General features: G+C 44.6%; 1 protein-coding gene, 2 long non-coding RNA genes and 1 other non-coding gene across 4 annotated transcripts; all 4 read left to right on the top strand.

Annotated features, from left to right (window-relative positions):
- The first annotated feature begins 1,037 nt into the window (after window positions 1-1,037).
- Window positions 1,038-53,133, top strand: LOC129505192 (uncharacterized). The gene is made up of 4 exons (XR_008663494.1): window positions 1,038-1,419; window positions 16,081-16,307; window positions 18,421-18,545; window positions 52,656-53,133. It is a non-coding gene; the product is annotated as an uncharacterized LOC129505192 (long non-coding RNA).
- Window positions 53,134-59,111: 5,978 nt separating this feature from the next.
- On the top strand, window positions 59,112-95,182 carry LOC129505191 (uncharacterized). Its single transcript, XR_008663493.1, has 4 exons — window positions 59,112-59,217; window positions 92,994-93,102; window positions 93,903-94,100; window positions 94,619-95,182. It is a non-coding gene; the product is annotated as an uncharacterized LOC129505191 (long non-coding RNA).
- Window positions 95,183-116,675: 21,493 nt separating this feature from the next.
- LOC129505432 (U6 spliceosomal RNA) lies at window positions 116,676-116,778 on the top strand. Its single transcript, XR_008663527.1, has one exon. It is a non-coding gene; the product is annotated as a U6 spliceosomal RNA (small nuclear RNA).
- A 5,580-nt stretch (window positions 116,779-122,358) lies between these two features.
- HEY1 (hes related family bHLH transcription factor with YRPW motif 1) lies at window positions 122,359-126,284 on the top strand. The gene is made up of 5 exons (XM_055318300.1): window positions 122,359-122,602; window positions 122,868-122,943; window positions 123,086-123,169; window positions 123,460-123,541; window positions 124,491-126,284. The coding sequence occupies exons 1-5, from the start codon at window positions 122,514-122,516 to the stop codon at window positions 125,072-125,074; spliced, it is 915 nt and encodes a 304-aa protein (XP_055174275.1). The 5' UTR covers window positions 122,359-122,513; the 3' UTR covers window positions 125,075-126,284.
- The last annotated feature ends 17,895 nt before the right edge of the window (window positions 126,285-144,179 follow it).

The raw sequence follows: 144,179 nt of genomic DNA on the forward strand, positions 1-144,179 counted from the left end.
GGGTAAAAGTTATTTGCGAAATAACCCAGATTCCTTTTTCACTCTCTTCCAATGATGCAACTGCCTGCCTCCACCCAAAGTGACTTTATCCAACGTCAACAGAAGTCTGGCAATTTCGTGTTTAGATTCTGCTGTCTTTACGGGAGGGGATGAAGGTGAATGTGTGTTACAGAGGCAGGCAGAGTGGGGTGTAAAGGAGTAAGGTGAATGCACATCCACGAACGCACCAAACCAGACTATTTCACTGTACCCTGAGATGTGAAAGGCAAGAGGAGTGTTGTCTCAGTTGTAGAGGAGGTATGGTCAAGAAAGAATCTATACCCTCTGATGCTTCCGATCCTACGACCAGACCCTATATTCAACCTGTTTTCAAAGGCTCATCACCAGAAAATGCCTTTTCATCTCTTATGACTACCAGTCTAAAAGCTAGTTGTTGGTTTTTTTAAGATTATATTTATTCATGAGAGACACAGAGAGGCAGAGACACAGGCAGGGGGAGAGGCAGGCTCCCTATGGGGAGCCTGATCCGGAACTTGATCCCAGGATCACAACCTGAGTCGGAGGCAGATGCTCAACCACTGAGCCACTCAGGTGCCCCTAAAAGCTAGTTTTTAATCACTCAAGTTCCCAGTTATACCGGGTTGAATGGTGCCTCCCCCAAAATTCATGTCTGCTCACAACGTATCAAGGTGATATTTTTTGAAATAGTCTGTGGATGTAATCAAGTTAAGATGAGGTCATGCTGGATAAAAAGTGGGTCCTAAATGTAATATGACCGTTCTCCTTATAAGAAGAGGCAAATTTGGACACAGAGACACAGAAACACGGGGAGAATGTCATGTGACAACTGAGGCAGAGATTGTAGTTAGGCTATCACCAGCTAAGGAATGCCAAGAATTCCTGGCAACCACTAGAAACTAGGAGAAAGGTATGAAAACAGATTCTCCGGCTGAGGTCCCAAAAAGGGAACAACCCAATGACACTTTGATTTCAGACTTCTGACCTCCCAAACTGTGAGAGAATGAAGTTCTGTTGTTTTAAGTCACCCAATTTGCGGTAACATGTAATGGCAGCCCTAGGAAACTGATACTCCAAGCATATATGAGAAGCTGGATGCCAGGCACTAATTTCCCAGCCTCACTCAGAGAAAGCTATACAGTGCTCCTATGCTTTGACCCCACGATCCTATTGACAGCCTGTATTGTACCTCTAGTTCCTCTGCTCCATGTAATATTCTTTCTTGCTTCACTCCTTTATAGAGCATGTCCTCCATTTGCAGCCTTGATGAAAATCTCCATGAGGATCTTAACCTAGAGAATCAGTCCCCGCAACCATCAGTCACCTAATTAAAATCACCCAGGTTGAGATGTCCAAGAAAATCAGTTTTCAGTGGACAATCTTTGCTCCTTCCATATTAAAGTAAGTATTTGAATCAAGTCAATGCTCTTTTTATAAGTCAGCTAACCGTGCCAAACAAGTGAACAGAAAAACTATCTCATAGCATTTGTGTCAGCTCAGGTCCTCTGGGAAGCAAACGCTAAGAGTAGGAAGGGAAAAAGGCCCTGTGAGGGATAAAGGGTGAAGAAGCAAGATTTTATAGATCTTAAGGCAAGATTTGGTTGTGTAGACATCTATATATTCCTTAGCAGCTGATATCTCTCTGATTAATCGAGAGATTATGTCTTTGATCAGTAAAACTTTAAAAGAATTTTCTCTAATTTCGACCATGGTACATCCTTAGCAAAAATAGTAGATTATATTTTCTGTTTTCCTGAAATTCTTTTTAAATACTAAACCTGACCTATACTGGGGAAAACATTTTGTGTAGAATTTATATAGATGGAGAGATGCGAGGGAGAAAGGTGACAGCAATAGAAACAGTATGCAGAATATGTGGTGATTTGGCATGTTTGCTAATGCTGGTATGAACTGACTGCACAGAGATTTTGTGGTGGAAGGGGGAGGCAAGACACCACAGGAGAGGCCATGGGCACGGACACGGGGTTTGGAGAACGTAGGAGAATAACCCGGTGCCTCTATCTATTGCTCTGCGATAGAAGTGAAGACTAGTGTTTTGTCCCAATATGCAAGTAAATCCTGCTCAGACCCTAGGACAGGCCCTGTCTTTCATCTGGAGGGACACGGAGTTGGAATAGGAAATCGACCCTACAAACAGGAGGGACCCTTACAGAGGGGAGGGAGAAAACCTAACTTTGTCTGGACCTTGACTTGGAGCCATCTAGATATGCTTGAGGGAACACTGGGGAAAGCTGAAACTGATCTCTGCCTTGAGGCAGGAGGGCAAAAACAAAGTCAAAACAGACCCTAGGGTCCTGGAAGGATGAGCAAGCCCTATCTAATTAGCCAAAGCTCTGTGTCTGTTTCCCTTAAAAACCATGGAAACCATAGAGTCTTCCTTGCACATGACAGTCTTTTCTCAAGTGGTCATCCAGTCCACACTATAAACACCCATGACAGGTTACTTCCTACCTCCCGAGGCAGGCTTATAGAGAATGATTTAGAAGACAACCAGTGTAAAGTTCATTCACCTCACACGAGTAAGTCTAATTTCTGGTCTGCCAGAGGATCAAACTTTATAATCACTCTCCTTTTTGCTTTTTGTGGGATGTCTTCTCTGGTTTTTCTAGTTCTTGCTCCCTACCTATCAAGTAACATTTAAGTTAGAGTATGTGGAAGCTGATTATAATATCCATTTGATAGATTTTCCAGGACCTTTTTTGGGCCATCGGTCATTTCAAATTTCATTAACACCTGCACCAGAGGGTGAATGGGAAAGGGAAAGGTGTTAAACAAAGATAGAAATGACTAATGGACCAGACTTCTTTTTTTCTTTTTAAACAAAATTACAGGCATGGAATTACCCTAAATTGTCATCCATTTTGTGGTTCTGTTTGGAAATTTACTAGTATATTGGGCATCACTAAATATATCTAAAAGATAGTTAGGCAGTAACATAACTCAGACATACCATTATTCCTGAGCAATAAGCTTGCAGCATTTACCCACAGTCCTTGTCTCAGCTGCCTGCCTCAGTGGAATTCCCACTCCTTTTGGTATGGTTTTGAGAGTTGGGACATCATCTTTATCTATTGGCTTCTGTGGTATTTACTGCATCTAAAATGAAAGATTTTGCATTTAAATGTTGCCTGGAAAAGACACAATATCTTGCTTTCTTGTATTCATTCATTCAAAGTAATTATTGCTGTCACGGTCTCATGTGCATTGTTTCCAAACCATAATGATTTGAGACTTATAGAGCATGGTAAAAGAGTTGAATTGTTTTTTCAAGCAGGCAATTTTGTGAAGCAAATGGTAGTAATCTGAGCCACTTCTTGGTTTCTAAAGATTTCATCTGTCCGCAGGATGATTTCAGGATCCATACAGTTCCTTACCTGGAGGTTAAAATCCTATGTTCAAAATCCAATTTTTCCATTTCCCACATGTAGAATGCAGGTGTGAGAATGTAAAATAAGTCAGGTTCATTCACAGAGTTTCCTACATCCTTTGGCTCAGAGCATCTCTGAGTTCTTTGTAATTAGCTTAAAAGAAACATGGGGGGAAAGTTATAGTCTTTTCAAATAAACTGTATGTTTCCCTTAGGAATTTATACTAAAATGTGTATTTATTTTTAAAAACCAAATGATATGAATATAAGAAATGCAATACTGGGTCAGCCCAATGGTCTAACCAGCTGTGGTTTCAAAGTTTCATAGTATTCCATTAATGTTGGCCTCAGAAGTTTGGGGATTTGTTTCAAACTCCGTGGGCTTTTTTTAATATGCAAATCTGTATTTACCATTCATAGGTTAATCTAAACCTTTCCTGAATTTACTGATATCTTCAATGTGCATCAACTAAAGAAACAAGCTCCCCAATGGCAAGGGTACTACACCTTATCAATCCTGAGCTGATAGCAAGGGTTTTACTACAGGGCAGTAAGAAATGAGATGAGTAATGCAATCTATCACAGTTATCCTCTTGGTCATAACTATTTACATCCCTGCCACATGCAAAATTCACTCAGTCCCATCCTATGACACTGTCTCACACCCCCTAAATGCTCATTTAATCATGATATCTGCCAGAAGTCCAGGATCCTGTGATCCTTTTTTCCCTAAGGATTTTATTTATTTATTTGCAGAGAGAGAGAGAGAGAGCACAGCAGGGGGAGTGGGAGAAGCAGGCTCCTCACTGAACAAGGAGTGCCACACAGGGCTCCATCTCAGGACCCTGGGATCATGACCTGAGTTGAAGGCAGACGTGCCTTCAGATGCCCCACCAAGAAAGAAAACTCTTAAATTGATTGCTTAACCAACTGAGCCACCGAGGCACCCATAGGATCTTGTGATCCTCATCAGTATAGGTCAGCTTCGTATTTAAAAATAATTATAGGGGGGCACCTGGGTGGCTCAGTGGTTGAGCATCTGCCTTTGACTCAGGTCATGATCCCGGAGTTCTGGGATTGAGTCCCGCATCGGATTCCCCACAGGGAGCCTGCTTCTCCCTCTGCCCATGTCTCTGCCTCTCTGTGTGTCTCTCATGAATAAATAGATAAAGCTTTATAAATAAATAAATAGATAAATAAAATTATAGGGATATATGGAAAATATAATCTACTATTTTTCTTTTTTTTAAGATTTTATTTATTCATGAGAGACACACAGAGAGAGAGAGAGAGAGAGGTAGAGACACAGGCAGAGGGAGAAGCAGGCTCCATGCAGGGAGCCCAACATGGGACTCGATCCTGGGGCTCCAGGATCACACCCCTGGCTGAAGGCAGGCGCTAAACCACTGAGCCACCCAGGCATCCCCAATCTACTATTTTTCTAATGATACAGCATAAGCCGATATCTATTAGAGAAAATTCTTTAAAAATTTTATCTATCAAAAACATTGCAAACTCTTGAATAATTAGAGCAAGCTCAGCTGCTAGGGAATATGCAAATGTCTACCCAACAAAATCTTGCCTATAAAACTCTTTAAAATGTATTACTCAGTTGCCTGTCCCCAAAACATTTCCTGCTTTTTAAAATAGAGAATACTGAACAGGATTTAAAGCTTTCCTTGATGACTCAGGGCTACTATTATGGAAAACAATTTCATAATGATGTGATTTCCTAAGGATTTTTAAGGTGGGTAGAGTGGCTTGCTCCTTTGAATGGCCCCAGAACTTGGCAAAAATTTTTTTTAACTCGTTACCTATCACCTCCCTTTGCTTATCAGCTGATACTTTTTGCTTCTGTTGTACCTCCTTCTAGTACTTCCCTTGCTGCTCTTAATTGGTGTTACTCTAATTTGGGATTATATCCTAATTGACTCTCAACAAGTCTTCTTTTTTAGTTTTTCTGCCTTAAACATTTCTACCACCTCTTTTCTCTGCTGTCAGCTGCCACTTTTATTGGTGTCTGTATGCTTTTCTGTGCCTAACTTAAAAGCTTGTTTTATACTAGCTTCTGGGAGAGAATTGAGAATCATTGGGTAAATCTGTAGAAATGTGCATGAATTTTGCGATATCTGTTTTCTATTTCGGAGCCTTTTGTCCATTATTCTCAGAACTATGGCCGAGTTTCAGATGTTAAAAGGTGTGTTCAATCTATCACTGAAATGAAAGGTTTTAGAAAGAAAAATAAGAAAATAGACTATTTAAAAAATCAGTTTTAAGACTGTCCTGATAAAATTTCCTAGATCTTGAGTATCTAAACAAAATGATAGATGAAAGGATGGTGGGATGCATTGATTGTTTCTGCTTTGAAGCCAATGAGTGCTCTTTCCTATTCAATTGTAAGTATCTCCAAGAAAGGAATTGTTTTTTTACTCATTTTTGTATCTTCTGTGCCCAACAGTGTCCAACACATAGAAAATATTCATCAATATTTGTTGGGAGTAATTTACTTGATCCAGCGGCCATAATTACAAAAGATTATCTGTCAGTAAGAGAAAGATTAATTGTTCTGCATTCTGCCTCAGGTAGAAAGCAGACGTCTTTAGCAATGAGATGAGCCCAAATCTCCTAAATGACCTCCCATTTCTCTCTTCCTGTCTTCCAGTCTTCACACCCAACTCCTCATCTCTACCGCCACCCCAGGATTTCTGAGTAATGGTGTTTCACCACTTTGGTTTAGAGCTTTGAACAAAAATTAAAAAGTTGTGCTACGTGAACAGATTTTATGCATACAGATTTCAAATATCTGAGTCTGGTTCATATCTCCTGGTAATTTTATAGCAAAAAGCTGGTTGCTGAGCCCGTGTCTACATGTTTAGCATTTTGCTGACCTACAGGGAAGGAGCAGGAGGTGACTATGTGTATGACTTGAAAGGATGCCTCATTATTTTATGTTAACTGTGCTCTTTTATTTCTCTGTTCGTACAAACATTAGAGTATTCACTGTATTCACTGCAGCCAAGAAAGAATTTCTTGAGTCTAAAGACTGTGGGCAGTTTGAGGAAACCAAAGAAGGGAATGCACAGAATTCCATTTTCCTTCTTTTAGCCTTCTGGTTTTCTCACAAACTGCGTGCAGGTTTTACAGCCTACCAGTGCCCACTGCTTTCCTGCCTCTGAGTTCTTTTCCTTCCATCACTCATAGATATTGTTCACCCAAATGTTAATAGGCAGCTTTTTCCTCAAGGATGCTGGAAAGATGGTTACATTGAAGCTAAACATTTGGCTCCCTGTCCAGTACCACAAAAAGTAGACCAGGGGTGCATCTTAATCAAATTTGTCCTCACAAAGAGAGAATCTCTGCATTTTGGCTTGAGAACCACTCATATGCCCCCATTCTCATAGTCAATCATGGCTTGTTAAAATTTTTTTTCCATGTATATACACAAAACAGTGTCACTCAAACAGAGTGAAAAATCACATTGTCCACTCAGTAAGACTTCCATCAATTTCATCTGTTTCTTCTAGCCCAAGCCCCACAGATTAAACTGTGACATCACAGGTGAAATATTTCTATTTACCTAAGGATGAAAACACAAGCAATGGAAACTATGACAGAGGCCCAGCTAGACTCAAGCTCCTAACATTGGGCAGCCCTCTTATGTATGTTTTCATGGGAAAGTTCTAGGGATTTATTCATTTAGTTACTTATTAGTACTTAAGAATAGACAAGTAGAACTGCTATTTGCTCTGTCCACTCCAAGTTATAGTTAAAACAGCAACAGTGATTTAAAAAACATTTTTCAACAGTCATCTATACTTTATTAGCACCAATATAAGCTCTATGCTGGAAGCTACTCATTTTTCTGACCTCCAGTTCAGCTTAATGAGGCTGATTCCCCAAAGAATAGATAAATGAAGGCACCGATACACCTTGTTTTTGTGGACTTGAAAGTGACATTAATTATAAGTCATCACTTCCAGATGGATATTCTGGCCTCAGAATTTTTTTTCCAGTGGAATAGCATTCAAAGATAAAATTTCTGTCTGGCAAAGGTAACACCTTCTATCTAGATCTAAACCTATTACCCTTGTTATAGTGACACACAAAGTACAAAAGTATATAATTATCTTAGATTTATTAGTTCCATGTTTCTGATATTTTTTAGTCCTTTGTTTTTTCTTTTAAAGGTTTTTTATAAAAGATGTTTATTTAGAGAGTGAGCATGAGCAGAGGGAAGGGCAGAGAGAGAGGGAGAGAGAATCCCAGCAATGTAGGGCTCGACCTTGCGACCTGGAGATCATGACTTGAGTATAAATCAAGAGTCGGATGCTAGGGGATCCCTGGGTGGCGCAGCGGTTTAGCGCCTGCCTTTGGCCCAGGGCGCGATCCTGGAGACCCGGGATTGAATCCCACGTCAGGCTCCCGGTACATGGAGCCTGCTTCTCCCTCTGCCTGTGTCTCTGCCTCTCTCTTTCTCTCTCTCTCTGTGTGTGTGACTATCATAAATAAATAAAAATTTTAAAAAATTTAAAAAAAAAGAGTCGGATGCTTAACCAACTGAGCCACTGAGGTGCCCCTAGTTAGTTCTTTATGATGCGTTGCCTCTGTGTAACCTTTCAAAGATCTTGTCTAAAAGGCATGAGAAGTATTATGAATTTTTTTAAAAATGACATTTTTTGCAGTACTTTTAGTATATTGAGGTTATATTAAAAGCCAGGAATATATATATTATATATATTGTATATATATATTACATTCCCCCATCCTTAAAGCAGGTATTTCTCAAATAACGACTAAAGGATTGTTAAGTTCATTTGTATCCTATCGCAGTCTACTTTTATGAATTTTATTTACTAATTTAAAATATTCATTTTTAAGGATTTATATCCTAACTCCAGGAGAAAACGAGTAACTTATAAAAGCTCTACTTTCAATTAAATCAACTGCTGAGTCAGAGATTTATTTGTGCAATAGAAACCCTTCTACCTGACTCCTTTGGGACCCGAGTAATCTGGGTATATAAGCACCCAGATATTCCAGAAACCTTGTCTCCACTGACCTCATGTTACTGAGACTGCAGAATCTCCCAGTGTAGCCTGTCCCTGGAAACGCTTCCAGCCAACCTCTCTCTACCTCCCCACCTCTCTTATCCCACTTCCTGCCTCCATGTCATTCAAGCCCCAGACAGTCTGGCTTAACCAGCTTTCCGGGTAGGCAGGACTCACTACAGGCATTTCCATTGTAAGAAGTGCTTAAAGGAAACAAATAGAATAAGCAGCAAACGGTAATATATTTCACAAGCGGGTATTATATTTTCTATTTTTCTTCTGACTTGTTGGATTTCTTTCCAGTTTGTCCTGGTTTTTTCATTTTGGTTTGCCCATGTTTTAGTAGTCTCAAAATAGCTTATCTTGAAATCTTGCCTTCCGTTTTGTATAGAACTCAGAAGGAGAATGGCGCCTTTCTGAAAAGCCAAATAGCTTTGTGTCATATTGTAACAAACAGAACCTTTACTTGGGAGCAAAGTATCACCATAGTTAAATGCTCTCCAGATGCCTGCTTTGCCACCAGAGTGTAAACAGATATTTTCCAGTCTGTATTTACCTCTTCAAAATGCAGCCCTTAAAAAAAGGGGTGGAGCATGAAGAGGTTCTTGCCTCTAAATATGGACAATCTGTATATCCCTCTATTTAAGGTGACTAAGAAGGATTAGAACCTGGTCTGTCATTCTAGAAACTCTATTGATCGGCTTGACAGTGTGAAAGTTTGTCTGGACTGTGTGGGGGGAGGTTGCAATCCCTGGATGCATTCTTGCTCCCTAGAGGCTTCCAGGGAGAGAGAATGACAAGTGAGAAACAAGTAGAAGAGTGTTTAAATGTTTAAATTAGCATAATTCAGTATGGGGATCATCTCTGATAATATCTCAATTCTATAAATCCTTAGAGCTCTCCACTATGGACTTTCCAGGAGCTCCTTTAAAGACACTGTGGACGTAATAACGTTTCATCTAGCATCATTTCGGGGCTGAGGAGTAAAAGGGTGAACACAGCCCTGGTCTCCCTGAGCTTACACTTCAGTGGGGAAACAGATACTGTACACTTACTCTCAAAAATAAATACATAAGCAAAAATTTGCTAAAGTTCCAGAAAGACAAAGCTCAGTCTACATGGGAATGTAACTTGGTTTAGATTAGAGGAATCAGAGGGAAATTGGGGATGGAACAAGCATAGGGGTCAGACATCTAGTTAGAAACACTGACATGATGTGAAGACCCAGAAGCGTGTGATAATTTGGGCAGTTGCAAGGACTGAAGAAAATGCTAATATGCAGAGGTGTCAGGACCATCATGGGGCTAAGTCAACAATGATGGTTTTACAAATTGGACAACTTTGAAACTGCTTCTTTGAAGACAATGAAAAGATTTTAAATTTAATTTTTTAATTCGTTAATTAAATTAATTTAAATCAGTGCAATAAAATTACCACTTGGTTAGAGATAACCTAAAAATACTTGTGTGAGCTGTGTTCTCTAGGGATTGAGTTCAAGTGCAAGTAAGGGAAAAGCCAACAACATTGGCTAAAGCCACAGAGTGGCTTCCTTTTCTCACACAAGGATGAAGCTAACCAGTGGCTGACTGTGGATGGCCCAGAGTCTCTGCGATTTTCTTGGCCCTTGCCTCATGACGACAAGGTGGCTACTTGGGCTCCAGTGTCAGTCACTATCTCAACTTCACAGGGAGTGACAGGAGTCAGGTGTGTGTCAGGAAAGCAAAATCTTGGAATTCGTTAACAGACTTCACATGAATATTATTGGTCAGAAGAGTGTCATATGGCCATTCCAAGTTGCCAGAAAAGAGGAAAGTGTTTTTCAAGCTGGGAATCAAAATTGCTTACTGTTAATAAGGAAAAAGGGTGAGTATGGATGTTGGATGGGCAATTCGTTGTCCTTGCAACTTAAAGTTTTTTAGCCTATTCTGTGGTTGAAAATGCTTTTTTCCCCTTGTCCGTGCAAATGATTTTGTTACATGTGTTTTCTTTTTTACTTATTTTTTCAAAGATTTTTTAAAAGATTTATTCATTTTAGAGAAAGACAGAGAGTGCATGGAGGGGCAGAGGGAGAGGGAGAAGAAGAGAAACAGACTCCCCACTGAGCAGGAAGCCCAATGCCAGGCTCCATCCCACAACCCATGAGATCATGGCCTGCACCAAAATCAAGAGTAGGATGCTCAACCGACGGAGCCACCCAGACGCCCCTTGTGGCATATGTTTTAATAAATCATGACTTTGGGGAACGTGTCCTTCATCCCTTATATGCTGAAGAAGTCTGTTGTAATATTAACTGCAGTTAAACCAAAATGAATCTTCTTATGATGAATGCATTTGATTGACATTTGTGTTTAACACAAATTTGTTTCACTTAGGGCTGTATCTTGCCTATTCCATAAAACTGGAGCATCTGATCTGTTCTGCTCCCCTGTTAAAAGGGAGACAGTCATGTGTTGGCTTCTGTAGCCTGTCTGTTGTGGCTTGGGGGTGAAAGAAAACCAAGAAATAAACTTTCTAAATGATTTAATCAGTCCAAGATGTATACCACTTTCAGATCATCTATTGTACTTGTGTTTTAGAACTCTAGATTAGCTTTTCCCATCAGTATTTTCTGAGATCCTCATTATTTAACATCCTCCTAGATTGAACTTGAGGAGCCAAGGAAATGATTGGGTATGAATGGTAAAAAGCATGAAGTGGGCATAGCTCAACCAGGCATCTGGATTGCCATGACTTACATCTTCATGTATTATTACAGCTGTTGTTGGCGTACATGGTTCTGTATGGTTTTTGGCACATTTTGTGCTGACAGTGCCCCTTTAGCACATACCCATATATGGGTATGTGTGATAGCTAGCCTATATGATAGCCCCCAATTATCTCTACTTTCTTATATTCCCATTCTCATATAGTCCCTTCCCACATTGTGTCAAAGGTTGGTTTAAGTGACCAATAGCATAGATACTATTGCCTAGGACATAAAAGACAATTGTGGCTTCTGCTTGCTATCTTGGATGAATCACTCATTCTGGGAAAAGCTGGCTGCCATGCTATAAAGACACATAGGCAGCCCTGTGTGGAGGCCCATGTGATGAGTGAATAAAGCCTAGTGTGAACCTCAGCAAAGAACCAAGATGTTCTGCTATCAGCCGTGGGAATGGGCCAGCTGGGAAGCAGACCCCCAGCCCCAGTCAAGCCATCAGATGACAGAAGCTCAGGTTCATATGTCATGAGTGAACCCTGAGCTAAAATTACCCAGCTGTTCCTATATCCCTGATGATCCATGGGAACTGCGAAATACTTGTTTGTGGTTTTAAGCCACTAACCTTAGGGTTATCTTTTATGTAGCAATACATAGTATATCACATGTTTGTGCTTCCTACCCTGTGCCACCTCAGATACTGATGAGTGTTGGCTTGGCCCAAGCATCTGCATAGATCAGGAAGTTAACACTCCTGAGGATGACCTTGACCAATAAGAGGGAAGTCAATGGATATATGGACTTGCTTCCTAGCTTTCAAGAAGACAATTCTGGAAGGCATTAAGTGGGCTTCTCAGATGGCCCTTGAGAAGCATCAAGCCCCTGCTTCCCATAGTTAGGGTGTTTCTCTCCTTTGCTGTCCTACTCTCTCTGACCTCTCTTCTCCTCCCAAGAATTGCCAGATGATCTCATCTGCACACAAAGCCTGATATCAGCCCTTCCTTCAGGGAAACCCAAGCTAAAACCGTGAGTGTGAATAAATGCTACATGCCCCCAGGACTGCGCCAAATGAGAATGTGAACATTTAACTTAATAGATGAGAGCAACGGGCTCAGCCTAGCTCAAGTGGAATGTACAAAAAAGAAGCTTGTTTTATTGGAGGACTTCTTTAGCAGTATAATGCTAAATTCTTTCTTTCTTTTTCTTCTTTTTTTAAAAAAAATGTGAGCATTTTAGATGATGTCAGCTTTGAAAGTTTCCTAATTAGACGTTTACATGTCAAGGGCCCTTATAAGCCCTTTTCTCTTGCCATTAATGAGGAATAAAATAGCTCCTGAAGAAAAAAGGTAAATTGTTCATATTGCATTCCTTGGTCCTCAGAAAAGAAAGCTCATTCACAATAGGCATGATTGCCAAGTTCAGGCACAGTTAAGAAGTTCTTTAGGGCTTTGGTGTTCACAAAGGAAGCACCCCCACCTGCCAGCCTGCATGGTGGTCTGCTGAAAGAATGAGGGCTCATTCGAGAAGTATTTTAAGGATAAGGAATTCAAACTTGTTTCACTGGATAGGGGTATCTTTCTTAGTCTCTGTCCACATACAGTCATTCTGTATATGGCATGTTTTGGGGTAACAGTGGAATGAGTTCTTTGAGTTTCACACCAGCCATAGAATTCTAACATGGTGGGAGACAAAGGCAGGTCTCTTAATGGGTGTTTCAATCCATTCGTCCCTTTCTGATGAAAAGAATTGTTATTATGCAGTAGGATTTCTTTCTTAACTAAAAGAGTTCTCTTGCATTAATCTAATTTCACCAACGATCTGAAGCCTGAAGGAGTACCTTAAAGCCATTTGACTTCAAAAATTGAGGAAGCTTTAAGGGCTGGATTCTTTTGGCCAAGACCGCATTCTTCACCTGCATGAGAGATGGTCTGCAAGTAGAGGACAGAACTTCAGTCCAAGTTCATTTCCACCTGACTCAAGCCCAAGCTTACGTAGCAACCATTTACTTTTCTTTTCTTTTTTTTTTTTTTTAAGATTTTATTCATTCACTCATGAGAGTCAGAGAGAGAGAGAGGCAGAGACCTAGGCAGAGGGAGAAGCAAGCTCCCTACAAGGAGCCCGATGTGGGACTCGATCACAGGACCCCGGGACCAGGACCTGAGCCAAAGGCAGACACTCAACCACTGAGCCAGCCAGTGTCCCTCCATTTACTTTTCTTAACCCTAACCAACCTTACAGGTTCAAATTTAGAGCTGTGATGAAGCTAAAAGCTATTGTGGCCATGAGCAAAGTTTTACCATAAATTTGGGTTTCAACATGAAGATGTCAGAATGAGGGACCATCAAGTGGGAATGAGACACAAGTGAGGACCACAACAGAGGATCGTGGACTTTGGGATTACAGAAACTGAAAACTTACCGAAGAAGGGCTATTGGTCATTCATTGAACATTTATGAGTGCCACTCAGTGCCTGATGCTAACCATGTAAAGATGACAAAGGCATGGACCCTAGCCTCAAGAAGTTCATCCCAGCAAAAATAGGACTTTGTTTTTTAGAAAAATAAATGATTCTCAGTTTGTATCATATGTGAAAATTTTTCAATGGGATTTTTGTAGACAAAGGACCCTCAGTAGAGTTAGAGATCCATACGTTCCTATTTCATACTCCTCTTGCCTTGTGAAATAATTGTATAAGATAATGTAATTGAAAGCTTTTTGGAGAGTGTCTGGCAAATGTGAAGTCTCCACCAAGTTAGGTGCATATAATGGCTCACAGTCACGAATTCCAACTCAGTTATTTTCCCTCAAAACACAAAGCCTAGTTTCCTAGGACTTACTTGCTCTCTTCTTATCATTCATGACCCCCACCTTTACTTGTTTCTTCTGCCAGCAGGGGACGGGGGGCTGCACTGGAGCTTGCCCATGAGCCGAGACCCATTGAGAGATGATCCTTTTGACCAAAGTATCAAAGCAATCCAGCTGCGGATTAAGGAAACAGAAGGCTCTGAAGCTTTGGTTTAAGAGTCAGGTCATGGAACTCTTTGAAGAGCTTGAGTTTTTGGAGAAAAAGTGCCGAGCAAGTTCCAAATGCACATTCATATTTAGATAGAAGACACAGAAATATAAAGCCACGTGACAGATTCCTTAGCAAATATAACAGCATACACATCTTAATGAGCAATATACCCCTTGATGCAAGTTTCCATGGTAGACAAATGCTTATTTCAATTGCTCGAAGCAATTTCCTTTAGGAATTTCCTTGAAAGTTGGCAGAGCATTCTTTTGAATATCCTCAATAGAAGGAATTTTATCCTTTAAGAGAGGACTTAAGTTTTTGTTTAAGGAGTCAAAAAGCCATTTAAAGCCAAAAATGATGACACCCCCACACACACACAAATGATCAAGCAGAGAAGTATTGTTTGTGACTATAAAGTAATGAGGCTGGTTTTGGTGCATGGCCTTAAACTGATGCTGAGGCCATTCCACAAAAGCACCCCAAATGTTTTTTTATAGCAAGTTACGTTAGTTTGCTAAGGCTGCAATAACAAAATATCACAGACTAGATAGATGGCTTAAACAACAGAAATTTATTTTCCCACACTTCTGGAAGCCAAAAGTCCCAGATCAAGGTGTTGGCAGGGTTGGTTTCTCCTGAAACCTGTCTCTTGGCTTGCAGATGGTCATCTTCTTGCTGTGTCCTCACATGGCCTTTTCTTGGTGTGTACATCCCTGGTCAGAGACATCCCTGGAGTCTCTTTGTGTCCTGTTTTTTTTTTTTTTATTCTTATGAGGATAGCAGTCAAACTAGATTAGGGCCCACTCTGACACCTCATCTTAACCTAATCACCACATTAAAAGCTCTATCTCCAAACACAGTCACATTCCGAGGTACTTGGAGTCAGGGCTTCAACATATGAATTTGGAGGAAACATGATTTAGCTCATAATACAACTCATCTCTGAGAAAGTGTATAATCCTCCAAGTGCCCTCTTCTGAAAGACAGCATCATTTTTATGTGTAAGTACTGGTGCACTTGTTAAAAGGTAATTTACTTCCAACCTATGGATGAATGGATAAACAAAACGTATATATGTACAATATCGCGCAGCCTTAAAAAGGAAGGAAATTCTGACACTAGTTACATCATGGATAAAACTTAAAGATACTGTGCCAAGTGAAAGAAGACAGACACAAAAGGACAATATTACATTATTCCATCTATATAAGGTACCTAAAATAATAAAATACATAGAGGCAGAAGGGAAACCAGTGGTCACCAAAGGCCAGGGGAGAGGAGAATAAGGAATTATTGTCTAAGCGGTACGAGCTTCTGTTTGGGAAGATGAAAAAGTTCTGGAGATGAATGGTGGATGGTTGCACAACAATTTGAGTGTACTGGCATCCCTGGCTGGCTCAGCGGTTGAGCGCCTGCCTTTGGCCCAGGGCATGATCCTGGAGCCCCAGGGTTGAGTCTCTCATCGGGCTCCCTGCATGGAGCCTGCTTCTCCCTCTGCCTCTGTCTCTGCCTCTCTCTTTGTGTCTCTCATGAATAAATAAATAAAATCTTAAAAAAAATTTTTTTTGAGTGTACTTAATGCCACTGAACTGTTCCCTTAAAAATGGTTAAAATGGCAAATTTTATGATGTTATGTATATTTCACCACAATAAAAAACATTAAAAAAATTAATCTGTAGTTGCTGGTCAAGAAATAGAGCCTAGGCTTTTCAGGAATAAATGTGGCTTAATAGGGCCTATCCAATGAAACAAAGGGTAAATGTATTGACCGAGGGGTATGGCTAACCCAGAGCTGCAAGAAATGGAATCGTAATTTAGTGTGCAGTGCTTTAATTCTTTCTGAGCAATAGTTATCTCAATCGTGCATAATAATAGCATTTTAGTGACTTCTATTTCTTTTTTTTTTTTTAAGATTTTATTTATTCATGAGAGACACACAGAGAGAGGCAGAGACACGGGCAGAAGGAGATGCAGGCTCCCTGCAGGGAGCCTGATGTGGGACTCAATCCCAGGACCCTGGAATCACGCCCTGAGTCAAAGGCAGACATTCAACTGCTAAACCACCCAAGTGTCCTCAATTTCTGACTCAGTCAGAAAAAGTCACATGAACCTTCCTACCAGGAGTTGGCCACTTCTCAGGTTTGTTGTATGACATTGCTACCCACACCCAAGACCTAATCTGGTTAAACCATAAAGCAAATTAAATCTACTTCCCAATTCCCTTTTCGTGCTTCTTATCCATTGGCTGAAATCTTATTTCCCCTTCCCACTGGGCAGTAAGTGCCTTTCCCCCCCAGTCCTGAAATTTTGAAGCTCTAATCCTTCTGCCATCAATCTCCCACCCCACCCTCATGCTTGCTATCCAGGGAGCCAGGCACAATCAACCAGAATCACCCCTACTTTCTACCTCTTCCCTAACCCATCAAACCTTCCAGTGATCTAATGACAGTTTTCAGAGGGGTTGTGTGTGGATCATGGAAAGAAATCCTAACTACCAAAGAACATACAGTGATTTGTAAAAAAAAAAAAAAAAAAAAAAAAAAAAAAAACTGTGGGAAAACGCAATTATTCCATCCCTCACTTAAAAGGAAAACCAATTCATACTAAGATGTAAATGACTATTTACTGGAAGATTCTTTAGGCCAGTACTATAGTTATCATTTCTTCTTGTGCGTGGCTGCTTTGGGTCTTGTGCATCATTTTTCTTTTTGAGACACGAAGGTCAGAGAGGAATTTTATTAGAACTTGGCAGTCCTCAGTTCCTAGCTCTTTACCACAATCAACTAAACCCACACAAATGTTACTAGAAAACGAATAGGAAATCATTGCTTCTGTTGTCCATATGTTTGACCAAGATAAGGCTTCTCAATAGGATTATTCTTTCATATATGGAGAAATGCAATCAAGTTCCTGATCAATCTGGACTCCCTGAACTTATTTTTCAAGTAGATGAAAACCATACCAAAATGGCATTCTTCTGACACATTAAACAAAAATGTTCTCTTAAAGAAATGATTAACTTTACAAAAATATTTGTATAAGTTGCTTTTAGTTATGAGAGAAACTTACTCTTTTTTTAAATATTTCATTTATTTATTCATGAGGGGTACAGAGAGAGAGGCAGAGACAGAGACACAAGCAGAGAGAGAAGCAGACTCCCTGCAGGGGATATGGGACTCAATCCCCGGACCCTGGGATCACGACCTGAGCCAAAGGCAGATGCTCAGCCACTGAGCCACCTAGGTGCCCGAAAGGAATTTTTCGAATACAGTTCTCTATAAAGTAAATCTTTGACTTTCCTGAAGAAAGTTTTGATTTTTGAAGTGTCCAAGGCATTGCGATACAGCAATTCCATTCTGAAGGGGGTCTCATGGTATCAGACCCAGAAGATGGCACCAAGCTTCAGTTAAGGTATATGCAAAATAATGAATATTAAGTCAGACATTCTAAAATATGAAATTATTCTATAGCAGCCACAAGGGCTTGGTTTTTGTTCTCTCCTTTCGACTCCTACCCCATTTCCATTTATATCAATGCATTAATCAATATCTGTTTGTTGCTGTTGAAGGTACCACAGCTCTGGATTTCAGAACTGTGCTGAATTTTTCACCTTTCCCATATTACTAGTGGACCTTGGACCACATTGTGTCTTCTCTTTTCCAATTCATACCCCCAGCGGGACTGGACCTAGAGATAGGGTCTTTAGAGGGTAAGGTTAAATGAGGTCATAAGGGTGTGGTCCTAATCTGAGGTCCAGGAGTGGGACCTCATGAGAAGAGGAAGACGGAGTTCTCTTCCTGCCTTGTAAGGACACAAGAGTATAGCTGTCAGCAAGCCAGGAAGAGAGTTCGCAGCAGAACCCAGCAATGCCGAATGCTGATCTGCTGATTCGGCCTCCATAGCTGCACGTTTCTGTTGTTCGAGCCACCCAATCTATGATATTTTGCCATGGCACTCGAGCTGACTAACACAACTAGTTTTACCCTTTTTTCACTAGCTTCTCTGAATTTTGGGTGAATTTTGGGATCTTCCCTGTTGAGTACTTAAGAAACAGAAGCGCCTCTGATGAGGGTTAAACCCTCAAGTCTTTGAGATTCCTTTAGAGGAAAAAGCTAATGTAGGGTCCCTCTAGTGAGAATGTGAATATTGCTTCTACAAGCTGGGTTTCTAAAGGAATAGCTAACAAAAAGTAACATGCCTTCTCCCTTCTTGCCTCCCCTTCTGGTTTCTCTGCTGCTTTACCACATGCAAGATTGATTCTACTTTATCCGGCCCGGGTTGGTGGAACCCTTTGGAGCACGGAGTCAAACTTGACACCTACTAGCTGCAGCTTGGGCAACTCTCTGAACCTCCAGAAGCTTGCTTTACCATCCTAAGGTAGGTTGTGCTGAGGAAGAAATAAGGTAATAATAGTACATGCTCGCGGCTTGGTAACTAAGTAAGAGGTGTTGCCCTGTGCTTATTACTAGATGTTGCTCCTTACTGGGTGCTGCTCCTTACTGGGTGCTGCTCCTTACTGGGTGTTGCTCCTTACTAGGTGTTGCTCCTTACTGGGTGGTGCAGAGTCTGGGGCCTCTCTTTGGGAGGAGCCACGGTGTACCCAGGCCCACCAGCTCTGCCCTGTTCCCGGGGTCATCTCACAGGTCAGCAAGTCCAGACACCACCCAGCAATTAGTCGTGACCCCAAAGAGTGAGTGACGTTGAGAGAGGCGCAGATCTCGAGTCTCTCCCAAGAGCTCAAGCCTCCAGGTCCTGGAGCCCCATGAGGACGAAGGTGAAGGCAGTTTGCCGGTGCGGGGGCCGTCGGGGGTCCTCGGCAGCTCCCTAGTCCGTGCCCGGGGAGCAGCAGGCGGGGCCCCGGCGGGCTGGGCTCCATGGAGGTGCTCCTGCTCGGCCTGTTGCCGACCAAGGGCCGCAGAAGGAGCGCGAGCGTCCGACCGGGCGAAGGCTGCCCGTCGCGGCGCACGTCCCAGGGAGAGGCTAGGGGCCGCCGAAGCTGCTGTCCTTGCGTCCACGGGGCGGGGTCTCCGCCCGCCCCTCGCCCCGGGCGTCCTCGCGGCCCGGGGGTCCGAGCTGCGGGTCTGGGCGCCGCGGCCGCGGGGCGGGCACCCCAGGCGGCGGGGGGCGGGGGGCGCGGGCCGCGGGCTGCGCAGGGCCGGCTGCGAAAGAGCAGCGGCGGCCGGCGGGCCTCGCTCCCGGCTCGGCAGCCGCCGCCGCCCCGCGCACGCGGGATCACAGGGGAGCTGACGTTTCATTTACCGACTGAGCGACTCTGAAAAAGGCCCCTGTGCCCAATTACCGCGGCGCGCAGCCTGCTCGGCGGCGGGCGCCCTCGCGGGGGAGGGGTGCCTGGGGCCCTCCGAGGGGAGCTGCGGCCGCCGGCTCCGCCGAGCCCCGCCGCCCCCCGCCGCCGGGAAGCGCCGGCCGCGCGCCCCCGACCGCCCCCCCTGCGGCCCGCGCGCCCCCCGAGCTCCCCCTCGCGGCCCGCGCTCCCCCAGCCCCCCTCCGCGACCCGCGCCCCCGGGGTCTCCCACCGCAGCCCGCGCACCCCCCCCATCTCCCCGCGGCCCCCCAGCCCCCCCCCGCGGCCCCCCAGCCCCCCCCACCTCCCCGCGCCCCCCCGAGCCCCCGCCCCGCGGCCCGCGCCCCCCGAGGTCCCCCCCCGGCGGCCCGCGCGCCCCCCCGCACCCCCCCAGCGCGCCCCCCGAGGCTCCCCCCCAGGCTCCCCCCCCCCCCCGCGCCCTCTGAGGGCACCGTCTCCCTCCGCGGGCCCGAGTGCAAGCGCCAGGCGTCTCCCGAGACCTCTTCCCTTTCCTTTTTAATTTTTTTCCCTTTTTTCCTTTTCCTTTTTCTCTTTTCCTTTTCTCTTTTTCTTGTTTTCTTTTCTTTCTTCTTTTCTTTCCTTTTTCTTAAAGGAATGTGCCAGTAGCCTATGCGACTACCAAAAAAAAAAAAGATGTATCAAATGAGGCTGGGTTTTGTATTTCGGCCGCCCCCGGGCTCGGGGCCTCGCCCCACGCCTGCCCGCCTCCCGCCTCCCGCCCGCCGCCCGCCCGGCTCCCCACCGCCCGGCTGCGTTGGGCCAGTTTCCTTTTCTCCGCTTGGAGATGATATTTGAGCCCGTAGCCGCGCTGCTGTGTATTTGCGAATTTATAACAAGGAAATGCTGCCTGCCACAGGTCACTGCACGTAAGCAGGCGGCCGCGTAATCAGCAGATCGGTTAACCTGTTTACCAGGCACCTGACAGGAAGGTGGCGTGGTCCGGGGGAAGGGACAATGGCCTGTATGTCGGGAGCCCCGGGTTGGGTTTCCAGCCTCAGCGCGGACTTAACCAGCTCTGCTCGCTGTGCCTCACTTTCTCCATTCACCAGAGCCTGGATAAAGCCGCTTTGAGAAAGCTCCACTGAGGATTAGTGAGATGGTATCTGTGCAGGGCTCCGCGGTTCTTGAAGGAAGGCGCCGTGTAAATACAACTTGCCGAGCTTGTTGTAATCATCACCGTTCTCGTGGCTATTAATCTCGACTTCCCTTCCTTGTCTGTTTTGGCATCATTATATAACCCGCTGTGTCTGTGCGTGTGCCTTGTGTGTGCGTGTGTGTGTGTGTGTGTTTGGGGACGTGGGAGTAGGATTTAGACTCAGAATAAGAGTCAACCCCTCCAAAACTAGTAAAGCCAGGTGAATTCCAAGCTGGGAAACCCCTAAAGTTTGACAGATTACAGTAATGTCTTAGTTTCAACCCGGCTGCTCCATATTTCACATTTTTTTCCCTTTCCGTGCTACCTTAGTTTTAAGGAGACTTCACTGCAACTGCACGATCCAGAGCGTCAGAGTGAAGTCTTTGTGCTTGCTTGCCCATAGCCAAACACATAGGTCTATGTTTAAATAATCGTAAGAGACTTGAGTGGAATTCTTAAAAAAAAAGTTTTATTTATTCACTCATGAGAGACACAGGGGTATAGGCAGAGGGAAAAGCGGGCTCTCCAGAGGAGCTCTATGTGGGATTCCATACCAGGACCCCAGGATCATGACCTAAACCAAAGGCAAAGGCTCAGGCACTGAGCCTCCCAGGCTCTGGAGAGCAGAATTTAATGTTGAGATAAATAATTGCACTGAGTGAAGCTAACAGTTCACTGGACAGTGTTCTCTGGGGACAACAAAGAGTTCACCAATTCTCTCTGTCCAGGACCAAAAGTTTAGAATGGGGCTGAGGGCAAGGAGATCCTCTTATCCAGAAAGTGTTCCACTCAGCCCCCTGGGGGATCTCTGACCGGGCTCTCAGTAGTCACTTTGCTTTCAGCTCCCCTCCCACTCCTGGAACCTGGTGTTTTCCTGCCCACCCACACTCTAAAGGTCCCAGGTCAGAGTGGTGAAGGGCAAGGAGGAAACCTCTGGATTGATAATGTCTTTAACGCATATTCCTGCTGTGGCCTAAGTGGTTGGTGCTGGCATTTAAAAGAAGTTTAAAAAATATATATATATGTATATATATATGCGTACATACATACACAAGCAACCTGATAAATCTATCTTATATTAATACTGCTTCATTTCTAACAAAAACCGTTGTGTTCTAAAGATTTGGACTAAAAGGTCTGTTTAGGGCGTCTGGGTGGCTCAGCTGGTTAAGCTTCTGCCTTCAGCTCAGGTTATGATCTTGGGGTCCTGAGATGGAGCCACGCATCCAGGTGCCTGCTTCTCCTTTCCCTCTGACACCCCTAGTGCTCTCTCTCATGGGCACTCTTTCTCTCAAATGAATAAATAAAGTCTTTTAAAAAATTTTTTTAAAAACTAAAGGGCTGTTGGTTTTTGTGATGGACTTTCTCCCCCTAAAAATCAAATAAATCAACTTAATGCCTTCTATGTATCAGGTGAATTATAGGCAGCTGACAAGAAATATATCTCTTTTACATTAATACATATTTTTGAAGAGCCACATGATTAGCAGTAACTCTCACTTTTAAAAAGTCTAAGTTGGATTCAGATCCCTGAGTCCCACGTGGCAGAAACAGGCACCATTGAGGCATCCAGTCCATCAACTCGACTGAAAAAGTTCTATCCTCTCTTTCTTGCAAAGCCTCCTTCAGCCTTTCCATTTATGAAAATTAAACATTTAGGGAAATCCTTGAATACAGCGTCATGAACAAGTACCATTCTATCCATAGCATTTGATTTACCCAAAATACTCAATTGAAATTTCAGGTGAGTTGTATCAATTATTTTGGGTTTACTGAATTGATCAGAAAAGTTAAAAGATAAATTTTTTGTATCTAGTTCTGTCCCTAGCATTACCAGTCTTGTACAAGTTGCCTCACTGGTCTGTTCTCAGTAATCAATACAAAAAAGCAGGGCTTGTCAAGAAACTGGCTGCAGGTGATGAGGACTAAATTCTTTATGTTCTTTTATAAGGAAATGTTCTGGTGCAGTAACACCTCATTCAAACAATGATGCCAACCTTAACTCTCAGACACACAACTATCAAATTAGGAAGCATTAAAAAAAGGAAGAAAAGCTCAAGAAGGCTGTGCACTAAAGGTTACATACCTTATTATTAGGAGATTCACATAGGCTTCTGCTTAGAAACTATTTGCTTTTTCTTGAAGCATGATTCTAATGGTCTTGGTTTTTTTGATTATCTACCACACAATAAACAGAATGGGGAAGGTATGATACTGACTGGAATTGAATTCTGAAGGGATGTTTTAAGACACAAGAAAGAAGTGATAAGTAATTTAAAATGCAAATAGTCATCTAGAGCCTTTGTGAATGTGAGAAAACTTTTCAGCACAAAAGATATGGAGTTCATCAGTATATATCAATAAAAAAAACTTTAATAATCATGTAAGACAAGGTGAGATGATGCCTATTGCACTCTGTTTAGAAAGACAGGGAAGTAGATCGTAATTTCCCATGATGGTTTTGATTTAAATTACAAAGTTTTAGCACTTAAAGGAATAAGCTTCAGTTGGTTGTGAAATATATTAGTAGAATTCCTCATTTTTCAAGAATGTGAGACAAAAGAAGAATTGCAACAGGGAAAACTAATAGTATCTTAGGTTTACATGTTATTCCAAGGGATGCCCTCCAGATAAACTTCAGACCTCAAGGGGTGATTGGTTCAGTGATGATTTCAGGAAAGATTATCATCTACTAAATAATTCAGCTCACATCCTTTTCCCCTCTGGTTTTCTATCCAAGAAGCATCAGGCCTGGTTTTGCTTAGTTTGTGAGATCTCAATCCAGAGGAGGTTGGCTAAAGACCACGAGGGCTAGGCATGTTAAATGTGGGTCACCAAGTTGTCTGTGCAAGCCATTAAGGGTTGGGAGGCAGTTTGACAAAACTAAAGAAAACATCTGGGAAATGCAAATTAAGATCTACCCACAAGAATTACCTGGATAGTTACCCTAGAGGTACATAGAGAACATCAAACCATTACTGGTCATGTTCCAACAAATATGAAAAAAACATATCTGGGTTTCTCTAGAGAACACAAAAATAAGGAAACAAGATCAGAAGAACTTGATATTCCTGAATTCATGTGAATGGAAAAGAGGAAAATAATTTATGTGAATGGAAATATGGCTTCAGAAAGGAAATTCTGAGATTAAGATTTTATTTGGATTAGTTCAGTTGTACGGATAGCTGATGGATGTTTCTAAAATTGATTCTAATATTTGAATTGGGAACTTTTTGTTGTTGTTTTTACTTGACATCTAGTTTAGAAGGGAAAGAAAGCTTATAGTTTGCCCTGGAGCAATAATCACAAAGCTATTAGTTTCACTAATGCCAAAGGTTTCCTTACTTCAAGAAAAGATAGATGCAAACCACAATCTATAGTCACTTAAAAAATTATTTTGAGCTTTCTCTTTAGTAAGTGATGTCTGTTTCAAAACATACTCAGAGGGCAACCCTGGTGGCTGAGCGGTTTAGTGCCGCCTCCAGCCCAGAGAGTGATCCTGGAGACCCTGGATCGAGTCCCACTTTGGGCTCCCTGCATGGAGCCTGCTTCTCCCTCTGCCTGTGTCTCTAATAAATAAAATCTTTAAAAAAAAAAAAAAAAAAAAAACCTCAGAATATCTCCTTTCTCCAGTAACTATGGCTGAGTCGATTTCTCCTCATTGCTAAAGTAGTAAGGGTTATCACATTTGTTGAGCACCAGCCCTGTTATAGGTGCTCATCTGATCTGGTTAATATTCACAATATTCTAATGAGAAAGGCATTCTCTTTTTTTCCTTTTTGTCAAAGAAGCTAAAGCTTAAAGAGAAAGGTAACTTGTCCTCGTTCACTTGGGTAGTGAAGTGTTGGAGTTAGTCTTCAAACTTAGGTCTGTGTTTTTTCAAAGCCAGTGTTCCACCATCTGCCTTACTGTTAGAATGAGACTCCATTTGCTTGCACTGGCTTATTCATTCCCAGGTCCGGATGCATACAAGTCTTGAAGCATCTAAAACTAATGGAATATGTTTTGAGACTCTGAATATCAGTGAAGTGTCAGAAATTTGGAATGCCTTTTTTCCCTCCTTTTCCAGCAAAGATTCCAACTTTTCAAAGCAAAGCTCAACCCAGAAGTTAAGCCAGGTGTCTGCTTCCTATTTATTATTGCTAAGATGCTTAAAATGCAGTTAGATTTGCCTGATGAACATAAGCACAAGTTAAGAAATGTGATTGTGTTCTTTCTACGACTCAAAGAGGAACAGTCCCATGTAATTGGACTAGTGGTTGGTATTGTATTCTGACATAGAAAAAGGATTTGGAGTCTTTTGTAGTTGTGTACTTTCTACTCCTTTGTTTCGAGGTTTGAGAAATTCTGAGAGGTACAATAAGGTAATAACACAAAGTTTAGGTTTGTGAAAAAAGAAAATTAGGAAGCACTTAACATACCGTATCAAATTTCCTTTTTCAAAAAATAAAAACAACAAAAAAAACCCCACTACATTCCTCATGATTTCTTTCTAGATAATAGTTTTTGTTCTTCAATGAGCTAACATTTTAACTATTCATACCTCAAAAATAAATAGGGCTCCTTTTCTTTCCACCTCTCTTTCCTTGTGGTGTGTGGTGAGGAGGAGGGATCAATCAAAAAATAGCTTACACATTTTATTTAATGTAATTTTTATATGTAAGAAACTGTCTCATAGTTAAAACTGCAAGAGTCAGTCATAAAACACATTCATGAACAAATAAATTTGAAAAGGCCTCCTTTGGAATAAGAGAATTTCTGGTTTGGTTGGGAGCTTATTTTTTTAGTAGGATTATTGATATCTATAATACTACATGGGGAAATAAATACTTAAAAAAAAAGGCATAACAATATATAGCTCTGAGAGTAGAGTGGATAAAGAAAATGCTCCCCCTAACAATGGCCAAGAAAAGCTTTATGTGAGAACAGACATTTGAGATGAGCCTTGATACATGGTGAGGATTTGATAGGTAGAAACAGATAATGAGATACAGAAAAGCTATTAGCTGATTTTGTGAAAGTTTATCATCTTTAGAAAGTTTTTCTTTGGTGGGGGAGCAGGGAAGAGTAGCTTTGTTATGTTATAGCCATTTTTGCTTTATCATAAGTTCAATTGGCCACAAAGGATTATCTTTCCTGAAAAGTAAGTTTTTCAGTAAGAGACATAGGGTTACTTTCAATAACATAAAATATAAAATAATTATTGGATAATCAAAAATTCAACTCTACAAATGCTTGTGCAGTGCCTAAGCTTCACAGGGCTCTGTACAGAACAATTCTCCCAGGAGCCATGGGATTAGTTTACTCTGAGAAGAGGAAGTCGCCTATTATAGAGAGGTAAGTGTGCAAGACAAAGCAATTAAGGTGCAAGGGAATGGTGTAGAGGGAGAGACAAGGCAGGCAGACTGGCTTTCCCCAGACTTACATGAGTGATGGGAAAAAATTGGTTTAAGACAAAGTAGTAGGTGGAGAAGTTAGCTGGCTTGATTGGGAGCATTTTCCCGGAAGTATCCTATATATACATCAATCTATTTATCAGTCATTCAATCAATCAATCTATCTATCTATCCATCTAGCTGTCAAGATAGGAGAAGAAAGAAGAGTGAGGATGGGGGAATGGAAAATGCAGTGTCAGAGTATCTGATCTTAGAGATTTTCTACATTCCCCTGAGGCTAATACAAGTCACTGCCAAGACCAGAGAGCAGAGCAGAGCGGTGGTAATATATGTCAGAAGCTACAACTATATAAGAATAGTTTTCATCCCTTCCCTGTGGAGTCATCATCAGAACATGTTAAGACTAGAAGAGATATTAGAGAACATCTACTCCAGTCTCCTTCCCATAAATAGGGAAATGGAAGCCAGAAGTAAAGCCAAATGGCCACCTTGCTGGAAAGGACTTGGGTGTCTGGCTATAATTGTTGCTGCTTCCCCTGCACTGTTTCACAAAAGCTGTAAGCCTCACTTCATATTTTTCAGTCATAAGAGTTTTGCCTTCTGCTTCCCAGCATACACATTTTTGTTTTAATATTAAAATATTTTAAGTTACTTTAGTCAGTAAAACTGTTGTTCATAAAGATCGTGTGGTTTCACATAATTCTAACACATTGCTGCTGCTTTGCACCCCTGTTTGAGAAGCCTAGCTCTGCACCAAGACACTACTTCCTGTTCTGCAACTGGAGTTCTTACTTAGGCTCTTACGCTGTCCATGAAAATGAAGAATTCTTCTCTTGTTGGTGAAATTTCAGTTTTCATAAAGGCCTAACCTTGCCTTTGAGAGAAGGAGAGGTTCCTATTCTCTCTGTATGGCATCTGTTCCCAAACATTCACTCTTCCTTTCAACATTTATTGAGAAACCACTAGGTAACAGGCACTGTGTAGTGGTAAACAAGACAGTCAGGGTCCCTGCTTTTGGGGAGTCTTCATCCTTGTCAAGGGAGAAATAATAAACTATAAGCAGACATTCCTGCCTTCTCATCTCATTCTGCATGAACTCCACATCATGAAAATTTTATGAATCCTTCTGTTTTTGCAATTTAGTTGGAAGGCAAGATATCATAAAATGAAACCCTCAAAAGTAACACATTGATCTGGATGTAATTTTTACTGTCAAGACAATTGAAGCTTTGAGGACTTTGAGATAAACTATGAGAGGAGACGGTACACTCCATTTCATTCCGTGTTTGGAAAGATGAGACCCATGGCTTCATAACTTACTCAAGGTCACTTGGCCTATCAGAACTAGGACTAGAACATGGGTAGAGTCTTCTCACTCTATCTCCCTTTGGAATTCTATGGCCAACATTAGGCTTGGGGCCCTCTAAACACTCTCTGAGTCTCAGGCTTACAGTTGAGGATATGCTGATTCTGTAGGTGGGGGTTGGGGCAGAGTGGGCCATTGCCTTGATTTCTTTAAGCAGCAGGAAGACTTCCTCCTTACAACTAGAATCTGAGCTGCTCCTTTGAATCTTGAATCCCTGCCTTTTCCTTTTAACACTGTGTTAGGTGTCAAACCCATCACCAGGAGTAAACAGCTACAGTAGGTGAAGAGGGATTAAGATAGCCCAGGCAAATCCTGAGGCCGGCACTTTTCATGGCTGAACAGAAAAGTAGAAGGGAAAACACATTGCCTAATGCTGCGGGAGCTGCCTAATGCATTATCTATAGACTGGATGCTTATCTTTTCATCGAAGTGTGGAAGATAAGTGTCTCCAAGCACAGAGTACAGCCTGTGCCTGGATACTCAAAGGCTGGTTATTGTTGAGGATTATGTAAAATGGCTGTTGGGAGCTCAAAAAAAAAAAGAAAAGAAAAGAAATCATAGAGTTCTGTTTGTTCCTGGTGTCAGGCTGAGATATGAGTCAGGGAAAGAAGGAAGGAAAGGCTAACACCCTGCCAGGTAGCACTTGAGTACGCATATGAGTCAAAGTGCTTGACCTTTTAATTACCACAGACCCAGCTACTGTCAGTGTTTGTACCTGAGGAAGCAGTGTTCTCACTGTGCTACGCAGGGCTGGATTGGGGAACTGGCCTAAGATTTTCGGATGCATGCTTAGCTACTTCGTAGCTGGAGAAGGAGGTCCTCTTCCCATGTTTCTGTCTAAATTGATGGCATGTTGTGCACTCACTCACCTATTGCCACCTGCTTCTTGCTCCTCTCCCCAACGTGCCCATTAACTGATCCTGTCAGTCTCCCTGCCAAACCTCTCCCAAGCCCATCTGCTTCTCTCCATCTCCAGGGCCACATCCAGTCCAAGCCACCCTTATTGCTCATGCCCAGTTTCTACAATATCCTCCCAATTGGTCTTCCAGCGTCCAATCTTGACTGCATCTCAAATGCATTCTCCACTCTGCAGAGTTACCTTTTAAAAGTGCAACCTAATCTGTTTAAAACCATCAGTGACTTTTCACTGCTCTTAAGATAAAATCCAAACCCCTAATGTGGCTCACAGAGCTCCCCATCAGGTCAATCCTCATCCTGCTGTCACTGCCCATGCTGTAGGTATGCCAGCTACTACTCTGTCATCCACTCATTTTTCTCAATTGTCCTACTCTTTACTGTTTCAGAGCCTTGGGCATGGACTTCTCTCTGCCTAGGAGGCCTATCTCACTATCTATGTGGCCTAAGTAATTCCTTTATATCCTTTAATTCTCTAGAAAGTATCTCTGACTGCCTCGCTAGGCCTATTACATGCTTTCCTAGCACTCAATTTTTTTATTTGTGAGTTTATGAGTTTATAATTAAATAATTGGTTGGTTTTGTTTAATGTCTTTCATCTAAGAAACTTGCATTCACAGTGAAGACACATACTATCTCTGATACTATCTCTGTCTGTTGCAGACAAGATGTTGCATCAAGGGCAACATGCTTGGCACATAGTAGCATGCAGATTTTGTTGAATTAATGGAAAGCTATCTCTTTCAGTATGCATCCAGTAGTTTTTATACTTCTTGAGGTTGGAAGACCCCTTCTATCCTAGGCCACCACAGGACCTAGTATATCAGAAGCGCTAGATAAATTTTCCCTAATTGATTTTAGGTCATCAGGTACTGATTTGGAAGCTTCTCCCAGAGGGCTGCTTATATTTTAGGAAAACTAACTTAGTAAGTGAAACTTCATAGTGACTTTTTCATAATTACTGGTTCAACCTGAGTAGTCTATGGATTCTAGGTCTTAAAGTTGTCTCTTTAGCTAGTTTTGTTCTTTATTTGGGATTGTGTAATTAATATGGGCTGGGGGAGTGTTTCTGGGGAGGATAGTTGAGAAGGACCTCACAAGGTCACTTAACCTCTGTGCAATCCTTTCCTGCTCCACTGAGTGCTCCAAATTCCACCACCCCCCCTTAAGCCCTCTAGGACTTCTCTTGACTTTTCTACTTCCAGTTGAGGCTGCTTATTAAGAAAGTATATTATTTCCATTCAGTTGTATTTTCACTGTTCTCTTCTTTCTTCCTCTTCATTCCTTCATCCTCTCCTTCCTCCTACTATTCTGAACAAGTGGCATTTTATTTTTTTCCAAAAATTTCCCTCCAGCCATACTCTTAATCCCAGCTCCTCTATCTGGGTTAAGACTTTGATCTCTTCACTGTGACTTTTCTCTTTTATCTTCAGTCTTTCTCCACTGGTCCCCCTTCAGAGCCTACATACATGCTCAGTCCTCAAAAATCCCTCAAGCCTTTACTTTTATCCAGATTCCTTCCTCCACTTCTCTTTAGTCTTCCATCTCTCTCTCTTTTTTTTTTAACAATGAATTTCTCAAAAGAGTCGTCCCCCATTACCATTGCTACTTTCTTTACACCTGCTACTCTTGTACTCATTTTGTTTATGATTTATGATACTCAATATTGTTTCAGACTTCTCTACTTCAGAGAAAAACAAAGCAATGTCCATAATAACCTCCAAAAAGATAAGTTCAATGAATGTGTGTGTGATATGTACTGTATACTCCATGTAAAGGGTTGTATTGAGTATGCAATGGGGCAGAGACATCATTCTTGCTCTCCCAGAGACCAGAGACAGGAGCAAATAAGCATCTATAAGAAAATAATTGCTTTATGGAGATATCCATGAAGTATGATGAAATTACAGGACAGTCTACCTAGAAGAGGTATATATGTGATATATGCTTCACTGAGAAGTCAGTCCTTCAACTGAGAGTTGCAGGAAGAAAAGGTGATTGATAAAGTTGAACATGTGAAGTGTTCTCAGAGAGTAGAGCCCAAATGTAATGATAAGAAAAGCAAGAAAACGTTCAAGATCTGCAAACAAAAGGGGCCGGTCTTGAGTGAGGTGATACTGGATCAGGAATCCTGAGGCATGGGTAGAATGTGGACATTTTGGAAATAGGTGGCTAAAAAGCTTGAAGGATTTCATCTCTAAAAGACCAAAATATGGAAGGCAAGAACAGAACTGATCTCCCAGCGAGAAGACCCCATTGGTTTTAAGGAATCAGGGTGGATGGTTACAGCAGGTGTACCAAAGCTATTTCAGGGGATTATCAATTAGGTTGTTGTATACCTTTAATCACACGTGTTTTTACTGAATGGGGAGCACACACCAAAGGTTAGAGTGGTGGTCTCAGTGGTAGCTCTTCCCTTGCAAACTGTTTCCATCTGCTCCATGTGATTTAATCTGCCCTAAATGAGGGAGGAACAATGTAACTGAACAGGCTCCCCCCCCATTCTATGTATTTTAACACATAAAACAAACCATTTTATAAACCCTTTCCCTGCCCCATTTCTTAAACTCTCTGTCTCCTCTCCCCTTTGGGTTTGTTGGCAGACAGAAAGGGAACAATATTCCATTTGTGAGTGAAAAGAGGACACCGATAGAATGGTTTAGAAATGGAAACAATGCCCCAAATAAAGGACTTGTTCTTGGCTTCTCCCTTTCTGCACCCCACAGAGTATTTTTTTGAACTGTGTCAGGACACTTCCCTTCATCCACTGACCCAGGGAGCCAGGAATGGTTTCTGATGAGTGGTTTTTAAGTTTCGGCCAATGTCACTATCAATTAGAACATCACAAATTAGAAGAGCAGGATTGCCCTGAGATACAAATACAGAAAGCTAATGTAAGAGTAAAACTGAGGGAGGGCAAGAAACGATTTGGATTTTTGCTTTCTGGCCCCAGGACGAAGAGTGTGAAGCATTGGGGAGGGCGGCTGTTTTTATTAGCCATATTGTGACCATGCTAAGATCAGTAGTGAAAACATGACGGAGTGTTGAGTGAGGGCTAATCCCTGGGGGGAGTAGAGGGAGGACAGAGCCTGCCTTGGGCTGGCAGCCACAGATAAACAAGACAAAACAATAAACAGTAGAGGTGAACAGGGCCGGAGGAGGAAGAATTTAATAACCTAGGGCTCTTTTGCCCAGAGGAGAATGGCTCCCTTCACAGGCACCTGCCAAGTCCTTTTCAGTAAACCACAAGAAATAGCGGGAGTGAAGGCCAAAAGAGGTTCTTTATGCACTAAAGCCCCATCCAGATCACACCCTTTACTGGCTTCACAGGAAACATTTTGTTGTGTGTCATGCAACATGCTGTTTGAATGGGCTAGACTTCACAGATACTTTATAAATGTAATTTAATTTCTTTAATAATCTAAATGGGGCAATACCTTTTGTCCTCAGCACAGGTGCAAACTCTGGGAGGTCAGGGACTCAGTCACTTGGCCTTGTGTGTGAAGCTGTGTCGAGATGAGATACTAACATCCAGAGATCTTCAGTGCCCAGTCTGTCGAGTTTTGACAATTTTGTACACTCATGTGACAACCACTCAAAACAAGATATAGAGCATTTCCATTATTCCAGAAGTTCCCCAAACCCCTTTTCAGCCTTTCCGCATGCCCCCATTCCCAACAAAACCACCGCTTTCTGACTTCTGTCACCATAGATCAGTGTTGCCTATTCTTGGGTTTCATATACATGGAATCGGATGGCACGCAGCCTTTTGTATCTGGCTTCTTTCCATTCATATGATGTTTTAGAGATTCATCCACACTGTGTATGTGTGTGTGTGTGTGTGTAGCAATAGTTTGTTCTTTTGTGAGTAGTATTCGGTTGTATGAGTATATCACAGTTTATTCATTCTCCCGCCGATGGTCATTTGGGTTGATATGCCTATGACGAGAAAAGCTCTTTTTGTGGATATATGTTTTCATTTCTCTTGGGTAAATACCTAAGAGTGAAACTGCTAGTACATAAGGTAACTTTAAAGTCATAAACTTCCAAACAGCTCTTTAAAGTGGTTGTAACATTTTGATTCCCAGTAGTAATGCATGAGAGTTTCAAGGGTTTCGCATCCTCAATTGTTGGTCTGTTTTGTTCTGGCCTTTAGTGGCTGTGACATGGTATCTCAGTCTGGTTTTAATTTGCATTGCCCTGATGACTGTTGACATGCACTTTTACATGTGCTTATTGAACAATCATATTTCTTACCTTGTGAAGTGTCTGTTCAAATCTTTTACCCCTTTTAAAATAGATTGCTAAAAAAGATAATAATAAAATAAAATAAAATAGATTGCTAATTTACAGGGGCTCATTATATATTCTAGATATGTCTTTTATCAGATATGTGTATAGTTACTTTTGCTCTTCTGTGGCTTGTCTGTTAATTTTCTTAATGGTATAGAAAATTTTAATTTCAATGTAGCCTGATTTATTATTTTTTTATAGTCAGTACTTTTTTTTTCTTTTTTTTTTTTCTTTTTTTTTTTTTATAAATTAATTTTTATTGGTGTTCAATTTACCAACATACAGAATAACACCCAGTGCTCATCCCGTCAAGTGTCCCCCTCCATGCCCGTCACCCATTCACCCCCACCCCCCGCCCTCCTCCCCTTCCACCACCCCTAGTTCATTTCCCAGAGTTAGAAGTCTTTATGTTCTGTGTCCCTTTCTGATATCTCCCACACATTTCTTCTCCCTTCCCTTATATTCCCCTTCACTATTATTCATATTCCCCAAATGAGTGAGAACATACACTGTTTGTCCTTCTCCGATTGACTTACTTCACTCAGCATAATACCCTCCAGTTCCATCCACGTTGAAGCAAATGGTGGGTATTTGTTGTTTCTAATGGCTGAGTAATATTCCATTGTATACATAAACCACATCTTCTTTATCCATTCATCTTTCGATGGGCACCGAGGCTCCTTCCACAGTTTGGCTATTGTGGACATGGCTGCTAGAAACATCGGGGTGCAGGTGCCCCGGCGTTTCATTGCATCTGAATCTTCGGGGTAAATCCCTAACAGTGCAATTGCTGGGTCATTACTTTTTATATGCAGTCTAGGACATCTTTGCCTACCTCAAGAGTTATAAGGATATTCAATGTTTTCTTCTAGATGCTTAAGGGTTATAGGTTTTATGGTCAGGTCTATGATCCAGATCAAATTAATTTTTGCTTATAGAATGAAACAGATTTAATTATTTTCATATGGATATTCAGCTATTCCAACAACATTTATTAAAAAGTCTTTCCCCATTGGATTCACTTGGCACCTTAATTTGGAAATCGTCCATATATATGTGGATCTATTTTGGGACTCTCTTCCCTGGTGCCTTGATCCTTCTATCTATCCCTGTGCTATTACTTGTGTGTTTCTAAATTCAGAATTGCATTGCCTACACGCCAAACCCAAACATATGGTCATCGATAATATTTTACATTTGTCTAGGGCTTGAGACTTTTCAAAGCCCTTGGTGTACTTGCAATAGTATATTAGTAGTAGTAATAGTTATTAAATGCCTATTATGTGCTAGGATTGCTGTCTACTCCTATACATTTTTGTTCATTTAATTCTTATGAACCCTATTACATAGGTATTATCTCCATTTTATTGAAGAAAATACTGAGGCATGGATAAGCTGCTCTAACTTACTTAAGATCACGTAGCCACTAAGTCTTAAAGCTGGATTTCAAACCAACTCTGACAGTCTTAAGAGTTTTTGGTACTACTCTCCACTGGGGGCACAATGAAGTATCAGAATTTGCTTTTAGCCAAAATGGGTTCCTTGTAGACCACTTAGCGTATTGTTTTTAGGTAGACTCTCAACTATATATTTACTTATTTTGGCAAGTGCAAATGCTGTTGTTTCCATCTATACATTGGTAGAACCTTTGAATTCATGAGTAAAACTATTAGGCATGAAATCTAATTGTTTACTATGTAGCAAAGAATAAACAGAGCAGCAAATGGGAATTGGTGAAAAAGTGAGAACTGCCTGCATTTCTCAGGAATCTTGCTGATGATAGAGAGTTGGAATAGTTTCCTGGGGGATCCTTGTTCAGCCTGGTTGAGGTCCTCGTTTCACTACCCCCCACTACCAATCTGCACTTAGGTTGCCCAATAAAATGAGTAAGTGCTCTGAGCTCTCCCTGGCTTTCTTGGGTTTACAAATGCCTCTAGTGAGGTGGAGAGTGAGGATCTTAATCGTCTCCCCTTGGAGCCACTGACTTTCGAGTTTTCATAAAAACAAAATACAAATAGAGCACCAAAGACACTTTCAAGAAAAGCCTTCTGTAGTTACGGGAAGTACCATAATGAAGAGTTTGCCTCCTTGCATTCTTTGTGACTTTGGTTGCCTAGAGAAAGAGTTTGGCCGCCTTGGGGTTCATCGCTGTGAACAAACAGCAGCTAGGGTAGGATTGCTCGCACCTCTTAATCAGTTCCAGCAGCCAAGGAGGGCAGGGGTCAAGTGCACAGGAGGGGAAAAACCAACCTGGTCGAACTAGTTTGACTTTTTAAAGGAACCTGAATCATATGTTTCTTTTCACTTTGAAAATTATTTCTGGACTGTCATTTAAATGCCACCTTAGAGTGAGGAAAGTCTCCTGAGCTACCAGATTTGGGGGTGGGGGGTGAGGGGAGAAAAGATTAGGTACTGGTTTAGAATTTTTTTAGTAACAATCACAACAGTTGGATTTTCATCCATCCATTCATTTATTCACCCATTTATAATTCGACAAGCATTTAATGAATAGTTTGGTGCAAATGCTGTCCAGTAAATAGGATCTCTGTATTATTGTCCAAGTTATTTTCTTCTATTCTTAGGGAAATAACATTATCACCTTGAATGGAATGCAATTGGGGGATGGAGGAAGGACAGATTGGTCAGGATGTTTGAACTATAAAATATATCTCGAAGCAGAATGTAATTCTTATGGTTCTATTTCTTTTCTTTTTTTTTTATGGTTCTATTCCAATGTTAAGTTACCTTAGAGTAGTATCTCATAGGTTTCGATGATATCTTGATGATAGAAAGTTGCTTTATAACTCATCAATATTTTTTCACTAAATAGATTGTTACAGTACATTTTGGCTAAATTTGAGTACATCATAATAATTTACTGTTTATGATATGGTGAGTAGTTGAGGGTACTGCAAGGCGAATATTTGCAGACACTTCATTTTCTAGTTTAAGTATTGACAGTATTCTCAATTTTATATGCTGGTCAACTGTATGCATATGAATGTAAGCCTAGCAGATAAAAATACCTGACTTTTTTTTTTCTTTTTTGGCAGAGAGGAGGCAGGAACAGACTTAAAAACTTGTGCAAAGTTTCTCCTAAGTTTCATCAAATAACAGTATGCCAGGTCTGTGGGTCAGCATTGCTGGTTTGTGGAACTGGCTCTACTCTTTCATATCAGCTCACAGTCATTTTCCAAAATACTTTTAGGTTTCTAGTTAAAGGACTGTTGCCATGCCAGGACCCTGAATTGTGGCAGATACCGGAGGCCAGGACCAAGAACTGCCAAGGCTAGGCCGGGAATGGAATAAGGGAGAGCCAGACCCAGGAGCTGGCAAGACGTGGGAGTGCTTAGAAACTAGCAGTTAAAAATGGAGCCTGGGGAGCAGGGATGAGTCGGGGAACCCACGAATGTTAGAGGTGCCCCGGCCTGTGCCAATGACGAGGAGAACAGAGAACTGGCTGCAAGGAGCCCTGGCAACGGAGCCGATGTCTTCCTCTGCCAGCAAGCGTTTCCTGCACTTCTCACTGTGCTGAGGCTGTTCTCAGGTGGACAGCGCGGGGGCTGGGGGTGGGGGGACGGCCAGCCCGTGAACCCCTGGGGAAGGGACACGTAGGAACCTGCCTGGGGCCACAGGGCAGGTGTAGGGTGGGCAGCAGCTCAAGTCCTTTACCTTCTGCTCCTGGCGCCTTTCAGTATATGGTGCAGGCTGCAGCATCCGACCTGGAAATGTTTTTTTCTGGTACAATGGTGCCCCTCATCTTCGTCCAACTCTAAGTAGATTAGTTAGTTACAGGGCAGGAAGCTGAATAGCTTTGGGCTTTAATCTCCTGGTTATTCTGGGGCCGTTTGATGTTAGCCCTTCCTTCAGACCAGGCTTTGAAAAGGGCTTATTCTTCTTCTGTGACAGAGAAATGACCAGGACACAGCCATATTTTCAGTTCCAAGGGCTCTCATGTCTGTTTGCTTCATGCATTCTCTATACAAATACACAGAATGATTTTTTAAAAGAACGTTTCTCTTTATGCTCTCTCTCTTTAGTGTATTTTTTTTGTTGTTGTTTCTTCCTCCTATTCCCTCGGAGCTCATTTTTATTCCATTAGGATGTCATTGGGCTGATACTTCAAGTGTGCTTACTCAGCCTGAGGGGTGAATATAGGATTAAGAACCCAGGCAGAGCCTGACAGCCGCATTAATTGTTTACATATTTATTACTTAACACGTAGTATCGGTCGGCTTGCTATACTTAGGGGGAGCTGGCATCACGCATCCTCTAGCTCCACTGGAAAACCTGCCTGACTTGGGCAAATCCAGTTGCAATTGTAGAATCTTAAAAAAAAAAAGTGCAAATTTAATACTTTGAAGAGTATCCAGCTACAGTAATAAAATATTATTTGGGACAAGTTCTTAGGGGATCTATTTTACTAAAAGGAGAACAAACTTCTTAATCAGGCTATCAATAGTACTTCCATGGCACATCAAAGACGTTCACAGCATTGAGAATTTCATGCTTTTACTTGTTTTACAAATTCTGTGATCAGTTTTCTATTACTCGATTGCTTAGTAAATTCTTTTCGCATCCATTGTACAAAAGTAAAATTCACTTCTATTGCTATGCACATCCCACATAACTTGATTATAAATGTAATTGTGTCTTTAGTTCCTGTATGTGTGCTATACCCAAGGTTTTCTTTACAAACATGACCTTTTTGTGGGCGGTCATACTCTCCTAAATAATCGGTTGTATCTTTGCATCGTGCAACAAAGACAAACACCAAGGAACTTCGCTCGGCTGAGTAGACGCAGTAGGATGTTTGTCTCATGGGCTTCCAAGTTTCAACTTGATATTAATTTCAAAAGAGGTGATGGGTATACGGTTCTGGGCTTCACCACCTCTATCTTGCAACATTTCCCTTAGGTTGTCAGAGAGCTCCAATCTGTTTTTTCAATGGGGGACCCGAAGGAATGTCAGCCCGTCAGCCTGGGGCTTAAATCTGAATAAGACATTTTAGAAGGAGAGGAAAGAAAAAGTTGTACAAGAATGCAGATTCAGAAGAGGAAGAGTGACGTGCGAATTGGGGGCAGTGCTGGGGGAACCCTGAAAGTCCCACCACAAAAGCACGCTTCCCCAAAGCCTCCAATTAAGCCTCAAAGCACAATCAATTTCCCTCTTACCCAGAGACAATATTATGTCGTTCTAAGGAGGTGGCATATGGGAGCTACTGGGAAGGCCGTCCAGTCCAATTAAAAGGCAGATAGATCAGAGAACCCGGGGCTCCTAAAGCTGTCTGATCTTTTGCCTATGATTTGTCTCAAGTGCAACTGACAGCCCCCACTTGCAATTACAATGCGGAGCCTGGGATAGCCGGAGACTGGTCCAGCAGCGAGGGAGGGGTCGACCATTTACATGCAGTTAATTATTAAGGGCTGTCAGATGTCAGAATGGGAATTGGTAATATTGTGGTTAAACGCCCACCACATGTCTAATTTGAGTTGTGCCCACTACCTCCAGCACCAGTTCAAATTAAGTCCACATTAATGTCTGATGACTCACAGCTGTGCAGCACACAACTTTGTGCCCCGGGGGGGGGGGTGAGGGTGGGTGCAAGGGGGATTTGCATATCAGTTAGTGCCAGATAATGATTATGAAAGATGTGGCATTTCTCTTTGTTGGAATAGGCATCCGGTAAGCTCGAGCCGTAGTCATTATTACTACTTTTGAAAACCGTCATCCCGCTTCCAAAAATCCTGCTCTAAGTCAGCTTCTCGGTGCACTTAATCAAGTTTTAAAAAGGCGGATCCAGGTGAAACCATACGCATGTTGTCAATGGGTCCCAAATAGGCCCTAAAGAGATCAGAATCTGGCCAAATGAGAAGTGAAGGACAGCCTGTCTTTATAATCATTCTCTATTAAACTTGATGAGAGTTTATATATTGGGCTGCCAAAACGCTTTTTTTTTTTTTTTAGGATTATGATTTTGAATATAGTGCTCCAAGTCAGCCCCTGGAGCGATGGTCTTGATGCCCACCTGCCTACCATTTGGTTAAGGGAGTTCTCCGGAGGTCTTCCACTGTGCCAGTGATCTCACAGCAGGCTTCCACCCATCCAGACAGGCAGAGAGCAGGTGTCACTCGGCTTGGAGGGGCACTCTGATGGTGTCCAGGGACTTCGGAAGCTTTGAGAGTGATGGCCGACTTCCAGCAATCCAGAGGGCTGTGCAGGGAACCCCTCATGCAGAAATATTTTGGGGTCCTGGGCATACATATGGTTTTGTGATATGTGGTAAGCGGTAAGCAGAAGGAAATGGAAACTGGGGGTTGTGGTAGGGAGCCAGGTGGGCATATTGGCATTCTCGCCCTTGGCCATTCCATGGGCTGGCTTGCAAGAAACACCACGCGTAGAGTGAGGCTAGGGTTAGGCACTCTTTCTTGACTTCCGAGAAGAACCAGAACATGAATGCTTTATTTACAAAACGGATAGTATAGACTCTTTAATCAGAAATCATACAATCTCACCATTTATAAGCAAATCAGCATGAGATCATTCCGTAGAAACAAAGCAAAGCTTTAAAAAAAAAAATCATGCTCATTCTTGGCACCAGAGGTGTTTCGTTTCACTGAAAGAAAAAAAAAATAAGATACTGTGAAAGACAGATGAAGGGAAAACAGGACTTTGATAATATTTAAGCATTTTCAACACTGGCCGGAGAAGCATTTAGGAAACACAAGTGGATGTGAGCGTGTCACCCACTTGGGTTTCTTGCTAAACCGATAGCAGTAGCTGTGGAATGGAGACCTCGCTAGGGGCCAAGAGACTATCAGACTTGTTTCCATTTGGAGTGCCTAAAAAAAGGCCTGCGTGGGGAGGCGGCCTCCGAACAGGAGCAGGGGGCCAAGTGCAGGCCACAGCCTGGTCACTCTGGTTAGTGTTCTCTTTCTGTCCTCCAAGTGGCCGGTTGGGAAGCCCAAACATAATGATCTGTTAAGGACAGAGATCACAGCTTCTGCGGTTTCCAGAAGCTGCTGCTGACATCGTTTTGACAAGAGCCCCGGCTCAGGGGTCACTTGAGTTGGAGCTGTAGGCTTTGTGTCCTGAGAAAACTTCAGAACCCGGGACCGGTGGGGGTGATGCAGAGTGTGAGGTTGCTTGCTTTCATCAGGTTTTTGTGTCTGAGCCCCGGACCCGTGCTTCCCTGGTCGTCACTTACTGAAAGCAAAGTTATTTTGCGCCGGTGCCGGGGGAGTCGGTCGTGACTGTGCAAACTGCAGTGCTCCCTGAGCACTCACCGGGCGTAATGACTGTACAGTCATAACTCTGCCACTGGGGGCTCGTCTGAAATCACCCGGGTGTGGGATGACTAACACTCGGCTGACGGCACATCTGGGTGCGAGGTCTTTTTTCTTTTCCGTCTACTTCTCTGGTTTCCTGTTTTCAGAAACCTTGAAAAGCCCGGCCTTTCTGCTTTGATAGCAGTTTCTCTGCCTTTTGAAACCCTAAGTTCGACGAATTTTTCTATACTTGGGATCACATTTCTTAAAAAGCCTGGTAGGTAGTGCCGTGGACGGATTGGGATAGAAATTTGTTGTTATGACATCTACTGGGTCTTATGAAAAGGGTCTCGTGCCTGAGAAAGTGTTACAAGTCTTCTCGCCCAATGATAGAAGCCAATAACTCTAAGTGGAAAGGTAGTCCGCAGGAGCCCCAGAACCTTCGGTCAGGTTTGTTCTGGTCCTAGGCCTGGCCAGGAGCTAGTTCCCTAGTCCTGAAAAATGAAGTCTGTGGACAGGCTGATGGACATGCCAATGGGGTTTTGTTCTTGGTGGGCGGAGATGGAGTGAAGCTGTCACCCTCAGCCCGGGCCAAACCATTCCCCCTCTTTAGTGAGTTAATTTTAACTCTAGTGTCTCAGTACTTCTTTGGCAAATAGGGGAAATGGTGATACCCTCATAAGTTCATTATGAGACACCATTGACAGGGTGCATGTAAGGCACTAGCCCGGTGCCAGACGGACAGCAAGAACTCAACCCCGGTGCCCTTCTTTCCTGTCTTTTCCTCCCATGACTTCACTTCACAAATGTCTTCATGACAGTATCTTTCATTTCAGATGTTATATATAGCTTTCAACAGTTTCATGCCGATGATTTTTGATACTGCACTTCCTAATTGATTAGCACTTACTGCACGACATTGATTTTTTTTGTATAACCGTCGGTTTCATATCTGTCTTCTTAGAATATACTAGCTCTTCGAAGGCAGGGGCCATGCCTGCCTTGTTCACTTCGGTATCCTTGGTGCCTCCCATCACCTGGCACAGAGGACACACTCAACATTTGTTAGATAAATAAATTCATCCTTACGAAAACCCAGACTCACATGTGATGGGGGGAAAGGGAGTCCCATTGGAGAGCGAGATAGTTGGTGGCAAACAATTGTCCTTGTCTACTGTCCCAGGTCTTCTGATTGCTGCTCTCATACCCAGTAACCATATGGCATTTTCCCTGGCATGGCCTTGTCCAGTGCTTAGGTACCTGGCGTAAGGTCCTGTAGGATGATAGGGAGAGCAAGGATGAATAACAAAATATCCATTAAACTAGAAGCCTTATGCTTTTTTACTTGGAAACCCTTGGGATGAATTAACCATCAGCCTTAAATATCGGCCTCATCTGGGTCGTGCCGACTCTAGGGTTCAACACTGCTGAATGCTTTCCCACATTAGGCTTGGGGTACATGACATTTCCTTTATCTTTTCTATTGTCCACTGTTACCCCCTCCCTCCTGTGCCTGCCTACATCCTGTTTATTCAGATCTCAGCCTGGAAGTCACTTTTCATTCCACGCAAATGTAGGTCAGGTCCTCCTTCAGGTGAGATCTTGTATTTCACCATAACTAACGTGGAGCATGCTATGCTGTAATTTCCTTCCTTATCTGTGTCACTCTCCAATGCTTAAGCTTTCTAAGAGCAAGAAACGTGTCTATCTCATATGTCCAGAACCCAGCACAGTGCCTAGCATAACATAAAAGGTGCTCAAGGGGCGCCTGGGTGGCTCCGTCATTGATTGAGTTAAGCAATGACTCTTGATATTGGCTCAGGTCATGATCTCAGGGTCATAAGATCGAGCCCCACAGAGAGATTCTCTCTCTCTCTCCCTTTCTCTCTGCCCCTGCTCCCCACCTCCCACTCGTGTGCATGCCTATGTGCGCTCTCTCTCACTCTAAGAAAAATAAAATATGCTCAAAACATGCTTGTTGACTGAAAGTAGAAAGGGAAAGTCCTATATAAATCCTTTTCCCCTGTTAATAATCATTTTTATTATTGGCAAGGCAGATCCAATCAGCAACTTAAAGACAGAATGCCTGTGTGGGTCACTTACTATAGAGATATATGAATATTAGAGAGAATATTTTAAAATAAGTTAAGGTAGCACACTTTTGAGTCCATTTACTGACCTTCCCCACTGTGAACTGGCTTTTTGAAAGCGAGGTGAATAAAGTTGGTTTGCCCTTCTTAAAACCCCCTCTTGTACCTACATTGGTTATTTGGATTTCCCATGACTCGGTCATTTTGGCTCCATTTTCACCAGGAAATAAGCCCCACCCTCTGCGATATCTTTGTCTTTTGGTCCCCAGCACAGTGAGGGGCACAAAATACCTGTGTTGGGTCTTAGGACATTTAGGAACCTTTCTCGGGGTATGAGAACCTTCACAGTTTCTGGGATCTAAGCAACCAGGAACAATTCCCCACTGTTTTCAACTAGGACAAACAGAAAAAAAAAAAAAAAAAGATTGGAGGGAGGAGAAGAAAACCCTGGTCTCTGATATATAACCTTTCCATATGAAGTGCACGTCAGTCTGACATAAGTAATTAGCTGTCAGGTGCTGGGCTTTGCCATCAGAGGCCAATTTTCAGATTAGTGTTAATTGCAGGGGGGCCTGATGGCCTTTGCTCCCACCCCCTCACCCCTTCAGTGGGCTCCCTTCCCCAGCTTGCTGCCAGTTTGACTGGAGCCTGGAGTAATGGAGCTGGCAGGGTGGAATCAATTACTGGCCAATGAAGATTTTCCCACAGGTCTGGGCTTGGGAAAGGAGGGCTATTCCTGCTGCCTAGACAGCTGGCCTGACTGTCCACTGGGAAAGGAGCCTGCAGAAGGAGAGGGAGGGGCCACGCTTGGTGATCAACTGCTGACACCCCATACATTATTGACAGGATTTGGCAGAGGTGCCGTTGCTCCTTCTCTACTTGTCCTCTCTCCCCGTGTTGTGCCTGTACTGACTCCCAGTTTGTCCCAACACCCTGCTGTCCGAGTGAAAGCACAGACACACAAAATCCAAGTCCAATTTGTTTATGGGTCTCCATGCAAGAGGAAAAAGAAAAATGAAGATGGCATGGCATTATTATAGTCTAACAGCAACGTTTGGACATAAACGTTTGCAAGATTTTTTTTTTAATTTGAAATTTTTATTTATTAGGGTTGCGCTTTGTATGATTTTGGTTCAGTGGTGGTCACCACAGACGATTCACGATGGCACCTGGGTTTTATTGTCACTTCCAAAGTTTCATGACAATTTCAGGCTTTGGTCAACATAGGGACACATTTTGAAAATCCATTCCCCACTTCTGCGCCTGAGGTTTTCTGCTCTGCAACAATAATAAAAGCTACATAAAGATGTTTTGCTCTCAGAGACCTACTATGGTTTATACCTTTAGTTGAAATTTTGAACAAAAATAACCCTTTGAATGCTGGCAAATTGTGCTTTGTCTTTTTTCTTTTGTTAATGGTTTTTCATTATGCAGGTTAATCAAACAAAAAAAAAATCCAACATTGTCTTAACGGTATTATTGACTTTTCAAAAGCAAAGAATTTGTATTAGATAATTGTGCCAAAAATCCATTAGCCATTGATGTAAACATTTCAGAGAAATTTTGGCATTTGAAAGATGCATTTAACTATTCAACTTTCTGAAAAAAGGCATTAAAACAAGACAAGTACACTGGAAGAGTGATGTAGAAACTAATGCCACACTATACAAAATCAAAATATTTATGCACGAAAATATTTTAAGAACCTTCCACTTAATTTTCCTTTTCTTGTTTTTCTTTTCCTTTTATGAAACTAATGTTCAGACTAAATTCTTTCTCTGTGTGTGTTTTGTATGCAAAACTTATGAGGATTTTAGAGGGAGTTTAGCTGTATAATTAAAATAGTATTTGGGGATCCCTGGGTGGTGCAGCGGTTTGGCACCTGCCTTTGGCCCAGGGCACAATCCTGGAGACCCGGGATCGAATCCCACGTCGGGCTCCCGGTGCATGGAGCCTGCTTCTCCCTCTGCCTATATCTCTGCCTCTCTTTCTCTCTCTTTGTGACTATCATAAATAAATAAAAATTTAAAAAAAATAGTATTTGGTGACTATTACTCAGTTTAAAATTAAATAAGACGTGGATATTACAGTTAAACAGGTTCCATAGCCTTTGGATGACAAGTTTCAGATACTAGCCCTGAAAGGTCTCTTGGAAACATAACAGTTAGGATGAGAAATACAAGTCTGAGATCCACCTGGCCATACTTCCTGCAATCACAGGAATGTGATCGTGGGAGACTTTCCTTTCTCCCTATTAGGATAAGTGGTTCCCTGCTCTTTGCCCTAGAGGAAGGCTAGAGGCTGGGGTATAGGAGGTGGAGACGAGAATCACAAATCCTCCCTCCTATTTTCTACTTGGGGCTGAGATGGGAGGGCAAGCATGTGACTTCTTTTAAACCACACCTGTGACAATGTTAAAGGGTTCTAAATTTCACAATGACTGATTTGTGACCAAAGTCCTGTGGCGAAATGTCCTGGTCAACCTCTATGAAATCTTGAATTGCTGGTCGCTGAAATGTAAAATAATATCAATACTCATTTTGTCGGAGCCACTACCAAATTATCTCGCCCTATCTCTAGCATGGAGCAGTCTCATATTAATTAGGGCAAAGTAGTTCGGTGATGTGATTCACTAATCTGATTTCTGCTTTTAGAACATTCACCAAGTTTGTCTTCTGATTTTGTTGCCTGGAAAATATTATTCTCTTTATTTTGAAGAATGGAGTTAAAAGGCTGGGCTAAGGGTTGCTCCTTTGTGCTGTCATGGTGTCCTGATGCATTTATCACATTCTAAGTTCTTTTTCTTCCTATATCTCTGGTTTGTAGGGTCCCTAAGACTAGAGATTTCCTATTTTATTTTTCTTTTTAAGATCTAGCACATAGAAGGCTTTCAATAAATGATCAGCAAATTTTTAAAAAGAGGGAAGAATGAGGAGTGAAGACAAAATGACATCGAAAGGTAGAACTCGCCTGTTCACCAATGATTGCAACTTGCATTGTGTAGACCAAGTCATCATGAAGATTGAGATTCTTAATGGTCTTTGTACTCCAAGTGTTGCCATTCGACATAGAATTTAAGCTTAGCTCAGAGAGACTCATATCACATATTTAAAAGACAATAAAGATGGGACACTGGGTGGCTCAGTATGCTGAGCTTCTGACTCTTGGTTTTAGCTCAGGGAAGAGCCTCCCAGTCTTCAGCTTAACATGTTTGTCATTATTTAGGCCCTTCATCTTCTCAAAGAAAGTTGACTCTCCTTATGTGGGGCCAAGTAAGAGTCTCAGATATGAACCACAGCTCCCAAAGCCAGGAGCTCAGTGTTGGGTTCCCAGCCATTCATCCACTCTGTCAGAGGTACTTCCCCCTCCTGTGGCCACTGTTTGAGGTGTGCCCAGTATCCATCAAACTAGCCATTGGACAATTTGTCCTCTAAATTTCAGATGATATTGGGGGACATTTTTCTTCCCCCCACCCCTTTCTGAGATCAAGAGCTATTACCTCTTGGGCTCTTCTTTCAATAAAGAAGGAGAAATTAACTTTCATTCACATATTTTAAAAAATTCTTTGACATGCCAAGTACTCTAAACTTTGATTCAAATGATATGGTCCTGTACAGAGAGAAGCTAAGTGAAGGAAAAAGCTGGTCTCCAGAAATATTGGGTAATTGTGGTAACTGGGATGCATTTTGAAGCAGAAACTGTCTCTGATGGAGATTTATGTAGGTCATTTACAGTGTGGCCATTCAGCACCTTGAACTCATCTACATACAAGGGAAATATTTTCATAAATATTAAATGGATGCATCTCAATTTTCCTCTTTGCATTTCCCACTGTCTGATAGCTTCCCAACCTTTTAGAAACCAAGCCAGGAGGGTAGATTAAGGGGAGACTTCAACAATAAATTTTACAACCGACAGGAAAGGAAGGTCGTTCTAGGTTCTTATATCTGTCAGGTTATCCAGAGAAACAAAATGATTGGTTATCTATCTATCTATGATAAAGAATCAGCTCACACATTATGGAGGTTTTAAACCCCAGAATCTGCAAGGTGAGTCAGTAGGTGGGAGATCCAGGAGAGTCAATGGTTTAGTTCTAGTCCAAGTCTGGGGACCAGGAGAACAGATGGTGTAGTTCAGTGTGAAAGCCAGCAAGGTTGGGGACCCAGGAAGAGTCAATGTTAAAGTTCAAGTTCAAGGAGGAGTAATCCTGATGTTCCAATCCAAAAGCTGTAAGGCAGGAAGAATTATTTCTATTGGGAGAATTGGCCTTTTTGTTCTATTCAGGTCTTCTACAGATTAGAGGAGGCCACCCGCACACATTAGGAAGAGCAATTTGCTTTACCCATTCTACTGGTTACATGTTAATCTCATCCAAAAACACCCTCCCAGAAACATTAGAATAAAATTCGGTCAACTCTCTGGGACCCTTATAGTCCAGTCAAGTGCAATTCTTGGCCCCCATTTGCATCTTCTCAAACCATGCTTAATCTCCAAAAAAAGGCAATGACATCATAATCCTGCCCAACATGACAAAACTATCCCACATACAGCTGAAAGCATACTAACTTCTTTCTCAAAAGAGGAAGTAAAGTTCTTGAGTGATGTTTATTCTTCTCCTTAATATCCCATAACTTAAATACTATGACATAAAGTTAATGAGACTTAAATACTATGATATAAAGTTAATACATCTTGTTACATGATAGGGGATAAAAGAGAGAGGAAAAACCCCAAAGATATTATTTGTAACAAAACAAGAAGGAAATACCCATGCAAATTATAGTCCTCAATTCTGTAGCTGGCCTCAAAGTTGTAGCTGGTATTTATAACTATCTTCTACTACCCATTCTATATTCTCTTTGCCTTCAGCAAGTACCTCAGTTGATCATGGCTCTTTACATGGTGGAATGACCATAGCCTTTATTCCTAAAAGTTCTAGGCCATTAGTAGTGTGGATTGGATTACTATAGTTTTCCATTGACCTTAATCACAGGGCGTGATGATACTAAGAGATTTCCTAGGAGATCTCCTGTATTCTAGACACACTCTTCCTTACCTTCAGTGTGGAATAGTGGTCCAATTTCCCCGTAGTAGTCAGGATCACCACCCCAGCCAGCACAGTGACTCCCTTCTTTGGTTCAGAGGCATGCAGAGTGCAAAGTGGTGGGCAGCAGTATTCACTTCCAGTTCAATAAAATCATTGCTCTTGTTCCTGGTGAAAGCATTCTTCCCTTGGAGCTAAAACCCATAGACCAGCAGAGCATAAGATTGTGGAAACAGGAAGCAAATATTTTGCTAGTGGGTCACTAGGGTAATAGTAAGTGGTACTACTACCATTTCCACCCCTTGGTTCTTAGACCCACGAATCCTGGCAATGGGGCAGAACAATATATTGGATGCTGATTATGAGCATACATGGCCTTCTGGGGAAACTTGCCCCAGGACTGAAAGTTATTATCTCCTAGCAAGTGCTATAACTGAGACTTCAAAAGGCCATTCCATTGTTCTATCAGGTTAGATGCCTCAGGATGGTGGGGAACATGGCAAGAACAATGAATTCCACAAGCTTGGGCCATTGCCCAGTTCATTTGCTATGAAGTGGGTTCCTTGATGAGAAGTGATACTGTGTAGACTACCATGATGGTAGATGAAGCATTTTGTAAGTCTATAGATGGTAGTTTCATCACACAATGCAGAAGCAGAAACATTGTGTGCTGGGAAGACAAATCCATATCTGGAATGTCTATTCCAGTAAAAATAAAATATTACCCTTCCATGATGGAAGTGGTCCAATATAATCAACCTGCCCCCACCTAGCTGGCTGGTCACCCCAGGGAACGGTGTCATATTGAGGACTCAGTGTTGGTCTCTGCTGCTAGCAGATTTGGCATTCAGTCATAACTATAGCCAGACCAGCCTTGATGAGTAGAAGTCCATGCAGATGAGCCATTGCGTGTCACCATGGCCACTTTATGCATGAGCCCATTGGGCAGTGACATGGTTGGGGAAAGAGCTGACGGATATACACAGAATGTGTCATCCTGTCCACTTTATTACTGAAATCCTCCTCTATGAGGCCACCATTAATTAAAATTCACATGAGACAAACATCTTCATGGTTGGTTTTTGTTTTTGTTTGGTCCAGAGAGATCTGTCCACATACCTCTTCCTCAAATTTCCTCATCACAAAATTTTTTTTTTTCCACAAACTTTCTACTAATGTTTCTTCCAAGTCCCTGGGCACATTCCACAAATCAGTATGTAACATCTGGCCATTTCTCCTTCCAAGCAAAGCGAGCAACCAGGTCCACTGCTTGAAGTCCTGCCCACTGGGAGAATTTATGTACACCACTGTCCTTTGAGGATGTCCCAGCAATGGGCTGTCGTGCTATAGCCATCCGCTTTTGGGTGATGCCTGCATATTATGCAGAACCATCTGTAAATTGGGCCTGAGTCTTTTCTTCTGTCACTTTCCTGTGAACTGACTATATATATATACCACTTCCATTTGATGATGGAGCACTGCTGTGCATGCCCAACTTTATGGTGTAATGTTCAGATAACACCCCGTTCATGATGGGCAGCTCGGCTTGCCTGGTAACTTTGTAGCCCATGGTCAAATGTTCAGTCTCTCTGCAGGCTCAGTAGCAGGCCAAAAATCTGTTTCTTAAAAGGAGAGCAATTGGCTTTGCTGCAAAATCCTAAGGGCCTGCACTGAACTTCCTACGAGGGCTTCCCAAAGGCCCAAAACAGCATCCCTGTCTGCCACTCCCACTTGGTTCGGCTGGATCATATGGCCTGTGTAGCAGAGCAGCTGGCACAGCAGTGTGGACCTTTTGCAGAACCTTCCCTTGTTCTGGGCCCCACTCAAATCTAGCACCTTTTTTTTGGGTCACTCAGTAGTTGGGCTGAAGTAACACAACCAAATGAGGAGTATGTTGCCTCCAAAATCCAAAGAGGCCTAGTAGGTGTTGTACTTCTTTTTTGATTATAAGATGGGCTAGCTAGATACAACAACTTATCCTTCATCTTAGAAGGGATATCTTGACATGCCCCATGCCACGGGACCCCTAGGAATTTCACCGAGGTAGAAGGCCCCTGAACTTTTGTCTAATTCAATTCCTATGCTTCGACACGCAAATGTCTCTCCAATAAGTCTAGAGTAGTTGCTACTTCTTGCTCACTAGGTCCATTCAGCATAATTTCATCCATGTAATGAACCAGTGTGATATCCTATGGAAAAGAAAGGCAGTCAAGACCCTTGTGAACTAAATTATGGCATAGAACTGGAGAATTGCTGAAACCCTGAGCCAGGACAGTGAAGATGTGTTGCTGGCCTTGCCAGCTGAAAGCCCACTGCTTCTGGTGGGCCTCATGGACGGTCATGAAGAAAAAGACATTTGCCTGATCAATAGCTGCATACTAGAAAGTTTGTTACTGTGTTAATTTGCTCAATCAGCAAAACCACATTATTGTAGCAGCTGCAGTTGGAGCCATCACCTGGTTAAGCTTATGATAATCACTTGTTACTGTCTATGATCCATCTGTCTTCTGCATAGGTCAGTGGGTGAGTTGAATGGGGATGTGGTGGGGGTTTTAAATCTTTGATGGTGGCACCAATCTCCACAATCCTTCCAGGAATGTGGTATAGCTGTATAGCTTTTGGTTTACTATTTCCTTAGGTTGATGTAGTTCTAATGGTATTAGGTATTTCCCACAATCCCACTCCACAGGTCAGGGGACCAATGTGAGGATTCTGCTAGCTGCCGAGGAGGTCTACTCCAATTACATATTCCAGAACTCAGGAAATAGCCACAGGATAGCTTCAGAGACCCACTGGGTCTACTGTGAGACTCCATTGATCTGACCTCCATAAGCTTTTATTCCACAGCAACACTTTGGGTCTCCTGGAACTAGGGTCAGTTCAGAGCCAGCATTCAGTACCTGGAAGTTCTGATTATTTCCTTTCCCTCAATTCACAGTGACCCTAATAAAAGGCATAGGTCCTGCTGGGGAAGACTGAGAGAAACATTAATGGTCTACATTTTTGGCAGTGTATTGGGATCCTTTTTTAAGGAACCCTGGCTTCTCCTTCATTCAAGGGGCTTTGGGCCTGAATAGCCGCTCAAGTCTGGAAATTGATTGAAGGGCTGTGACTCTCTGTTTTGATGATTCAGGTTAGTCTTTTGTTTACTTGGCCTGGAACATTTCCACTCTTACAGATCAAGTAGGAATTTCGTAGCCTTCTGTATTAGGCAGGGTTCTCCAGAGCAACAGAACTCAGTGTGGTTAGAGTCTGCGGTACACCCTGGAGCTGCCCTTGGCTCGCACGTGACATGGATGTTGGGAGTTAGTGCATTTGCACGGAGCCTGCTATGAGAGGGTGAGGTGGCCTTGCAGCAAAGACTTGGTGGGGCCAAGGACTGCAGGGCTAGAAGACCAGATGGAGGATGGGGCAGAAACTCAGGGGTCAATCGCCAGTGAAAGCCAAGGGGAGGCCAAGCCAGCAGGGAGGGCCCCACACTCTGAGCTGACAAAGAATAGACCGCAAGTTGATCAGCTGCAGGATGTTAGCAACAGACACCAGCTGAAAGCTCAGGAACCACTCGAGCCAAAGATTCCCCGGTGGAGTTCAGAAGAGCCACTCTGCAGCTGGTCCAGAGAACAGCAGGCCAGTCCTAAGACCCAGTCATCCTGCCTCTACGAGGTCACTGGGCCACTCGGAATACCTAGCTAACCTTCTGGAGAGGATCAAGGGAGAAGAAATATAAAGGGAGAGACTGAGCATCTCCTAAAGACCTGTTTGAGGGCATTGCATTGGATTAAAAGTTTAAAACAGATTTGCTTCTTGCCTTCTCACTTCTTGGCTGATAGAGCCAAATTAAACGCAGAGCAAAAAAATAAACTCATTTTCTCTGCATAACTGAGTTGAGTGTGAGTACATCTGTGGTCCCTCTATGCCTGTGATTGTTTTCTCTCAGTAACTTACATCCTCTAAGCTGTGATTGGAGAATGTGGAATCACTGCTGTGGGAACGCAAGCGTGGCCCTTCACTTCTTGGGGCCTCTGTTTCTTCATTTGTAAAATGACAGCGGGGGTTAAGATTTTCTCTAATGTTTCTTCCACCCCCACAATTCCATGACTCAATAAGAAAGGGAAAACAAGCTCATGGTACTCTATGGACTATGCTAGTGCTTTTCAGATCTTTCCACTACAGTTTTCTGGTGGCAGAGAAGAGAGAGCTTGCACCTCCCAGGGTTGTGATGGGTTTGGCTTAAAGCATCCCATCGCAGGTTGCAAAGTTCCATAGAGTCCTGTGTGTTTTTTTTTAAATGCACATAAATTTTATGTTTCATAATATATCTATGTTTGTTTTAATATAAAAAGAGTGCTTTAAATTACTTATCATTGACTAAAACTTATGGACTAGAAGACATACCATGTTTCCTTTATGGCTTGAACTACTCCCTAAGAAGCCCAGGATGGGATTTACTGAGGCTGGCATACTTGCCAGTATAGACGTTCAAATCCTAGACTTAGTGACCAGGAAGGAAGTCCCACCTGCCTGCTCCAATGAGGGCTTTAGTTTCTTCACGTGAAATAGAGTGTCCTAACCAAAACCACAATGAGATATCACCTTGCACGCATCAGAATGGCCACTAACAAAAGAACAGAAAATAGAGGTACTTGGGTTGGTTAAGCGTCCAGCTCTTGATCTCAGCTCAGGTCCTGATCTCAGGGTCATGAGTTCAAGCCCTGCACTGGGGTTCCACACCAGGTGTGGAAACTACTTTAAAAAAAAAAAAAGGGATCCCTGGGTGGCGCAGTGGTTTGGCGCCTGCCTTTGGCCCAGGGCGCGATCCTGGAGACCCGGGATCGAATCCCACGTCGGGCTCCCGGTACATGGAGCCTGCTTCTCCCTCTGCCTGTGTCTCTGCCTCTCTCTCTCTCTCTCTCTCTGTGTGTGTGTGTGACTATCATAAATAAATAAAAAATAAATAAATAAAATTAATAAAAAAAAGAACAGGAAATAACGTGTTGATGAGGATGTGAAAAAGTTGGAATTCTCGTGCACTATTAATGAGAGTCTAAGATGATGCAATCACTATGGAAAACAGTATGGAGGCTCCTCCAAAAAAATTAAAAATAGAATTACCATAAGACCCAGCAATCCAGTTTCTGGGCATATATCCAGAAGAACCCAAAAGCAGGATCTCAAAGAGATATTTACACAGCTACGTTCATCACGACATCATTCACAACAGCCAAGAGGTAGAAATAACCCAGGTGCACATTGACATACAACTGGATAAAGAATATGTAGTATATATATGACAATGGAATGTTATATGGTCTTTAAAAAGATGGACATCCTGTCACGTGCTGCAACATGGCTGAAGCTAGAGGACATTAGGCTAAGCCAAATAAGTCAGACACAAAAGGGCAAATGCTCTATGATTCCAATCCCACGGGGTATCTAAAATAGTCAAAATCAGAGAAACAGAAGGAAGAAAGGCAGTTACCAAGGGCCAGTTGGGGGAGGGCAGAGGGATTAGTGTTTAGTGGGTTTCGGTGTCATGTGATGGAATAGTCTGGAGATCTGTTGCACCACAATATGAATACATTTAACACTACTGAACTGTATACTTAAAAAGAGTTCAGACGGTAAATTTAAATTCTATGTTTTTTTTTTTACGACAGGAGGAAAAAAAAGTCTCTTTCTTTAAGCGGTAGGGTTACCTTTGAAAAAGAACAAGCACAAGACGGGATAGTGGCCCACCACATGGCAATGGCCATCCTCTCCTCTCCCATCCAAACCTGCTTTTCGTCCCCGCACCCGCATCCTCAAGAAGCCAGAGGACATGGTCTTCAGCCCTTTGACTACCGTGCACTCTCCAAAGGTTAGAAAGTATGTGTGTGCAGGCAAGGGAGGCTGGGTTACTGCCTTGTGGGAATTCGCTGCCAATTTTGCCCTTGCATTTCACATTTTCAATTCGTTATTTTTGTTGATCAAATTCCAGTCACTTCAAAGGATATACTGAGGATGTGTATCGTTTTCCAGAATTATTTTAGGTAGTGTCAATGTGACTTTACTAAGGATGTTAGGGAATCAGCGGGGCTATGCGTGTGCACGTGCGTGTGCGTGCACACAACACCCTGACACATTCCCTCTCACATGTGCCCTTCCCGCCGCCCCAGTCTCACCCCACAGCAAACACGATGAATTCACATCCTGGGGGGGGGGGTGCACCACCAACAAACTCCGACCGGAGGAAACAATTTCAATTCAATCAGAGGCCTCCTGCGGTTGGAGTTTACGAGGACTGCTGCCAAATCCCCCTCTCTTGGCGGACAAACTGTGCAGACTTCAAGCCTGTTGGGAGGGTGAGGCGAGTTTCTTACTTTCAAAAGAGGGTCGATCCAAGATGTTTGTATTATTTCAACACTGTTTTTCCTATGGAGCCGGGGGTTGGCGGGGTGGGGGTGGGAAGTTCTTTCCTTGTTCCTGATATTTTCCAGAGATCAAAATTAAAACACAATGTGCTGAGGGTAATCAGCAAGGCTTCAGAAGAATTGCGTGTACTTTTGATTTCTATAACAACCCACACAACACGTTTTTAACCTCCAATTATGTGCAGAGGTACACAGCTGAGCAGGGAGGTTTAGGTCTCAGCCCCAGAGATCTGCTTCCTAATCCTTCCACGTGGTTGGCAGGTGTTTTGGAGGCTCATCGACACCAGTGAGGGTTTTTCCTTTACCCATTTGCATTGGGTTCTCAACCAGACACAGCCCTGAGGAGTTAACGAAAGTCATTTCTTGCCCTTCCAGAAGTTCCATGGGAGATCCACAACATGGACCCCCCACACATTTGTGAGACATTTATTTCATCATGAATCCTTTTTACTTAACTCAAACAGTAAGTATTGGGCTCTGCTCTGGCCCAAGCAGTGTGCCTGGTAGGAGGCACAGCGAGTTGTACCAGCAAATGGTGCCAGCAGCGAGCTTCTAGGCCCAGAGGGGGAGAACTACAAGCGAGAATGGCAATGCGTGGTGGTAGGTGCTGGGAGAGCTTGTGTCTGTTAGGCTTTCTTCCAAGGAACAGAGCATCCCTCCTGTATCTCATCAGGATGCTAGGTACCACAACAGGGACTCTAGGTACCACAACAGCTCTACCTGCCAGCCTCTGGGAATTTGGGGCAGTAGGTAAATGTGGGACAGGAACCCTGGGCAGCTTTCATAACCACTCCGCTCAGCAACACCTGCTGGGGTGACTCATTTCCTCTGTGCTCCTCCCACTCCTGCTCCGTAATCTCCCTCCCCTCGTGTAGCTTTTCTCCACCTCAGGGCTCCTACTGACTCATCGAGGCTGCTTACCAGTAACTTCCCACTGACTGCCTCAGGAAGTCTAAATCTCCTCGTTTGTCTTTCAGCTTCTTCCCCTCCTGCCAAGTGCCCAATCTGATGTTTCAATTGGGAGGATGCTATAGTCTCGTAAAGCCCCTCTATTTCTCTCACCTTACCAGTCTATACCCACTTCTAGACCACCCACAGATTGGATTTCCTTGGCCTGATGCTTCTGTGGTCTTGTTCACCGTGGCCAAGGGGAAGGCATCCGGCATGTCAAGCTTTGTGTGAGAGGCACCCAGGGCAACTCCCTGCAGGGGGCTCCTGGGCGGACAATCAGAGGGGACTGTCATCAGAACAGTCACTGGGGACGAGGCCATAAAGACGCAGGGTTATGGGAACACAGAAGGGGACAACCAGCCCAGCCAGCAGCCTCCAAAGAGACTTCACAGAGGAGGCTACTTCTAAGCAGAGCTTGAAGGGGGAGACAGAGGTTCTCCAGAGAGGCTCTTGGGGTCCTGGGGACAGAGATTGAACAACAGTATCCCAGATAGAGGAAACTTCAGTGTAAAGGTCACCAAGCGTGTGTGTGTGTGTGTGTGTGTGTGTGGTATTATAGTTGTTGGATTGTTTTGTTTTGATTCAGTTTTAACTCAAGCTAAGAATCTCTGCCTTTACTTTGTGACATCAGTAACCTTGATTGATTATGATACTGATACTTTTGGATTTATCCCTACCTATTATTCTATAATTTCCATTTTAAGTCAATTTGGACATTTTCATATACAATAGGGGAAAATCAGACTATACCTCATCCTCGTCCTCACCCTCATTTTGAAATGGGCCATCTATTACTAGAAACCACTCTGGAACAAAGCAAAGATTATGACAAGCCATGGTATAACTGGGGGAAATGCTGGGGTTGCTGTCCCTGGGTCTCTGTAAGCCATTAAGAAATTAACCTGTAGTGTAACCTGAGCACCTGGGTGGCTCAGTCGGTTCGGCATCTGCCTTTGGCTCAGGTCATGATCCCGGGGTCCCAGAGCTCCACGCTGAGCCGTGGGGAGTCTGCTTGTCTCTGCTTGTCCCCCTGCTTGTGCTCTCTCTGTCTCTCTCTCAAATAAATAAAATCTTAAGAAAAAAAAAAGAAATCAGCTTGTAGCATAGGAGTGAAAGACTTGGATGTTTGGTTACAAAAGCACAAACATTAAGCTTTTATTTTTATCAAAGTTATACATATGCATAGTTTAAAAAGTCTCCTAGCTCTGTACGGTTTGCTAAGAGAAACAGCTGTCCTCCAACCTCACCCCCCACCCCTTCCCCAAAGGCGACCACTGCCCTCTCCAGCCTACTCTTGCTGTGCTTGCCTCCGTGTCCCCAAACAGCGTGATGCCAGAGCCACACCTTGATTCTCCCTTCAGTTTGAGGTATTATTTGTGAACTTCCTAGTCCAGAAGATGAGAGTTTAGTTCTCTTTCCTCCTTTTTACCCTCAGAAACATTTCCTAGTCCCCATGCCCACCTTTCAAAATGGTTATATGGCCATACAATGAGTTCATAGTTGGGACCATTTAAGATGAATTTCCTGTTTTCACAGGTTGACAAGTATTTTGCTTTTCTCCTTTGCTTAGTTTTTAATTTTTTTTGGGGGGGGGATGGATTTAGGAATTCAACCCCAGAATCTCCATCATTTGACTAGTTGCCTCCCCAAAATATTCATTCACATTATTCTATGGAGTTTAGGTTCTCAGAGAAGTTTCTCAGGAAGCCTGATCTGATCGATCCCATCTGGACAGTGCTCTCTGCTGCTGGTGCACAGTGATCATCCTAGATCTCCTTCCTTCCAGAGTCTTCGTTACCTCTCCTACATTGAGACTCCTGTTTACCGACCGCTGTTTCTTCCTCTTCCTCATTTTTGCTCTCTTGCTTTGCTACAGCACAGTTTCTAGTAGCTTCCAGAGAAAGGGTGAGTGGGAGGTAAATTTTAGTGTTGTATTAGTCAGCTCAGGCTGCCACAACAAAATATCGCAGACTGGTGGGCTTAAATAATAGAAATTTATTTCTCACAGTTTTGCAGGCTGCAAGTGTCATATCAAAGTGTCAGTCAATTGTGTTCCCGGTGAGAGCTCTCTTCCTGGCGTGTAGATCGCTGCCTTCTTGCTCTGTCCCCACATGCCTTCCTCCCTGTGTGTGCACAGAGAGTGCAAAGGAGCTCTCTGGTGTCTCTTCTTATAAGGACACTAATTCTATCAGATAAGAGCCCCACTCTTATGACCTCATTTTGCCTTAATTATGTCCTTAGAGATCCCCTCTTAAATATAGCTATTTTGGGAATATAAATTTGGATGTCGGAGGTATAACGGGTATATTTTAAAACATCTTTCTTCTAGTTTCACATTTGGTATTTGACATGGTGGGAGGTAATTTAGAAGCCATTATTGTTTGGGGTTCCTCCCATGGTTGCTGGTAAGAAGTCTGACGTCATTCTGATTTGTGATCATTAATACGTGAACTGTTCTCTCGCTTCTCTCTCTCTCACTCTCTTTCCCATTTGTAATATCTTTGTCCTCAGACTAAATTTAAGTATGATATGTCTGTATGGTGGTTTCTTTTCATTTTTTGTGCTGGACCCTTAGCAGACCCTCCCTATCTAGAAAAACAGGTAAATTTTTTGGAATTATTTCTTTGTTTTCTGGTCTCTATTTCTGATGTTCTATTCTAGAACGTTTATTTTTCACATTATACCTCCTGAGCTAACCTTCTAATTATCTAGTCTTTCCCTTCTATTTTCCATCTCTTAGTATTTTTGCTCTACTGTTTGAGAGATTTGCACAGTTTATCGCTTAAACTTTCTGTAGATTTTTTCAATCTGCATTAAATATTTTTTAAGGCACACTTAAAATTTTTTTTCAAAGATTGTATTTATTTATTTGAGAGAGAGAGCAAGTGAGAGAGAACATGAGCAGAGGGAGAGGGAGAAGCAGACCCCCCGCTGAGGAGGGAGCCTGACACTTGGGGAGATCATGACTCAAGCTCAGTGGAAGCAGACACCTGACTGACTGAGCCACCCAGATGCCCCTAAGGGCATTTTTTAAGGCTTCTTTTTTTTTTATCATTCCTTCTTGTTTTGCAAATGTGATACCTTAGTTTTTAATTCTCAGAAGGTTTGTTACCTTGAAATATAGTTGACATACAATATTATATTAGTGGCAGGTGTACAACATACTGATTCAACATTTATATACATTATGAAGTGATCACCATGATGTCTAGTTACTGTCTGTCACCAGACAAAGCTATTACAATATTATTACCTATATTCCCTATGCTGCACTTTACATCCATGATTTATTTGTTTCTCAGAAGATTTTAATGGTAATTTTTAAAGGTTGTTTCTGGTTTGTTTCCTTTTCCTCTTTTTTTCTTTTCCACCTTCCCATATGTTCATCTGTTTTCTTTCTTAAATTCCATATATGATAGAGAACAAACTGAGGGTTGATGGAGGGAGGTGAGTGGGGAATGGGCTAGATGGGTGATGGGTCTTAAGGAGGGGACTTGTGATGAGCACTGGGTATTGTATGTAAGTGATGAATCACAGAATTCTACTTCTACTCCTGAAACTAATATGGCACTGTATGTTAAGTAACAAAATTTAAATAAGTAACTAAAAGTTGTTTCTGCAGTTTTTCTTTTCTACAATCTTTAATTGCTTTATTATTATTATTATTATTAAATTATTTAATGGCAGTCTTGAATTATTTTAATTGCTTTTCTGTTTGCAGACTCTCTGAAAGGATCTAGCCCTGGGTCCCCTTCCCCACTTCCTTCTAGGGTTTGCAGGCCACACTTTTAGAACAGCTGGCCTTATATCATTGGTGATTTCAGGGAGGGAAATTTTAGTAGAATGAGGAGGTAGAAGGAGGCAAGAGGGCAGAGGATGAGGACTACATGGGAAGGTGAAGAAGTGAAGGAGAGCAAGGCAGGCCTTTTAGTGCCCTTGTCTATAGCTGACAGTAATTGGCAACTGGCATTATATAATTACTAATGACAAATTATAAATGTTCATGAGCAAATAACTCCATTTAGAACAAAGTATAGGGAGAAAGACACAATTTGATACCTGCATGAAATCCAACTGTGAGTTAACCCTGCCTGACCTAACTCTACCTTCATCTCAGACACTGAGTAAACAACCTTCCTTGTGCCTTATGGGCATTTCAGATATGCTCTGAGCATCCTTGGCTCACTCTGGGAACTTGCCTTTCCTTTTTCATAAAGGAGGCTCCATGTTCTGCTATACGGTCTATGTCACATGAAAAATTAGAAGGGAAAACTACTTTGTGCTTGTTCGTTATCTGCTATCTCACTTAATCCTTATACAACTCTATGAGATAAGTATTATCACCATGTTTTTTTTTAAGACAGGGAACTGAAACTCAGAGAGACCAAATTAATTGAATAAGATCATACAGCTAGTTGGTCCCACACCAAGTGTGAAGCAGATTCATCTGTCAAGGAAGTTAATGCTCCTCTAGTACCTCGGCCTTCGCACAGCTGGAAGGAATAAACTAGGACTGTCCCTATGTTTTTATGTCCCTAATCCTCTTAACTCTCAATTTTCCCCAGTCTTTTCCTTCTAAACTATTCTGTTTTAAAACTTGATTTTATCTAGAAATTAAAGTTGAGTTGCTTAATCATAGTCTTTAACCATGTCAGGTAGGTTTTTATTTATTTTTTATTTTTATTTTTTATTATTTTTTAAAGATTTTATTTATTTATTCATGAGAGACACAGAATGAAAAACAGAGACACAGGCAGAGGGAGAAGCAAGCTCCCCGTGGGGAACTCGATGTGGGACTCGATTCCAGGACCTGAGCCAAAGGCAGACGCTCAACCACTGAGCCACCCAGGCACCCCAGGTAGGTTTTTAATATAGTGTTTTTCAAGCTGAAGATCATCACCCGTTAGTGGGTTGTGACATAAATATAAAGGGTTGAAACTAGCATTTCAAAAAAGATAAAATAGGAAATATTCCTACTCCTATGAATGCTTGTGTTCCCATGAATTCACTGCATGTAGAGAGGGATAAGCCTGTTATATATGTGGGTATTTGTGTAGTGGGTCATGAGGTAGAATATTCTTCCTATGCTGGGTCGTGCTCAGAAAAGGATTCCTGATTTATTACACATTGTCTTCCATAAATAGCCTGAGCCATTTTTTGGTATATACATTTTAAAACATATTTTAAACAAAATATACAATTTGTGTGGGATGAGAAAAACATCATGGATCCACTCGCTGCCACCCTATAGAGCCTTCTTTGGTGACCATTTTGTCCATGAACATTTTATATTTTAGCCACACCAAGTTAATTTAACCAAATAACTTTATTCACTTATAACATGCATCTAATAAAATGTGCTCATTCTAAGTGCATGGCTGGATGTGTTTTGTATACACTCGTTTAACCACTGTCATAAATCAATACGTACAGCACTTCCATCAAGCTAAAATTTCCCTTCTTCACCCCTACTCCTCAGTCTCAGCCCCAGGCAACCACTGAACTGCTTTCCAGAACTTCACATATATCATATAACATATGTAATCTTTGTGTCTGATTTTGTTCACTTAGCATAATGCCTTTGAGACAATGTTCCTTTTTTTTTAAAAAAAAAAAAAAGACTTATTTAGCTTTTATTTTAGAGAGAAAGAGGCAGAGAGTGTGGGGGTGGGCAGAGGGACAGGAGAGATAGCATCTTAAGTAGACTCCGTGCTGGGCATGGAGTGGGTCTCAACCTCAGGATGCTGAGATCGTGACCTGAGCCGAAATCAAGAGGAGGACACTTAATCAATTGAGCTACCCAGGAGCCCCGAGACAACAGCATTTTTATATGTATCTGTAGGCCATTCTTTTCAGTGATGAGTAGTATTCTGTTGTATGAATGTAGTACAACTTGTTTATTCATCTATAGGTCAGAGTTTGGTTTGTCTCCAGTTTTAATTTTTTTAAAAAAGATTTTATTCATTTATTCATGAGAGACATAGAGGGAAAAGCAGAGACACAGGAAGAGGGAGAAGCAGTAACTAAGTAAGTAAGTAAGTAAGTAAGTAAGTAAGTAAGTAAGTAAATAAATAAATAAATAAATAAATAAATAGGAAGAGGGAGAAGCAGGCTCCCTACAGGAGGCCTAATGCCGCACTTGATCCCAGAACCCTGGGATCACACCCTGAGCCAAAGGCAGACGCTCAACCACTAAGCAACATGGGCGCCCCTCCAGTTTTTGATTATTATTAATCAACTGCTATGAACATTTGGGTAAAATTTTTTGTGTGATCATTTATTTGCTGGAGGGGTGGTTAAATACCTCAGACTGTACTTGCTACATTCATGATACATCTACGTTTAACTGAATAAGAAATTGGCAACCTGTTTTTCAAAGTGGTCTACTATCACAACGCCTGAGTGTTCAAGCTGCTCCATGTCTTTGGTTGTGTCAAACTTCTAACTTTTAGCTATTCTAGTAGTAGGTGTATAGTAGTATCTCATTATGGTTTTAATTTGCATTTCTCTATTAAGAACCTTGAACATCTTTTCATGTACTTATTGGCCATTTGTTTATTTTCTTTTGTCAAGTGTCTGTTCAAATCTTTTGCCCATTTTTTGTCTAGGGTGTTTTACCTTTCTGTTACTGGATTGTGTTTTTATATTCCGAATAGAAATTCTTTGTTAGATACATGCAATTGCAAATATTTCCTTATGGTCTTTGGCTTGTTGATTCATTTTCTTGATAGCACATTTGGAGGGGAAAACATTTCGAACCTTAAGGAAGACGATTATGTGGATTTTTATGGTTAGTGTTTTTTGTATCCTCAGAAATCTTTTTTTTTTAATTGAGGTATAGTTGACACACATTGTCATATTAGCTTCAGGTGTATAACACAGTGATTGGACAACTCTACAATAGGCTATGCTCACCACAACACCACAAGCTACCACCTGTCACCATATGAACACCATGAAAATACCATTGACTATATTCCCAATGCTCTACCTTTTATCTCTGTATGTGTCCTCAGAAATATTGCCTATCCCAAGATCAAGAAGGTTTTCTTGTATGCTTTTTCCTAGACATTTTATAATTTTAGATATTACATTTAGGTCTCTGATCCATTTCAAGTTTATTTTTATATTTAACAGGGGATGTGAATTGAGGTACTATTCCCCTCCCCCATATGGATATGTAGTTGTCCCAGAACCACTCACTGCAAAGACCGTCTTTATCTCCATTGAATTACTTGTGCACCTTTGTCAAAAATCAATTGACCATATGTATGTTGATCTATTCCTGGACTTTCTTTTCTATTCCAGGGATTTATATGTCTATCCTTAAATAAACACCATACTATCCTGATTACTGTAGATTTAGAGTAGGTTTCAAATCAGGTAATATAAATTCCTAATTTTGCTGTTCTTTTTAAAATTTGTTTTGAGCATTCTAGGACCTTTCCATTTCTATATACCTTTTACAATCTGTCTGTCAATTTCTACCAAAAACTTGCTAGGATTTTAGCTAGAATGATTGATCTGAAACTGCAAGTCAATGAAAGGAAAATTGATCTCTTATTCATATTGATTATTCAGTTTGTGTACAGGGTATATCTCTTAATTAATTTAGTACTTTCTCAAAAATGTTTTCTAGTTTTCAGAACATAAATATTCCACTTATTGCACTAGATTTATTCCTAAATATTTCATTTCTTTATGCCTTTACAGATAGTGACTTTAAAATTTATCACTTACCAATTTTTAAAATAGGCTTTATATTTTAGGGAAGTTTATGTTCATAGTAAAATTGAGGGGGAAGGTATGGATGTATTTCCCATATATCCTCTACCCCTACATTTGTACAGCTTCCTTCACTATCAAAATCCAATAGTACCAGAGTGGTATTGTTCTTACAACAATAAACCTACATTATCATTACATCATTATCACCCCTACTCCCCCTCCCTGGCCCTGCCCAGTCCACAGTTTACATTATGTTTCACTCTTGGTATTGTGCATGACAAGTGTACAAAGATATGTATCCACATTATTGTGTCATACAGAACAGCTAAAAGTCCTTTGACCTTTGCTTATTTATTCCTACCTTCCTCCTTAACCCCTGGCAACCACAGATCTTTTCACTGTCTCCATAGTTTTGCCTTTTCCAAAAGGTCATATAAGTTGGAATCATATCAGCCATTGTAGCCTTTTCTTTGCTTAGAAATATGAAGTCAAGTTTCCTCCCTATCATTTCATGGCTTGATAGTTCATTTCTTTTTAGTGCTGGGTAATACTACATTGTCTGAATGTAGCACAGTTTTTAAAAATCTATTCAACTACTGAAAAACCTCTAGGTTGCTTCCATGTTTTCACAATTATCAATAAGGCTGCTATAAATATACATGTGCAGGTTTTTGTATAAAGATAAGTTTTCGGGATGCCTGGGTGGCTCAGCAGTTGAGCGCCTGCCTTTGGCTCAGGGTGTGATCCTGGGGTCCTGGATCGAGTCCCACTTCGGGCTCCCTACATGGAGCCTGTTTCTCTCTCTGCCTGTGTTTGTGCCTCTCTCTGTGTGTGTCTCTCATGCATAAATAAATAAAATATAAAAAAAGATAAGTTTTCAACTTATCTGGTTAATACCAAGTTGCATAATTGCTGGATCTTATAAGAGTATCTTTAGTTCTGTAAGAAATAGCCCAATTGTCTTCCAAACTGGCTGTACCATTCCATATTCCACCAGCAGTGAATGAGAGCTCCAGTTGCTTCTCATTCTCATCAGCATTTGGTAGTATCAGCGTTTTGGCTTTTGGCTATTTTAATAGGTATGTAGTGGTAGCTCGTTGTTGTTGTATTTTGTAATGGTTATTGAATTTTTTCAAGTGACTATATTGTTTATCTCTTTTAGTTTGTTAATACATTAAATCCTACTGACTGATTTCCAAATGTCAAAATAGCCTGGAATATCCCCCCCAAAATAAATCCCACTTGGACATGAAGTATTACCCTTTTTATATGTTGCCAGATTGAATTTGCCTTATTTTGCTAAGGATTTTTGTGTCTATATTCATGAGAATATTGGTCTATAACTTTTGTGTGTGATATTGGCCTAGTTTTGGTGTCAGGGTAATTGTGAACTCATAAAATGAGCTGTAAAAAGTTGTCCTCCATTATTTTCTGAAAGAGTTTGTACACACGGATATTCTTTCTTTCCTAGATGTTTGATAGAATTCACTGGTGGAGCCTCTGGACCTGGAGTTTTATCTTTAAGGAAATCCTGAAATATTAATCCAATTTACTTAATAGATACAGAGCTTTCAGATTAACTATTTTGTCTTCAGGAAGCTGTGGTAGTTTGTGTCCTTCAAGGACTTGTCTGTTTCATCTAAGTTGTCATATTTATGGATATGACACTATTCGTTATATTCTGATATTATTCTTTTAATGTCTACAGGCTCTATTCATGCTTCTATTCCTGACATTGGTAATTTGTGTTATCACGCTTCTTTCCTTGTTTTCAATATTATTGGTCATTTTAAAGAATTTGCTTTTGATTTGATTGATTTTCTCTATTGCTTTTGTGTTTTAGATTTCATCAGGTTCTACTGTTACCTTTATTATTTCCACCCTCTGAATGATTTGAATTTATTTGCTTTTTTTTCAAATTTCTTATGATGGGAATTCTGCATTCTGTACTTTTGATATGTTGTACTGTTATTTTCATCCATTTCAAAATATTTTTAAATTTTGCTTATTTTTTTCTTTGACCCGTAAATTATCTAGAAGTACATTGCTTAATTTCTAAATATTTGGTAGCATTTATATAGCTTTTTGTTATTGATTTCTAATTAATTCCACTTTGGTAAGAAAAATATTTTTAACTTATTTATTGCTGCTTTATTTCTCTTTTAAATGATTTTGGGGCAGCCCGGGTGGCTTAGCAGTTTAGTGCCACCTTCAACCCAGGGCCTGATCCTGGAGACCCAGGATGGAGTCCCATGTCGGGCTTCCTGCATGGGGCCTGCTTCTCCCTCTGCCTGTGTCTCTGCCTTTTTATTTATTTTATTTAAATAAATAAAATATTTTTAAAAATAAAATAAAATGACTTTGCTGGGACCCAATTCTAAATTCTCAGGAGAGTGTCTGATTGAGTCAGCTTGGGTCAGGGCAGTTGCTGGCACATGGAATGAACAAGACAGACTAGTCTATCTCTTTAGCAGGACTATGGATAAAAACAGCATAGAAAGGATGGCACATGGACTGGATAGCATTCCAAAAGTTCTAGTATACATATTGAACAGAAGCATTTCTCAGATTTTAGAGTTGATGGGGGGAAAAGGTTAAGAATAAAATTGGAAACCAAACCTCCAAAGAGCATGAGTCTTTCAATGGTTCTCTTGATGGCTAAGTTTGATTTCTTTTATTGGAGTAGGTAGTAGTATTATAGGGGCTGTTAAGAATCACAGAATAAACATGGTGCATCTTGAAGTGTCAGTTTCATTAGAAGTTGTGGGAGGATTTTATATTTAAAAAACATGAATGTTTGATGGAGTAAAGTGAAAACCATCAAGATTTTTAAAGACATGAAACGGAACTTGAATTTCATGCTGGTGAATGGATCCTTTGTGGAAAAGATCCTGTAGGTCCTTTAATAGAAGCTGTGGAAAACTCCATGAATAATGTCAAGAATCCTATCTGGAATCATAATCCTCACCCTTGTTAGCATTTTTTAAAGATTTATATATTTGAGAGAGAGAGATTATGTGCAAGTGGAGGAAGGGCAGAAGAAGAAAGAGAATCACAGGCTCCCCACTGAGCGCAAAGCCAGACGCAGGACACAGGGCTCGGTCTCAGGACCCCAAGATCATGACCTGAGCTGAAATCAAGAGTTGGACACTAAACCAACTGAGCCACCCTGGTGCCCCACCCTCCTTAGCTTTTAAGCAATATTTCCATATATGACCTACATGAAAATCTGACATGTAATACCGTGCCAGATTTTCCAAGATTTCTTGATTCATAGGCACAGAAGAAAGGATTAACCTCAGCGTGCTTATTGCATACCTGTGACATGCTAGGTTAAATATGTATTCCAAAGAGTTTCTTTTGCATTTACCTTGGTAAGATAAATGGGAAGGAAGTGAGGAAGACGGGGATAGAGATAAATAGAAATGGCAAAACTATTTCCAGTTCTTAAAGAAGAAAGGATGGGGATGTGAGAAGAGAGTGAGTTGGTGTTCAAGAAGCAGTGCTTACTACTAGGCATGCTGGCTCTCTTGCAATCTGATTAGGCTGTTCATAGGAAACGGCTTGACAATCACCAAGGTGAGTAAACACAGACATCTCCTGGGTCCAAGCTCACATCCACGACTTCACCCACACCTTTAGTCCTTCCTCCTGCTCAAACTTGAAGCTGAGCAGTCACTAAATTGGCAACAAAATACCAAGAGCCACAGGAAAGTGATATAAGAATCTCTTATTAGCCTCACTTTTCTCTGGGGGAAATAATGTAGATGATTGCACATATAAGAGGTAGGCTCAGGTTACATGATGAATTTAATTATGACATGTAGACTGTGCAGGAGGGCAGCATAGTTGCTGTGGGTGTTTTCCTCTCCATCTAGGACAGCATCGTATTTCACAGAGTTTAAGAGACAACGAAGCCATGTATAAATGTTAGACCTCTGTGATAGTAAAAGAGATGCATTCATGAGGGTCCCTTCATGAATAGCTCACCCGTAAACACATGCTCTGCTTCGTCATCGATCCCTGATAGTCGAACCTAAGGACTGGGTTAACTTGATTCCTTGAACCCTGTTAAAGTGTAACCATCTCTGGGAAGGATATCAATTTTTCTTTATCGTTGTGTGGTTGTGAAAGCAGAAAGGAGGGTGAAACACCACAGATGATCTTGGTTCTAGTATGGCTCTGCCACTGGATTTCTGTGACCAAGGACCTAGCACTTTTTGAATTTCCATGACCTCATCTGTACTTAAAGGGCTGACTTAGAAGACCTCCAATGTTCCTTTCAGGTTCCACTTTCTATGAGTCTATACAGAAAGACTATGTGGGCAGGAACATTTTCAGAATAGGGATCTGAGTGAGCAGGTTTCTATCTTCAGGGGAAGGGCCCAGAATGAAGAGGCAGGCAATCAAGGCCAAACTTCCCTTAATCATGTTTTTGTCAAGGAAAATCCATGGGGCCATGACCATAACAGTAACAAAAACTATTATTAGTGCCTCTTCTATACTCCTGCTGTCTTGGTGTCCTTTATCTCAAGTAGAGTTGACCCTTGGACAACACAGGGGTTAACTCCTGTGCGGTTGAAAACCTATGTGTAACTTTGACCCCCTCCCAAACTTATCTGCCTACTGTTGATGGGAAGCTTTACTGAAAACACACACAGTCAATTGACACATATTTTATATGTTATAAATATATTATATACTGTATTCTTAAAGTAAGCCAGAGAAAAGAAAATCTTGTTACAAAAATCAGAAGGAAGAGACATTTACAGCACTGTGCTGTATTTATTGAGAAAAAAATCCACATATAAGTGGACCAGTGCAGTTCAAACCTGTGTTGTTCAAGGGTCAGCTGTACCCCTGACTCAGGACAAGTGCTGATGTGGGACCATGGCACACACATCTCTGAGTCGGTCTGCACTGTGACCTGAATTCTAAGTTCTATCAACATCCTTGAGAATCAGCCAATGTGCATCTGTCTCCATGGTGTGGTGGGACAGATGTGTTTCTGATTAGCCAACCTCCTAGTCTTCCTCATCTCAAGAACTTACCAGGAAGAAAAGGTGACAAGAGACCTTCATTGGGAGGAAAGCAAATTCAAGAACAAGGAGTTGACAAGTTAGGGGATACCCCGGTGGAGATGTCCAGTAGGCAATTGGAAATATGGGGCCAGGGCTGGGGAGAGATCTGGATCTAGGAGCTATTTATAGGTAGTTGTTGATGGCCATGGCCTCCCAGCTTGTTTGTTTTTGTTTTTGTTTTTGTTTTTACATTTCTTAAATTTATTTCTTATTTTAGGATCTAGATTCTTTTTTATAATAAATTTATTTTTTATTGGTGTTCAATTTGCCAACATACAGGGTAACACCCAGTGCTCATCCCGTCAAGTGACCCCCTCAGTGCCCGTCACCCAGTCACCCCCATCCCCCCATCCTCCTCCCCTTCCACCACCCCTAGTTCGTTTCCCAGAGTTAGGAGTCTTTATGTTCTGTCTCCCTTTCTGATATTTCCCACACATCTCTTCTCCCTTCCCTTATATTCCCTTTCACTATTATTCATATTCCCCAAATGAATGAGAACATACACTGTCCTTCTCCGATTGACTTACTTCACTCAGCATAATACCCTCCAGTTCCATCCACGTTGAAGCAAATGGTGGGTATTTGTCGTTTCTAATGGCTGAGGAATATTCCATTGTATACATAAACCACATCTTCTTTATCCATTCATCTTTCTATGGACACCGAGGCTCCTTCCACAGTTTGGCTATTGTGGCCATTGCTGCTAGAAACATCGGGGTGCAGGTGTCCCGGCGTTTCATTGCATCTGTATCTTTGGGGTAAATCCCCACCAGTGCAATTTCCCAGCTTGTTTTTTAAGAACCTAATAATTATACTTTTATATTTCCTATAATCTATAGCATAAATCAGATAATGTGATGCAGAATGAGAAAAAAAAAAAACAACTTTTTAAAGGATTTCTGTGTTTCAAAGCCCTAAACATGGCTACTTCTTGTCAAGTGGTTTAGGAGAAGGTAAGGGCTGAAGTCAGGGTTGTGCCCTGGTGAGAGCAGTTTCGAATCTGTGTTCCTTGTACAGGTCTCCACTTCTCAAATGGAGATAGTTTAGTTTCGGTCTCCTTTCAGTTGAGACAGAATTCCCCTGTCAGTAGGAGGTTTTCAGGGTCTCTGGCATGCAGGTGCAGGGTGAGAGGCAAGCCGGATGAGGGGGTGAGACCTGATGCCAATTTCTCTCCTCTCCTTAGGAAGGTCAGCGCTGGGAATCCTCCTTACATTCCTGGCCTTTTCCAGCCCAGCATCAGTAAGCTCCAGGGTCTCCTTGCAGAAAGGCTGGAGCTCTCTGACTTAGAGAGGCGTCCTGCTGGCTTAGAGACACGCGGAGATAATTACCTGGTAGTTTCTGCCACGACCCGCTGACCCCTTATAGGAACCACTGTAAAGATAAAATGACTTAACTGGCTTGTTTTCCTTAGTGTCTCTGGTGCCTGTAACGTTCATAGTAATCATGGCATTTTGTGTTTATCATTAATATTCCAGCTGAAACCATCCTCTTTTCCCCCTCTTGTCCCTGCCACGATCCATCTGCCGTCAAGTTATCACCTTTCTCAGAAAATGCTCCATAAAGCCAGGACGTTGGCAAGTCACACGGGGCCATTTTCAGCACCCAGCGCCTGTGCCCTGCGGTCTACTTCCCATTCCAGCTTGGGACCGAAGGTTCGAGAAGGATGGGGTTTTTTTGCCACAGATACCTCATTCATCAGCGCTGTCTTCTGAATCTCCATCCTCACGTCTGTTATCACAGACCCTGAATAATTGTTTTCATTCAACCATTTAGCACATGACTTTTTTGACCGGCAGCTAAACCTGAGTATCTTCCTGCCTCCCGCGCTGTCATTAACATGCTTCTTGTTTAACTCAAAACAGCTGTTCCTCCCCCACCCCTAATCTTGCCTCCTTAGACAAACCTTGCTTATCCAGAAATTTTGGGAAAGAAGTATTTTTGAATAAATGAAAGGATAAGAATTCCTCACTTCTGGTACAGAAACTTCTTTCATTTTAACCATTTTAATGGAAATCTTTCCAAAAGGCATTGTGGAGTACCTTCATCAACAGAACATGGAAGATGATTGAGCTTTTTCTTGAGGTGTTGGCATCATTGCAGTGAACAAAGGTTTTGTACTCTGCTGTTGCACACAGGAGCCCAGGAGGCCTTTGGCTTTTTTTTTCTTTTTTCTTTTTTCTTTTTTTTCTTTTTTTTTTTTTTTTTTTTTTGGTTTGGGGTTTTACTGGGTTTTTTTTCCCTGTTTTAAGTCATGACACAGCGGTATTGCCTTTTTCAATGAGCCCATAGAAGCACTTGGTTTTGAGCAAGGAATGTAAAGGGCTGAGTTACGCACATTTCGCCAAGGCAGGAGTACAGAGTTGGCCAGATGGTCACACACCCCTCTTTGGTCACCCAGAGAAAAGACGGTGAAGGGGAGGATTCAGAGTCAGGAAAGGATTTTCCTCCACTCTTGTGCCAAGCTTGCCAGAAACACCGAAGGGTCCTAGATTTTGGTGATTCTGAAGTTATCTTGTAAACTTTTCAATAGACTGTCTTCCTGATTTTTATCAGGCCATTACCTGCCACTTCTGGTTATCGATGTACCTGACTTCAGAAATGCTTCTACCCTGATTTTCTAATTCTCAGTGTTTACTGTGAGCACAGAAACCCAATATGCACATACGCATATGTGCATGTGCTCCCGTGTGGGTGGAGGTAGTGAAGATGGACCTGAGAGTTTTCTATGAGTAAAGGGAATAGATTGTGAATTCTTTTTTGTTTGTTTGTTTTTGTTTTCTTTTTAATTTTTTTTTCTGATTTTAGAAATGGAAAGTTGCAAGACAAAGGAGTTTAACATTGGTAAAGAGTCACTCTTAGAAGGGTACCTGGGGGAATCCCTGGGTGGCGCAGCGGTTTGGCGCCTGCCTTTGGCCCAGGGCGCGATCCTGGAGACCCGGGATCGAATCCCACGTCAGGCTCCCGGTGCATGGAGCCTGCTTCTCCCTCTGCCTGTGTCTCTGCCTCTCTCTCTCTCTCTCTCTCTCTCTCTCTCTCTCTGTGACTATCATAAGTAAATAAAAAAAAATTAAAAAAAAAAAAAGAAGGGTACCTGGGTGGCTCAGTTGGTTGAACAGTTGGCTCTTGATTTCGGCTCAGGTTGTGATCTTGGGGTCCTGGGATGGAGCCCCATGTTGGGCTCCCTGCTCATAGGGAAGTCTGCTTCTGCTTCTCTCTCTCCCTCTGCCCCTTCCCCCATGTGCTCTCTCTCTCTCTCTCTCTCTCAAATAAATCTTTTTAAAATAGTTACTCTTAGATTTCTAGGAGCCACCTCTAGAAACTTCTTCCTCAGTTTCATTCTTTGTTTTCACTTAATTCTAGAGTAGATACTCTTTCCTGAAAAGGGGTTCTTTTTAGGAGAGGTCCTCCATTTCATTATCCTAACTTCACTCGTGAACTCTGTCACTGATTATCTTTAGAAATATTATCATGATGCTCTCAAACTATTGTCATTAAAAAAAACACACAAAAACAAAGAACCACAGGTGCAAAAACAAACTGCAAGCACAAGAGCTAAATCTCTCTCTCTCTCTCTCATTGTCCTCTTTTGTCACAGTTCTATGGAAAGCTGAGTAAATGAACAGGGCCATATGACAGAGTGTAACCCATACCAGCCCCATTGTGCAATGCCTTGAACGTAAGTCCTTTTCAACTAAACAGAGGTATATTTTCTTTTATATTGTTGACTTTGACCCTTCAGCTTAGCAAAGAACACTTGTGCAACATTTTCTGGATCAATTTATCATCTGCTCAGAGCAGACATGCATTTTTCTCGTCATTAAAGGGAAACCAAACCCATCTACATAATCCCCCATTCTGCTTTATTTCTTTCCAGTCCTTCATGTCGTAGATTCTGAAATATTGATGAAGGGATATGAAAGTAATGTGCTCTCTTCTCACACCCAGGCCCAGTGGGAGCATGGGCATGGTCAGGAAGTGGGAGGTTGAGAAATGTCTCCATTTTGCAAAATGAAGTGTTTCTCAAAGTTGGGTTGCTGATCTGTCTTCCACTCTCCAAGGGGCTTATTTAAAATGCAGATTCCTGGGCAGACTCTACACCTACTGAATCAGAGTTTCTGGAGGATGGGGCTTTGCAATATGCATTTTCTTTCTTTCTTTCTTTCTTTCTTTCTTTCTTTCTTTCTTTCTTTCTTTCTTTCTTTCTTTTTGCAATATGCATTTTTAAATCAACTAGATAATGTTTAAGTTTTTTGCTTACCTACCAAATGTGTCTGACTCTTATGTGAAGACTAGCAATAGTTAAAATTAGTGAAATACTTACAGGGTACTGATCATAGTTAAACTTTATTATTGTAAGGATAATACCTTTCATTTGTATAGCAGCACTTTTAACCTTTCAAAGTGTTTTCCTAAATACAACCCTTCGAGTTGGGCAGGGGGGGACAGACATATCTTATTGTATTGTGGTTGGCTTTATTGCACTTCACAGATATTGTGGTTTTGTTTTTTCTTGCAAACTGAAGGTTTGTGGCGACCCTACGTCAAGTCTATTGGTGACATTTTTCCAGCAGTATTTGTTCACTTCATGTGCCTGTGTCACATTTCAGTAATTCTTGCAATATTTCAAACTCTTTCCTCATTGTATTTGTTATGGAGCTCTGTGATCAGGGATTATGACTCACTGAGACCTCAGATGACGGTTAGTATTTTTTCAGCAATGAAGTACTTTTAAATTAAGATATATATACATATATATATATTATTGTTGTAGGCATAATGCTATCATACACTTAATAGATTATGGTACAGTGTAAACGTAACTTTTACATTTCATTTACATTAGGCACTTCATTATGATATTCACTTTATTGAGATCATCTGGAACCAAACTCACTATCTCGGAGGTGTGCCTGTATTATTACCTCCATTCTAGAGGTGTAATCGGGACCCTGTAAGCTGTCCAAGAGGGGAATGATTAATATAGGCTGAAGTGATTGGGGGAGGCTTTCTGGATGCTTTAGGATTTAAACTGACTTTGAAGGTAGCTCGAATTCAAATGGGCAGAGAGTGGGATTTGATGAGTGGTAAGCAGCTTAATGACTTAGACCAACCGCACTATACCTTAGTAGGCAGGGGTCAGGAGGGGTGGGCAGGTCTTCTAGCCTCATTTCACTGCACATTGATTTCTAGGACCTGAGACCCAAGAGAAAGCTTTATCCAGGTGCCCCTTAAAAATAGACCTGAGTTGGGGATCCCTGGTGGATCGGCGGTTTAGCGCCTGCCTTTGGCCCAGGGCTCGATCCTAGAGGCCCTGGGATTGAGTCCCGCCTCAGGCTCCTGGTGTGGAGCCTGCTTCTCCCTCTGCCTATGTCTCTGTCTCTCTCTCTGTGTGTCTCTCATGAATAAATAAATAAATAAATCTTAAAAAAAAATAGACCTGAGTTGAAATCAGTACCTTCCGAGCTATTCCATATGCCGTTGAATGTGCTGTGCATTTGCTCCCAAAAGATGAAAGCATAGACAGGAGCCCTGGGCGTGGGGCTGCGGGGCGGGGTAGGATGGGGGGGTGTGTGGAACGGGAATCTTCAAAACAAAGAAAATCTCATTCCTCTTCTGCTCATCCCCTTCAATTTTCTGATCTTTTTCCTCCACTCCCTCTTTCTTGTAAAGACTCAAACTCTGAAATAATTATATGAAATTAAGTCGGTAAAAGCCAGGCTTGTTTCCTTAAGATTGATGTGTTAACATTTTGGGCAGTTTTCTCAGGACTCAGGCAGACTATTATTTCTGAGCCTGGCTGTAGGAATCTTCATCTTCTCCGGGCAGGGAAAAATCTCCTCCTCCAGCACCATGTTTCTTTATTCCATGGCACCTCCCTTCATGATGGAGCCCATGCGCATAATAAGTTAAAAAAAAAAAAGAATTGTTAATGCTCAAGATTTCTCTTACTCTGGTCATCTCCACCTCTCTTCCCAAGAAGGGAGTGGGGTTGGGAAACAGAGACCCAGGAGTCTCTAAACTTGCTCCCAAAAGATTGCTTTCAAATAGAGTGTCTTTCTTCCTATGTAGGACATTAAATTTTGGCGTTCCAGGATAGCACGACCCAGACTCTGGGAGTCTGGAGGAGGTGAGGGAAACACTTTCCAGCATCACCTGCCTGTTCTTATCCATATATCAAGATAAGCAAGGCGGTGTGTGATTACCCAAGAGAGATCCTTTCATGTAAATTGTTTTGCTCTTAAAAAAAAGAAAAGTAATAGTAAAAATAAGCAAAATACAAAGGTGTGATTTTGCCTGTCACTCTTCCCGCTGTGTGCAGTACAATGAATGAAGGACTGAAAGGTCAGCGGGCTTCTTTGCCTTGGAAAGTAGCTTGGTGGCCCCGTGCTGAAGAATGTTCCCGAGGCCGCCTGTGCAGAGACGGGCAGGGTCAGGTTCAGGAGGCGCTTGCTTGCCTTGACACATCATTCCTAATTAGGACGCCTTTATAAACCCCTTCCCTTTAGCTTCATAAGGCTTGTAAAAGGTGCCCGCAAACTTCTGCCTTCCTGTGACTCTCTGCCCCGAGGTAGAAATCCTCTTCTTGCAGGAAGTGCAAAGCAAAGTTCAAAGCCTTCTCCATCAAAAGAAAGTGCGCTTGATCCAGTATAATGTGATTACGTGACAATTAAGGGGGGGGGATGCCAGGGCCACTGCCTCCCTGGCCAGCGCTGGCCCCTTGCAATCTCCACCTTTTCTAAAAGAGGTTTATGATTTCCCTGCTCAGGATAGAGACGCACACCGAACCTGAACGCCGTTTAGGGTCCAAGGCACTGGTCGCTTGGGGCCACCTGGGGTTGGGACGTTTTGAAGGGGTTGTGGTGGGGTTGTCCCCATGAAATGCGGAGGCTAAAGGATCAGGGTGCGGGGACAGAGGGTGAAGAAAGGAAGCTAAGGGTTCACAGACCCCGTGGCTCCGGCGATCTGCGCGTGTGACTGCCAGGCTGGTTCCCTCGCTCTAAAAGCAGCCCGGCTCCCCCTCCGTTAAAAGAGGGTTAAAAGGGCCCATAAATCTTTCCGGGCCTTGAAGATGCACGGGAGGCTCAGCCTGATGGCTTTCACATCTGTTTCGGGTTCTCAGCCTCCCCGGGCTCAGCTGCCTCTTTTCTGCGGCGGTAACTCCCGCGCCCCCAGCGAGGCTGCCGGGCTGCAGGTACAGGGTGGTTCCTCCTGGGGGGGGGCGGGCTGCAGGTACAGGGTGGCTCCTCCGGGGGGGGGGCGGGCTGCAGGTATAGGGTGGCTCCTCCTGGGGGGGGTGTGGGGGAGCCAGGCTGCAGGTACAGGGTGGCTCCTCCTGGGGGGGGCGGGGGGGGCCGGGCTGCAGGTACAGGGTGGCTCCTCCTGGGGGGGTGGGGGGGCCGGGCTGCAGGTACAGGGTGGCTCCTCCTGGGGGGGCGGGGGGGCCGGGCTGCAGGTACAGGGTGGCTCCTCCTGGGGGGGCGGGGGGGCCGGGCTGCAGGTACAGGGTGGCTCCTCCTGGGGGGGCGGGGGGGCCGGGCTGCAGGTACAGGGTGGCTCCTCCTGGGGGGGCGGGGGGGCCGGGCTGCAGGTACAGGGTGGTTCCTCCTGGGGGGGGGCGGGGGGGGCCGGGCTGCAGGTACAGGGTGGCTCCTCCTGGGGGGGTGGGGGGGCCGGGCTTCAGGGGAGCCCCCCCTCGCCCAAGGCCAGCCCACCGGCTCCACGGGTCCGTCCGCAGGGGCGGGGGCGGAGGGGGCCGGGAGCGCGGGCTGACGTCGGTCACACGGAGATTGAATTTCAGCCGAGTGAGATCAGAGCTGTGGGAACCGGCACCTCCTTCGCGCACAGCCGGCCTCCCGAGGACGAGGTGGGAGGGCGGGCAGCTGCCGGCGGCCCCGGGCCGCGAACCCGCGGCGTCTCCCCGCGCGGAGGGGGCGCAGAGGCGGCGGCCGGCAGGTGCACGCCCCCCGCGGCTGGGCGCCGGGGCAGGGCAGGGGCCCGCAGCCGCGGGGGGCGCACCCAGCAGGGGCCTGGGTGGCTCTGCCCGCCGCCTTGAGGGTTCCGCCGCCAACCCTCCGCCCGCACGCCGCGGGAGCCCGCAGGACGCCTGGGCCGCCCTGAGCCCCGCCCGGGAGCCCGGCTCTCCGTGGGCGAGCGCGCGGACCCGGGGGCGGGGGGGAGTTTCAGAATTGAAACGGGAGCACTTGCAGTCCTAGCAAAAAAAAAAAAAAAAAAGGGCGAGAAGTCAGCTGCTTTGAAATCCACCCCCTCAGCAGGGGAGGGGAAGGCCTTTCCAGGAGACAGTGGGGACACATTTGTTCCTAAGCTGGCACCAGAGCGGCTTTCTCCGGGGCAGCGAGGGCCTGGCATTCTGTCCGCTCCGTTTGAATGGGGGGGGGGGGAGCCTTCAAATGATCCTTTTTTTCTTTCCTGTCACTCAGCGAGAGGCTGGAGGCAAAAAATTCCTCCAGCGGCTTCCCTTGAACCAGACAGAAAACAACCCTCGAGGCTGCCCGGCGCGCCCTGATCTTTGGGTTTGCACATCAGTTCTGAGTCTGGCCAGAAAATGCCCCGAGCAACTGCTCACCAAAGGGCCCCGCTGACTGTAAGGCCGTGTGCTTTCTGCACAACGCGCCTGTTCTTGGAGGCAGAAGCTTCTGGAGTTGGCACCAGGTCTGGGCCTGAGGAAACCCCCGCCAGGATGTCCCCAGTGGGATGAATGATCACCCCTCTGTAAAAGAGAGGGACTCCCAGAACAGAGACAGTCGGCTGCGCAGGATCCCACTCCCTGTTTGAATTCTTTAGGGGCTCACCACTTTGGTGGCTTTCTTGAGATTCACAAGAAAGAGACAATTAGAATCCTGAGCTCTATTTGGGATTCTATTTGGGATTCTCCTAGATTAGGGGGTTACCCCAAAGGGTGCATGGAAGGACTGCAGGGAGTCTGTGAATCCTCTGAAACTGTATTAAAAATTTATACGTGGGCAGCCCGGATGGTTCCCTGGTTTAGCGCCGCCTTCGGCCCAGGGCCTGATCCTGGAGACCTGGGATCGAGTCCCACGTCGGGCTCCCTGCATGGAGCCTGCTTCTACCCCTGCCTGTGTCTCTGCCTCTCTCTCTCTCTCTCTCTCTCTCTCTCTCTCTCTCTGTGTGTGTCTTTCCTGAATAAATAAATAAAACTTAAAAAAAATTATATGCAAAAGCGTTCTATGTTCCACAGCCCCGAGAAGCGAGCTCTATGTATTTAACAGATTTTTCAAGAGTCCAAGACTCCCTGAGATTTAAGAACTACAGTTTTAAAGGTTTTCCAAAGGTGATTTTATTTATTGGCCAGGGGGTGGGGGAGGTACTTGGCTTCCCTCAACCACAGGCCTTGTGAAATCAAATGCCCTGTCTTCTGTGTGCTGGGCTGTCGTGCATCCTGGGCGCCTGATTCATGCAGCTGAATGCAAACAGGAACCCAGAGAGGACACACAGAGGCAGGTGGGGGTGCCCACATGGCACTTGCCGGGAGTACCTGGCAGTGCAGTATAGATTTCCTTGGGGCGGGTCTAGCCGGGGGGTGCGCCGGGCCCAGAAGCTATACTCCCAAGGTGGTGTCTGGGAGGACAGATGAAGAGAGAAGGCATGAGAACCTGAAAGAGCGTCCATTCTAGTGCAGGCCTGATGAACCACTTGGATGAGGAAGTTAGAGCAGGATTTGGTTCCATCACTTGGGAAGAGAAGAGTGTACATGGGCAGGTGGTGGTACAAACTCCTTCTGCAGGGCAGGACAGGACTCCTGGGGGACACGTGGCTGTCTTAATACACATCTTGAAAAATGACCAGGTTGCCAGAACTCCACAGTCCTCCACTCTGGATTTGCTGTTTCGTTGCAAATTATAGGCATGTTTTGTCTTAAGAAAATCTCTTTTTATAAATAAGCTGATCCCCCAAAGCAGATAAATTGGGGCTGCTGATTATTGACAGTAAATAATAGCTACTGTTGATGCCAGGCTCTTGTGAAAATGGCTTTAAATACATTATCTCCAGTAATTTTATATCTCAACGTGAGATGTACTACTTCTCCGATTTTTCCAACGAGGAGCAGAAGGTTTAGAGTGCTTGAGCAACTTTCTTGCCATCACTGCTTCACTGAGTGGCAGAAAGAACCTGTGCAGAAAGCCAGATGAGGCCATCTCCAAAGGCCATGGTTTTATTTTATTTGTTAAAGATTTTATTTATTTATTCATGAGAGACAGAGAGAGAGAGAGGTAGAGACACAGGCAGAGGGAGAAGCAGGCTCCATGCCGGGAGCCCGACGTGGGACTCAAACCCGGGTCTCCAGGATCACACCCTGGGCTGAAGGCGGCGCTGAACCGCTGAGCCACCCAGGCTGCCCATAAAGACCATGGTTTTATATTCTCCACTAGACAGCTTCTCAGAGAAGTAAGATTTCATGCTTTGCCAGAAATATCGAGACCCCAAATTCATCTTAAACAGGACTTGATTTTCAAAGGTAGAAAAAAAAGGATGTTTACAGAGCACCTACTATATTCTAGATACAATGCCACGGAGTGGGAGCGTCTCGTTTTGTCAAAAATTAAATTTTATTAAAAATTCAAGTCTTGTGAAACTTTTTCAAAAGTACTCTTTTCTTTTAAAGGTAGGCACATACATGCAAATCATCTCCCACCAGGAAATCACCAACTAGTCAAAACTTTCCCAGGGCACAGGGCAGATTGTGCTTTTGTATTTTATCCCCCTTTGCTTAGTTGAATGTCTGCCCTAGGTCAATAAATAATTACTGAATGAATAAGCAAGTATGAGAATGAACCTATTTTAAGGACAGTGATCAGAAAGTCTTATTCCTGAAAATGGAAGCAGATCGCCCCGGGCCGCAGACATCAAGATATGGGTATAGCTCATTACACGCCCCAAGCGAGTTCACATGAGGCAGATGAAGAAAGGTAAGAGAGGAAAATAAGAGGATATGGAGATCTCAGTTTTGAAACTTGAAAAACTATACTTTGTTTTTCTAACATTTAATTGTTTCTATTCAGATTGGGGAAATTAAAAGCTCTTGCTAGTTGAAATTTCTACGCCAATGAGCACAATGCTTGTCCTTTTCAGAGATCTCAGTGAATGAGTTCTCAGTGATTTTTGTTTTATCGTAGACCTCTAGTCCATATGATATTCGAACAGACTATTTCCCCTCTCCCCTCTTGGCATGTGAGTGTTTAGAAAATGTTGACATGCCTGGGGTCTTTGGTGTTGGGAAGTTTTTTTTGGTTTTTTTGTTTCTGTTTTTTTTTTCTTTTTTTTTTTTTTTTTTTGGTTGGGAGTGCGAACAGCTCATCAAAATGTTGTACTGTTGGTGAACCAGAAATTGGGAAGTGAACTAATTTTGAGGACAGCAATCATAGGCTTAAATTGCTCCTTAAGAAAGGTCACTTCTGTTGAGGAGTATCCCAAAGCAAGTGCTAACCAAGGGGAAATGTGCACTTTCCAGACTTGAAAAAAGTGAAGGGTAACCATCCCTCCTGAGAAATGCAGGGATTCATGTGCTTAACGACAGAGGGTTGGTGCAGATGCTATCTTAAGACTGCCTGTAGGTCTTTGGTGTGGTCAGAGTTCGTGGAGGGTAAAGCCATATAAAAAGTTAGCTACTCTCTGTTTTTAGCTCTATCTCTGGTTGCCCTTATGTCTTCAGGCCAACAGCAGAGCACTGTAGAGTCTGGAGGAGGCAATAATCATCAGGCTCCGAGGTTTTCAGGGAGCTTATCTCACTGCCTGCTCCAAATGTTACAAGGTCTTTTTTTTTTTTTTAGAAATTTTTATTCTTTTTATTTATTTATGATAGTCACACAGAGGGAGAGAGAGAGAGGCAGAGACACAGGCAGAGGGAGAAGCAGGCTCCATGCACCGGGATCCCGACGTGGGATTCGATCCCGGGTCTCCAGGATTGCGCCCTGGGCCAAAGGCAGGCACCAAACCGCTGCGCCACCCAGGGATCCCTGTTACAAGGTCTTGATTAAGTTGTCCTTCCTTCCTCCCTTCCTCTCTTCTTCCCTCCCTTCCTTACTCCATCAGCTTACTTACGAATTCATTTGTTCATTTTTCAAAAAGATCGATTTATTTATTTGAGAGAGACAGAGTGCATAAGCAGGGGGAGGCAGAGGGAGAGAAGCTCAAGCCGACTCCATACTGAGTGTGGAGCCCGACACGGGGCCCCATCCCGCAACACTGAGATCATGACCTGAGCCAAACTCAAGAGTCGGATGCTCAACTGACTTAGCCCCCGCAGCTGGCCCCTCATTTATTCATTTAACAAACATTGATTGAGTCTCTCCTACGGCTTCATAGCAGCCCCCATCTGGTGGGATGGAACACACAAGCACTCCAAGTCCAGCGTGCATCAGAGAATTAGAATTATGCACAGCTGTTTGTCGCGCAGAGCAGAGGGGCACCCAACTGCTGGCAGTCAGGGGTAAGGAGACTTTCCCAGAGGAAGTGAGCTTGAGCTGAGTCTTGGAGAATACAAGAAAGGTCTTTTGCTTAGAACAAAAGACACACTAAGGTTCCCCCGGCTGATGGAATACCACATATACAAGCATGGAGGGGTTGTAGGGAGACGGCAGATGAGGGAAATTGGGCAGATGTCAAGGATGGAAGTAATCCTGCCTGGACCCCAGGCTGTGTGTGGAGCCCTGACAGGAGATGAGGTCAGATATGAATAACAATTGCTAGCATTTATTGAGCACCTGCTCTTCTCCAGGCACTGTTCTAACCGCTTTATATGTTTTGACTTAATCATTAAAATAGCCCTATGAGGGGGGTATTAATATGGCTCCTACTTCACAGATTTACAGGGAGATCAAGTATCTTGCCAAAGAGCACACAACTAGAGAGTGGAGGCCAATATTCAACCCAGACAGTTTGACTCCAGAGCCTGTGCTCTTAATGGTTATGGCAGGCTGCTGCTCTGACAGCCTTAGATTTGCTTTTGACGAGTGACAGAGTAGACTCGTTCCTACCTATTGGCCCAATGTAAGGTGCAAGTTACATGAGTGTGAAGATAATTTTTTTTAATACTAGTCTCTCTTTCCTTAGACCAAAAGGAGTGAGGCTGCACACGCTGTTGTAATATCAGTAGGCCAATGCTGAGGGCTTGGACCAAGTCTGTACACGCACAGCACTTGGTATACTGTAAGCGCTCACTAAATACTTACGGAATGAACGATAAGTGGATGCACTGATTTTTTACTTACTAACTTTATGAAAAAGTGCACTCAGACTTCTTCAGGGTTACACATGCTTATTTTCTCATTTGAGATGTAAACGAACTTAACGAAAGCAATACGTTCCACTAAACCCTTGTCACATACATTATACATATTTGGAAATTTGAACTATTTAATCCCAAGTCAAAATTTACAGAGATTAGCTTCTTTTAAAATCATTAACCATGGGTTGTGGGGTGTGCGTGTATCCCATTTATATCATCTGTATTTGTTGTATCGAATATGTGTAGTCTTCAATTCACAGATTGTTCAGACTTCTCCCTTTCCAGTGAAATTGAAAAGAGGGGCCTATGTGCCTACGATTTTCATAAAAGCTATGCTATTTCTTTTGAAGATGATCAAAAGTTGACTGTGTTAGGCTTTGCAGCTCCTAAGAATCGAGTAAGTAATTAGGTTAGTGAGGTCCAGGGCTGGAATTTGCCCATTGACATTAATGCATTGATCGCGTCCTTCTTCAGTGTCATAAATGGAATTGCTCTTTCCTTGGCAAGAAGAGAAGAGCCCGGTAGAAATCGAGAAGTGTGTTTTCTGTTTGGTCAGCGAGGCAGGCAGGGCCTTATGTATTCTATCCATCAACACTGATAAGCTGTGACACCAGGAGGCTGCGAGGATCTCCAGCTGTTCCACCTACGCTGGACCCCAGAGTGCCATAGTCTCTTTCAGGAAGCCAAGGGAGCCCAGAGAAAGATGAGTGCCATGAACACAAGTTAATTAATGGAGTTTCATAAATTATTTGGGTGTCCATATATTTTGAACTTCAAGAGACCTTCCTTTTCTGGATCTCTTCCCTGTAGCTCAAGAGCACGTGCTTTGATCATCTCAGTTGGCACAACTTCCCTAGAAAAGCCTTCCCCAGAAGGAGTAAAAATTTCAAGAAAACCAATCAAAACTAGAACCAGATAGCAATAGAATTGCTTTCTAAGAAATATTTTTCTTTGATCTCTGCAGTATGTTTGTGGTTCAGCAGTGTTCAATGTATTGTATTCAACTGTGAGGAAACTAATGATTATAATTAACAAGATTTATGTGCTTTACAGTTTATAAATATACAGATGCCTATTACAAGACTTACATTGTTCCTTAGGCTCTCATCAGCCTTTCTGAAATGAGGAGAGATATCTTTATCCTCTCTTTATAGATGAGGAGACTGAGATTAAGGGAAGACGCCAGGCGAAGGGATTTGTCAGGGGACACCTCATGAAAAGCAAGGCAGCCAGAATTTGAACCCCGTTCAGATTCTAAAGCCTGTCCACCTCCTCTCCATTCTGTGGATAAATCAAATAGAGCAGGGAACTTGCGTGTCCAGCATGGGAGAGGTAATTTCGCACACACTATTTTTCATTTGCAAACTGCAGGGTAGGGAACAAGTATTAAAGCTAAAGAAATTAAGGTGTGAAGAGGACCAACAACTTATTAGATGCATAGTAAAGGCCTGAGCCCCGTCAGGGAGAAATAATAGATCGCTCTGGGAAGAGACGTGTTGTCAGGTTACGGAAATTTCTTGAGTGTGCAAAAGCAGGCAGAGTATCTCACAAAAGGAAGCTCATTTGTAAAAGGAGAGTTTTGGAGGCTTGTTTGCTATTCTGAGGAATATTTTCTTTTCCTTTTCAGCAAATCTTTATCAGCAACCGAGTCTTTGCTCTGTCACCTGCAAACAGACATTAGAACAATGAAAACCACCCTCTGCAGGATATTGATTCTGATGGAGCAAATGTTGATTAAGCAGAATGGTGGGCTTTTTTTAACTGGAGGAATTCCAGATCTTTCCTTAGGCCTGTCTCTCCAGGGAAATGAGCTCTATCCTCAAAAATCTTAAAAAAAAAAAAAAAAAAAAAACAAGTAAGAATGCAGATTTACGACGGGAGCCGCTGGGCGGAAGGTGGCTATCTTGGCGGCCTATCTAGAAGCTCATCTTCGTGTTATTGGAGAAACACTCTCTCTCTTGACAGGATATAGTCTGGTTATCACATAATCTTCTCGGGTTTCATTCCCATTCTGCTTACAAATGCCCCAAATATAAAGAGATGCATTGCATTAAGACAGCCTTTTAAGAGGCAGTTTATCCCAGCTGTTGCAGTCCGTCTTAAACACCTACCTTTTCACCCTCGTGTGGAGTTTACACGTCGATAAGGGACGTAAAAAAACAAGGGGAACTTTAGAAATCTCAGCAAAGGCAAAACACCAAGGCTGCCTGTGGGAATCCGAGTCCCCGAGCCCGGGAAGCTGAGAGTTCCAGAAGGCCGGCCCCTCCTGCTCGGCTGCCTTGGGGCTTGGGGCTGACCCCAAACACCGGGGACTGTAAACCCTTCTCCAGTCACCCAAGTGGCTGGATTCTGTGCCTGCTACTTTGGCATTTTCTCATTAAGAGCCAGTGGCAAAACAAGTGAAAAACAGGGGGGCGGGGGGGCGGTGGGCACTGGAGAGCCAGACCCCTGGGCTCAGGGCCGCCCCAAGCGGTTTCCCTGCTGGCATCGAGCACATTCTCCAGGCCCCAAGTCACTGCAGGCGCGTGCGGACCTGCTGTGCGCTCCCCCCTGGCCCCCGGGGATTTGCTGGCAAGTGACCTGTGAACTGTCCCCCACTCCTGCGTCTGCCAGTAGACCCAGAGGCTCCTGGAGGCGACAGAGATGAGTCTGGAAGGCTTTTCATGGAGGGATGGGGAGAGGTTGGAATGAAGTGTGAAATGGGGAAGACAGGGGGGGTGGCCCCCAGGCCCAGCCAGCGGGGGTGGGGTGAGGGGGTAAGCTCATTTTCACTGATGGGGGCTGGGTTGGGGGCGGGGAGGTCCTCTTGTGGGAGAGGAAATAAACCTGTGACCCCCCCCTGCCTGGTCCCACAGGCCGGGCTGCCTGTGTTTGAAGTCAGGACTGGCGGGTTGCAGGAAGCTGGCTGCATCAGGTTCCCATTAGCTCAGGGAGCGACACGGTGGCTTCACACCACGACATGGTAACAATTAAGCCTTCTGCTACTGGTCCTTACCCTGGGGTGAGGCTCTTTTCTTCCTTACCGATGTGGCTTCAAGTCGCCCTGGTTTCCTTATGGCTCGATTTCCTGCAGATTCCCATTACTTCATGTCTAATCTTCTGAGACCGCTTATTAGACCACACAAATTGTAGCAATTGTCTCCAGCATGCAGACCCCGTCCCAGACCCCCAGTGTGCCTAGGAGAACTACAGTATCTGTAGCTCTCTGAAATGTGAGAGTTACTTCCTATGTAAATCGTCGGATTACCAAAAATCAGAGTCATAAATATTGGGGGAACATAAACTAATTATACACGTCTACCCTGAGGCATGCTAAATTACTTACTTTCTTTTTTTTTCTTAAAGAGTGGTTTAGAAGAATTATCGCCATCTTCGACGATGAGAGAGATAAGACGCAAATGAATGACTGTAATATGAAGCAGAAAAAAAAAGATATAAAGTTATGGTTCTTCCAAGGAAGGAAAATACTATACACAGAGAAGTTCATTGAAAATGCTATTTAAGCTGAACCTTGAAAAAATAGGTACAAGGAAGTTGATGGGATAAAGAAAAGGGCATGAGCACGGGCAAGTACTAAAATAAATAAAATAAGTAAAATAAGACATAGTTCCTGCCTTCAAGAGGCTTTCAATTGAGGTGAAATGATACAACAGACATGGGTAAGAAAAAAATTTTGAGGCCAGCATAATACACAGCATGCTCAAATCACATCAGATATAGCTAACACTTAATTGTGGTATGGAAAGGTTAAATGCTATTTCAAGTAAGGAATCTGTCAATGTTTGATGAGGTACTGGGCCAGCCTTGAGGAGGACTAGGATTTACGGCGTTAGCAGGAAGGAAAAATGAGTGGAGTAAGAGCATCAGGTCGTGTGCTGAAGACAGTTCTCAAACTGCAGAGAGCATCAGACCCATCCAGAGGACTTGTCACAATACGGGTCCCTGGGCGCCTCACCCGCATTTCTGATTTAGTAGGTCTGGTGTAAGATGTGGCAAGTGGTATTCTAGCAAATTCCCTAGTCATGATGCTGATGGTCCTGGTCCAGGAAATCACACTTCGAGAACCACTGCTGTGAATCCGTCAGCATGCCCGCAGCACTAGCATTTACTTGGGGAAATACTGGAAAGTCAGATTGGCCAGGGAAGGCTACTGGAAAATATTAAAAATGAGTACACGTTAACTCTCTTTGTTTTCCTCGCTGAGGAGTCTCCATCTGAGTAGAACAATGAACATTCTTGGGTTGTTGTTGGTTTTTTTTTTTTTTTTTTCCTATTCTCCAATGGCTTCCTGGTTTAGAATAAATTATTGCGAAAGAACAAACTAATGCTTTTTTGACTCCAGAAGAAACTACTATGGTTAAAGCTGGATATCCTTTCAAGAGATGAGTTCTGTTGATCCCTTCTGCAAGCATATTTCTTAACGGCTTTGTCCCTGCCATCTACTGTGGGATTAGTGTTATGGAGTTTTATGTAGTGGATGGCCACCATCACGGCCAACCCTCCTTAGAATCCAAGTATTAAAAAAAAAATTAAAAAAAAAAGAATCCAAGTATTAAAAACATTGACCAAAGCTACTTTGCAAAATAATATATTTTCTGATGGCTTTGATTCTCAAAGATTCACATCATTTATTGTCTCAAATATTATTTAAACAGAAGCTATAATCTTCATTCCATGATCCTTTTGCTTTTGCATGTTTAAATGAAAACTTACCACCATTGTTTCCTCGCATGTTAACAGAAAATAGTTTAATCCAGTTAATGTGAAAAAAGAACTCTACATTTAAAAATGTTTTAAAAATATCCTCATTCTGTCTGAAATGAAACAAATTCATAATCTTCTTTCTAATGCATAAGGTTATTTATGAGTTTCTCCTGGAGTTTGTAGGCTTGACTGAGGTGGGAATGGCTAGAAAGTGGAAAGTCTCTCCTACATATGTTCAGGATCGAGTTACATATGTTAAAGGATCGGGTTGTAGCATGCTGGACTCTGCAGCCAGAAATATGCAGTGTACTTTCCAAAATTCCCTTTAATCTTTTGACTTATTTAAGAGTGGTGTAGTATGCAAATGACAGTAATTAGACAACATTACAATACACACAGCTAATAGCATGATTCATATTTATGAAGTACTAATTTTATGTGAATACCAAAAATATAAGCTGATTATACTGTTCAAATTTTGAATTGAGCAAATAGACAAAAGAGCTCGGAAGGGAGTTTATTTTATAATGGTGAACCAAATTCATTATCGTTTCTCATGATTTAATACACGAAGGACAACTAAGGTATATAACTTTTAAGGTATTTCTTTATGTAACAAGAAATGACAGACTTTCATGTAATTAGGGGCTAAATGTGCTCATTTCTCCTTAAAGCTCAGAAAAGGGAATTTTTTTGTTGTCTTTTGTTTTTTTTTTTAGAAAAGGGAATTTTTGCAGCACAGTTGAGAGAGAGGTAAGGAGGGGCGCCGGGCTGGCTCAGTTGATAGAGCATGGGACTCTTGGACTGATCTCAGGGTTGTAAGTTCAAGCCCCACATTGGGTGTAGAGATTACTTAAAATCAAAAACAAAGAGAGAAAGAGGTAAGGAAACATTAGGTATGTTGAAAGCTGAAGAGGGTCTGTGAGGAACATGCCTAAGAATACACGATGACTTAGTGACCAGGAAAGACCAAACTTTTGGATGTGTCAAACGTCCTGACTCCTTGACCAGGACTCTCATCATACTTTGATAAGAAGGAGCTCCTTCTTAGTGGAGTAACTTTACCTTAGACTTATTTCCTATTAGCTTTTATTCTCCTCTCCCCTACGCTTTAAGCAACGTAGTAAAACAGTATCTTGAATGAAAATGAGTTGAACATAAGAAAGAACATTTTCTTTCTCCTCTAATATTCAAGATGGAATTTTAAAGTTTTTTTTTTCGTGGTCAGATGTATTTTTCTGTGAAGAATATTTATTAAATTGAGATCATGTTTCCCTTCATCTCTGACATCTGGTGCATATTGTCATTCCTGTTCTGCTGTTAGTGCGTTTGTGCATTGTGGTTGTCAGCTATAGACACGGGCTTCTCCAGTCTGATGTGTGAGGTTGTCGATGCAGCATGTTGTGTGTCACTTTGAGGAATAGGAGATGAGGTTCTAAGCAGGAACAATAGTTAATGTATTTAAACGAATGTTGTCTCTTCCCACCCTCGCCCTGGGAGAGCAGACTCCTACTTCACCCTGTCTTGCTCAGAACTGTTCCAGAATCCCTCCAGTATTCGTCCTCAAGTAGTTGGTGAGTCCTCTCACCCCGAATTTGGTCCCATTATTTTATTCACACTTTGGTTTTGACCAAGAGTACAATACTCATCTTGGTCAATGACCTCATCTGTCAGATGCTGCTTAAAAGATTGTTGATGATTTCTTAAAAATGAAACCCACCCAAGTCAAATCTACAGAGAAAGAATGATGGTGGGGTACAGCTGAGAGAGGACAGTGCAGGGAGAAGGTAACAAGGACCGTGGGCAGCCGCAGCAGCACCCAGGGGCAGGCGTGGCACCCCCAGGAGACTGCCTTGACCATAGGAGTTCTCATGTCTGTGAAATCCACGCACCCCCATCACACCTTGTACCATCGGTGCCCACCACGTATTCTCAGCATGGTTCTCAGCTAAGCACGGCCACAGATCAAAATCCGGCCTGTGCTTCAGGTGCCTGTGAGTCTCACTTTTAAATATCTGTGTAAAACAACACAAGAGAAATGCCCAGTGAGTGATTAACCGGGGACATTGGCGTGGCTATTGCTTAGTTCTGGAAACTCTCCTGCTTTTCTGATGCCATCTTTTGCTTCCTTACTCTCCTCACTTCCCTAGCCTGGGTCCCTCGCTCAGTCCCATCAGCCTCTCCCCTCCTGACTCTGTTCCTTGGTCCCCTTGACTTTGCCCCCCACGCCCCTCTTTCCCATGCGCTCCCTCCGCCCCTGCACCTGGGCTGGGAGCCCTCAGCACAGTCTCACTTTCTGTGCGGGGCTGACTTCTCTGCACCCTTTTTCTGGTGCTCGGTCTCTCTGAGGTATTCCCCCCGCCCCCGCCACCTCCCCAGGCCTGTGCTTCACAGAGAACAGAACCTCAGTCCCCCTCCCCAGACTTCACAACTCCTCTGAGGTCTCCCCCTCCCCTACCACGTCTCCAGGCCTTGTGCTTCACAGAGAACAACACCAAATATGAAAATATATACTAAAAGCAATTTTTAACAGAGGAAGGAAGGAAGGAAGGAAGGAAGGAAGGAAGGAAGGAAGGAAGAAAAGAAAGAAAAGGAAAAAAGGCAGGCAGGTATGCAGGCAGGAGGGCAGGGGGGCCATGAACCCTTTGCCCCCCTAACTTCTAATCTCCTCCTTTGAGCTCTTCCTCACTTTCACTTCGGAGGAAACCGTGTCCCCTGTCCCCTATTTCTTTCCAAGGCTGGCCTCGCCACCCCCAAACTCCCCCCAGCCCCGCACATGCAGGTATATCTGAGCCTTCTGCTCTCCTTCCAGAACTTTCTTTGCTGATGACCTCCTTCCTATCTATCTTCAGTATCTCCTTCCTCTCTTTCACTTGCAATTTCTAATCTTCCCTCTTCTCACAAATAACACCAACGTCCTTCCCCCTCTCTTTCCTTCTCGAGCTTCTGTGTCGCTCTGCCCTTTGCATTCCACACACCTGTCTCCAAAGCGGAATCTCATTCTCCCCCTGTGCATTCTTCACGGGCTCCTCCTGCACTCACGCTGCTCCTCGACTGAGCCTGGTGTCACTTACACGATCGGCGGAGGGGGAGGACCGCTGGGGGTGGGTCCGGCTCCACCATTCCCTGGGTGTGGGGCTGGCCGGGCTTCACCAGCCTGTGCCTCAGTGTCCTCACCGGTAGAATGGGCCACAAGGCTTTGGCCCCTTAATGAACGTCACAATACGGGAATGCCAGCACGCTGATTTGGACAGAAACCAGTAAGGATAACACATAAGGGGGACAAAGAGAGTGACCTAAAAATAGAAGAAAGGTGATCCATGCTGGCCCACTTCCCTGGGATGCTTTGGAGTTCCCCAGAGTGAACCCCGGGGAGTCCCCCTAGTTCCGCTTTGTGGCCTAACCTTTCCTGGGGTCTTCCCCACTGCCCCCCATGCTGAGAGAAATGGAGGGGGGGGCGTCATCTGTGGTGTCCAGGAACTTAACCTGAGCACTTCTCACTCGGCCCGGTCTTGCTGTGTGTTGCATGGTACTTAGTGTGAACTTGCCTGCCCTCAAAATGCTTCCAGGCCTTGCACACCAGCAGTGTTTCCCTCAGTGTGTTAGTGTGCTAGGGCCACTCTGACGGCCACACCCACATACTGGGGGGTTTGGCGACAGAAAGTTATCTTCTCATGATTCTAGAGGCCGCAGGTCTGAGAGCAAGTGAGGACCGGGCTGGTCTTTTCTGAGGCCTCTCTGCTTGGCTTGCAGATGGCCACCTTCTGGCGGTCTTCACGTGGTCTTCCCTCTGGACCTATCTGTGTCCTCATCTCCTCTTGTTTTTTTGTTTGTTTGTTTGTTTTAAGATTTTGTTTATTTATTTTGAGATAGGGAGAGCATGAGCAGGGGAAGGGGAGAGGGAGAGGGAGAGAATCTCAAGCAGACTCCACACTGAGTGAGCAGCCCGACGTGCAGCTCGATCTCGTGACCCTGCGATCACGACCTGAGCGGAAATCAACAGTTGGACGCTCAACTGACTGAGCCACCCAGGTGTCCCCTAATCTCCTCTTCTTATAAGGACCCCAGACACATTGGAGTAGGGCCGTCCTAATGACCTCATTTTAACCTAATTACCTCCATAAAGACCCTATCTCCAAACGCAGTCATTTTCTGAGATTCTGGGGCTTAGGACTTCAACCCTGTGAATTTTGAGGGGGCCACAATTCAGCCCACAGCACTCATGTTTGGTACCCACAATGAGCTAACATGGGGCCTGTCACATTTGTGTCTTTGGTTAAACAAAGGAAGAAACCAGGGAAGGGGACACGGCAGGATGCAGAGAAAAACAATCCTCATAACCTGTTTCTGATAGCATCTTGGGGAAGTGGTGGAGAAAGCAAGGAAGGTTAGTCATCACCTCTAATGTTTTCCTTTCAATAACATGTCCTCACACCCCAGGATTATGTCACTAGAGTTGGGTTTCATTCTCCTTGCAAAATGATACCGCTGGGAAGGATGACATACTAGAACTACAAATTGGAGCAAGACAGATTCTGCTTTTGTTATTTACTACTATGAAGCCTCCAGAGTCTGACACGTAGTAAATACATGTTGGCTACTGTTGGTTTTATTATTATCATCATCATCATCACCATCATCATCATCATCATCAACTTTAAGCTCTATGAAGACAAGAACATTTTGTATCTTGTCCATGGCTCTACTCCCTGGCCTCATGTGGTGCTGAGCAAATTGTAGAAGCTCAATATATTATTTGTTCAATAAATGAAGATAGTTAACCTCAGAGGCTCTCTTTTCTCATCTCTGAAAAGAACTAATATTTACTGAGCACTCACTATGTGTGATGCTTGTGTACCTGTTTAATGTGGATGATTACACTTTCCTCCTCACACCAATCATTTGAGGCAAGTACTTTTTTTTATCCTCGTTTTTCAGATGAGGAAACAGAGGCAGAGAGAGTTCAATAACTGGTCAAGGTTCCACAGCCCACAAACAGCAGAGCTCAGATTCTCTTGGACTCAAACCAGAAATGCCAATCAGTGTACTCTACCGTGTCCCTCGTGTCCAGAAGGAGGGTGGAAAATAGCTACTTGACAGGCTCGGTGGGGAGGACTGACTAAAATTTGTAGGGGGAGCTCAACAAATATCACACACACCCTGGCACTTCACTCCATTTACCTTGCTGTCCAGATAGAACCTGTCTTCTAACCAACAGCTCTTCCCAGACTGTCCATTGACCCAAACACCCTGTGGCCACTGCCCCCCTTTTCCACTTCCCTTCATCGCAGAACTACTCTGGACTCAAGCGAGGTCTGTACTTGGTGTTCTCACCACCCATGTTGTCTTGACCCCACTCAAGTCAGGCAGGAGCCTCTCCTCTCTTCTGCAACGGCTCTTAGCAAGATGACCAAACACATCCGATGAACAAATCCAACTGTGTCACTTTCCTAGGCTCTTGGCATCATTCAGCAGAGCTAATGACGGGTCCTCAAAACACCCTTTTCTCAGAGCTTCCTGGCTTCTGTCTCAATCTTCTGGATTCTCCTTCTGGGTCCCCCCCCCCCCCCCCGCTGGCCTACCCACCTCCATTTTGCATGTAAATGTTGATTTACCCCAGGCTGAAATTTCCTTCTTTATCTGCATTCTCTGGCCAGGAAATCACATCCAGAGCCATGACTTAAATGCCATCTGTACGTGGATGGTTCCAAATTTCTGACTCCAGCCCTGACTCCTCCCTGGAGTTTCAGATTTATGGATTCAGCTTCCCATACAACATTGCCACTTGCAGTTCTAACGGGCATCTCTAACTTAACATGCACACTGTCCTCCGTACTGCATTTCCTTCCCTTTCTCACCCAGACCTTTCACATTCTCCCCCACTTGAGTGATGCCCCTATTCATTGTTCAGGATAAAAATCTAGGAGTCTCCCTTAATTCCTTATTTTCTCTCATCATACTTTGAATCCATCAAGCCCTGTGGAAGGCTTTACCTCCAAAACGTAGATCAAACTCATCTATCTTAAATGCCCTTGGAATTCAAGTAGAGCTTTGACATGAATTACAAGGCTCTGTGTGGTCTAGCTTCTGCCTGCCTCTAAGATGGCAGTATGGCCACAACCCCCATTGTTTGGACACATTGAAATATCGTCCTTGAACACAACAGGCTTATTTATGTCTCAGGGCCTTTGCACTTGCTATTTCTTCTGCTTGGATTTCTTTCTCCCAGATCTTCACATGACTGTCTCCTTCTTATCACTCAGGTCTCAACTAAAATATCACCTTCTCAGAGAAGATTTCCATGAGCACCTTGGTTAAGATATCTTCCCAACCACAACTTCATGTCCCGCTATTAGTTAGGAAAGTGGCTTCAAATAAGAATAAACCTGGGGCAGCCCGGGGTGGCCCAGCGGTTTAGTGCCACCTTCAGCCCAGGGTGTGATCCTGGAGACCCGGGATAGAGTCCCACGTTGGGCTCCCTGCATGAAGCCTGCTTCTCCCTCTGTCTGTGTCTCTGCCTCTCTCTCTTTCTCTCTCTCTGTGTGTCTCTCATGAATAAATAAATAAAATCTTAAAAAAACAAAAAAAGAAAAAGAATAAACCTGGTACGGGCCTAAGCTGGTAGACCTTTGTCTCACATATTAAGATATCCAGGGTAGTTAGGTCAAGGCTGTTCAAGCCTCAATGATGCTATCAGGGACTCTGGTTCTTTCTCACATTTCTGCTCTGCCCCCCTTAACATCTCGACTTTCTTCCTTGTGATTTCGCTTCAAGGTCACAAGACAGCTGCTGCACCTCTGGGCATTATATCTGTATCCCAAACAAGGAGAAGGGAGAGTTCAAAGGATCAAAGTGATTTCTTATGTGGCTCTGCATTTTATTGGACCCAAAGGCCTCCTCATAGGGTTCAACCTGGAGTCTTGGACTTGGGTCCCATAGTCCCTAGCACCTAGCAGTAAGTGATGGTGGAGACACAAGCATTTTATCTTCCCACCATGTATACTAGAGAATGCAAGGCAGAGGGGGGTATAAATTATTGGGGTCAGCTAATCCCAGTCACCTTTTATGCCATATTGTCCTGTGTACCTTTTTCATAGAACTTATGATCTGAAATCACCTTGTTTTATTTATCTGTTTTCTTACTGTGTCCTCTGATTTCAAGTAAGCTGCATGAGACGGGTGACCTTGTATCTTTTCTTTAGGACTATGACTAGAAGCGACCCAAGCACACAGTAGGAAGGCAGTAGCTAGCAGTGGGTTCTTGAATAAGCCATCCAAAAACAGCTAAGATTTGCCTCTGTTACAAATGCATTTCTATTATGCACAAAACACTCACAACGCACTAGATCATTAAAGCTTAATTGTTAAGTGTCCTATGCAGATTGACTGGCATGCTGTTGGGACACCAACAGCTGAGTGAACTGTCCTGATCTGAGGAGTAACAGTGGGCCTGTTCACAGCAGCTGCATTGATAGGATTGATGGTATCGTCTGTTAGGTCCACACTCCCTCTCAAAGCTGCTTTTGCAATGATAGCTCGATTGGCAGACTTTCCTCCACGGGTTAGAGAGAAGCTCAGTGTCCTCCCAAAGCACTCAGCCACTGGCCATATCATGTGGATTTGTGACCTGCTTCACTAAACTTCCTGGCCGCACACAAGCTCTGGGATATTAAATAAAATATGAATGACATACACACAGGCCTGGTCAGGCTCATGGGAAGTTTCTATGGCAGCCCAAGTTTCTATTTGAAAGAAGAGATTCAGTGGTGGCTCTAAAGCTCAGGGTTGAAGATGGTCACTGGAGTCTAGATGTGCCTGGCAGTGCCTGATGGGCTAACCAAGCGGTCCTTTCTGCAGGGGGCACTGAATAGTGATGGAATCCCTCGCCCTTACAAGTTCAGCCCAATACCAAAGTCTCGAAGCTCTGCAGAAAGAAGAGATACTGAATACTGCCCCTTGCCTTCAGGTGAGCTCTTCATGGACTGGTGTCTGAATCTAGGGGAAATAAGGAGCTGTAAGTACATATGGGAAGAAGCATTGATTTTTTTTTAAACAAATCTTTCAAATCTATGGCACAAAGCTACATTGCTTTGGTGTATATGTAATGGAGAAGAAGAGGTGTTTCTTCCCCTTCTTCATGGCTCACAGCTATGGCCCTTGCATGGAGGGCGTCAGAGAACACAGAACTCCCTCAGCTTGTGGAGGTCTCTAATGTGGTGGCCACACCTATAGGAACTTATTCCTGAGCACACTACAGACATCTTAGAGAATGCTCAGAAACAAGCAGGAGAGACCTGGTGGGGATAGAGATATTGCAATGGTGGGTAGGAGTGAGGGGGTCTGTTTCATTATTTGTAAGAGGAACTCATTTTTATTTTTATTTTATTTTATTTTATTTATTTTATTTATTTTGTTTCAGGAACTCATTTTAAACATTAGTCCCAGCCCCCACTTTAGTCCAACAAAGCCCAGGGAAAATGGGCCACATAAATTTTTTTGAGCAAACATTTACTGCCAGGTACTGTACTAGACATTGAAGAGCACGGGAACAAAATAGATAAAGCCCCTACTTTCACAGAGCTCATTTCTTTGTAGAGGAAGAGATGGAGAATAAATGAACTTCAATAACGGAATTGAAGGAAGGGCTAAAAGTTGGATATAAAAAGAAAAATCAATTTAGAATATTGAACCAGACTCAAAAGAGAAGTTTAGGGAAAATTACTTTTAGGGGGAAGATACCAACTCCATCTCCATTTCCATCTCCAGCAGGTCATACCCAGCGTCACCATGAGCCAGAACAGTCCTCCTGAGGCCAACACTTTTTGCTCCTTTCCCATGTACCAAAAAAATCCCATTGTCTTCATCACACAAGTGACAGCCTGGCCTGGGGATTTATGAGCATGATGTCTCTGTGGCTGGGCTGTGAGCACCTGCACCCTGGGTTCCGGAGAGCCTCGTGCAAGGGTGAGCCCATGGCGGGGGGTTGAAAATATCTGTTGACCGTGTGACAGAGCGAATGAATGAAGTGGAGTCACGTTGCAACAGGTGAGCTTTAGGTCAGACGTAAGTGTTTCCTGTCAGGCTCATGAAATGCTCAAACAGCTGTGAGGGGGAGCTTGTGGTTTGCACCATGTCAGGCTTCAGCTCAGGGAGGATTAACCCATTGGCTGCAGCAAAGTTACTGGGAGTGGATCTGTTTCAGCCACTGCACATGCTGGAGAGCCATCAGGTCAGTCCGGCTATGGCCACTGAGGGCCTTTGCAAATGGTTCTGGAAGCCTAAAAACAGTGGGTGCCACAATGCACGGAACTCTCATGAACATCAGGCCAAGTCCTAAAAACATTCTACTATTTGCTACAGTGACCAAAGAAAGGAAAAAAAAATTGTGTGTGCGTGTGTGTGTGTGTGTGTGTGTGTGTGTAATAAGTTTGTTAAGTTCTGCAAAATGTTTGGAATCTTGTGAATGACACTCATTTTCCTAGGCTGATCTCATCTTAAACAGCAAAATACGTCTTGGAATCACCTCGTCAGAGCAGGTAAAAATCCTGACCAGGTAGGCAGAGACTGTTTGACAGTCCTGGGGAATATGAATGCAAGAGAATGAGAAGTGAAGCACACGGTTTGTTCAGCAACACTGAAAAAACATTTGGAAATAGCAAAGTGGAAAAAAGGAAGGACTCAGTCGTAAAGAGATATGGATCCAGAGAACAGACTGGTGGTTTCCAGAGATGAGAGGTTAGGGGAGAGTGGGCAAAAGGGGTTGAAGAGTTTGAAATTTCCAGTTATAAACAAGTCCTGGGGATATGATGCACAGCATGGGGTCTACAGTTCATAATACTCTACTGTATACTGGAAAATTGCTAAGAGAGTAAATCTTGAAAGTTCTCATCATAAACAAAAAAAAATTTGTAACTATGTGTGGTGATGGATGTCAGCTATACTTATTGTGGTGATCATTTTGCAGTGCATGCAAACACTGAATCACTATGTTGTACACCTGACACTTACACGATGTTTTATGCTAATTATATCTTCATTCAAAAATAGTAATGAGAGCACACCTTGCCCATCGTCTGTTTACTTTAACCAGGCTTCTCAGTAGAAATGCACTCTACATTATGACCCAGCCCACAATAATGACGAATCACCTACCTACCTACCTACCTGAGACAAGAGTTTCATAAAACAATACTTTCCTTACCATGTGCAATGCACTCTGGTGTCTTCCAATAAATTCTTTTTCTTTTTAAAAAATGCTGGTGAGGAGCACCTGGGTGGCTCAGTTGGCTAACCATCTGCCTTTGGCTCAGGTCATGATCTCAGGGTCCTGGGATCCAGCCCAGAGTTGGCCTCTCTGCTCAGCAGGGAGTCTGCTTCTCCCTCTCCCTCTGGGCTTGCATGCAAATAAATAAAAAATAAAATAAAATAAAATAAACATTTAAAAATGCCTATGAAGTTCTGTGGCTTTGGGCCATGGCCCCAGGTAGCTTTGGACTGAGTGAATTATATGGTGAACTGGGGTGGAAACTGCATCTGGCAGTGTGGGGGCCCAGAGCCCGTCAGGGCCTAGCGTCTTGCACGGCGCGTTGATGTCCTGTCTCTGTGCTGCTCCAGGCAGGTGTAACCTGTTAACTCTCTTCCAAAACCACGCTGGGTGAGGGATCAGGAGATGGGGTGAGCGGTCACCTCCTGCAAGTCTCTCAGCCTTAATGAGCCTCTGGCATCCCCCCCTACAAAATGGGAAATTCGGCGAAGCTCATTGATTCAGACTCTGTGACAGAATGGAATTTGTTCTAATTTGTTAGGGGTTATTACAATTGCTTCTCTGAGAAATGTGAATTTAATCAAGTGATGTTTTTTGAGTCTTTCCCAGAAAATGTCAGTATCTTTCCATTGTCCATTAAAATGCTGATGGAAGTCACCCCACTCCCAACTGCTGCTCTTAGCTCCCTTTGGTCAGATAATCTGAATCAAAAATAATTTAATTGGAGTGCCATTTTCTTGGTTATTTAGAGAGGCAACACTTGGCCCCAGGCTAGCAGGAAGGAGCCCCTTGCATTTCCTTGCCCGGAAGGGCAGCCTGGAGTCCTGCTAAATGGAAAAATATTCTATTGTCAGTGTGTTATCGGAGAGTGTTGTGCGGAGAAAAATGAATGATTTTACTGTTCGATGTTAGTGTTCTTAAATAAGAGATGCCCTTTAAGGTTCACAAATGAGGACATGGGGATTCTAGATCCCTCACTTGTCAGGAAGCTTCACCTTGAGGGGACAGTTCCTCTCACTATGGCCCTGGGACCGGGACAGGCATGATGTCCTTTTAGTCACTGATATAGATCTAGAGCCTACAAGGGGATAGGGGATGGCACATTGTAGATGCTTAAAAAGTAGTTATGGGACAAATGACAAGGGACATGCTGGAGGGGACCCTTTCCTGGGAGGCCTCTGCCTTGAAGTTTTTTCTGTCTATGACAAGAGCCAGCAAGTCCACTGTCCTCTTACACTGTGAGTCTCCTCAGAGTTGGCATCAGCTTCTCAGGCCCCAGCTGGGTACATGCACTGCTGTGCTGTGTAGCAGGTTGGGGGGGGTCTGCTGGATGGGTGGCCAGAGACGGGGTGATCATGTGCTCTGCCCCTTTCGTTCAGGCCCCGGTATGGATTCTGGCATGGAATCCCCTAGAGACCTCCCAACTAGAAGAGGCACAGAAAACAGGAGAAAGACTCAGCTCCTTGATGGTGCAGCATTCAGCAAAGGCACCCGTTGGGAAGGAAAGCGGGGTGCATGGCACCTCGGTGGTGGCACTGATGAGGTCTTGGAGAAATCCCAAAGAGATTCTGCTCTCAGTTGTTCAGTTATTTGGCTGGTTTTCCTTCTGGTCGGCTCTAAGTACCCAGGGCACCCAGTCACCTATTGCCTTAAAGATAGAGTAACTGCTGGGATTTCTTTTATAGCATTTCCGTACCTCATGGTTTTTTCTTTTTGTTTCTTCCTCCAAAATGCTGGCTGTGCTTTGAGAAATTTAGACTTTCTTTAAAACCTTAACATGTTTAGTTGTTTATGTTGGTGGAGACATGATGTTTGCAACATATCTAGGAGACTGGCTGAGATTTCTGTGCACTTGTATCTATAAGATCAGAGACGGCTGCTTGAAGGAAAAGCTCCTGGGGGGCCGGGCCATGCTTTCTACCTGTGAGATACACGAGGGTTAGCAAGTGCACTCAACAAAGCAGGTGTGGGCAGTAGGATAGACTGAGTGATCTTGCTAAGGGGACAGGGTCCTTATGATGCACATAGAGGCTCATTTACTGCTAGAAATGATGTAATTACAAGGAATCTAAAATGAAACAGTTGTGTGTTATTAGGGCAAAACAACCATATTGTCTCAACGGGAGAACACAACAAATGAGTTTTCCTGTTTTCTGTGGATTTAGAAAATCCGTGACAAGGCATAAGGTCCAGAAGAGTTTTAACAGAGTATGAGCTCTAAAGAGGATTTCAGTGCCAAACTGTCAATTGTGAAGATAAAAGAGAGTTTTCCCATGGCTATTGTTTGGCATTTTTTTCACCTATTTTTCATCTCGCCATCCCTCAGAGCTTCATGAGTAGCTTTGAACATTTAACGAGCGAGGAAACTGGAATAGGAAAAGTTGAGAATTCCAGATTATCACCTGACATTTTTGGAGACTTCAAAATGTTTCCTCTTGTGCGATCTCATTTAATCATCATCATAATCCTAGAAGACGGTGGTCTTATTAACTAGGAGTAGTTTTGTTGAGGTAGCAAAATTGTCAATTGTCAATATTGTCCTGCCCCTGTTCCTAGATCTATATATGCCGTAGCCAAGTGAGGGCTAATTCAAAGCCTTCGTTAGCACAAGCCTTTTGCCCCTGAATACCAGTGCGTCCCCCAGGGAGCCAAGCTGGACCACTTGGAGGGCTCCTTGTGACCAGGCCGAAGCTGCAATGTGACAAGTAGGCCAAGGCTCTTTCTCAGTGCTTGCCAGCAAGCTGCATTTAATTCTCAGTCCTCTGTTTTCCTGCTCTGGCTCCAAGGAGAAGATGGTCCAAGAAAATGGGAGATAAGTAAAGGAGAGGAAAACGAGACTCCTTGTAAGGCTAGAGCAGGCCTGGCTCTTTTCACCTCATCAGAGCAGAACAGCTCCCAGGAGCCTCAGTAGCCTGGACCTGTCCTGAGTCTCTGGCCATGAGGGCTTTGAAATGTAAAGATCAGTACCCTTTAGAGAGTGAGATTTTACTATTCAAAACTCAGCCCAGGGATGGGTCCCTGATTCCCCCATATCTGCCCTCCTCCTCCTTGGGGAAGAGGCAGGAAGGCCTAAAGGAAGAGAGCCTCCTTGCGGGATAATAATCACTCCTGTACTGAGGCGGCCAGACTGAGACCCAGAAGGTTAAGTCACTTGTCCTACGTCTGCAGTTGGAAAGAGCTAGAACCAGGTGAGAACTGCATCCATTCAAGCCTTCTGTTTGATGTGCATATTGCCGCATGCCTCACTTCCTGCTGGGACTCACTCGTCCAGGGGGCCCTACGCAACTGGTGGGCCGCTGCCACTGGAGCTGCGAAATGCAACCGAGGGAACCATGAGCATAGCTCCTTCTATGCAGAGGAATTAAAAACACTGAAATATTGGGGTGCCTGGTGGCTCAGTGGTTGAGCATCTGCTTTCAGCTTGGATCGTGATCCCGGCACATCGGGCTCCGCGCAGGGAGCCTGTTTCTCCCTCTGCCTGTGTCTCTACCTCTCTGTGTGTGTCTCTTGTGAGTAAGTAAATAAATCTTAAAAAAAAAAAAAAGTACTGAAATATGAAGAAAGATTTAAAGGAGCTAAATACATGGAACTGGGCTACTTGATGATTACTGGGGATGTGATTTCAGGCTGCACATTTTTGAAGGATGGAAACATCTGACAGGATGAGCTATGTAGCAGGGGATATGATGAAGGAATGAATAGTACAAAGTCAAAACCAGAAGTTGGATAATGGAATAATATCTAATAACTCTCTCTTCTTTCGCTTCTTTTCATAGGGAGGAAAGGGATAGACTTTGGGGAACTGATGAGCTTAAAAGTGATTTTTCTTTTCTTTTCCTTTCTTTTTTTTAAGATGTTATTTATTTATTCATGACAGACTCAGAGAGAGAGCCAGAGACATAGGCAGAGGGAGAAGCAGGCTCTATGCTGGAGCCTGTGCAGGACTAGGTCCCAGGACCCTGGGATCACAACCTGAGCCGAAGGCAGATGCTCAACCACTGAGCCACTCAGGGGCCCCAAAAGTTATTTTTCCAACACAAGCATCCATTGCTGTAGAATGAAAGAGAACAAATGAAGATTTCAACCCCAGATGAATTTCCTAGCGCATTTTAAATTGCATCAATGCCTCTTCTTCCATATCATCTCCCCCTATGTCCACTGTCAGGGCTTTAGTTCTTGCTCCATTAAGTCTCACTGGGCCTCCAGCCATCTCTCTTCCTCGAGATTCTCTAACCACTTTACCCTCCGCATGGCCACGGCATGACCTTTCTAAACCACTTCCCAGAATAATAATTTAAAACCACATGACCTAATGAAAAGACTTTATGAGTTAGCCCTCTTTCTATTGCAAATAATAAAAAACCTGACTCAAGCTGCTTAAATAAAAAATTTACTCTTTAGGTTCATGTAATGGGAAGGTCCAGAGATGGGAGGACCAGCTATGGGATGGTTTAATCCCGAGGCTCAGTGATGTAATTCAGGACCCAGTATCTTGCGTCTCCTGCTGTGCCTCCTGTGGTGGGGCCAGCTGCCTTCTGTACTGGTGTGGTCTGGCCTGGGCTTGCAAGAAGAAGTCAACAGCTTGTAGGAATGTGAACTTCCCTGCCTACTTTCAAAGGGAGAGAGTGCTGTCCTTGGATGCTGGGCAAGAATCCTGAGATTCACTTGATTGGATAGGCTTAGGTCACGGGCCCAACCTGGAACTCATCTTTGTGGCCAGGGGAATGGGAAGTGTTGGTTGGCTTAAATAAGTGAGGGACTACCCTGCACATGGGTATTAGGTAAAGCTCACCTGAAATACTTCGGTGGAATAGGAATGGAAGGTTCCAGAACAAATGAGAGACTGGAAAGAAAGGACGGAAAGCTGAGTGTGCCACTAGCTCTCTCCTCCACAGTTGAGCTACTCACCATCTATCCTGTTTCAATCCTCACCATAGCTACCTCCTTTTCACGTCCTATACTCAGCCACGTGGGACTATTTGTTGTTCTTGGAATATACCCTGCAATCTCCACCTCTAAGTCCTTACTCATGCTGTCCTTTAATCCAGAATATACACACACACCCCACCAGGGTGTTGAAGGCCTACTCATCCCTGAAGATTTGGCTCAAAACCCATTTTTCCATGGGTGCTCTTTCGGAGTCCCAGCTAAATAAATATTTTCCTTCCCTATTCTCCAACTTTTCTTCTTCATGTTACCAGCTGTGTGATTCTGGGCAACTTTCCTGACCTGTCTGAGCTTCGGTTTCTTCCTACGTAAAGTGTGGATAACATGAGAGCCTATGTCAAGAATTGTGCTGATTATTTTTTTTTTATATTTTATTTATTCTAAGAGACAGAGGGGGGGCAGGGACATAGGCAGAGGGAGAAACAATTCCCTGCAGGGAGCCTGATGCAGGACTTGGTCCCAGGACCCCAGGATCACGACCTGAGCCAGGAGACACTCAACCACTGAGCCACCCAGGTGCCCCACGAGTTGTGGAGAGTACATAAGTGAAGACATGTCAGCTCTTAGAACATTGCCTGAGTCTTACTGGACTCATCAGCATGGGTTATTATTTTTATTTTTGCATTTTATATACCAGTGAGCCGGGAACCCCCGGTGGCACAGCGGTTTAGCGCCTGCCTTTGGCCCAGGGCGCCATCCTGGAGACCTGGGATTGAATCCCACGTCGGGCTCCCGGTGCATGGAGCCTGCTTCTCCCTCTGCCTGTGTCTCTGCCTCTCTCTCTCTCTCTCTCTGTGACTATCATAAATAAATAAATTAATTAAAAAAAATTTATATACCAGTGAGCCTTGTGGTAGCCTGACTTTGGGTTTATCTCTTCAATCAGTTGTGAGTTGCTGGAGCGTAGGCTGAAACGTATTCACCATTTTGTCTTTATTTGATTCATTTACATATTTTTGAGCACACGGTGTGTCAAATAGTGAGGAACACAAAGCAGGACATGCTCCCTATCTACCCTTTTAAGACCTAGCATGTGCCCAGCACAGAGAAGGCACTCCACAAGTGCTTGTAGAATTGAACAGAAGTTAGGACTGACAGAAATAACTACATTTCCTGGCTTCATGGCCCTGGTGTCTATGGGTGAACATCCAAGTGAGACCTGACCATACGCTGTTCCAAGTCCAAAGGCTGGCAAGAACCATAACTTAGACTAGCTGAGGTTACGTCATGTGGGGTTACTACAGCGGACAAACTGTGGACAGGAGATAGCACGGATAAGGATATGAGTGAAGTGATGGGACCAGAGGCAGGTGGTCTTGACACCCACTCAGTGCAAGGCCCACAAGATTAGAGACGCTCAGAATGGAGGGTTACTTCCTTTAATGTCTTTTGGGATGGGCCGATGCAGGGTAGCCTTCAAAGTTCGCTCTATGACCAGATGAGGAAAAATCTCCCTGTGCCTGCCATAGCCTCAACCTTCACTTTGTCTTCAGGGCTATTCAGATTTTACCAAAATTCAGGATTTTGGTAAAAGGAGGCTTCGCAGTAGTTCAGATGAGACGTCAGTGGTGGCCTGAACAGAATCATTATTAGAAATGGGGGTGGGAAAAAAAAAAGAAATGGGGGTGGCAGGGTAGTGGGTTTTGAAATATTGAGGAAGGAGAACAGACTGGACTTGATGGTTTGAATGTGCAAAATGCAATGGGGATGATTTCCATCATAAATAATTGACACCCTTCCTCATGCTGGCAAAAACAAAGGAAACGTGTTCTCTCAACAGAAGACTTAAGATGAGGACCCACTGTAGGGTGAATTCAGCAGCTCAACATTCCTTGCCTTTCCAGTCTGCCATCCATAGCATTGGCCTCCTATCACATCAACTGGTGGCCATGCCCAGTGATGGGTTTTTGTTCATATGGAATGAGAGGGGAAAGTTGGCTTCTCTTTCTGAGAAGTCTGAAACAAGCCTCTTCTGTTTCTTTGGTCTAGATTAAGTTAGACCTGCCCACTCACAACCCAAACAATCACTAGCACGGGGATGAGATGATCACCCCAGTGGACTTATAATCATAGGGGTTGGGGGGTGAGGTCAGGTGGAATGGATGTTGGGGGGGGCGCCAAACATGATGAGATCCAGTAGCCGAGGCCACCAGGTAATGGTAGTGCCATTTACTGATTAAGAGATCTGAGAGGAAGAACTGGTTTGGAGAGAAAATGATGAACTTATTTTTAGACTTGCATCCTCTGTATGTTCCACGCAAAACAAACTCATGAATTGAAAGGACAAGAAGCCACTGGGTCCCATGAAATGCAGGCATGGGGATTGAGGGCAGGGGCAAAGCAGAAACCAAAGGAAAATTTAGTCCATTGCTTTCCTTTATCTTCATGTCATGGAAGAGTCTAAAGGATGCTTAGGTCACTGGAGAATTTCCGAGGACACGTTGTTAGCCAAGAAGAATATGGGCTCAAGGAGCTTATACACTCTTAGGAGCCTTCTTTTACTGCCAGCCCAGACTCCATCCAAGCTCTGATAGAAGGGTCTTCCCACACTGTAGCCAAACCATGTGTGAACATTTTTTTTTTTTTTGCTTCCAAAGGGGTGTTTGCTTAATTGCTCCTCACTAAATCCTCTCACTGTCATGCTCAAAGCTCAAATGAGATGGCGCACGGCTAAAGTGTTTGTGACATTTAGTGTCACCTGGTAATTTTAGGCTTGCTGATTAGTCTTTAATGGGCTTTTTCACTTCCCAAGTGCTGCTTCTGCAAGTATTATGCTACCATGAGGAGGTAGGAATGTCCTGCAGATGGTTGCTCCAAATGCCAGATCTAGCCTATGGTATGTTTGGAATTCACAATTAATTAGTAAAGCATAACTCGAGCGAGATCTTGAGAAGTAGCATAGTGTAGTGGTTAGGAATGTAGACCGTCTGGGTTCAAGTCCCACCTGTACCACTGCAGGCTGTGTGACCCAGTCAATCTTACTGTGTGCTTCAGTTTCCTCATCTTCAAACTGGGGATGATTATGATACTTAACAGAATCCACCCCTCAGGCTTTTTAGTAAGTCAATTATATGTGAAATGCTTAGAAAAGCACTTGGCGTATAGGAAATGCTCTTTACTTGCTTGGTTATTGATTTTTTTTAAAAAAGTATTCTTTAAAATGTTTAATTTTATACTTTTCTTCCTTTTATGAACATATTCTCAATCAAATCGTACACTCAGGATTTGACTGAATGTTTCTTTGTGGCATAGTCTTGAGTAACTTGATATGGAATCAAAAGCCCATCCCAGCTGACCTTAGGGCAGCTCAATGCCAAAGCTGTGGTCTCAGGGGCTCTTCATGACTTGGCTCCATCTCGGCCACAGGTGGTCTATTACCTTGTTTAACCGATTACAGCCAATTAAAGGGAAGGGCTTAATTTGCCTTTCTAACACTTACAATCAGCTAAAATGTTCGACATCACTTCCTGATGCTAAGATCTCTTGCTTCCTCTTTCCCACACAAGAGCAGCAAAAAGAAAAGGGTATTCAAATGGAGGAGTTTTCAAAGTCTAAGTTTTTACCGGATGATCATTTCTCCTTCCTTTTGGCTTTTGACACATTTATAAATCAGTTATGTAATAATCTCTTGCAGCTTTGCCAATCTATTGCAGCTAAATGCAAATCACCTCTTTTAAGGTTGAAGCAATAAGAAAATTTTGCAGAAAAAAAATAGGGAGATAGAAGATATATAGGTTACTTTCCCATTATAAAAGAGTATATGCTTAATATGGAAATTTGGAAAATATATAAAAGTAGGTGGGGAAAAAATCACCAATGGCCCCAACCAGAAACAGCGACTATAAATATTTTAGTACATTTTCTTCCAAGCTTTTATTCTGTGTATAGATTGTGTCTGACATAGTTGTGATCAAAACACAAATACAATGCTGTGTACCAAATTTTGTTTCATTCAACCCTTATAAGTATTTCCCATGTGGCTATATATTCTTTGTAAAAAATTTATAACAGTTGTATGGTATTTCACTATGTCTGTTTTTCTATTATTAAATACTTCATTTAAAAATTACATCTAATATTTTCATGTTTTCTTCCAGTATTTTTGGTTTCTTATTTATGACTGATTTCAGACAGTAGAATATGTAGATCATAAGGCATAGGCATTTCTAAGGTTCTTGATTTATATTGTCTATTCTAGAATGTCTGTTTCAACTTGACCTTCCCACCAAGAATGGGCAAGGGTGCACTAGCAGAAGATAAAAGGGGTTTAGCCTAGTGCCGTCCAAAGGAAGCTGATAGGGTTGCCATCTCCTTTCCTCTTGAGTACCTTTTAAAAAACTATTGTGATTTAAAAATACAATGAAGTTTATCACCTTCGTCATTTTTTAAGTGTACGGTCCAGTCGTGGGGAGTATGTTCATTATCGTCATGAAATGGATGTCTAGCACTTTTTCATCTTGCAAATCAAAAACTCTATACCCACTAAAAGACAACTCTCCCTTTCTTCTCTCCCACCTCCCACCAGCCTCCAGCAACTGTCATCTACTTTCTGTTTCTATGAATTTGATACTTTACATGCCTCCTATAAGTGGGATCATACGGTCCTCCAAAGTCCCTTTTGGAATAGAAACTACTTGCCGAAAAACTGTGAGTGAGTGTGACCTCTGTGAGTGAGGGGCCAGCCATGCTGCCTTCCTGTCCCTTACTGCTACGTCATCCACCCCGGCCCCAAACTATCCCCTTTGAGCTCCGTAGTCATCATAGAACCATCTGCCCCTCAGATGTCACTACTTGGATACCCCCACAGTCACTTCTCACATAACATGGCCAGAACCAAACTCAACACCTCATTCCATTTTAAGCCTCTTCTTTGTCCTCCCGGTTGCCTGTCCCTGGGGAATCCCACCATCATTCAGCCAGTCGGACAAGACAGAGACTGAAGAGTTGTCTCAACTCCTCCTAGGTGCTTATGGCAAAGTAACACTGGTCTCCTTCCAGCTCTTCTAAATATCTCTTGAACTCGACCATCTCCTCCATCCTGTTCCTCATTTCAGTATCTTATTGTCAGTTAGGTTAGGTCAGTCCCTAACCTCTTCTCCCTGCTTCTAGCCTGACTCCCTTTAATTCACAGTCCAAACTACTGCCCAAGTTATCTTCCTAAAGAACAAATCTGATTATCCTATTCCCTTGCTTAAAATTTTCATGGTATTTAGGATAAGGTTCAAAGTCCTCAACCAGACTTTTCATGACCCTCACCCCTCCAGCGTATCCGTGCCTACCCCTCCAGCCCTGTGCACACCTGTTTGCAGAGCACCTCATTTTCTGTCAAGACCCCTGGGTCTTTTGCACGTGTTGTTACTCTTTTGGGAATGCCTTTTTCTGCCTTCTTCTCTTGGCCATGTGTTATTCACCATTTAAGTGTCAGATGAGTCATCCCTTCTCTAGGAAGGCTTCCCAAATTCCCCAGCCTGGATCTGGTGCCCCTCCTCTGGCCCTCACAGTCCCTAATACAGACCTCCACTTCTGAGTCATCCTTAATTACTGGTTTACATACTTATCTGTCTCCTCAACTAGATTTGTAAGCTGCTTAAAGACAGGTTCTGGATGTTTCATCTCTCCATCTCCAGCCCTAGCCCAATGCCTGGCACATATGAGATGAAAAAAAAAACACAAAAAACAAAAAACAAAAAAACCCTTGCTGAATGCATGTTGAATGAAGTCACCCTTGATCTTATTCCTCCACCACGCTGCCGCTTTCCAAGGAAAGGGCTGAACCTTCTCCCTGTTGCTACAGTCTATAAGGTCACACAGGGAGTCCTCATAAAAGGGCAGCTTTCCTCTCATTCACAGGGAAGAAGAATGGATAATATTGTATTTTCAAAGTGGAGACTTCCATGTGAGAATCAAAGCATTACTATATCTTGTAACCCGGTGAAGAGCCAAGGAACATAGAAAGTCCTTTTCTTTTAATTGAGCCCATGTGTTTTGTCCAGCCTCCCCCTGGCCTCTGCCAGTGGTCTCCAACATCTCCCCGCACCCCTTCTAACAGCTTAGAACACAAGTGCAAAAAACTCAGAGGTTTCAGTCCAAGGACAGGTTACTGGCTCCAAAGTCATGACTCAACTAGATTTCACCCCTCTTTCCTACTGTACACTGATGCAAGTGCTGGTTTTATTCAGTGGGGACACTTTTTTTTTTTTTAAATTAAATCAACACTGAAATACCTTTCCTCTAGTATCCCTTTCTGGTAAAGACTCCGTGAACAAAACTGTGAAAGTGATTTTGTAACGCATTTCTTAATCAGGTTAGAGGTCTAAGGAGAATTTCTTCAATCCTTGGTCCAGGACTCCCGCCCTTGGTACCCGCCTCCCCCCCCCCCCCCGCCGTTGCCATTGCAATTCAGCGGCATCTGCCCCACAATCCGCGTCTCTTCCCCTTGCCTTCCCGCTCCCGCGCCCCCGGGAGGCAGAGGAGGAGGCCCGCCGGAGAAGGCGAGAGAGAAAGAGCCCCAGGACTGTTCAGCGGCCGGGCTCCCTACAGGAAGTGATCTTTCTGCTCTGAGGCCAGCCACACGCCTCCCAGCCAGCCAGCGGCTCTAACTAATTAGCACACGTGATGGGAATTGGAAACAAAGTCGCCAACAATAGGAGCGTGGGAACCAGGACCGCGGCGCAATTACAGCTCCCCTCCCCCGCTGCCCGCCCAGCCCGGCGGCGCGCGGCGCGGGGTCCGCCCCCGGGGGGGGGACGGGGCCTGCGGGGTCCCCCGCGTCCCTCCCGGGCTTCTGGGGGTGTCTGCACAGGATAGGGGGAGTCTCAGCTCTTGCCGGGTCACGGGGCCGGTCAGTTACCCTTTGTTGGGGGAAGAGGGAGGGAAGAAAGAGGCCACCGGAGAGCCGCCCTGAGGCAGTTTAGGGCTGCGCCGACCTCTGCGGGGAGAGGGCGCCCCGGGGTGCGGTCCTGAGTGCCCGCAGCGCGCCCCCCCTTTCCCGCGGGTTAGGGTTAGGGTAGGGTTAGGGTTAGGGTGGTTAGGGTAGGGTTAGGGTTAGGGTGGGTAGGGTTAGGGTAGGGTTAGGGTGGGTAGGGTTAGGGTAGGGTTAGGGTGGTTAGGGTAGGGTTAGGGTGGTTAGGGTTAGGGTAGGGTTAGGGTGGTTAGGGTTAGGGTAGGGTTAGGGTGGTTAGGGTAGGGTTAGGGTGGTTAGGGTTAGGGTTAGGGTGGTTAGGGTTAGGGTGGGGTTAGGATTAGGGTGGTTAGGGTTAGGGTAGGGTTAGGGTGGGGTTAGGGTGGTTAGGGTTAGGGTTAGGGTGGGGTTAGGGTTAGGGTGGTTAGGGTTAGGTTAGGGTTTGCGTTAGGGTTAGGGTGGTTAGGGTTAGGGTAGGGTTAGGGTGGTTAGGTTAGGGTTAGGGTCAGGGCTCTTTCAGGGCCCGCACCTCCTGCTGGTGAGCCGCTCCCCTGAGGAGCTGGCCTCCTGTATTCCCCGCCTACACCTGGAGGTTACATTTAGGGTTAGGGTTAGGTTTAGGGTTCGGGTTAGGGCTTTAGGGTTAGGGCTAAGGCTGTTGCAGGGCCCGCACCTCCAGCGGCGACCCGGCTTCCCTGTGTGCTGGCCCCCGTGCTGCCTGCCTGCGCCCGGAGGTGTGGTCCCCCGTGTTTTTAGGGACGCCTTGATGGAGATTTGCTTCGGCCTCTCCCTGAGCCTGGCATTCCGTGTAATAGTCTTCATGACATAGAATTCACACACCGCACAATTCGCTCATTTAAAGTGGACAGTTGTATGGGTGTCCGTATCTGCACCAGAGCCCGTCTGAGAACATTTTCAGGGCCCCGGGGTGGCTCGGTGGGTCCCTCCGTTCAGGTTGAGATTCGGGATCCTGCGGCTCAGCCCCTGGTCCGGGCTCCCTGCTCAGTGGAGAGTTGGCTTCTTCCTCTGACCCTCCTCCCTACTGGTGTGGGCACCTCTCTCTATATATATCAAACAAGATCTTTAAAAAGAAACAAACATTTTCATTCTCTCAAAAACAAGAAACAGGGGATCCCTGGATGGCTCAGCGGTTTAGCGCCTGCCTTCGGCCCAGGGCATGGTCCTGGAGTCCCGGGATCGAGTCCCACCTCCTGCTCCCTGCATGGAGCCTGCTTCTCCCTCTGCCTATGTCTCTCATGAATAAATAAAGAAAATCTTTTAAAAAACAAACAAACAACAACAAAAAAAAACAAGAAACAACCGTCCCATCGTTTAGCTTTCACTTCCTCTATATCTATCTCTCCCCTACTCCCCAGTTCTAAGCAACTCCTAATGTCCATTTTGTCTCCTATAGATTTCCCTATTCTAGACATTTCATCTAAATGGAATCATACCCTGTGCTTTGTGGCTGGTTTTCTTTCACTTAGCATGTTTTTAAAAGTTCACCTATGCTGTAATACATATAAAGGCTTCCTTTTCCTTGCTGAATAATATTGCATGAGCTATAAACACATTTTGTTTATCCATTCACCAGTTGACGCACATTCGAATTGTTCCCACCTTTTAACCATTTGTGAATAATGCTGCTATAAACATTCACATGCAAGTTTTTGTGTGAACATGCTTTCATTTCTCTTGGGTGAATACCTAGGTACAGAATTGCTCAGTTATGTGGTCAGTTTGTGTTTAACTTTTAAGGATACTGACAAACAGCTTCCAAATCGGTGGTTAATTCCCAGCCAGTAGTGTATGAGGGTTTTACTTTCTGTAGATCATCCCAAGTACGTGCTATTGTCTTTTTTATTACAGCCACTTTATTTTTTAAGATGTTATTTATTTATTTATTTATTCATGATAGAGAGAGAGAGGAGAGAGAGAGAGAGAGAGAGAGAGAGAGAGAGAGAGAGAGAGAGAGAGAGAGAGAGAAAGCAGAGACACAGGCAGAAGGGGAAGCAAGCTCCATGCTGGGAGCCTGACGTAGGACTCGATCCCGGGACTCCAGGATCATACCCTGTGCCAAAGGCAGGAGCTGAACCGCTGAGCCACCCAGGGATCCCCACCACTTTATTTTTAAAACAGATTTTATTTATTCATGTCACACACACACACACACACACACACACACACACACACGAGACATAGGCAGAGGGAGAAGCAGGCTCCATGCAGGGAGCCTGATGTGGGACTCGATCCCGGGACTCTAGGATCATGCCCTGGGCTGAATGCAGACTCTGAACCGCTGAACCACCCAAGTGTCCCTATTACTGCCATTTTAATTGGTATGAAGTGGCTTCTCAGCCTTTCCTGTGCTAAATTTCTAAAGTCTTTCTGGGTGTTAAGTGTGGACCTTGCATAGTATATTCTAGAAGGGTCCTGAGTGGTAGCTTAGTGAATCAGCTGCTAAAACGCAATAGGTATTACTGTTTCCAGTGGAAGCTGAAGTAGAAAGTAATTATTTACAAACAGGTATCTGATATCATAAGGCTGGCCAAGAAAGCTCTGCTTAACAGTTGACTCCATCTGCTACTTCTCCATCCACACCCCCACCCCATTTACAAATCTTAGCTTCTCCTGTCTGTAACAGACAAGCTATTCTCATACTATATGATTAAGAATGACCCTGTATATTCAAAAACTTTAACTGGCAGTAAAACGTTATTCTGGTTTGTGTTGTCCAAACCCAAAGTTATTTTCCTGGAGCCAGGGTGTTTGATCAGGTTTCAAGTTTATTTAGATACAAGCATGAATTCTCATTTATAGGAAACTGCTTTTATAATAACAGTTATAATGTTTCTGTTTACATGACTAGCTACAGATCACCAAAGGGGTGGGTTACCATGTTACATTAAAAAATTTTCAGAAAAAAAAATTCAGACAGTAGGTTGTATTTATAGCAACCAAGGGTGGGGGGGTAGGGAATCCCTTCCTGGCTTAACCTAGTTATTTCTCAAATTCAGAAATGACCGTCATAATCTTCCATTTATTTCAATGTAGTATTTTTCTTAAGCAAAGATACAGGCTGCGTATAGTGATTACAGCAGGAATATGTTTTAGTTGGAAGAGGTCGTATTTACCCAGATGAGCAGCAAGCGTTGCAGGTGACAGACACATATACTGGTGCATCCTCACCTTTGCTTGGTTTAGCAGTGATTCTCAGTCTTGGCTGCACCTTAGAATCACCGGGGAGCATGGACAGCACACTTATGCCAGACACCATCCCAGAAGAATTAAATCTCAATGCTCAGTTTTTGTTGTTTTTTTTGGGGGGGGGGCGGTGGAGGGGAGGCAAACTTCAGTATTTGGTACCATATCCCCTAATAGATTCCAAGTTCAGCCAGGCGAAGTCCATCTACCTCATGGTTCTGAGTATGGTTCTAGGATCAATAGCATCGTCCCCCTGGGAATGTGATTGAAATGCTGATTCTTGGGTGCAACCCAGACTCACTGAATCAGAAAATCTAGAAGAAGGGCCAGTTCTCTGGGATTTAACGAGTCCCCGGGGTGATTCTGACATGTGCCAATGGTTGAGAACTACTGCTTTAACTGGAAGTTCTCCACTTTGGCTACATATTGGAATCACCTGAGAACTTAAAAAAACAAAAACAACAACATACTGATGCCTGGGGTCCATCCGCAGAGATTCTGATTGTGATGGTTTTGAGGTGTGGTATAAGAATTGGAATCTTTAGGGATCCCTGGGTGGCGCAGCGGTTTGGCGCCTGCCTTTGGCCCAGGGCGCGATCCTGGAGACCCCGGATCGAGTCCCACGTCGGGCTCCCGGTGTATGGAGCCTGCTTCTCCCCCTTGCCTGTGTCTCTGCCTCTCTCTCTCACTGTGTGCCTATCATAAATAAATAAAACAAAAAATTTAAAAAAAAAAAGAATTGGAATCTTTAGAACTAGCTTCCCAGAAAATTCTAATATATGGCTAAGTTGGGAACTATGGATCTAAACCAGCAATTCCTAAAGTGTGGTTCTGAACAATCAGCAGCAGCTTTGCCTGAAAACTTGTTTGAAATACAAATTCCTGAGCCCATTCTAGATCTGCCGAACCAGACACTCTGTGGGTGGGGCCCAAGACTTTATTTTAGTAAGCCCTCCCTGTGATTCTGATGCTTGCTAAAGTTTGAGAACCACTGACCTAAACATAGATCTGAAGTTGGAATATATGTATTTTGGGTGAATCATAATTCAATACAAAATGATGGAGTAGGCCCTGGAGGAGCACAGTTTTCTTTGTTTATATAATTAATATGTATTATTAAGTTTTATTATTACCACTGTAATGTTCACCTAGTTTTTAATTATTTCACCTTTGTGGATTTGAAGGATGATCTCCTGTATGCTTTCATCTTTTATTTGCTCATATATTTGGGTTTCAGATGCCTGTATATTTCAGTTGACATGGGGGGAACAACAGCTCCCTTTCTTCTCTATGGGGCTCTTCCCATGGGAAATTTATTTTGAGAGACCATAGTTTCTCAAGTAGGCAGTGACTTTCTGAAAACATCAAACCTTTACCACTGCCAACAAAACCATCCCCAAGTCCAAATAGCTCCATTGGGGAGTTTAATGTATATCCTGATTAATTAGAAAAGTATATAGTTCTTATCATTTGAAAGAGCCCGGCTGACTTCCGAGACACATTGCTGAATACTGTATATCCCATTGCGATCTTTGGATAGACGAAAACAAGCAAATTTCTCTCCGCCACTGTTCTCTGTTGGAGTCGACTTTCTTTACTAGCAAAGACAAATGGCTTCTAAATTAGTGGTTCTCAAAGTGTGGTCCTTGGATCAGCAGCAGCAGCAGTAGCACCAGGCCCTCCAGATATCTGTAGTTCATGCTAAACGTTGGGAATCACCATTTTAGGGCAAGAAACCTGGGACTGGTTCTGGATTTGCTTCCTGGCAGGGCTCTATCATCTCCACCAACTGGCATGCCAAGTATTGCTCCGTGTTATTTCAGAATTCCTTTCTTGAATCCTCTTTCTTGCCCTCCCTGAAACCCTAGCTTTAATCCAGTTTCAGTCCTAGTGGAATCTCCAACTCTAGACTCTCTTTCTTTCTGTATCACCGCAACTATGTGTGAAGGAATTCAAAATTCCCCCTTCTGTTTCTGAACCCATCTAGATTATCTTACTCTGTTTCACTTTCTTTGTCCTCCTGGAGTGGTAATCCCATTTCCCTGCACTGTCCCTCTGCCACCCTGTTTCCTAACACGTGAGGCCCTCTTCCCCCCCCCCCCCTCAGGCACAGACACCACACCCTCTCCTGCTTTCTCTCCTAACTCCATAAATGCCACAAGCATAGGTAGAGGGAATAAAGGCAGCTAAGTGCTCTTGACCCATTGCATTGAAGTGTCTACTTCACAATTCTTTCTGTATTCACCATCCACATAGTCTTACTTCCCGGCCTGCACCTAAACATGTTAGTCATAGAGACCAGATTTACGAAGACACAAAAATGAGGAAGCGATATGAGAATTCCTCCTAGAGAACAATATGGATGGCCTTTCACAGAGGACAAAAACTTTTAATTCCTTACCTGTCGATCTTGTTTCCGACAGAAAATACTAAAGGAGAGGACACTATGACGTGCTCTTGCACAATCTTCTCTAAGATTTGTACTGTGTTCCCATAGTTTAGTGCTGTGGGCCAGACCGTCCAATTGAAGAAAGAAAAATATTTATAGTTTATAATATGGTGACTTGTGTAGAAAACTTTTTTTTTTCCAGAGAGAGGGAGGGAGAAGGGGAAGGGGCAGAGGGAGAGAGAGAATCTTAAGCAGACTCCACACCCAGCATGGAGGCTGACTTGGGTCTTCGTCTTAACAACCCTGAGATCGTGACCTGAGCTGAAATCAAGAGTTGGTCGCTTAACCAACTGAGCCACCGAAGTGCCCTGGAGGTTGTGTACTTTTGATGCAAAGTTTTAAGGACTTCAGTATGTATTATGATAATTGCATGTGGACGGAGGTAGTGAAGGGTGACAGCACACAGAAGCAAAGACAAATCAAGCTCCTTAAGAGCTAAATACATTCTGATTTTCAAAAATTATGGCATATGTTAAACCCTAGGACAAATACTGCCAACTCATCTTTCTGTTTCTATCATTTTTTTCTCCCAAGTGGAAAAAATGGATTAATTTTATCCTACATACTATTATTGTCATTACTGAATACAATGGAACAAGCATAAACCCCAAACAGCCAAAATAGTTAAATATTTTATAGTGTTTTCTGATGGTAAAAGAAAAGTTCACTCAGTTGTACATTTTATTAAAATCCGAGGAGGCAAGTTGTGTCCTCCAGAGCGTACTCTCAAGGAGCTCAAGCCATCTGCCTGCTGCACTCTGGAATGTTGTTCACAGAGGGATGGCCACTGTTGCAAGACTGGCCAAAGGAAACTTCCAGACCCCTTCTGGGTATTTCGCATGACAGGGAGATGAGGTAGAGGGCTTAAAGATGGGTTCATTTGGGACACCTGGGTGGCTCAGTGGTTGAGCATCTGCCTTTGGCTCAGAGCATGATCCTGGAGCCCGGGGATCGAGTCCCACATCAGGCTCCCTGCATGGAGCCTGCTTCTCCCTTTGCCTATGTCTCTGCCACTCTCTCTCTCTCTCTGTGTGTCTTTCATGAATTAAAAAAAAAAAAAAAAAGACGGGTTCATTTGTCTCATGTGCCAGCGAGAGGGTCAGTAGGGCCAGCTCCCTACAGTGACAGCTTGCAGCAGAGAGACAGTTTCATTGTCATTTGATGAGTATCTCAAAAAGCAGAGGGACAGGAAGGAAGATTCCAGGCTGAAAACCCAAGCTCTTGTTAAATGGTGATACTAACTAAGGTCTTTGCCATTTGTTTGGGGGGTGGGGGGCAACTTGTCCAATTTCATGAACTTACAATTAATAAGGCATTCTATAAAGACAAGATACTGAAAAATAGAAAAATATCTTTGATGCTGTAAAAATGGAGCCTTTTAAGTGGGAAAAATTTGTAAAAAGCTTTTGTTTAGCTCCTTAGATCACTGAAAAGGAAAAATATATTCTAAAAGCTGTGAAATAGAACACATCTATAACAGAAATGCCTACTTACAGAGATATATTAACATTCTATATGTTTTGAAATAGGAATTTTCTTAGTTTTGGCTGCCGTAGCAAAATACCATAGGTTGGGTGGCTTAAACAATGCAAATTTATTTTTTCACAGTTCCTGGATGGCAGAAGGCTGTCTTCTCAATGTGTCCTCACATAGCAGAGAGACAGAGCAAGCTCTCTGGTGTCTCTTCTTATAAGGGCACTAATCGCATCATGAGGACCCCACTCTATGACCTTATTTAAACCTACATATATTTTAAAGATCTTTATTTATTTATTTGAGAGAGAGAGAGAGTGAGAGAGAGCACAAGCAGGGAGAGGGCCAGAGGGAGAGGGAGAAGCAGACTCTCTGCTAAGCAGGAAGCCCGACGTGGGGCTGGACCCCAGGACCTCGTGATCACCACCTGAGCCAAAGGCAGATGCATAACTGACTCAGCCACCCAGGCACCCCAACTGTCTGACTTTTGATTTCTGCTCAGGTCATGATGTCAGAATCGTGAGATCAAGCCCCTTGTTGGGCTCTGCAGGGGCATGGAGCCTGCTTAAGAGTCTCTCTGTCCCTCCTCCCCCCTCCCTCTCTAACCGCCCTCCACTAACAAAACCAAGCAACCAACCAACCAACCAACCAACCAACCAAAAAAAACCTTAATGACTTCCTAAATGCCCCATCTCCCAATACCATCACATTGCAGGTTAGCGTTCCAATATATGATTCTGGGGGTTGGGGACACAATTCAGTACACAGGAGGGATGATATCTGAATATCCGTCACTTCATTCTCCCCCCTGTAATTGGAATGTTGCCTGGCCTCCTTAGGCTTTGAGTACAGACAAAGTCACATGAATTTCCAGATTACAGTGTAACCCTTTCTGCCTGTCTGTCAGATTTTGACCCCTTTCTCAATGCTCAGCCCTACCTGGGCAGTGCCTCAGTGATGGTCAGGTCTGAGTTCACCACTGCCAGGTCCTTAAGACCGCTGCTTTGCAAAGCCCCCAGTCTCCCCTAGTGCATTACCCTGCACCCTCACAGTGCCATTTGGTGGTAGGTGTGCATGTAGAGGTGGGCCAGGGGTTGCAGAAAGAGGACCCTGTCCGAACCCTGAATCGTGTTGTTACTGGGGTGCTTGGTCACCATTATTTTTTTTCACCAGAATAATCATGCAAACGGCTTCCTCAGCTTCTGGTCCTAATCCTTTGCTCTACTGAGACTCAAAATCTATCCCCTCAATTCTCTTCTTTCTCATATCTGCCCTGGGCTCCTAAATTGAAACGTAACAAAACAAACCAAAAAGCAACAGCATTCTTTTCAATCTAAAACCAAAGCTCTAGGGATGCTTGGGTGGCTCAGGAGGTTGAGCGTCTGCCTTTGGCTCAGGGTGTGACCCCCGGGGTCCTGGGATGGAGTCCCACATCGGGCTCCCTGCATGGAGCCTGATTCTCTCTCTGCCTGTGTCTCTGCTTCTCTCTCTGTCTGTAATGAACAAATAAGTTAAATATTAAAAAAATAAAAAGAAATAAAACCAAATAATAATAAATAATAATATAATAATAATAAATAATAAAACCAAAGTAGTGTATATCAATTCAGACAACCTAGGCGGTTAGCAGCTCACTATTTTCAGAGTCTGTGAGTTTCCATTTGGGGTTCACCTGGAACCTCCTGCCGCACTTTGCATTTTAATCATTTAAAGTCACTTAGATTTATTCGTAATAAATATCTATGAACACAAAGTGCTCAATTATGAAATACTTAGAAACAGGATCTAGGGAAGTTGTGTGACACACACTGTGGCAGTATCGTATGAGCATCTGGGCAACGAGGAAAACAGGCGTTCACTTCCATTGAAGGCAACTCCGTGCACGTTCAGAGGAGTACTGGTTCACCAACTTGCTTTTGTAATACCCTAAGATTTATCTGAATTCTATCCAGAGGTGCCTTGAAAGTTTGGAAATAAAAAGTAGTTGAGTTATTTAAATCGTGAAAAGAATACATACAAATACAAATTTGTATTTGAATTACTTTGAGAAAACAATATATTGTAAATTACTATTTGCATCATTTTAATTGGGAAGGGAATACTCTAAATTACTCTTTTTTTCCCCCCTAAATTACTCTTTGAAGAAAAGAGGGCATCATGGAATCAAGCCACTAGCAGGGATTCAGATAGGACTTTGGGCAAATTTCCTACTTTTCTCTGCCTGGTCCTCCTCCTTGGTTTAGTGTGAGGATTCAGTTAATTATATTTAAACTCTTTAAAACTGTGCCTGGCATATAGCAAGCATTGTAAAAATGTTTGTTATTAAAAAGAATTTATACAGAGAAGATTAGCATGGCCCCTGCACAAGGATGACAGACAAACTCATGAAGTGTTCCATATTAAAAAAAAAAAAGTATTTATACATCTCTTAAAGAAAGTGGTCTCTCAGATTAGTTAGCAAAGAACTTACAAAGCAGAAGTTTTATTACCAGAACTCAACAACGCTTTTTATTAAGTTGCTTTCAACTTAGGCTTAATTTTCTTACGGGTCAAAAGCAAAATGCATCTGTCCTTAAGCTAGGACAGAATTTCACCAAGTCTGTTTTCTGGGGATGCTATTTCAGTGGCCCATTAGCAGATGTTATATGAAAAAAGGGTTCTGTGGCCCATGAGTTTGGGAAGTGCAGAGACACATGTAAATGAGGATTCTTTACTACAGACCTCTCAGGGCCATTCGTGCTCACCAGCGTCCCCACATCTCCAAGAATCTCCCAATGCATTTGAAAACAGATTCTTTTATTTACGGAGTCTTGAGAGATTAATGGTCTGTGAAATGCATTTTAGCATTTTAAATACCCTCTCCCCCCTTTTGAAAGACAGAGTGGCCCATCCTGCAGGAATTCACGGGCAGGAGCAAGAATGCATTACAGAAGCATCCTCCTAGGTGGCCCAGCAAAGCTCAGGCTGAAACAGCCCATGTTTTTACCATCATCATCATCATCATCATCATCATCATCATCATCATCCACAAGGAGAAGACATAACATTTGTGTAGTATTTTATAAAATGCTTGCCTCATCTTACATTAAAAAAAAACCACACACACCAAAAAACAAAAGCTGAGGGATTATTCTTATTTACAGATGACGAAACAGGCTCAGAGGAGAGAGGTATGGTCGTGGGCTCCAGGGCCCACAGCGAGTAAAGGGTCCCTCAGACCCAACCCTCCCAGGCAGCTTGGAACCCTCTCCTCCTCCCACTGTACCCACTGCTGCCTGCTGGGTTTCCAATTAAGCAATTCCTCCAGGGCGAACGCCAAGGCGTCTTACATCTGACCTCAATTAGGGGAGTTGATAGTGGAAGTGCACTTTTGCGTGGCATGACATGCCACAAGGCAATCTGGCGTTTGAGACTGCATCTACGGAAAGCAGCAAGCATGAGGAACAGAGGGAAACTGGCATTTGGTCAAGCTTTTGCTCTGACAGTTTTGGGCGACTCCGTCTTGTGGTGTCTGATTTGGGGTGTTCTCCTAAAGAAGCCGTCTCTGAACTCGGTAAGCATGCAACTTATTCATGCCCATATTTAGATCACCGCATGCTCAGGGGATGTTCCTTAATAAGAAACTCAAAAGCGCAACTTTCACTAATAATGAATAGCAGATGCTTATTTTTAAGCTCTACTCAAAATAATCTAGTGCTCTTAGCAAAAAGCCCTGGTTCTCTCTCATCGTCTTTAAAGGATATGACTTTCTAGAGATTTTTTAATATATCCAGTTTCTAGATCATTATTTTTCCCCCTCCTTTCAACCTCATTACATGTGTAACAGAGTATCACCAGAAAACCAAGGGGTAACCCAGTGCTCAGTTTATTCATTGGTAAATCAGGTATATTAGTAGCTAGTAACGACAGCTACTGTTTATTAAGTACTTACTCTTGGCCAAGTGCCATTAAAATAAATGCTTTATATAACTGATCTTACGTAATCTGTGACATCAGAAAATCATTAGTATTAACATCCCCATTTTAAGTTTAAAGAGATTGAGAGGCGAGCCCACTGGCATGCAGCTAGGGCTGATCTGACTGCATCGTTGCCACGCACTCTCGTGAGCAGCTTGATGAAGATTGTGGCTTTTCAGCTCGTTGCTCCAGGCCTGGCTCCGTGCCCAGCACATAGTGGGGGCTTTACATACCTGTGTCAAGTGAATACATAAACAAGCAAGACTCAGAAGTCTCGAACACGGGCTGGCTTCACCTCTAAGTGGTTTTAACAAAGGTGTTCTGCTTCAGACTGGATAAAATGACTTACCTGAAAGCCCAGAGTGAGGCAGCCCCTCCCTTTTACGGGGGTACTGTGTGGTCTCTGGCCTTCCTGCATGCCATTTCCAGCACCTCTCACCATGATCACCTGCACTCACTAGCAAGCTGGTGTCCTGGATGACACCAAGTTAGGGACCTTGACAGTGACCAAAGCTTGTGATGGACAGACAGTTGAAGATTCAGGGCTTTATCATGGGTGGTCCCCTACCCAGCGACTGTTTGTGTCCCTTCCAGCCAATTGGCCACCCTTAATGTTCTTTCATACAGAAATGCTAGAACTGCAGTTTGAGGGTGGGTTCTTTCTCTGGGGGGTCTTGCTGGTTCACCTGGCCCTGGCCCTGTGAGTAAATTCCTTAATAGGAAGTATCTATTGCTTCCAGGGTATCTGGAACATCCTTTCTGCAAAACACAGAGAAAGGCAGCCCACTGGATATGAATAGGTAAATAAACCCAGATTCCACAGACAGGCAAGGAAACGGGTCTGTGTGCAAATCTGAAAAGGCTGGTACCACAGGAAAAACACCCCCTCCCCACCTATGTCTGAAAAAGGCCCTTTCCTACAGGGCTAGGTCCAGGTAGCCCCACTCAGGTTGGAAAAGGGGTTGCTTTAGCAGGTTGGGTCTTGCTCAGGGGACTGCTAAGAAGTCTAAAGCAGTTCTTGACTTAAGGCCTCCAGGGATAAATCCCCTCTACTCTGCAGGTGGTGGAAAATTAGGCCTCATACTCAGTCCAGCTCTCTCCTTGATTCTAGGAGGCCCATAGCAGGGCCTCAGCCCTTTGTTCTGTGGCTCTAACTGAGCCACCTCGTTCTGAAGTGCCTTCCCAAGCTCAGAAAAGTCCTCCCCAGACCTCATGAAGTATCCTTGTTTTTCCCTAGCAAAAGGTACTTCCAAGCTTTAACACATCTATAGTGATTTTATTTTTTTAAGATTTTATTTATTTATTCATGAGAGACACACACAGAGAGAGAGGCAGAGGCACAGGCAGAGGGAGAAGCAGGCTCCATGCAGGGAGCCTGATGTGGGACTTGATCCGGGGTCTCCAGGATCAGGCCCTGGGCTGAAGGCGGTGCTAAACCGCTGAGCCACCTGGGCTGCCCTCTATAGTGATTTTACCTGTGCCTTGTCTAGCTCCCCTGCCAAGATGCGAGTTCTAGGAGAGCAGGGGCCATACTACTTTTGGGTCAACGCTGCAACCTCAGGCCCTAGCACAGGGCCAGGCACACCGAAGACACTTGGGTGTTGGATGGATGGATGAATGGATGGATGGATGGATGGATGGATGGATGGGAGTCAAGACTGAGAAGCAGGAGAAATGTAACACTGTAGTGTAGATCTCATTTTTGACAGAAAAGTCATACTGAATGTGGAAGAAATAGTTTGCTTAGGTACTGTGGAGTCGGGAGTCCTTAACCCCAACTTTGTGTCTTCTTCTCACCCACCTATCTGCAGCTGGGCCATGCCCCTGCGAGGCAGCAGGGATGGGCCAGAGCAGGAGAGGCTCACTCACTGTAGGTTCAAGGCTGGGGAGCACAGAATCACAGAGGGTGAGTGGACACACTAATTTCTGGGGTTAGGTGGCCTGTCACCTTGGGGGAAGAAACTGACTGTCAGAGGGACTTCTGGAATGCAGAAGGAAGTGAGGGGAGGGTCTCCTATGTCTGGACTATTAGGTTCTGGGAACCCAGGAAGAGGCAGGTGGCAGTGAGTGAAGTGTTTGAAGACTGTGGGGGTTGGAAAGGAGCTTGGGAGGCCGAACCTCTACCACCCCAAAGAGCTGTTACCTGTGAGTAGGGGCAGAGTAAACAGATAATGGGATTGATGGTGGGTGGACAACTGACACGAGGGGGACAAACAGGGAGCAAAGGCATCTGGTGTGCCAGAAAGAAAAAAAAAATCCAACCTGGCTTGAGGGAGGGCCTCAGCCTAGACAAGGAAGCAGAGGAGGCCAGAAGGAAGGGCTGAGGGGCTGGAGGTGAAGGTGAAGTGAAGTGTGAGAGTTCAGTGGGAGCCAGGAGGTGGGATAGTGCGTGTGTGGAGGCGAGGGGTTAAAATCGAAGGAACCTACATACCAGGCTCAGGCCATTCAGAGGGTGTGGCGTCAGAAGTGCGTTAAGACTAATGGGGGGGGGGACAGACACAGAGGCCGCAGTTTGCTAAAGTGAGGACAATTTTGTTATCCTCAATATCTATCAAGGGCTCCCTCACTGACAGGACTGCAAGGTCAGCAGCCAAAGGAGGGACCCGAGAGGAATACCAAGTGCTCTGCTCCTTTGTAAGGGACAGAGAATCCTGGATTTCCAAATTCAAAACACCCATCCGGCTGCTGCTCCTACAAATCCTCCAAGAGGGCAGCAAGCCAGGGAGACCCAACCACCTCCCCGCCCCCCCGTATCTCCTGGAGGACTGGGGTAACTTCGCGGAGCTGCCAGGACGCGCCGAGAACCAAGCCAGGGCTGTGCCGTGTGCGCGCGTGTGCGCGCGTGTGTGCAAGGCCCAGAGACGTGCATTCCCGCAGCGAGGGCGGCCCTGGGACGCAGCGGCCCGGCCCCGCCACCCTGTCGCCCGCTGAGAGGATCTGGCCGCCAAGGCCTGGAAACAAAAAACAAAACAAAACAAAAACCCCATAATGGATATCCCCAGGGGTCTTTTTTTTTTTTTTTTTTTTTTCCTTCTCCACCTCGTCGGCCGAGAAAACAAGCGTTCCACTCGCCCGGAAATTAGATGCACGGGGCACTCGGTCCCCGCCGGAGGTGGGAAGCCCTGCGGAGGCGAGACTGGCTGCCGGGGGACGGGGACGGGGGCCCCTCCAGACCACGAGGGCCGTCCCAGGGGCCGCGTGCGCAGGGGCCCCCCGGGGCCGGCGCCCCCGCCCCCGCCCCCGCCAGGTGCGCCGGGCCCGGCCCCGCCAGCCGCGCGCCTCCCGCCGCCGGGCACAGGCGGCCCCGCAGCCGAGCCTTCCCGCCCGGCGCCCGGGCTCCGATTACAGGTTCGCCCGGGGGGCCCGGCCCGCGGCCGCCCAGCCCCCGCCGCCCCGCCCGCCCATTCTTCTCCATTCATGCGGACGCCCAGCGCCGCCGCCGCCGCCGCCAGCGCGCCCGCCGTCGCCGCCGCCGGCCGCCCGGATTGGCTGGCGGCCGCGGCGCCGGCACTTTCCCACGGCCCGCGGCGCGTGCGGCTCACCGGCGGCGCTGCAGGCGCGGCCCTGGCGCGCGGCCAGGCCAATCGGGGCGCGCGGGGCGGGGCGGGGCCGCGGCGGGCGGCGGGCGCGGGGCCCGGCCCGGCCTCCCCCGCCTGCCCGCCGCCGGCCCACAGCCGCCCGCCCCGCCCCGCCCCGCCCCGCCCCGCCCGCGGAGCCCCGGCCGAGCCCCCGCGGAGCCCCCGCGGAGCCGACGCACCGCCGCCGGGCAGGGGCCGGCGCGCGGGGCGGGGGCGGGGGCGGGGGCGGGGGCGGGGCTCCGGGGGGCCGCGCTCCGGGCCCGCCCCGCGGCGGCTGCCAATCAGCGGAGCGGGAAGCCGGGTTGGCGGAGGGGAGGCCGTTGCCCCGGAGCCGCCGCCGCCCCGCCCCCCCGCCCCCTCGCCCGCCTCCTCCGCCCCGCCCGCCCGCCCTCCCCCCGGGGACCTGAGTAGGGGCGCAGCGTGGGAAAGGGATGGTTGAATTTTAACCGGAGGCAGAGCGGGAGCGGGAGCAGTGTGCGCGGGACGCCAGCCCCCGAGCGCGAGAGGCGCCGCCGCTGAGAGCCCCCCGGCCCGCCGCGCCGCGCCGCGCCGCCCCGCCCCGCCCGCGGAGCCCCGGCCGCGGAGCCCCGGCCGCGCAGCCAGCATGAAGCGAGCCCACCCGGACTACAGCTCCTCGGACAGCGAGCTGGACGAGACCGTCGAAGTGGAGAAGGAGAGCGCGGACGAGAATGGGTGAGTCGGCGGCCCCCGGGCGGCCGCGGTGGCCGCGGGCCGGGCGCGGGGCGCGCCGGTGCCCTCCGCTGACCTCTGCGCATCCCGGGGCGGGGGCGCCACCGCCCGGGCCGAGGCACCCCCGACGCGCTTTCGGCCCCAAGTTGCCAAAACAGCCTGAGTGCGCGGAGGGCGTGGGGGGGCACCCCTCCTATCACCTCCTCTCGCTTAACAGCGATTCTTGTTCTTTTTTTTTTTTTATCCCCCCTCCCCCCTCCTCATTCAGAAACTTGAGTTCGGCTCTAGGTTCCATGTCCCCAACTACATCTTCACAGATCTTGGCCAGGAAAAGACGAAGAGGCGTGAGTCTCTTTACAGTGCTTCTTGGTTTTTTTTTTTTTTTTTTTTTTTTGTCATTAATTAATGGGAAGAACTACCTTGCCTCATTTTGAAATTTACAGCCTTGATGGAAATCTCCTCCTTTGTTTTGCCTGCTTGCCACAGATCATTGAGAAGCGCCGACGGGACCGGATTAATAACAGTTTGTCTGAGCTCAGGCGGCTGGTACCCAGTGCTTTTGAGAAGCAGGTAATTGGAGAAAGTGGGGAGAGCTCTCAGGGTAGCTGCCCACACCTTCGGGATCCTTCCCCGCATTAATCTGAACCTCCTCCGTGCCTCGAAAAATAACCGTATTGCTGGTGCCGGAGATGAATCATAACGCGGATTCCAACATCTTTCGCGAAGGCAGCGCGTTTTGCGTTAGCTCGGACTTTTATGATTTGCAAAGCCTGTACCCGCATATCCGTTTTAGGCAGTTCCTGGTGCCCAGTCCTTTTCTTTTTATTATCGTTATCATTATTTGCTGTTCTCTTCTCTAGGGATCTGCTAAGCTAGAAAAAGCCGAAATCCTGCAGATGACCGTGGATCACCTGAAAATGCTGCACACGGCAGGAGGAAAAGGTACAGCTCGTCGTCCAGTGGTGGCCCTGAGTGCTCCGGGTGGAATGAGCAGCTGCCCGAGGCCAGCATTGGTGCAGTCACTGCCTTTTTTTTTTTTTTTTTTTTTTTTTTTTGCTGTGTGCTTTGGGGGTGGGGAGAGAATGTGCGGTGCGTACAGTTGCCTGTCAGTCCGTTTTCAAATGCACAGAGGGTTTTCCCCAGTGACTTCATCACCCCAGTCGTCTCCGGACTAAGCTAACGCACCTTCTTTTGGAGAAGACCTTTTACGTATTAGGTGCCCTGAAGTTGTGAGAGTCCTGATCAAATCCAGGTAGCTCTCACCACATTTGCTTATTGACGTTTGGAGAAAAAGCCTTTAGAAAAAAAAAAAAAAAGTAGATGGTCTTAATTTTATCGACAGGATTAAAAAAAAAAAAAAGCTCCCACGTGACTCTTGAGTAAAGAAACCTGTTGTGGTTAATTAGAGGAGCCCTAACAGAAGGTGGGAGACCGGGGTCTGTGTGTCTGTCTCCAGCCGGAAAATGCTTTACTCAGGACCAAGTGCCTAAAAGCTGCATGATGATAACTTACATCTGTGTGTCTAATGAATTTCACTGCTCTGTGGTTTCTCTGTCCTTGATGTATTTTTTTGTTGTTGTTGGGGGAAAACATTAAAGGGATGAACGCAGTTTCATCTGCTGGTAGGGTATAATTCCACTTTCTGCTCAGCAGCTTCTAATTGTGCTTTGAACTTGCATTAGCAAAGACATACGTCTCCTGTCCATTAATGCAGAGGCTTTGGTCGGCCCCCAAATACCAGGACCTGCATGGGGACCCGTCGGGTGCCGTTTGTAGGGCTGTGGGCATTTCTCTGCTGGGAAGGGCCGCCTTTGGCGTGGAAGGAGTGCGGGAAGTGAGCAAAGCCTTGAGCTTTTTTTTTTTTTTTTTTCCCTTTTGTTCTTCGGCTCAGGCTATTTCGACGCGCACGCCCTTGCTATGGACTATCGGAGTTTGGGGTTCCGGGAGTGCCTGGCGGAGGTGGCCCGTTATCTGAGCATCATCGAGGGTCTGGATGCCTCCGACCCGCTTCGAGTTCGGCTGGTCTCCCACCTTAACAACTACGCCTCCCAGCGGGAAGCGGCCAGCGGCGCCCACGCAGGCCTGGGACACCTCCCCTGGGGCAGCGCCTTCGGACACCACCCGCACGTCGCGCACCCCCTGCTGCTGCCCCAGAGCGGCCACGGGAACACTGGCACCAGCGCCTCGCCCACGGAACCGCACCACCAGGGCAGGTTGGCTGCGGCGCATCCGGAGGCGCCCGCCTTGCGCGCGCCCCCTAGCGGCGGCCTCGGACCGGTGCTCCCCGTGGTCACCTCGGCCTCCAAACTCTCGCCGCCCCTGCTGTCCTCGGTGGCTTCCCTGTCGGCCTTCCCCTTCTCCTTCGGCTCCTTTCACCTCCTGTCTCCCAATGCACTGAGCCCTTCGGCACCCACGCAGGCCGCAAACCTTGGCAAGCCCTATAGACCCTGGGGGACGGAGATTGGAGCTTTTTAAAGACCCGACGCTGTAGGATGGAGGGAGGGGAACACCTAAAGGCCCAGCTGAGCTGGGCTGTGGCCAACATCACCTTAAAGTCCTCAGTAAAAGTAAAGAGGAGAAAAGGTACACGTTCAGATCAATTTTGTTGAAAGACTAAAGGTTTGTTGGTTTACTTTTTCTTTTTTAATGTGTTTTTTTTTCTTTTTTAAAATCAGGTCACGTCTTAGCAGTTTTTAAAAGCTAGTTGTTAAATTTTGTTCCAAACATTACATTGAAATAGTGAGTATAAACCAACACTTGGTAATAGATTTGTTCTATGGCTAATTACTTTGTAAACCTCTCTAAGAATGATCCCGTTTTTTTTTTTTTTTTTTTTTTTTTTTTTTGCCTCAAAGTTTTGGGGATTTTAACATTTCATATTTTGGTCTGTTTTTCCTCTTGTATAGTTGAAGTCTGTTTTTAGAATTAATTTTCCAAACCACTAAGTTCAATGTTAACATGATGCTATTTGTTAATATTTCGACAATTAAGATGTTGTATAAATAATATTCTTCTGCCGGGGTGGGGTGGGGAATCTATGTTGAATTTTATATTTCTGAACAAAGCGTTGACAAATCAGATGATCAGCTTTACCCAAGAAAGAAGACCGAATTAATTCTCTCTGCCTCCTGCAGCAGTCAGGTGAGTGTATAAATCATCAGGGGCCCTGCTGTCATCTGCCAGGATTTGGCAGTCCTGGCTTAGGAGAGAGCCACTTGTAGGTTAGATCCCCATTTGGAGTTGGTGGGGAGGAGACTAAAGGTAATTGCATAGAATATGCCTGCATTTCCCAGCCCCAAGCAATGCAATGAATTTTCAATCTCACGGATCTCAAATTCACAAGTGTTAACACGGATAAGTGATCGCGGGGTGCAAGCCGTCAATGGAATAGTCCAGTGGAACCTGTTAAATGCATAACCTACTTCTTCCCAGAACCGCTAGGTTTTCTCTTTTAATTGGAAATTTTTATGTTGTATTTTCCTCTCTGGTGCATGGAAACGTGGTTGTTGAGATATTCAGAAGGGCTTTGCTGCCTTCTTTTGGTTTAATTTGGTTCAGGCTATCAAAGCATCATTTTACAGGTTTATTCTTTTAGCAGGTGTAATTTAAATGACCTCCACTGAACTGGGTTTGACCTCTGTTATACTGATGTGTTGTGACTAAATAAAAAAGGAAGAACAAACTATTCTGCTGCCTATGTCTTACATGCCTTGGCCTTTACCTTTCTTGGTTCAGAAGAGATAAATTTTTCTTCTCATTTTCCTTTTACCTGGTCACCAGTTTTCTTGTGTTTAATAACTTCATTATTTTGGGAATCCTAAACTGTGTGCATTTACTATTGAATAAGGTGACTCCATTACAGCGCAGAGCTGTGGCCTGACTCCCACTAGGAGACGCAGCCCTTTGACTGTTAGGTCAGGTGATCTGCCCCACGCTGGCCTGGCCATCTGGGGCCTAGGAAACCTCAAGTCACAGTGGGATCCGCAGAGGGGGAAAGAACCCTGATGAAATCTTTTAAAACCATGTTGACCACTCAACAATTTTCTTTCTCTGAGAGCATCTACTCTGTGCATAGCTCTGTGCTGAGAGAACAGAAAATTTATTTCATTTTCTTTCTCTCCCTCTTTCCTTCTTTTCTTTTCCTTTTATTTCTTTCTCTCTCTTTTATTGCAAAACAAGAAAAGCCAAGCATTGCTGTCTCTGAAACCCATGCAGGGGCTCAGGATCTCGGCATGATGAGCAGTGGCAGGCTGTAATTCTGCACCTGCACAGCTCCAGGAGTCTTTCCTTGCCTTGTTTCAAGGAATTTGCTTAACCCTTTAGTTGCTGTTGACTCCTGAGCTGTGGAGTGAGGAAGCTGACAAATGCTTTAGGTTAGAACAAAACGATGCCAGAACAGAGGCAGTCCCCTGGGCCCCAAGGGCAGAGCGGTGCCGTCCCATTGCCTTAAAAGTAGTCCTGCCAGTTAAGGGGTGCTGTCTCCTGACCTGGAAGACGTTTGCCTTGGTCCTGAGGTTGATGGCGAGGAGAGGGAGAAATCCTTCTCTGGCAGATGACAAAAGAGAGCCTGCCTTTCCTTTGCCCAACCGCTGAGCTCCTCCTCCCTGCTCTGATTATAAAACAAGAGACAGGAAGGCAGAAAGAAGTTTGGACTTTGAACTTGAGAGGCGGCTTCTGGGTCTCTCTGAAGGGAATGGAAGCTGCAGCATTTTTGTGATTGTGGGTCTCAAACTCGAGCTCCCACTCAAACTTTTCTCTACGTGGCCTCACGCTTTGGTCCCTCTTGGGATGCGCAGCTCTGTTCTTAGCACTGCCTGTGCCACGCAGACACTTTCTGCCTGTCATAATGCTGTGATGGAAAGTGTTATGGTAATTTCTGCCAAGTGTCAGTTTAATTTTAGCAACCGTGATTTCAAGTGGCATTAAAGCTTTACTGAACAGCATTGTGCTCAGACTGCCTTAGGTTCTCTTACTCGTACCTAGGCGTAGACGGTTCCTAATGTAAGAAGTAAGGCCTGTCATGTTGCTGGCCCTGCTGCAAGCGCTGTGGAACTGTGAGACACGTGGCAGGATCCACTTGCACATCAATGATCCCTGGATCTTAATCTGGCTAGTAATTTTTTTTTTGTTTGGAGGAGGAGTTGGGGGGGGGGGTCATTTTCAAGATTACATAATCTTCCATAGAAAAATTTCAGTTTCTTTTTAAACCCTTTCAAGGTGACAGGTTTCTGCATATGGTGCAGGTGGAATGGGATCTTCCTGGGAACCAGGGTGGAATTATAATGATAAGCCAGTGGTATGTAGAAAAATGAATGTAGGAAGACTCATTTCTATTCTGAATTGATGCAGTAAGTAAAAGAACATCAGGGTCATTAGCACCAGCATACTTTTTTTTTTTTAAGATTTTATTTATTCATGAGAGACACAGAGAGAGAGAGAGAGAGAGAGGCAGAGACACAGGCAGAGGAAGAAGCAAGCTCCATGTAGGGAGCCCGACGTGGGACTCGATCCTGGGATTCCAGGATCATGCCCTGGGCGGAAGGCAGGTGCTAAACCATTAAGCCACCTGGGTATCCCCACTTTTTTTTTTTATTAAAGATTTTATTTATTCATGAGAGACACAGAGAGAGGCAGAGATACAGGCAGAAGGAGAAGCAGGCTTCTCACAGGGAGCCCGATGTGGGACTCGATCCCAGGACCTCGGGATCACGCCCTGAGCCAAAGGCAGATGCCCAACCACTAAGCCACCCAGGCGTCCAGCACCAGCACACTTTTATACTATACATGCATTTATAATAATTCTACTCCTGTAAACAAAATTTTTTATATGGCCCATAAATCTCCCTTATGAGGTAAATAATACCATTCATCACAAAGAATCTTGAAAGGTCTCAATAATGCTCACGTATTTTCATTCTATGTATTACCATGAATTAATGACATGAACCATACATAGATGGGCAAAAATTCTTGCATTAAAAAACACTTTACAAAAATCGAAGAAGTGTCATTTTTAATTTATTCAGTATAGTTAAATTAGGATGTGATTTTTATTCAGTTTTTTCCCCTTGCTCTGTTACTCGCTAAAATCATGATATTTTAAATATAGATTACTTATATTTAAAATCCCCCAGGAAATGTTCTATCTCCTAGTTATACTTTTCCCCAGCCCTTCTGGTCTATACCCGTATCACAGCTTTGATGCCTTCATTAGTTTCCAGTGATGATTTATAATTAAAATAACTTCAGAGCTAATATCATCTGAGACACTGCTTCAAATGTGGCCCAATTTCTTTGACACCCAGAGCTCTGGGGGGTGGGGGCGTCTTGGAAACAGGACCTAAATTCTTGCTCTGCTTTTACCTAATCCAGTGACCTTTGAATTTAAAATTTAAAATTCTCTGGACCCTGCTTTCCTCATTTGTCAGATAAGGTGGTTGGACTCGGTGGAGGTCCTGGGCACATACACACGGGGACGGCTTTTAGTGGGGAAGGATGCAGGGGCATCAGCTTGGTGGGTGCTGACCCAGGGAACACGTGCTCCCAGCACCTTCTCTCTGAAGGGCTACGCCAGTTTTTCTACGCTGGAGTTTTGGTGCAGTGTTGCCAGGTCTTTCAAGCTTTCGAGAACATGTCCCATTTTAGATTTTTAGGCTCATACTGACTCACCAAAGCCTGTCTGCAGGTAAGAAAGGCTGGGCCAGGGGGCAACAGCCATCTCTCAGGTTGTAGGGCTCTAATCTGCATGGCTCCCCGAGGGCTAGAATGTTCTAGTATCTTTGCCATCATGGCCTATGAATTTGCTTAATGGATCAACACCCACCAATGTAGGAATCATGTAAAGATAAGGAAGGGGGCAGAGTGTTTCTTACTTCTGAGTTGTCAAATTTCCTCAAGGAGAGGGAAGGTAAAATCACTCTTCTTGTTTGTTCTAAGTCTGGTCACTTCACAGGAACCACTTCTGAAGGGGCATGTGGGGGGGGGAGGGGACCCTGTGTTCACTTTATACCAGGGAGGAAGATGGGGTCCGGCCTGGTGGCCTTGAATGAAAGAGTGAGTGTGCAGCCAGCCGTGACTCAGCACCCTGAGGTCCTAAAAGGCGCCGTGTGATTTCAGGAGGTAAGAAGTCTCCGCAGAGCAAGCTGTTGGGAACCTCAACTTGAAACCTGACGCCTGCCTTGATCTTGATGAACTGCAGGGCTCTGCACTCAGATGCTTTAGGGTTCCGCTGTGGGGCGGGGGCGGGGGCGGGGGGGAGGGGGGGGAGCAAGGGAGGAAAGCCCAGGCCTCTGGGGAAGCTGTTCTGGGCGCGGGGGCGCGGGGGCGCGGGGGCGCGGTCCGGGACGCCCGGGTGGGCGGGGCCCCGAGCTCTCCGGGTTCGGGTCCGCGGCGGACGGGCGGCGGCGCGGGGGGTAGCGTGCAAGACCAAGACCCCCGTTATAGGCCCTCCCCTCCGTGTTCCTCGTGCGGCGCTTTGTGTCGGGGTTTGACAGACCCTCGGGTTAAAAGACCCTGCGAGAGGGGAGCATTCCGGGCAGCGGCCGAGGTGCCGTCCAGTGGGCCGAGCGGGGCAGGAGGCCCCCAACTTACTTACTGAGAATCTGCTGGAGTCACCTCCAGCGGCGTCTGCTTGTTTGTTTTGTGTGTGTTGGTTTCCCCGGCCTCCCCCGGCCTCCCCCGGGCGCCGCTTCTGGAGCGTAGGAATGCGCGGGAAGGCGGACTCGGTCGGGGATTAAAGGATGCCCTACCGGGGCCTCTCATCATCCGCCGCCCCGGTTCCTCCCGTCGCTGTCCCGTCCCCCGCCTGCTGGAAGGTGCTGGAAGGTGCTGGAAGGTGCGGAGGGGGCGCTCACCTCCAGGCCCGCCCCTCCCTCCCTCTCGCCTTCCCCCATCGCCCCCGCCCGCCCCTCCTGTGCCCCCCCGCCCCCTCCCCACCCCTCCCCCTCCCCCTCGCCCTCCCTAGCCCACCCTCCCATCCTCCCCCCACCCCTCCCTCCCGTGCCCACCCTCCCCCTCCCCCATCTCCCCTGCCCACCCTCCTGTCCCCTCCTTCCTGTGCCCCGCCCCCTCCCCACTCCTTCCCCCTCGCCCCGCCCCCCTCTCTCCCCCCTCTCTCCCCCCCTCCCCCTCCCCTCCCCCCTCCTCCGTCCTCTCCCTCTCTCCCGTGCCCCCCCTCCCCACCCCTTCCCCACCCTCCTGTCCCTTCCCCTCCCTCGAGGCCCTTGCACGGCCCACCCCCGCCCGGCCCCTCCCCACTGCCGCCCTCCCCCTCCCTCCCCATCACCCCCGCCCACCCCTCCCGTCCCCCCTCCCTCCCTCCGTGCTCCCGCCCCCTCCCCACCCTCTCCCCCTGCCCTCCCCCCTCCCTGGGCACTGGCCACCGCTTGGGGCTCTGCGCAAAGCCGCCTTCCCCTGTGGTCTCCCTCCCGCCGCCCGCCGTCTACTTAAACCTCAGCCCGGTGCCCCCTCCCGCCGCTCCCCACCCCCTTCCCCCCCTTTAGTTTCTCCAGGCTGGTGGCTTAGCGTTCCCCACGAAATCCTCAGCTCATCAGCTGACTTGCTTACTGTCTGCTTCGCCTGGTGTGGTCACCTCCAGGGTTGGGTCGCTCAGCCAGCTCCTGACATAGAGGAGGCCCCGAGACGCGTGTGTTGGATGAATTCGTGGATGGGATCCTCTCCTCTGTTACCACCACTAAGCCGAGCCCAGCAGGTTCACGCAGAGAGGTCTCTATCCACCCCTCCCCCAATCTTATTTTAAAAACTATCAGGGAAGGCACTTTCATGTTTCACTTCAGCATTTTCTCATCACTGCTCTAAAATTTTGCTTTAAAAGAAATCCAGCTTGACCACCCTACTTCAGGGCTATTTCCTTTTGTGTGTGTGCTTAGTGGGGATTGAGGGACATTGGTCACTTTTTAAAGAAAGGATTTATTTATTTTAGAGAGGCAGAGAGAGAGAGAGAGAGGCGGGGGAGGGGCAGAGAGAGAGGGAGACAAGCCCTACATAGGGCTCTATCCCAGGACCCAGAGATCATGACATGAACTGAAACCAAGAGTCAGTTGGTTAATCAACTGAGCCACCCAGGTGTCCTAGGGTCACTTTTTAATATTCCCCACAAAAGACTCTTGGTTTCAGTTTAGGTCATGACCTCAGGGTCATGAGGTCGAACCCGCCTGGGCCTCTGCACTCAGCAGAGTCTGCTTGACTCTCCCTCTGCCCCTCCAGCTCGTGCTCATTCTCTCTCATAAATAAGTGTTCTACTATGGGGACAGACCTTAGCCATACAGGGTTCACAGGAGAGCAGCACAGATGGAATATTTAGGCTCAATGTGACAAGTTTTTTATTTTTATTTTTTAAGATTTTATTTATTTATTCATGAGAGACACACAGAGAGAGAGAGGCAGAGACACAGCTAGAGGGAGAAGCAGGCTCCATGCAGGAGCCCGATGTGGGACTCAATCCCGGGTCTCCAGGATCACGCCCTGGGCTGAAGGCAGGCGCTAAACTGCTGAGCCACCCACCTGCCCTCAATGTGACAAGTTTAAAGGAAGTTCAGTCTGGAGCAAGTTGAAGGCTGAAGAACTGATATGAAAATTACTGCTTTACGTATGTAAAGAGAGAACTTTATATAAGTAGAGGCCAGGGAGTTCTCAAGAGACTGAGACATTCTCCTAGAGCACAGGACAGTGTAGGATTATGATGGGGGAGCGGGCTTCATTCTTGACCTTGATTCTGACCATCAAGGGCTAATGGGTTTGTAGCAGATTTTGAGAGCAGCTTTTTCTGCTGAGGGCACAGAGCAGCAAGTACCTCACTTTCTAAAGAACCAAAGCCCACTTGGGGCCCAGTACCCTCCGTGATTTTTAATCAGAGGCCAGACTACCCCTGCCATGTTCCACAAGAGCCTCCACAGCCGCCCCCCATCCCGGCTTACATCAAAAGGCTGGGGGACACAAGTGATAAATTACTGAACACTGCGTCTGAAACTAATGATGTCCTACATGTTGGCTAATTGAATTTACTTTTTTATTTATGTAAATATTTTTGTTTAAAGATTTTTATTTATTGGGCAGCCTGAGTGGCTCAGCGGTTGAGTGCTGCCTTCAGCCCAGGGCCTGATCCTGGAGAACCGGGATCGAGCCCCACGTCCAGCTCCCTGCGTGGAGCCTGCTTCTCCCTCTGCCTGTGTCTCTGCCTCTCTCTCTCTCTGCCTCTCATGAATAAATAAATAAAATCTTTAAAAAGAATAGATTTTTATTTTTCTATTTGAGAGAGAGAGAGAGTGAGCTTGAGCCGGGGGAGCGGAAGAGGGAGCAGCAGGCTCTCCACTGAGCAGGGAGCTGGATGCGGGGCTCAATCCCTGCACCCTGGGATCAGGCCCTGAGCCAAAGGCAGCTGCTTAACTGACTGAGCCACCCAGGTGTCCCAAGTTCTGGATCTTTTAAAGAAGATGGATTTTCTATACACAAATCACCGAGCTTAATGTTAATACAGGGCGACTTTTTAAGACAAATTACTCACATTGGCATGTGGAGCACTTACAGGAAGTAAATAAAAACACTCGTTCTTGTGCCTTGCACACCTCCATTCCTTTTATTTTATTTTTAAAAATATTTTATTTATTTATTCATGAGAGAGAGAGAGGCAGAGACACAGGCAGAGGGAGAAGCAGGCTCCATGCAGGAAGCCCGACGTGGGACTGGATCCGGGGACTCCAGGATCACGCCCTGGGGCAAAGGCAGGCGCTAAACCGCTGAGCCACCCAGGTGTTCCCCTCCATTCCTTTTAAAAAGGCTTCGGCTGCTGGGCCACTGGGGCACACTGCAGAATAACGTATCTGGGCCGCAGCGAGTCATTTCATCAAGCGTCTCACTATCTCCCGGAACAGAGAAACGTGAGCGGGATGATGGAGCCGTGAGAAGGCTCAGGAGTCTGTTGAATGACAACTGTGCTTTAGTCACCGCTTGCAGTATGCCAGCCAGACACTGGGCTAGCGGACTCGCATACACCATCTTCCATCTTTAACAGTGGTTATTCCGAAAGGTCAGCATTGTGGTCTGATCATGAGATCTTGCAAGATGAAGACACTTGTCCAAGATCCTATGCTAAGAGGCAAAGCCAGGATTCGATCGGGCAGCTCAGAAGTCTGTGTCGTCCTTGTTGTCGAGCCCACCAACTCCTTTCATCAGTTGATTGATTTCGACCTGGTAGGGGGTCTCCTTGCCCCTGTAAAGACTTCAGCAACCTGAAAATGGAACCAACTCCTTTGGGAGAGGATGAGCTCCGTGGACAGAGGGCAGAGAAGCAGAGGGATGTTGGATGTTGTAAAAGATACCCCGGATGTTGTAAAAGAGCTTCAGGTGGGAAATTGACTAGAGCTTCTAGGACTTTCCAAGGGCCATTCGATATACAGGTACATGTTTTATAAGCATCGATCCCCAAGTGCTAAACCACCACACGTATGCAATTCTTGACTTGCAACTTTTCCACCTCCCTAGCCTCGGCAACCCCCTAGAGTACAAGAGAAAGCCATGCCCCTCACCCATCCCAGACCCAGGGACTCAGAAACCTACAGGACCCCAAACAAACGGATAATTCTAAAACTTGGTTTCAGGGAAGTCTTCCCTAATGATAATTGGGGAACTATACATTTACCTTCTCCTTCCTATTTCTGCCTGTCTTACACATATTTTTGTTATGGGCAAAACATGGGCTATAGGGGCACCTGGGTGGCTCAGGCGGTTGAGCATCTGACTCTTGGTTTCTGCTCCGGTCACGATCTTAGGATCCTGGGCTCTGCACTCAGCAGGGAGTCTGGGTGAGGAGTCTCTCTCTCTCCCTCTGCCCCTAATCCCCACTCTCTCTCTCTCTAAAATAAATAATTTTTTAAAAGATAAAATAGGGTGTTTGGGCACATGTTCAAAAGTTCTGAATTTAGAAATATTGACAACGGTATCGGAATGATGGCAATGATTATTTAAGGGCCTTTCCTCTCCATCCTCAGCATGCTGCTCAGGACTACACCCTCTCTGAAGAGTCAAGTCATAGCAAAGCAGAGAGGATGGGTAAGAAATGTGATGGTTAGAAGGCTTTCTTTCTCCCCTCCCAGGGTAAACTCAATGAGTTCTTTCCATTTATTCTCAACACTCTTCCATTAGGTCGCCCTAGGTAGAAGAGAAACTGGTATAATTAATAGTTCCTTTAACAAGACTTGGTAAATCTTTTTAATACATTTCCCAGAAATTGGGAAATAGACTGACTAATGACTGTGTAACCATTTTTTTTAAATTAGGTACTTTACAATTCTTTCCTTTTGTTACAATGAAGACTGACCTAAATTGTCAGATGGTAGACTGTTACTAATAATTTTGATGACGAATCATCAGAACGAGACTTTTGGCAATATTCATTCATTTATGCATGAGCTACTTTGGGGGGGGGAAGCCTTATTCATTTTATGATGAAGAGATGCACTTGCAATAACGTTTTAATAATAAAGTATTCAAAATAGTGTTTAATTGTAGAGTACTAATAACCCAATCCAGGGTTTTCCTTCCTTGTGTCCTTTCTTCCTGCCCTCTACACCTCTCTCTCTCCTTTCCTTCCTTTCTTCTTTCCACTGTTTCCATAATTTAGAGCCTTATGGTACCAAGAAATAAAAACTAAAAAGAATTTATGTACATACCCCCTATTGGAGAGAACTAGGATAGGAGATCAAGAAAATACTTTCAAATATAAAAATGTTACTAGGATAAAATTCTGTAGGGAGGTGAGATGGCAATAGGAATTCAAAGAGAAAGAGGAATGATGTAGAATTTCCCTCTGTTCAAGAGGAATTTGCTTTGGTATTTCCAACAAAGGCAATGGCTGGTATCAAGTCATCATAGCATCTTGCTTTCTCTAATGGCCTTTAACACTTCATTAGACATCAACATTATACCATTGCAAAATTTGCCACTATTTAAACTTGGGAAAAATTTTAGATAACAGTTTTAAAATGTGGTGGAGATAATTTTTCAAAATTATTCTGTGGAGTATGCAATCTACAATGTATGTGTTTTCCACACCATCAAGCAATTCTCCAATTCTCAGGGGGCACTGCCTGGGTGTCCTATAATTTAAGTCAATTCTGACAGGTAGATAGTGTCAGATCCCACAGGTTAAGGGCTCATTCCCAAAAGGGATTGCAGTCCCCCACCCTGCTTCAGATGACAATCACGAGTCCAGGTTGCCACCTTGCTTCTGATCTGGTGGTATAGATTGGAGGTTCCGCTGACCTTCTCTGGTTCCATTAATTTGCTAGAGTGGCTCACAGAACTCAGAGAACCATTTACTCATGTTTACCACTTCATTATAAAAGGTATTATAAAGGATGTAGTTCCACAGCCAGATGAAGAGGTAAAGAAAGGGGCACCTGGGTGGCTCAGTGTGTTAAGTTTCTGACTCTTGATTTTGACTCAGGGCATTGTGGGATAGAGCTCCATGTCAGGGCTCTGCACTCAGCAGAGTCAGCTTGTCCCCCTCCTTTGGCTCCTCCCTCTGGCTCTCATAAAAAAAAAATTTTTTTTAAAGCTACAGAAGGGTCCCAAGTATAGGAGTGGTTGTCCCAGTGGAGCTGGACTGCATCACCCTTTCAGCACATGGATGAGTTCACCAACATGGAAGGTCTTCCAAACTCGCCCTTTTGGGTTCTTTGAAGGCTTCATTATTAGGCATAGTTGATTACATCATTGGTCATTCATGATTGAACTCAATCTCCAGGCCCTCTCCCCTCCTTGGAGATTTGGGGATGGGAATGAAAATTTCGACTGTCTAATCGCCTGCCTGGTTCTGGCAACCAGCCTCCATCCTTCAGTGGTTTTTCAAAGTCATGTTATTGTTGTAGATGCAGGCATGGTTGAGAAGGACTTGTTACGGTTATCAAAAGACATGTTTAGTGCACTTATCACTTAGGGAATTCCAAGGGTTTTAGGAGCTCTGCCAAATATAACAAGATATACATGTATCTTATTATAAATAATAATATCACACAATCCAAAAACCTTCAATACCACTGGTCTACCTGGTCTTAAGCCTGAAACTCTTTTATTATAGAGAAATGTCTGAAATTAAATTTGGTTCAAATCCAGATTACCAGCTGAAACACTGGGTGAGTTACTTAAGCTTTTCAAGCTTTAATCTTCATCTGAAAAATGGGGTATCTACAGAACCTTCCCCATGGAATTGGGGTAGGTGTGAGGATAAATAGGGATGATGCTGTAGCTGACATATCATAGGGATGTCAGGAAGAAAAATATTCATTGAAGTAGTTATTTGTGTTTGATCTGGATGGCCTCCAAGGAACACCAGATTCCACCTAGGAGAGGCTGTCATTTGGTGCATAGAGTACGTTGATGGGTGTGTGGGCTGTGAAAGTTGAGGCATATTGGACTTGGAGGTGTAGATGTGCTCTTCATAACAAAGAGGGTAACCAATGCCCCTCTTCTGACTGCTAACCTTCCACTGTCTCCTGGGCCACCTGAAATTCTCAGCTTTTTTAATGGTTAGGACTGGGGAGAGAGGGTAAGGAAGTAGGGGCTAGGAAAGTAGAGGAGTAGGGGACCTGGGAACAGGGACAACAGATCAGGAAAGGGTGGGCACCTCATTCTGGAATGTTGGGAGGTGAGGGTTTCATGTGGTCTCCTATCTAATCTCTCCAGATGGGAAGAAAAGGTTGCCAGCTACCTGGAGTTCCTATAATCCTTGTGTAGTCCTGGAAGTCCTAGTGGACAAGAGCATCCAGAATTATCCCTATGGATATTGTAGCTGGGCCATTAAACCACCAGCAGGTGGAATGTCTTTGGAAGGCACAGCCTGATTCCCAGATTTCCAGATTCCCAGCTGGCCAAATACAGAGGTTCAAACAGTCACTTCATTAACCTCACAGTGTCTTGCAGATTTTGGGGACACCACTTATCGAATTATCGCCAAGATCTGTGTGCAGAAAAGCCAGGATTGGAGGCAGGGTGCTTGAGTGGGGAGGAGAGAGGACTTGCGGGGCAGAGAAGGGCCGGTGGAGGTGGAATCAAGTGGCTGCTGGTGTTACTCTCTCTCCAGCCAGGATCAACTTCCAAAGAGAGAAAACAGCCTGAGGGACTTTTTCTTAAGGGCATAAGAATTTAAAATGTATTTTGAAATTATTTTTCATCTTCTACCATAATTTTGTCTTCATAAACCCCCAAACCTCATCTAGAACCTGAAAAACAATGACTTCTGGTAACAATGCTTTAGGATGGTGGACCTCAACTTGCCTGCAGGCGAAAGTCACCTGGGAGGTTGAGAAGATCCCGGTGGCCAGTCCACACCCATGACTGACTAAATCAGGTGTTCTAGAGGTGACACCAACCGATGTTTGTAAAAATTGTTTGGGTGGATAGAAAAATGTGCAGCCAAGGTTGTTACTTGCCGCCTTAGGAAAATGGAAGGGGAGTCGTGTGGAGCTTGACGTGCTTCTTTGGGCAACAAGGGAGAGGCCAGTTGCTGAGAGGAAGGTTGTTGTTGGGGGTGATCACAGGTGCACCAGTGAGCCTGCAGACTTGGGGCTTTTACCCAGGAAGCTTGTAAAAGAGTGGGAGCCTTGGTCTAGCAATCAAAGAGAGTAGGTGGGAGAGAGACTGTGGTCCTCACTGTCAACATGGATTTTCACTAGGATCGCCCCTGAGCTGATCTAACTTTCCTCTCTCTGTCCATTTGGAGCTTGACTTCCTTCCAACGACAGGGAGCTCTGGCTGCTGACCAGGAGCTGTGGAAATGCCCTTCTTCCCCAGCGCCAGCCCTGTGGCTTGTAGACACCTTCCCCCAGGGAGAGGTCAACAGTGACCCTCCTGAGGAAACAGGGCAGAGAAGGCACTGCGTGTAGCTAAGCCTCACTGGAGAGATAGGCTGTCAGAGTAAGAGAGTGGGGCCAAGTAGTAAACAGCTAACAAAGGAGTCACACAGGGTTGGTCCACTCTTAATGAAAGGTCCCAACTGCACTGGGTTCTCCATAATCCGGCCTAGAAGATTTGCCTCCTTTCTTGTCTCATCCAACCTGCTACTTCACCCTCCTCTGTGCTCCTGTAACACTTGATGTCTAGAGCACTCTCTTGGCCACTTGGCTGGATACAGGAATGTGTGACCTGGTTAATTGATTACTTGAAGCGAACATGCTCTGTTTCATCATTGGACTACAAAGTTAACTTTTCTGGGGACTTGGGGTTTGCAAGACCTCCCGAGAGAATGACATCTCTTTATTAGTATTTTTTCTCTCCTTCTTCTGTTTACTTTCCTCCCTCTGTCTTCTCCTTCCTTCCTTCCTGAGGACAGTGCAATGCGTGGAGCACCAGTGAAAAATGCATACAGGGGGGAGAAAAAAAGGAGCAGGGGTGCTTTGGGAAAATTTCTTTGTACAAATTTATGCTTATGCTCCCTATTGCATCGCTCTAAAAGCACCTCATTGTTCCTGATGGGGTGGGCTGAACTGGGCAGATACATTGCACAACGCATGGTGGCATGGAGGTGAGGAGAGGACAGGGTCAGTTTAAGTGAGAGGGGTCACAAAGAAGGATTGGAAGCTTATTCATTAAGAAAGAGCCAATGTGACATCTGAGCAGACAGGCTGGGGTGTGAAGTATAAGGGCCAGGGGAGGTCAGAAATGGGAGACTGCGAAGTGACGTTCCTTAGAAGCCAGGGCCATCAAGAGCCACAAAGCACAGACCCAGGAGAGGGTTCAGCACCAAGCCTGCGTGTCGGGAGAAAACTAACCCGAGTTCTCTGATCTAAGGTGGGTCATCTGGCAGTGGATCAGTCCATGGGGCCCTGCAGAGGCAGCCAGCGCATTCATGGGTTATGGGTTAGCACCCCTGGGGATCTGGGGATGAGGAAGTTAATAGGATGGGAGGGCTTGGCACCCTGAGAGCCATGCAGAAGAACCTGAACCCCACCACGGGCTCGGGAGTAGTTCGTACGTGGTCTATCATCCCTGCTTCCCGTCTGACATCCCTTCAAAAGCAAGTGGCTCTGTACAGTGTGGTCAAACCCTTACTTCTGAGTGACTGCAATTGGTATTTGGTGTTTGAGCGAAACTTGCAAAGTCTATCGTGGGTTTTGTTTATATTCATAGAAATATTTTTACGTTAATAAAGATATTTCCATATTCTTGCTGTTTTGTATCAGACACTCTGAGCAATTTAATACAACTAGATTAATTGTTTTGGAATTAAGTAACACAGTACATAGGCATCTTCTTTCTCATTTGATTAAAAATTGGATAAGTGAATTTTGAGGGGTGGTGGTGACAATGTCCTTAGAATCTTCTATAATCACTACCTTCCCCTTTCCAAGGCCCAGGGTCAGGCCTAACCTTGTGTGGGCATTGGAGCAGAAATCCTACAGGTTTTTCCAGCAGAGAGGTAACCTACACCTGAGCCAGACTGGTTCATGGGCCTGCTGCATCAGCCACTGTGGTGCTGGTTATAAATAGAAATGCTCACTGCTGAGCCCAGATCTACTGAATTAGAATTGGGGTTGGAGGAGGAATTGTTTGAAACCTGGAGATCTATGTGTTCAGTCCTAGAGGATTCTGGAATTCTGATCCTAGCTCTCCTTCAGGACTCTTGCCCCTGTAGTCTACAGCTGTGACACTGGGGACTCGAAGAATCTCTGCCTTCCGCCTACTTCCCTTTCTCAGAGTCCTGTCTTTTGTAATAATAATATCAGCATTTATACCTGTGGCAAAGATTACTATATGCCCATGACGTCATTCGCTGTCTCTTTCTCTTTTATTAATAAAATCTCAGTTTGTTTACAGGACAGCACCCAGTCTTTTAAGCCTCTAGGTGTGATGTGATCATGAGGCTAAATTCCACGCAGGGTGCTATAATCAGAAGTGCTGTGCAGAGTTTTTGAAAGTAAAGGTAAAGGTGCCATCTTTTTATGCCATTTCTACTTCTTGCACGTGGATGTGTTGGCTGGAGCTCCAGAGCCACGTTGGCTCATGATGCAAGGAGCTAAGGGCAGTTGAACAGAAGGATAGAAGGACTGGGGTCCCCAGTGGGCCCGTAACTGCTAATCCAGTCATGCTCTGGGCTGTCTCTGGACTTACACTGCAGGAGAGGAAAGTAAACATTTATGTTTTGAAGCCATTGATAATTTTGGCTTTTTGGTTATTCACAGCTAACTCAAACCCTGTAATAATATGTGAGACGTTTTTTGATGATATCTCATGGGACAGATACCATGCTAAGCTGTTTATTTTCTAATTTAACCCTCATCAAAGTCATTTGAGAGATTCTACTATTATCCCCATTTACAGATTTAAATTAGGCATAAAGTAGTTAAGTCACTTGTTTAATATCACTCAGCTGGTATGTTCTGGGGGCAGTATGGATTTTAGGTAGGCACAATTCGGGAACCCGGCCCTCATTTCCGTATTTTGAGGACACCCCTCTTATGCAGTTCCCTTGACATCAAGGGCTGAGAAGGTTTATGGTCCTCTGCAATGAATGACAACTCTGTTCTCTATTTCTCTAATATTATTAATGGGGTACAGACTTTTCTAATCTGCCTTCCTCAATCCTCCTTCCTCAGAGGAGGGAAGTCGGGGAGAGAAATAAGGAAATGACCTAAGGTGATGCTCCTCGACTTCTGAATTTGAAGGATCAGGTTAAAAAAAAAATCAGGTGACCCACATAGAGTTCACAATTTTTTACTTTTTACAGTAAGGGCATTAATAAAAATTATCACCCGCCTTGAGCAACATTTGATGAAAAAGCAAATGTTCATGTGAGAGAAAAGATGATATAATCACGAAATAAAGGGCAGTCTTTTAAGTAAAAAAAATTTAATTATAAACTTAGTATTTGAAAAGTACAATGCATTAATTTTTTTTCTCTTGCTCATGTATTTCAAGGACTGGTGCAAATGTCAACAGGATCTGAGATGCCTTTATTTAAGATCTTAAAGAAGGGGTAACTACTTAGAGAGTGGAAAAGGTGCCTCACATTGCAAATCAGGCCAAGCAGAGATGAACAGGTATGGCAAGATTGCTACTTGACACCAATATCCATTCTACCTTTCTTTCTTAGTCATACAACCCTAGTTCTTATTTGGGGCAATATTGTGCTCAGCTAAAAGAATATCTATAGGTCCTTGCAGGTAGGGTTGGCCATGTGACTACATTTGGGCCAATGAGATATAAATATTTTGTTGGGTGACATTTTCAGGAAGGTGCTTCATTGGGGCTCAGCTGCAAAGGGGGCCCTCTTGTCTTCCTATACTCTCTATTCCTGGTGATCTAGTAGGAAGACGTGGTAGCTATAGTATCTTCCTTAGACTGAGGATGGTAATGCAGAAAGATGGTGGCCCGTGTTCCTGAGGAGACCTTGGAACTGAATGGCCCACTTTTCTACTCATTTTACATGAGAAGGAATTTCATCTTATCTGAGATACTATCTTATTTTTTTTCCTGCTACATGCATCTAATCTCAACTTACATAAAGAGGTAAATTCAAATCCATTTGAAAGAGCATGATAGTAGTGTTAGACAAAAATTTGAGGAATCAGGGGTGCCTAGATGGCTCAGTCTATTGAGAATCTGACTCTTGGTTTCTGAGCAGGTCATGATCTCGTGGGTTATGAGATGGAGCTCCGAATCAGGCTCTGCGCTCAGCAGGGAGCCTGCCTGAAGATTCTCTCCCTTTCCCCCCCATGCACACACACTCTCCCTCTCCCCCCCCCCCTCTCTCTAAAATAAATAAACAAATCTTTAAAAAATATTTCAAGGAATCATCTGCCTTATTTATCAGGAAGAAAATCAGAGTCAGGGCCCTGTAGTGGCTGGCCCAAAGTCACATCATTTAACATTCATCCTACAAATACATATCGAGCAGGTCCTATGTGTGAGGCTCTTTGCCAGGATCTGGGAGCACAGAGATAAAGTGGAGTATGATTCTGGCATGATTCATAAAATGGAATCAGAGGGAGCCACTGCCTTTCTCCTGTATTGTACACCCAGCACAGTCTATGGTGTTGGCTTTATGGGAGGTGCTGTCCAGAGACTCCAAACCAGTAGCTGAGACTGGCCCTGGGGATAGAGGTGCAAGGGACAAAGAAGCAGGAGGCATAAGTTGCTCAGCATCTGGGGCTATCTTGTAACTTGGAGAAAGGTCAAGGTAGCAGAAGAAGAAATGATCAGATTTACTTTTGTTGTATTGAAGACTAAAGAGAGGGGAATATAAAAAATAGTGAAAGGGAATAAAGGGGAAAGGAGAAAAAATGAGTGGGAAATATCAGAAAAGGAGACAGAACATGAGAGACTCCTAACTCTGGGAAACGAACAAGGGGTAGTGGAAGGGGAGGTGGGCAGGGGGTGGGGGTGACTGGGTGACGGGCACTGAAGGGGGCACTTGATGGGATGAGCACTGGGTGTTATGCTGTATGGTGGCAAATTGAACTCCAATAATAAAAAAAAGAAAAGAAGGCTAAAGAGAACGCACAGAAAAAACCATACAGACTCAACTTTTCTCTTTTGTAACATTCACACATGTATGTACACACATTCAACCCCCCCCACATGCACACGCGTGCACGCACACGTACATACAGACACACACATACGCAGGAAACCTTTCCAGAATTGCATTGCTTTTGCTCCTTTAAAAACATCTTGTGTGTTTGGGTGCCTGTTTATGTGGCTTATGTAGAATGGGGGTGAGGTAAGGTGGGAGCAATAAAACAATACAGTCTCTGGGGGCCCCAGGGGAGAATCTCTGAATTCTCTGGGATAGGAAGTTCCCTTAGAAAGCAGGAGCCACTAAATTCCCACCAAACAACAAAGGCCGTGTAGCCGAGATAAAAGGACAGTGGGGGTGGAGAGGAAAAAAAAAACAAAACACCTCACCCTGGTTTAGGGAAGCAGGTGCACCCAATACAAACAATATCATTTCTTCTATTATTTGTAGAGTTTAGGAACAAAACAAAACAAAACAATACCGCACTCCTCCCCTCTGGGGTGGGGGGACCTGCAAGGATGCTCAGTGCAACAAGATAAAAAACACTGCTTCTCAGCACATGTAACAGCAAAGAAACTAAATTTAAAACTAATAAACAAAAAAGAAAATTTCCAGACTACCAGACAATTAGGAAGGTTGGGCCAAATCAAGTTAAAATGACACAGAAATGTTACCTTCGGGTGTATTTGTGGTCAGCCTCCATTCGGCCATCAGAGCTAAGGATAGGGCCCCCCCCCCCCACCATCCAGCTACATATAAGGCTATCTCCAGCTTTAAAACAATCAGAGGACTGAATGTTTCTGTGTTTACACGGGGGTGGCTGCAAGTACTGGCAGCAAGGACCACAGAGGCAGAGGCAGATGTGTGGGGGCTTCAGGGCTTCCCACTTGCACGGGCCCCTTCTGGAGCCGGGGGGGGGGGGCTGCTGCAATGTGTCTTGCCTGGTCGTGTAATTTTGTAAAGTTTGGAAAAAGAAATTCTTTTTGCATGCTTAAAGAGGTCTCCAAATGATATAAACTCTGGCTCGACCCCAAGTGGGCTTTATTAAGG

The sequence above is a fragment of the Nyctereutes procyonoides genome, unplaced genomic scaffold, assembly GCF_905146905.1.
Source record: "Nyctereutes procyonoides isolate TBG_1078 unplaced genomic scaffold, NYPRO_anot_genome, whole genome shotgun sequence".
Lineage (NCBI taxonomy): Eukaryota > Metazoa > Chordata > Mammalia > Carnivora > Canidae > Nyctereutes > Nyctereutes procyonoides.

Bases quoted from the DNA above. Each gene is read 5' to 3' on its own strand.
- HEY1 (XM_055318300.1), top strand. From the start codon at position 122,514: ATGAAGCGAGCCCACCCGGACTACAGCTCCTCGGACAGCGAGCTGGAC. The intron at 122,603-122,867 runs GTGAGTCGGCGG...CTCCTCATTCAG, and splicing joins GAGAGCGCGGACGAGAATGG to AAACTTGAGTTCGGCTCTAG. The intron at 122,944-123,085 runs GTGAGTCTCTTT...TGCTTGCCACAG, and splicing joins CCAGGAAAAGACGAAGAGGC to ATCATTGAGAAGCGCCGACG.